The sequence below is a fragment of the Gambusia affinis genome, linkage group LG02, assembly GCF_019740435.1.
Source record: "Gambusia affinis linkage group LG02, SWU_Gaff_1.0, whole genome shotgun sequence".
NCBI classification, from domain to species: Eukaryota; Metazoa; Chordata; class Actinopteri; order Cyprinodontiformes; family Poeciliidae; genus Gambusia; species Gambusia affinis.
The window spans coordinates 8,259,820-8,403,998 of NC_057869.1; the positions used below are offsets into that span (position 1 = coordinate 8,259,820).

The window sequence follows — 144,179 nt, forward strand, 5'->3', positions numbered from 1 at the left end:
AAGTGCTTTTTTATACCAAGCCATAATACAGTACCTTGGAAAAGTATTCACACCTTGCCTCACATTTTGTGACATGACTTTCACAAACTTCAATTTAGTTTATTGGGATTTTCTTTGATAGATCATCAGAGAGCAGAGCAAATTTGTTGAATGTAAAGACAATTATACATGCTTTCAATATTCTTTACAAATAGAAATCTAAGAGCAACTTTAACTTCAATTTAGCCTCCTTTAGTTTGACATCCTTTATTAAACTCCAGTGAAACCAAGAATCTTCTACTCTTTGAAGGCCTCAGAGGTTTATTAGAGAACATCAGTGAACAAACAGTCAGAAAAGATCAAGGAACACAGCAGACAAGTCTAGGATAAAGTTGAGAGGAAGTTTAACGCAGGGTTACCTTATGAAACAATATCCCAGGCTTTGAGCATCTCTTACAGCACTGTTTAATCCATTATATATATGAAAGGACAGACTATGGCACAGCTGCAAACTTACAAAGACATGGCCAGACACTTAAACTGGCATGCTAAGCAAGGTGAGCATTAATCAGAAAAGCAGTCAAGAGGCCCTTCATAACTCTGAAGGAGCTCCAGACCTCAGGTGGCGAAAGTTTCCTCCTTTAGGGAGGAGTGGCAAGAAGAAAGGCTTTTGCTGAAAGCCAAGAAATTCCAATTGCAGTTAAACACAAGTCATATTGGGGTCACGGCAAAGCCTATTGGGAGAAGATAACATCTTTGGTTCTACATACAAAAAGAGATGTGAAAACTAATGCTGCACATCCTCGTGAAAGCAATATCCCCACAGTGAAGCATGGTGGTGGCAGTATCATACTGTGGGGGATTGTTTGGTTTTTTAGATTGAGAAGCTGGTCAGAGTTGATGGAAAGATGTGTGCAACTAAACAAAGGGCAATCCTGAAAAAAGGAAATATAAAGGAGACTTTAAGTTCACACCACACTTTTCAGAATTTGATCTGTAAGAATTTTTTTATTTCTCTTGGGCTTTTTTTGTTTTCCTGTTTTTACATTTCACTATACCTTGGATAACAATATGGTAATTTGTGTTTCACTATAACATTTAATAAAATTTATGGGTGTGAGTTGATAAAATCTTTGAGGGTTGTGAAAGAACTGGACTATTTGTATATAGTCCAGTTCTTTTTCTGAACTGGACTATTTACAAATCTGAACATAACTTTTCTTTTGGTCATGTTCTTAAATGATCTCTGTCAGCAACATGTAGAAGACAACACAAATGATGCCTCAACATTCATTAGTCCGCATGGTGGTCATTGAGTAGCTACTGATCACTTCTCTCCCTGATATCCGACCTCTGCCCTCGTTAGAAGAGACTCAAGCACACGCACACCCACGCACCCACGCCTACACACGCAGAGATAGTGGGAAGTTTGCGGTTGGCTGATAAGGTTGTGATTAATCACATTGTTGAAAAAGCGCATTGGGTGATGCTTAATGAACGTCATAATAACACAAGCGTCTCTGATTGCTCGGGTCATTGAGCGGCGTGGGGGTTTGTTTGTAGTGAGGGTGCTTTTGGGGGAATGGGGGCTGCGCCTTAGCAGAGAAACACACCACTGAGCCGTCAACTAATGAGTCCACAAGAGACCCGCCCAATACCTTTGATTGTGATGCCATGGAGGAGAGAGGAGCAGGGCAATCTTTAGCTGGATTAAGTATCTCTTAAGGAGATCCACTTTCAGCCACAATGTTATCAACCCTTGAGTGTGTATTAATTAGGCCTATTGTAGAGCTGTAGCCTGTGAATATCGGGTATTCCCTCTACTCTCCTGCAGACGCACATGAACACACATGCAAAGTGTAGGAAAATGTAAAAAATCTCTTGGATTAAGTTTCTGGCACACAAACACAAGGCTCCTGTGTGCTGTGCTGCTGTTTATTTTCAGACGGAAAAAACATACATGTTTAAAGGAAAGCATCGCCATGTGCATGTTCCGGCAGGCTGTTGCATGCTTTAATTTGACACCCCATTACATCCCCATCTACATGTTACATCTACACATCTGCATGCATGTTTAAGCGTTGTGTACATCATCCTGTTCTCATTAGCAGTGGCTTTTGATATGAAGTGATGCATTATCTACGCACAAGGCAATAGCTGATTGACTGCGGGCCAGTAATACTGTTTAGCCCCCACTTAAAGGAGGCTTACTTTGATGTACGCACATATTTCCTGGTGAAGGGGTTGTTATAATTTCAAACATTCATTGACTCATCATAGGAAATGCTGACACTGATTCGGTTCACTAGCTCTTTTTTTTATCTAATACACGTGTTTCCTGAACGTGAAATCCACAATTTGCCTTCCCCTGCAAGTCATCAAGAAAACCTCTGTGAAGTGGCATGCAGGTATATTGTTTACCTCTTTACACTGCATGGCTGAAACCCCTCTGCATATGCTAGCCGGAGGTACTGTGCAGAGCACTGATATATTATCCAGTTGCCACCTCCCAAGCCCTTCCGCCAGCCCCCCACTCCTGCTCCATCATAACCCGGATGTTTAAGAAGCATGTCCAACTGGTATGTTTTGACTCAGTTTAAGTGGTGTTTAATGACAATGGACTCGTTGTCCTGTTCCGGAGCTGTGCTAAGAGTTTCTAATCAAACGTTCTGCTCCATCAATAATGCAGCGCCCTGGATCCCATGGAGGACTTAATTGTGGGTGTAGGGCAGATAGGGAGAGCCTCGGCTAGGGGTGTCTCGTTGCACTCTTTAATTAGAGACCCCCGTCATGTCAAGAGCAGAAGCACTGGCTGTTTACTGTGTAGCCACTTGCCCAATGCATTTTGGCAAGAAGTCTACAGTAACACTGCCATCAGCTAGTGCTGTGGCTTCTCCTGTGGGAGACAACAGGGCAGGTAGGGGGAAGTTCAATGAGGAAACAAGTGAGAAAAGTGTTAGTTTTCGGTTTAACTTAATGCAAAAAACATAACTGCAAATAATAATAATAATATATTATATTATTACAATAATTTTACAATATTATTGTAATAATTATTATATTATAATTATTAATACAATATAATTTTTTATTATTATTATTATTATTATTATTATTATTATTATTATTATTATTATTATTATTATTATTATTATTATTATTATTATTATTATTATTATTATTATTATTATTATTATTATTATTTAAATGTTTTGTGGTATAATAGCATCCTTAAAAATTAATTGGAAATCCCAAATTAAAATTTTCAGAAACTTAATTTGCTCGTGTTTAACAGATTTGTTGAATCTAAACTAGATCTACTCTTTGAGAAAAAACACTACCAATCACCATGTCTGTTTACTACAGAAACTGTTTTGACATTAGAATACAAATGTGCAACACTCTTCTTGCTTTAAAACCTTCACTCACAGATTACTAAAATGAACTCAACTGAATGTTTTGCTTTTTCTTATAATTGGTCAGATTACAGCTTGAGTAAAGAGGGGATGAAGAATCCTACAGAATTATAGTGAATTTAGCAGGATAAATTAAGCTGAGACAACACAAAATGTAAAGCTTATGTGCAATTACTCAAATATATCAAGTTTGCATTTAAGAAAAAAAATATATATATATATATTCTCTGTCATGGTTATCAGAGCAATTACTGAAACCAGACATTTCACTCCTGGAGTCTTAGCTTCTTGTTTGTAAGAATCAATAAGGCCCCTCTGGCCCTGCTCTTCCATTCCAGCCAGAAAAAGAAAATGACAGAACAAATTTAGTCTATGATGAATGATGGCACTTATGCATAGCTTATGTAACACATGTACAGCTGATTGTAAGGCTTACTTTATAATGGAGGTGCATTTCACTAAATTAGAGTTTTATCACAAAGCTTTTTTTAAGTAATTCAGCTCAAAAAGTGAAAACCAGATACAAAGATTCATTTTCTCTTACAGATAACTAGATTACAACATCCTTCTCTGTCTTACTAATGTTGTAATACTTTTTTGAGTCTAAAAATAAAACTTTTTAACTCAGAAATACTCTGAGTTACACAGTTATGGAAAATGTGTCTGACCAGCAAACTCAGTTTTTTCTTCAAGCAAGTCAAAACACTTCTAATGTCTAAGGTTCAGGATTGACTTAACACTGGAAATCCATAGGTTTTAACCCATGTTGTGGATACTTAATTTCTTGAATCAGTCACTGCAGCTGCAGTTCATATCTTGGGAGCGAGCATTAAGAGATCTGCTTGTATGTGGTGGCTTAGCTCCATTAAACTAGAAGATCTTTTACTATATTCTTTGATGAACCTTGGTGGGATTTTATCTGACAATATTTGGAGGAAAAGAGTAAGAATGCATGGAAATGTATGTGAGAAAAGTGGTAAATTACATATGTTGTGAGGCAACAAAACGTCAGTCACATTAGACCCAGTGGCCATGATCCATCTTAATATTTCCCAGTAGCAGATTGGTAAAGATGGAAGGTTGCAGAAGAAGACATCATTCAGCTTGTAATCAGCCTATCATGCTGCTACAAGTGTAACTTGTATTTTAGGTTGTCAGAGATGGAAGAAGACCAGGACCAAACATCAGGTGTCACACACAACAGCACCAATGAATGGACAATGGTTATCCATCAATCTTCTATGTCAGCTTGTCTTAGAGCCTGAAACCAACTACAATGTCCATCTCAAAGCAATTTGATCCATTCAGCTGACTCATTCATCAGCCTGACCTCATTTGCAATCTAGACTGGCTTTCTGGAAAAAGGAGAGCTGGATACAAAGAAGAAGATGGGTGTGAAACATTGAATTTGCAGAAACCAATCAGAAGTGGTCCAAAATATTTCACAGTAGGTGAGGAGTGGTCTTTATCTCAGGAGCATGGTGGCTCATTTATTTTCTTGATAAATTGTTTATCAGTCAGGCACAGTTTCTGTGTATCTGAGTAGCTGTGGGGAAGTTTGGAGGGCTTTAACACAGCAGCTTTGCTGAGGTAGAACAGCGTTATACATCCCCTTCAGCCAGCTGACCTCGTCGGGTCATCAAGACTTAAGTAAGAGTGAAAGTCGCTTTAAATGGAGCGAAGCTCCCAGGGACTCAGCCTTGGCTGAGCAGCTGCTGCTGGCCGGCGACTATTACTTTTCCAGGGGCTGACTTTGATGTTTTAACAATCCATACATATTGATTCAGACTGATAATAAACAATTTGATTAGCCTCTTTCTATAGGCTGTCATTTCAATCACTTTCTGAGCTCCGATGGAGTGGAAGTGAGGGGCTAAGGAGGGAGGGAGAGATGAGGGTAGCGGGGGGGCAGGAGAAATGGATAGATGGCGCACATGGCCAACACTGAAACACAGGGTGAAAGGCTCGAGCCCCCTCCTCAGACAGAAAAAGGAATCCTGCCCTGATTAGGCCTCTGCCTTTGGTGAATTGGACAAGACAGCTGAGCTGCCAGGTTATTAACTCCCTCAGAAAATTCTCAGCCCTCTCTCAGGCCCGCCTGATACTGCGATCTGGATCGATAAGCAATCTCCGGTGTGTACCAAATGCCTGCTGGATTCATTTGTCTCCCAGCACCCTCTCCCTCCACTGGACAATACACCTGCACAACTGAGCCCACCCCACGTCCAGTCCCCCCCTCTTCCCTGGGTCCGTTCTTTCCTGAGTGATCTCCTCCCTCCCAACCTCCATCGCGTTCACTCACTGGACTCTCTGTCACTTTTTAAATAATGACCCTGGGGGTAAAGGAACATCTGCCTACCTCTATTTCATCACAGAGAGTCTCCCTCCTACAGGCCTAGGTGACCAAGTTAAAGAAAGGCTCATGGGCTGAAGGGGAGAGCGAGAAGGAGGCAGGGGAAGCACAGAGGAGGGTTTGCCCACGGCCATGGGGACGGTGGGGGTTGCTGCATCATCATGACTGACAGAAGCACAGATGTCACCATCAGAGCTTAATCTAGGCATATAAATGACCAGCCTATGGCAACTTTCCAGTTAACATTAAAACATACAAGGCTACTGCTGTTGTTTGCTCTGAAATCATGTATTATCTGACCATTAACCTTTATGCTTGTTTGTCAGTGAGGATAAAATAAAGAAAAGAAAACTCAAATATTTTCAATATATTTTTCTTGGCAGCACATAACAGCAGCAACAAAATTCCAATAGAGATAAAAACTTGGATGTCACTGATAAAGTAAGCAGCCCAGTTTTAGCAATAACACCAAAAAAATATTATAACAATCATGATAAGGCAAAACAATAAGAACAGGAAATATAAGAAGTGTCAATAATAAAATCAATAAGAAATGTGTAGATGTTTGTTGATGTCATAAACTAAGACACATAATATTTTAGTGTTTATGTTTTTGTTAAAATAATGTTATGAATTAAGACATAACAGGTGAAGGGCATCGTCTGACTGTTGTGGTCTTGATGTCAGAGCATGGATGCTTTTCTGGTGTAATGCATTAAAATAACCATAATGAGTAACAATACGAGCAAAATGTTTGGAAGGAAACTCAAGTTTCTGTTAACAATGCCTTTCATAAGAACCAGAGGGAGTTCTGTAGAGTTCTGGGAAGTATTTACTGCACAATCAGACTTTCTTTCATTAATATACCAGTTTCATCAATTTACGCTGATCTAACCAGACCTTTGCTGAACAGATGGCAACAAAAGACACAAAAGGCTAAGTTTGCACATTTCGAAGATATTAATTAGTCTACTAGTCAGCTAGTCCATATTGTATGTACAAAAGTACATATAGTATGCAAAGCACAGTTTTCATGTTCTATGTATGCTCATGCTGTGCATAAACCCGCAGAAAGATACTGTGAAAAGTGTCTAAATAAGAAATACCCTATAATTACAGTCAAATCAACAAGGAGTTATTTGTATTATAATCATGTTTATTTAGTTGCAAAATGTACCATTGAAACTATAACTTTTGTTTGTGCAAATTTGATCTTACTCCAATGTCCAAACCAAAAATTCTTTGTATGTTCTTGTTAGAAAAGTAATACATTAAAATGAGTAGTTTTTAATGATTGATCACCCTCTCTGATCTGATCATATCCTTTAATATGTTAAGATTTAGCCACCAGCCAAACAGTTTTATCATGGGCTCAACTCCTGAAGGCTTTGCTCACCCTCTACACTCTCTTACACTCTGAGAGAAAGAGTTTCTTTGAGGAGCAGAAGTGGAGATGGATTTACATAGTGATTGTGCTTGCTGATTTGGCAGCGCTTCAGCTGATAACTTTTAGTGATTCTCTGTGGCATTGATCCTCGGGATGGATTTATTGACAAGGATGGCTGACGGTAGGGGTTGAGCTGGTGGAGCCAGAGATGGGGTGGGGGAGTGTTGAGGGACTTGCTGGTGTGGGGGATATGAAAAGAAAACTGCAGATAGCAACTCAAGCAAGGTCAAAAGAGGATGAGTTTGATGTTACAGGCCTTTACTTGTTGATGGGTTTAAAGCTACTGCTCCTCATAGCTCATTTCTGTGGTATTTTCTATTGTTTAATCTATTGTCTCAGTTTGGTTGCAAAGCTGTAACCCCTGGGGGAATTGTCTGTCAGCATACAATAAAGGCAAAGCCTGCGACCGAGAACTCCATTTCTCAGGGCTAATTGTCAGAGACAATGGATTCAATGAAAAACACACTCTATAAAGGATAAATCTGGCGGATGTTTAGATTTTCTTATCACTTTGATCTCAAAATTCGGCCAAAGCCGCAGAGAAGGTTATGTGCTGAAATTCAGGAAAGCAAAAAGTAAGGGAAATGCAGTTATTAAAAGGCATCCGGTAAATATCTGAGAGCAAAGGAAAACGCAAAGGCAAAGTGCTATTTGTGGGCAGGGATGTGAGACAGACCAAACAGGAAGTGCCTAAAAAAATGTAAGTTAGAGTTTTTAATCAGTCAAAGATGGCTTTCTCATCAGGGGTTGATTGCAACGGAACAGTTTTGCTTCATAATGCTTTTTCCTCTTAAAGATCACAGGCTGAGATATCATCAAAGAACAAAAAATGTAATAATGCAATTGAGTTGGGAACATGATACAGAAAACTGACCTCCTGATTGTTGTAATTGCAGTCCTGCATAACCACAGCGTTATCACTGCCATGTGATGAGCCTGATTCCCAGGCAGGCACCTTTCATCTAATAATGATCCAGAATGCACACCACAGACCTTTAAAGACACTGGAGTCCTGTAGCGTTCGGTTCTCACGTTGAATCTTTATCAGCCTTTTTAAACCATCCCATTCTTACTCTGTAACTCCAACCCAGCCAGCACTTTTTCATTAGTATCTTTTTTCTCTATGTTCAAGGTCATTTGTAATGTGGAATCTATAAACTTCTCAATGAAGAAAGTTATTTGAATTCTTAGGTTTTAATGGCTGAGCCTAAAATTCCCATTTCAGACCTGCAGTTTTAAAATGGTCCTGCAATGTGTATGTCAGCAGATGAAGTTACTACGGGTAATTGCTCTCACGCCACAGTCCGTCTGTCTGTCCGTCTTTTTCCTTTCCTTCTTCACACACCCCCACACACACGCACGCACACACACCCTCTTCACACATGCAACACAACCTCTTTTGGTCTCCTCCATTTGGTGTGATTTTCTCAGACCTGCTTTAGCTCTCTTACGTGCTCACCATGTACGATGGTGTATTGAAAGATGTTGGTTTATGTTGGTTTGCACATGATGAAAGGAAGGAGACTTTGTGAAACATGAAATCCTGTCATGTCTTTGAAAGATGTGGGTCACATTTGAGTCACAAATATTGTATGTGTATTGGGATCAACGGCTTGGAGTTCATCAGATCCTGCTGAGTCTGCACAAGATATGTCACTTTTTGTTATGACACCATCTTAAGTTATTTATTTGTAGACAAGGAACAATTTAGTATCTGAGGATGAAATTTTAATGTGTGCTCCAAGAACTAAACTAACTATTAGATTATCAGACATGAAGTCATGTAATCGGTTTCAGTATCAAGCAGTCTGGCTTATTTAGTGGTCAGAGGTAAAAGATTCCTTCATATTCATCTAACCATTATTGGCATTGCTAATGTTAATACATTGTGTGTGCTATTTTGCAAAAAGGATATGACATAGACTTTTCCTGTAAGCTGTAAAAGTTTGTAGCATATTGAAAGGAAGATTGTTGCCTGTTCTCCAGTCCTGGGGTCCTTTATTGTTTTCTTTTTTTTCTTTTAAGCTCACCACACAGGCTTTCTATAGATTCAGTTCTGGGGACTGATTAATGTTGGAAGATGTTGTATGTAGTTAGCATGCTAGCATGACCTCTAATGAGGACCCCAGAGTCTTTGGATGAGAAACAGACCATCAGCATCACAGATCATCCGTCATATTTAACAGTGAGCTCTTGTTATGTTAAATATTTGTTTTAAATCAAACCCGCCTTTCAATTTCTGCAGCCAAAAAGCTCAACCTTAGTCTCATCTGAGATTTAGATTTCAGATTAGTGAAATTCTTGAATCCCAATGAACCATCCAGTTGGTATGAAAAAAAATTGTATTAATAATTTATAAATAATTTTCAGGAAAAGTTTCCACACTGCATATCTGTCTCTTTTTTCCTTTTCTAAGCTCCCCTATCAAGAGTGGAAGGAAGGAGTAGAAATTAGCAAAGTGCATTCCTGTAGATGTCAGTGTAAAACTTAATGTTTTTTGCTGTGAGTTCATCAGATGTACTCTGACTTCATGGATCTCACCAAATATATTTAGAGCATGAAGTAAACAGAAAGTAGAAATAATACAATCCGAAACAAATTATTTTGTAGGTCTTGAGTAATAGCCTGATTTCCTCCTAACTTGAAACTTCCTACTTATTGTCTCCATTTGGTTGTGATCAGTTAAGTTTAGCATTCAGCACCTTCTGTATTAAGGTATAAAGGTGTGTTGAAAATGCAAAAAGAATGTTTTCAACATAGAGTGTGGGTACCTTGGGTAAAAAAAAAAAACAACAAAAAAACACTTTTTCTCTCCCTCTCATTGTCCCTTTCTGACAGTGACGCTAATGCGAGAGTAGGTGAGTCTCCCTCAGGGCTCTGTACATCTACGTCTACCTCAATATAAATCAGCACTTGTCATCACAGACTCATATCACACACTCTGATCCCACGTCCCCCTCTACAGATTTGCCCTTGTGGTTCGATACCATCTGAGATGCCAGTGGCCAGAGCAATAAACCTGTCCAGTCTCACCGGCATTGTCTCCCTCTCCCCGTGTCTTTGTTTTCTCCCTTCTAGACCTGTAGGTGCTCCCGGATGGTGAAGTTAAACAGATGTGACGGCATTAGATTCAGCCCGGACAGCAGCACACCTCTGCTGCCCTGAATGCATTCTATAATTATCCGTCGCACCTTGTATCAGGAAGTCAACCCATGTCAAAAGTGCAAGTGAAAGCTGGGGTCACTGTCAGGAAAATGAGTCTCACAATGACGAAGGGCCAAAGCTACAACATAGAAGTAACTGCTTACTGGCTTCAGTTTCACTGTCTAGTGACATATTACTACGGGCAAGTATGTTCTGGTGCCATGTTTAGCTTAGGAAGCCATTTGGATACTAGAAGACTGTAAGAGGAACAATAGACCAACATAAGGTATAATTATAGGGAATGGGACACATGTTTTTTTGTGTTTGCTTTTTATTACAAAAAAGTTATGAAAGTGTGGCAGGGAAATGTATTCTGGCCAATTTGTTACCCTAAATAGTGCAGGCAGTTTTTGATTGCTTTAGAGCTTCGTTCAAGAACATAAGCCGGCCTTCACTCTTTCACATGTATCAATGTTGCTCGACCATGATCCTGGTTTATTACAGTTCTGTCTTTGGGCCAGATAGATATTAACCATTCCAGACAGGTATCACCCAACAAGACCTTCAGTTTTGGAGATGTTCTGACCATCACAGTTTGGCCCTGCTCAAACCCCCTTACATTTTTAGACATGTCTAGTTTTAGCTGTTTCTCACACTTAAACTTTGAGGGCAAAATGTTATAGAATAAAATAGAAATTACCTTTATTATCCTTCAGTGGGGATATTCAGGAGTGAAACAAGCTGCCTACTCAGTTGACGCAGAAAGTAAAACCCAATGATGTTCACTTGATGCCTAGTTTATCCCAAATACTGACAGGGGCTATGATGAAAAAATAATTGGTGTGATTCACTTACTTAGTTCACTTGATGCCTTATCAGTGTAAGGAAGCAGAGGCAGACATGAAACCAGTGATTTCGCAGAAGAGTAAGAAGTTTGTAACCAGACAAGACATGCATAGTTTTGTTGTTGCTAAAAGATGTTTAGGGTTTTTTTGGGGTTTTCACATGAGCTGAAAAGTTTTAGTCACCATCTCTTCACATGTATGACTCATAAAACTGTAATGATAAAAACTGGAACTTATGATTAAAGTCAGTCTTCTCTTGAGAAACATAGTTTTAGCAACTAAATATTTCAGACACCAGAGCTAAATGTTTTCTGAAGGATATGTGTCTTAATTATTGTGGTTACACATAAAATGGACACGAAGATAATTTTCTACATCTAAAGTTTTAATCCAAACTATAACAGTTCTCCTAACCTAAATGATTCACGACAAAAAATAATATAAAAACACAAAATAATGTTTCAGACAGAGGAAAGGAAATGTTCTTTCATGGTTTGTTTCTTGATTGAAATGGCTCTTTTATCACTTTCCCTTTATGTACACTGAGGGGATTTGAAGATGGTTGAATTTATAATAAATATATAATTTCTTCAATATAATTCTGGCTTTTTGCTAGAGAAATAAATGTTTTCAATATAAGCATCTCCAGAATTCAGTTGCTTGCTCATTATTTGACAGGCTTTATTGAGGAAGATCCGTTCCCTTGGCCTGGATTCATCCAACCACTCTGATTCTGGCTTCTTATTGATTTTTAATTTAGAAGGAGGCAGTCTGTAAACACTGCCCAATCAGGACCCAGGAACATAGCAAAGATTGGACAATTTGAAGTAATCAATGAAAATATTCTCTGATTTGTAGGCGCTCAATGGCTGCCATAAATCAGGCATCTTACCACACAACTTAGTTTGCAATAAATCAAAGGGCAGGCAGAGGCAAATTATAACAGATGAATTAAAGGTCTGAGGGAGGAAGTGCAGACCAGTGTGGTAATGAGACAGAAATACAGGCCACAGAGCATTCCTGGAGAAGCTGTCAACAATTAATGAGCTGCAGCTAGTGCTGTTATTTGTCATCATGCTTCCTGTCTACATATTTACTCACTTATTTATTGCCTAGGGGCTATATAATCATTTTTTATGTTTAAAAACAATCGACCAGCAACAAACGTTGGGCCTTTTAGAGAGAGAGGATATGAATGTGGACAGGAAAAGCCAGGGAAGAACTACAATGCTCCAACTTCATGGGTAAAGGTGGTAGTATATCAAACTGAAAAATATATATTGGATTATTTACATTAAGGATTGCATTACCAAGAAGTAAATAGTGATGTTACAGGTGCAGAATGCTGCTGCACCTTAGAACTAGAAATGTAAATGTAAAAGTTTAGCATTTTTAATGCACACTTATACTCTTGTTCTAAAAGGCTTGGTGGTATTTACACCAGTAGAACTTCATGTTCTGTCAGAAAGCTGAAGTTTCCATGCTTAACTTTAATGGACCGACTAGATAGATGATTGTGACATATCATCAACAATGTCAACAAAATGACATTCTTTGGGTTTATGCACACACAAAATAATCACCAGTATATCTCAAAATCTTACCCTAGCTACTTCTAATCTGACATTGTGTTGGTAAAAAGATAACTGCTTGTTTGTTTCTACACTCAAGAAGCTCCTGTGATAATTTGCAGAAAATCTGTGTACATTTGTTAAACTAAAAATAGTAGAATACAAATCTGAGCCAAATTCGAGGATTTTAACCTTGTCTATTTTGGTGAGCAAAGTGGTGACTAAGACGTGCATGATTTCTTTTTTTTTTTTTGCAGATTTGGTTATCTGAGTTAAGAATAAGTCATTACACTGTTTTACTGCGAGGTATGAAAAACTTATTAATACAAAAGTTTTGAATATTTTTTTTTAAAGAAAGCAATATTTATAATGAGACATTTTATGCAAATACAACATATTGTAGCATACATTAAAAATATTTCCTCACCAATAGCAAAGATAAAACCCAGTGACAAGTTTTAATGATGTGATGTGCCGGCATGTCTTGGTACAGTAGTGACTCCTCTGACTTTGCTTACCCTTGGAAAGCTTTCTGTGCCCTATGATCCAACATCTGAAGAGCTGATAAAAACCCTTCAGTTGCCTCAAAGCAGCTGTGAGGCTTAACATTGTCAAAAAGGGGTTTTTATTTCCCTACCGTTTCGACCTCCTGTGTATATTTTATTGAGCTGTTCTCATCCCACAGCGGTGCGCCGAAGCCATAAGCTGCCGAAAATGTATTTGGAAGCTCATTAACACAAGACGTGCATGCTTGGAGCATGTAGCATCTTCTTTTTGCAGAGACATTTGCGAAAGTGTAATAGGGCCATGGCGAGAAGCTCAGAAATCGTTGTTTTTGATATTCAGTGAGCTTTTTCATCTTTTTTTCTGCAGGAACACCACATGAGAGGATTAGGAAAGTTAATGAATTATCCTCACAGGGGCCGAGACAGTGTGTGTAAGCTGCATTATCCCACGTCTCATAATATGGAGCGGTTTGAATTTATTGAACTGAGGGCTGAATTTTCCCACACTGATCTGACCCAGTTCAGGATTATACCCAGTCCCTTTTCTTCATGTTCAAGATGACAGTCTTTGTATCAGAAATCCTGTTATGCTCAAACAGAGAAAAAAGTTACCCAAACAGTGTGATGCTCACAATAGCTTTTCCACCGCTCTGTAAATGGCTTTTTTCTGATCCAATCAACAGTGTGCTTGTGTTAGGACCTGGAGTTGGTTGATCCCCTGGGCAGCTAATATAGGATATTATATGTTTCTGAACTTTTGTTTAAGTGAAGACAGTCCGCAGAAGTGAAATATCACTTTAAAATGTCGCCTTTTGCCTTTGGCGTCTATTTGCTCACCTTCTAGCGGCAGCTCAGTATCAAATGCACCAGCACAAACGATAATAACACAGCAAGACCTTTCTATTTTTCCAAATTAGTTTGAGCCCCAGATCAGCGCCCTTGAGGCCAGCACTATGACTCTGATTCTTCCCTGAAGATTTTCTCTTCAGATTTCTATCATATAAGGTAAATATCAAAAATGTGATTTGAATCTTGGGAAAAATTAAAGCCGAAAGGCAACAGGAGGACAAGAGTGATGCGATGGGAGACAACATACGACCTCACGAAAAATTTCTTTTCTCTGCATCGATTGAGTCTGTTTAGCTGACTGTCAGTTGGCTGGGACCGCAAGAAACCAGGAGCTTCTGAAGCCACAGTCACTGAGCTGCAAACCAAACTGCCCCAGAGGTTAATTGAAGTCCCTGAAGGGACTCAAGTGCCCTCTTATTAACAGGGCAACTCATAAAATGTTGGATTTCTGATGAAACCACATACATCCTCCATTGGGCCTTTTTTCTTCTTCTTTCCTGGACTTTGTGGGTCAAGTCAGCTTTGGAGTACCTTGCAAAAGTATTCATCCCCACCTCATCCTACTTTGTAACATAACAACTTTGTGTTAGAGTCTAGAGATAAACACAAAGTTACACCTAATTCTGAAGTGTAGAGAAAACTCTTCAGGTTTTTACATCATGCATGTCACAAGTGTTTTCAAGATGGAGCGCTATGCTAATTTTCTGCCACACCTAGCTTTACCTGAGCAGAAAAGCTTCTCCAACAAGGTGCATCCAGTTCCCCCATGTCTTTGTTGGTTTGTAGTTGTGTCATTGAATTCCCATTAATTGATGCTGGATTGAGTCATGGATATGAATTTATAAACTCATCATGCTTTAGGATTCTTCACAACTTTCTCCCTAACTTGTCTGATGTGTTACTTGGTCATAGTGATGCTATTTATTTTTCTGATACTCACTACTAATATTTTCATGATTCTGTTTGTGAAAAATAAATTGTCAGATCATATATTTTTTCCCTTCTCTTCACTGGTATATACTATGCGTTGGCTTAGAGCATAAAAGCCGATGGTAAGACATTGAACATTTTCTGTGGATTTAACAGAACAAAATGTGAAAAAGGCTCAAGGGATATAAGAGTTTTAGTAAAACCACTTGATAATTTAGAATATTATTGACAAGCCTATTTCTTTCAGGAACTTTTTCACTAAGTGTAACACATCATGTAGATTAATTACACGCAGGTGGATATTTCTGTTAATTATGATGATTGTCCTCTTACAGGTAATGAAACAATGATTTTAAAATGATAATGCAACATTGTTGTTTAAAAACCACACATTTCATGCAGAAATGTTTGACTTACTGAAAAGTATGTTTAGTACATCCATAAAGGATGGTATTTTCGAAAGGTACTTCTAATCTGACAGCATAGTTTCATATTCTAATTTACTGAATATGACTGAACTCTTAAACAATCATCCTGACAGATTCGGCAAAGCTTGCTTAGGCGCAAACAAGTACATTGTGTGTGTACGCTGCTGCCATAAGATTCCTGGAATTCAACATCAGCAGACGCAGTGAGCTCCTGTGTGTTGACACATTTACAGCTGCTCAAGCATCAATCAGTTTCAATCAACAGTGATTACCTCTCCTACAATGAATCTGAGGTATCTGCAAATTAAATCTTTCAATATATTTAAAAACTCATTTGCTTAATGCTGATGCTCCAGTGCAATTAAGCAGCAGTCTCCTGCTGCAATTATATTAAGTCGCATAACTGAATGTAAAAGTGTGCAGTCAGAATGTGCATTTGTTTATGTGGAATAATCTTATGCTTGTGTAAGCTATAAAATAGAAGAGCATAGTTACTGTTTGATAAATATTTGTCGACGAGTGGCTGGGGGGTGTTTGAGTAAAACAAGATGCTAAGAGATGATGCTGTTGTGTTATTGGCCTGCCTTCAAAGTGCCTTCCTTGCATCTCTGTCATTGGTCTGGAGATAATCTTGCCATCGATTTGTAAAAATGCTCGAAAATGAAATGAGTGTCTCTCATCCCACTTAATCAAGAGAGCCTATTGATCAGGTTTCTAATGAAGGATCATTGAGATAGGGAGGAGAAGAACGGGCGGGTGTTTCATTTCATGTCAGGGAGTAATAGGACGGCTTTATCTGAAGATTCCCAGCCATCAGTAAAAGCTGGCCTCCCTTATGTTCACAGTGGAAATTAGCATTGTTGGTTTGCTATCTTCTGCTTACTGCTTAAATGACATTCTAAATATAAAACCCTGGTGAATTTCTTTCTATATAATGTCATTGATATTCTTCTTCTTTTCAATACATTTGCATTAAGGAATGTATTGCATTATGTCTATGATGAACATAAGATAATACTAGTGTTATAAGAGGCAATGACTCACAAATTATTTTTTGACAGTATCAACATCTTTGTTTAATTTTGTAAACAGTTCTTTTACTATTCTTCTTTTGTCAGATAACTGAAGGTGGAAGATGTGTTTTCACATGAGTGATCCTACACACACCATATCTTCAGAACGCTCTCAAATGCTTCATGTGAAGTTTTATAATCAGTTGTTGCAGTTTGTTAGAAGTCAGAGCTTAAAGAAACTGGTGTGTTTTCATATTTAAAGCTTGGCCGCTGACATCAACTTATTCATGAATTCATGAATGTCAGTGTTGTATGTTTTAAGAAATATTCCATACAGGACTGAGAACTCCACTGACTTCAACAAAATATGACCCCATTTTTTCTTGAAAGTATGTGGGAATACTGAATTGGTGAAAATCCACAAGGAATTTAAATTTATAGGAATGAATTTAAATATGTGGAAATTTTGAGTTTTCAGTTAGAATTGAAGATATGTTTTTAACTTACAGAAAGCCAGTTATATTTAACTTGTATTGACAAAGATTCAATAATCTAAATCTTTGCTTGCACCAAGTAGAGTTCTTGGCAGCAGAGTGACCCTAAAACAAATTAAACAGCAACATTCTTCTAACAAAAGAGTGTTATGGACTCCCGTACTTTTCAGTTTGTTTCCAGGGGCGTCTTACATGTCTTGTGTCCCGAGAGCCATTGCTGTTATGCAAAGTTTAAATTCCTAATGCATTTCCCATAAAGGCTGAAAGTGCCCAATCACACCTAATGGCACCATGTTAAAACACAGTGTGCGTAACCTCCAGGGGTCCATTTACTTCCCAGAGAGCATTGACCAGTGTGGCTCCACGCAGCAGAGCAGCGTTTTGTGATCAAAAGACAGCAGCGAGACAACAGGGACGGGGAGACCAGAGCCCGCTCTCATTATGGCTGTGAGACATCCATTTGAGAATTTTTAATATGTGTATCCTATTAGGCAGTTTAAGTGCTTTTTGATAATTGTGCTTTGTACTTTTACAGCACTTCAGTCTATTCCCAGTTCAATTTCCTCTTTTATCGGACGTTTGAAATATTGATCTCTGACAGATAAAAGCAAACACCATAATCTCACTCTTGTGAGCTGGAGAGTGAGTGAGCGCGCAGTGTGAAGGGAACCCACTGGGGACCGGTCGCCCAGCCAACATCTCTCTGTTTTTATTGCCTTTATTCGTCAACAGAATTTGCTTACAGCTTTGGGACGTTTATGTAAAGCCCCAACAGTGAGATAGGTTGTTCATATGACCATCTCTGCTGGCGACACCCCCCTCATCTTTACCCCTCTAGTCGCTCTGGTAGCCCACCCGTCTCCTCCCCTTCCATCAACCCCCCCGAATGACATTTTTGCAAAAGGCGGCACAGGGGCTCCCGAGGTGCTTCCGATGATTGCCGCTGCTTAAACTGCTGTCAGGGCTGTCAGGATAACAGTGATTTATCTCCATAGCACTTTATGGAAGTTAGTGTTTTCTGTTAACCTGAGCGCAGAGATGCTGCATGGTGCTGGCTTGCAGTCACATTAACCTGAATCAATCACGCCTTGATTTTTCCATAAAAGAAAACCCCTCTGTAAATAACACTCAAGCTATTGAATACACTAAGCTCAGTAACAGTCTTGCAGAGCTCGAGTTCATCTGCAGATATTGTTACCTGTTTCCACAATCCTCTTGCCAAAGCGGGGATTTGATGCTTTGACGTTTCTGCATAACTTCTTCAAATGAAGCAGCACCTAATACCAGCATTGCCAAGGGAAAAACAAAGGAAAAAAAGTTAAAAAAAAAAACAATTTTGCAGCAGTGAAACAATAATGCATATCGATTGTATGAAGCACTATGTTCTTTGGTCTAAGTTTAATCTGTTCAGTTTTGGATGGCAGGTCCCCCTTGAGATAATAGGAAGAGTTGTTTTGATGTATAAAGCATTGCTAATCTCCAAAAGCTTTAGGCTACTCATCCCACTGCATATTTGCAGGCCTGTCAGTTTGACTGGGGATGGTTCTCCGAGTAAATGAATTTTTTTTTTTTCCTTTTTTTGCCTGTTTTTCCATTTTAGCTTTGCAGACACTATTTGAGATTTACTGCAAACATTTGACCACCGGTCTGGTGTATTGACTACATTTGACAAGCGTAATCCTTTTCTTCTTTCCAGTCACTTCCATTCTGCGATCAATCAGAGCATCAATGCCCTGTAGACTGCTATGAAGTGCAGAGTGTTCGATCATGAGCCAGGCACCTCGTGAACCTCCACTATAATATAGTGATTGATTCATCTTCAAAGATATCTTAAGTGGTTGGCCCAGGCACGGTGCATAATGCATTTTGTTGACTGCAGCCCTTTCCTTTTTTACCCAGTTTGCAATCCTTTAAAACGGCAACACAAGCACACACATCAAAACTGAACCGAAGACAAATACGGCACATCACTTCTGATGTGATTCATTGCCACTCACTCCTCTAATATCTCCTGTGGCACAAACTTTGAATTGAAAAATGCTAAAATGTCAAACAGTCAAAACAGTCCTTTTGAAATTTTACTACAGGCTTTGAAAATTGGAAATTTGAACTTCAATCACAAATTGAAAGCTGTTAGGGATAATCTTGCAGTAACCCCATAGTTTAAAGAAAGTCTGCAGCAGACCTATATTTTGGCCAAACTGAATATGGCCAAATAACAGTATTTAAAGTTGCTGTGGGGGCCTTACCAGCCGTGTGGGTCTGCAATACCTTTCATGTCCACTTGAGTTGGTGTGTGTTCGGTTTTGTTCCACCAATTTCAGCTGGTGTGACCCTTAGCGCTGCAGTCTGAAGATAAGTGCCAAAGCCATGTTACCAGAAACCAAAGAGCTGCTATTGCTTTGTATCGCTCACACCTATTGATAGTCACCAGAGTGAGTCGAAAAGTTAAGAGAAGGGATATGTTTCCGGGCAGGGTCACCAACCCCTCTGTTATCTAATAAAAATCCAGAATAAATGAAGCCAGTGTTGAACTTAAGCTATACAGTGCACCCTTGTTCTGACTGATACGTTCATGTTTGTCTGGAAGAGAAGAGTGTGTGGAGGTGCTGTGGAGGGAGCCAGGGGTGGACGCGCTGCAGAAGTATTAAAGGAAGTGTAGTAATTACAGCAGAGGCAGTGTCAGTGACCTCTAGATTGCACTATCTTGTCTCCTTTGTGCCTGGCTTTGGAGCCCGCCTCATTGAGTGAAATTGTATCTTTTCACTTTGGCTCTCTTAAAAATGTGCATGGTATTGAGAGTCAGTGATGCATGATGTTTTTTTTTTTCTTTTTTCATGCCTTTCCTCCCTCATCTCCTCCCTCCTGCCTCCCCCAGCTGCCCATTTCCTCCATCCCCAACGCCTTACTGGGAGGTATTTCATGAACAGCTGGGTCCCAGGAGAGGAGAGGTTAGTGAAAGAGGCACACTGTGTATAATTCAATGATTATCAGGTGCGAGTATGCGTGTGTGTGCGTGCGTGTGTGCGTGTGGGTGCTGTAATATATGTGCTGTGTGTATGTGTGTGGGCCTCCCCCTTTCTATTGGCAGGTGTCAGGTGACAGGCAGGCCATGGTAGTGGCTGTCAGCTGGCTCTCTATTGGAGCAGTCACACTGTTCGTAACATTACCATAAGCTGATGAGGAAGGCTCGGGATGTCACACAAGAGACTCGCACTGTGTCTGCGCCACAGCTCCTGCATCTCAACAGACATCTTTTCTTTCAGTCAGCCATGTGTTCCCATTTGACTTAAAACCAGCATTGTGTGGGAACAGGGAAATTCAGAGATTGAAATAAATTTCAGCTCATAAACAATCTTTCCCTATAGAAATTAAACAATCATCAAAACCACAGTTAGTTTCTCTATTTGTTTTGGTATTTTATCTGCAAATTATTAAACTCAATTCATGTTTACAGCAAACCAACTGTTGCATCTGCATGTCATTCAGAGATGCCATAAGAACGCTTTAGCTTACACAGTGGAGTACTAATGGGCTCAAAGTAGAAAATGTTTGGTGTTGTGGTATATTTTTAATGTTTCTAGTTTTCTTTTTGGTGTGTATATTTTAGCATTTGTTCTTTACCTGTATTCTGTACAGCTACAGTAAACCTCCGGTCTGTATGTCAAGCATAGATTTAAGGTTACCGTAATTTAGCATCAAAATGTCACTGCGACTAAAGCAGTGCTAGGCTACTCCTCTCATTTTTTTATTGGCTCATTTTCCCTTTTCTGCTCACTAAGTAATTTATTTCTGATATTTAAAAGAAAGTGACCCAGGATAGAGCAAGACAGAAAACAAGAAATACAACTTGAGTTGGGGTTTTTAACACAGGAAGCAATAGTTTGGCATGTGCAAAGTAATCCCGTATTTTATCTAAAAAAATCTGTTTTTTGGTTTGTTTGTTTGTCAAAACCTGTGTGGTGAAATGTCTCCCAAAAAGAAGTGGTTCATAAACTGTATAACATTGTATTTGTATGTCAATTATTGCTGTGCTGCTCAGATATTATTCAGATTAAAACTTACATAACAAAATATGGAGGACACCAAACCCAATGTGATAAGAGCAGCCCTGCTACGATAGCTCAGTGACTGGTTAGCAGAATATTTGAATGCAAATAAATTTTAATTTCTCAACTATTTTGTTTTGATTTTTATCAGATTTATCTTAAAAACAATTAACAGTTTTATTTTTATAGTAAAAATCTTTGCTGTAGCTACATGTGATGTTCCATTTCTTGTCCTTTCTGACTCTCTGACCCAAAGCTTAACACACGTTAGCCTCCTGAATCTGCCCTCTAAGTCCCACATGCTTGATAATCTTGCATAAACACGGAGCTACTCTGCCTATTAGTGGCTCTCGTAATGGGAAAATTGGTTCAGGGCTGATTCAAAGATGGTCTTCCATTTGCTCTACCTTTAGCATGCTAATTACTATTCTCCTCCACAGTGGGGGTCCTGTTTGAGACGGAGGGGACAAGCCAACTCCGCTCGATCTCTATAGCTGCTTCCCTGGGCTGTATTGTCAGCATGCTGGGCCATGCAGGGGTGGAAGAAGGGGGAGGTGACATCCATACCAACCATGGTTCTTTAAAGCAAACTTCTTTTCTCTTATAATTTCTCCTAAAGGGTTAAATTAGCAGCCGTGTTTATCTAACAACTACATAAACTGATTTCTAAAAACAGTATTTTATTATTGAAATTCATCTATTCACATAATACAATTCTGTTAGTATGTCAGATTAATTTTAAAAGGTAAATGTTTCACACAAAAACAGTATTTGTTTAATTTTTAATGGGGCAATGACCAGCGGCAGTGCTGATCGATAGCATTAGCTGTGACAAAATACATAAAAAAGGGAATCAATGCTAATAAAGTGAGCTCAGCCTCACAAGAAAGCATCTGCCCCTTCCACTCACCTTCAGATCCCCTGCCCTGCTTGTCCAGCTCTTTGTGAAACATGAGTGACTATCTGTGACACAACCTTCAGGTTAGAGATCACATGCATTAACAATTATTAATCACCAGATTCCTGAGAGATATTAGCTGCTGAAAAAAAGGAGAAAGGTTCAGTTTGAAATTCAAGGCAAGTTTCAGATGTACAGTGCCTGTTAAATCCAAAGAACTATATTAACGTACGTTAAGGTTTTTCAAATTTTGTCAAATTACAACAAACTTCAAAGTATTTCTTTTACTGGGATTTTATGTGACCAGAAGGTAGTGTATAATAGTGAAAGAATTTAGCAGATTTACAAATAAAATCTAATATCCCTGACTATGATACCTAGCTTATCATTCACACGTTCATGTCTTTTGAGCTATCGCTCCATTTTGTTTTGCCAAATGAGTCTCTGAGATTCAAACAGAGAGACTGATGTCCTGGAAGAGGATGAAACTCCAACCTAATCTCTTATCTTTTGTAACTTTTATCACGTTTTCTACCCAGATTGTCTTATGTTATACTCCCTATCTTGACATTAACATTGTTCAGTATGTGTCACCTGAAAAAGGTGTGTTGGGACCCAGTGTTGGGTCTGTCTGCCACAGGGCAGCTGTGGCGACTGTGTTGTTTACCACCATCAGACTATGAATGGGGGAATGAGTGAATGTGGTGTAAAGTGCTTTGGAGTCATCTGGACTTGATAAACCATTATCAAAGTACAGGCCTTTTACAATGTCAATATATTGTCTCACTTGGGTTGTGAGTTTCCGTTGCTCCTTCACAGTGACCATTGCGGAGTCTGTGGTTAAGCTCTCTTATTTTTTTCTTTTCCTAGTTCTGATCAACTCAACTCCACTCTGCATAACTGGGACAACTTTCACAGCATAAGGACGTTTCCCCCTCTTAAGTCTCAAGAACCTGTTAAACTGTGAGAACACTTGACTCCTCGACTGTGCACTCAGACAAAGAAAAAACCCTGTAGGCATGCTTTACTTGATGCTTGTTTTTACTACAAGAGGGTTTTTTTTTTCAAAAACAAAATTGTTTTCTAAATTATATTAATGCAACAAAGTAAACTAAAAACACAGGTAAGCAGTACTGTAAGTTGTCATTCAAATATATTTACTATTTTTCCTTTTAGGAACTTATCTATTGAGCTGTGTGTAACCTTTAGAACTTTGTACAGGTTCAAACCATTTGTGATCTGCACATAGAGGTCAGGTTATGCAAGGTCTGTTTGATTTAATTGACTTTCATGGAAAGCATGTTTGTGGAAATTGAAGGAACCTGATCATTTTTTTTTTTTTTTTTTTTTGTCATACTGGAACTTGTGACTTTGTTTAACCTGTGATCACTTTCATGCTATAAGGCACAAACAGGCATTTGCATATCAGCTTTCTGCTGCCTTTATTTTCATTGCACAAGTAAAGAAAAACATTCTTTACTATCATCAATTGTTTATTAGAGATGTGAAGCAATTTATATTAGAAAACTTTTAAAATGTTGTATTTAAATAAATATTTTAATTATTTAAGATACTATCTGAATTGGATTTAGACGTTGGGACACACTAACATAGATATCTAGAACTGTATGAAAGAACAGAAACTTTTTTTGTGTGTGCTTCATTTAAGCACACAGTCATGTCCATTTTGAACATGTTTTGTTGTCCTGTGGACTCTGGTGTGGTGACATTCGCTGATCTGTAGCGCAGTGCCCCACAGTGGCCAGCCCTGGGACACATTTCCTCCCCTCTGATCTAAACTGCATCTGCTGCAAGGTGGACACTGCATTTACATAAAGGTGCAACCACTTAGCGCCTACCGTCATCAACGGTTTATCAGTTGATCAGCTATGATTGATGCTCTGTTAATACAGATCTAGCTTAGAATATTTTGCCTGCCAAGGGACCCATGAAGAGGTTCAATTACAGTGCAATCTAATTAATTTGAGAGCTTGTTAGAAAGAAAGAGGACAGCAGGCTTTTTCGAAAAACTCTGGAATGCAGATGCATAAGGGACATAATTACAAGATAAGAGACCTAATTGGATCCTGCTGTGTGGCTGCAAAGGGTGTAGCCTTTGCCATGTTTTACAAGTTGCACGGTGTGAAGGTACGCTTTTTTTATAACCTTTTCACACACAGAGACTTTCTGCTGTGCACAAAGTGGAAGGTAGCCCCTCTCTAGTTCCTTTGTCTTCTTGGCAAAAGGCTGTTACTGCAGAGGTATGATGCTTCTCACATCGGTTGGTTCTGTGATAGTTTTACAAAATATTGCACATTTTAAAAGTATTTATTATATAATTTTAAATTAGTTTAACATTTATATTTGTTCAAAGTTATTGCACCATGCATTGTGTTTACAATAATAACCTTAAAGTTTGATTGATCAGCGCTACTGTAAAAAGGATAAACAACAGAAAAGAGGGTCTTTTTTGTGTTGAACAAAACATTAAATAGTTCTTTGTGCCTGCTTCACAGTTCCTCTTGTAATGTTTTTATGACCTGAGTCCTTTTTTCCAGAACTCGTTTTGCAGGTCATGTAAAATGTTAGCAAGGTGGAGCCGACCACCCTCAGACCCTCAGCCTGCAGAGCTAATCTCATTGTCTTGCTGGATGGTCATATTATTCAAACCAGTCTGACGCCATGGCTTTTATGGGAGAACAATTTAAAAAAAGAGTGTGACATCGACATTTCTCTGAAGGTCCAACAGAGCTTTCTGTGGTGGTCCTCCAGTGCATGGAACTCCACTGCCCTGCTGTTGTTCTGCACACCTTCAGTCTGCGCAGCACAGCGAAGGTGCAAGTCAAGATGTGGCTGAAACTGTGCAGGTGGTGGGGAGGGTGAGGTTGACCCCACAGTAGGTGGCGGATCTCCCACCAGCTGTGCCCATCTGAGGGGAAAAGCAGCCCAGAGGAAGCTCCATTAGTTCCAGGACAGACCAAGGCTGATTGTAGCAGCACAGCAGCAGAACCTCCTCTCAATTACTTCTTAATGAAAGAGGTCAATGGAAAATAAATGTAGCTTCTGGAGCAAGGATTCAAACTTGATTTACACAGTTTTTTTACTCATTCACTGTAACCATTTCTAGACTGAATTTAGACCTGGATGTCTTATTTTAAAGGCGAACAAACCACACAGCATTCTATGTCAGGCTAGCATGGACTTCCAGGTACAATGTTTCTACTTTTATATCTTTCACAGCACTTGTTTATATCATAAAGCACAACCTGCCAGTACCAGGCCGATCACCCGAACCACCTCAATTTCTCATGTTAGAGATTTAACAAGGTATTAGCGTCCTGCAACCTGAGGCCTATTTACATGACAGCAGGCAGTTTCACATCCAGGATGTGATTTTCCCCTTCCATCACATCCTAAAGCTGATTTACTGGGTTGAAGTCTAGAGAAAAGCTTTGGAGCACAGTTAGCTCACTGTCATCTTCAAAATATTTGGTCCAACCCCTCTACACCATGGAAAGTCCCTGGAATCCACTTTTCACCATTCTGGTGCTTAGTTTGAACTGCAGACAGTTGTCTTCACCACACCTATAGCACTGAGATGGGCTATAGGAATGGCTAAGTTGATAGTTGTGGCAACAAGCAACTATACTGAGAAATTGGTAAAAATTGATGAGTACATTTTTTTTTCTTTTAATTTGTTATGATTGTCATTGTTTTCATGGTTCCCTGTTTCTTTTCTCTCTGTCCTCATCATCTTTGACTCTTTACATGTCTCAGGCCTTGTCCACTTTTACACCTGAAGCAGATATTTATCATTTATTTAATTGAATAAAGTTTAATATGCAACAATCAGAATGCTCTGCTCTGTCCCCCATTTTAGATTGTAGAGCAAATTTGTTTTGACGCCGCAAGGTTACCAGACCCACCATCCTCTTTGCCCAAACTGCCAGCAACACAATAGAGTGAGTCATCACTATGAACTGATTCACTCATATCAGAATGTTTGTCTAGCTAAAACACAGTAGAAAATCTTTCAAGACTCAATTAATTGTCATTCAGCCCCACCTGAAAGACACAATGCAGACTGACATTACACATAAAAGACGGCCCCTTTTATTTTTCTACGTTGTCTGGGTTTAGTCAGAAAGTTCATAGAACTGGGTTGACTCTCAGTTGCCTTCTGATCAATATCTCTCTTACTTCTCACACACCAGCTCATTCAGGCAGGCCAGGACCGCCAGGAAAGTGGACAGATTTGTGTCAGCTCTGTGGCCTCCCCATGACACCAACAACTCGTGTTTTGCTGCTATCAGTTCACCCATGAGAAACTGCTGCTATTTTCGCATGACATTTGAGAACCGGTTGTTGTAATGACAGTTTTTATTATTATTATTATTATTTTCAGCCCCCCTTTTGATCCTTCCCATTAATTATTTATTTCTGTTTGTTTTGATCAGCAGACCTAAGAGCTCTTAAAAGTTAACGAACTGTTATAGATATTTTCATGCAACCAGAACTGTGCTCTTATTGCAAACATCTTGATTTTCATGTGTCTGCTTTCATTTCTTTGTGGGCAGAGCATTTTTATCATGTACCTCTGTCATTTTTAGTTTTATGTGCTGCTGTTTTGTACACGATCCCACTTAGTTTTTGTTTGTGTCTCCGTGAGAACAAGGGTTGTGTGTGTGTTTGTTTATGTGTCTCGTGAGTTTTGGCCCAGCTACCCTGGCCTGGTTGTCTGCTGTGCTGCCTGTCATTCTTGCATCCATTGACATTCAAACTGAGCTGCTGTGGTTCTTCATGTTTTTCAATTAGACATCACTTCAAACCAGCCTGTTTAGAATTTAAACAGCCAGTCGTCCCTGTTTATATAACCCAGAACCAAAGGAAAAGCTAAAAACTAAAGAGTTGCATAAATCTTTATAATGACACACTCAAAAATAAAAGATGTTTACTATGAGGTGCAGCGGATCATAAGAGAAATGTTTGACTCATCCCAACAGGTGTCCCCCTTACAGGCTCTGCCAGAAAAAAAGACAACAAAAAAAACACCCAATGGTAGCACTAAATAACCCAAAAGGCTTGCATTTTTCCAATCACAACAGAGGTGTCATTTACGCCCCCATCACCAGGCGTGACCTGGACCCAGACTGAGCCCCGAGGAGACACGCTATTGATCCACGTAGCCAAGAAAGCCAGCTGCCATTAAAGCCATGACAGTGGAACTGTACGGCATCGATCGGCAGGGCCGGGGCCACACCATATTATTTATAGAGGAGAGCTCCATCCTCTTACTCTCTTATGTCTGATAATTGATGGCAAGTGGGGCCTTGCTTCCTACCCTGACCCTGACCAACTGAAAGTCTGATGGATTACATCTAACACAATTATGATTGATATTATCAGATTACGCCATGCACGACACGGCATGGCAGCTGAGTAGAGCTGAGGCATTCACTCCGTCAGGACGTCTGCCTCAACTCCTCCGCTGGGAAATGGAAACTCTGCGGTCAAGATGCATTTTATTGTAACATCAGAGTTTGTGCGTGAATGAGACAAAGCATAAATTCTGAAGTGCAAGAAGATTTATAGTCTAAGGATATTGTAGCAGTTAAGTTACATTGGTAATGTAATAATCAGGATCTTTATCACAATTTTACAGATACAGGAAGACTCCTATATCGCTTTGATTAAGATCTTTTCAACATCACTATGATGAATACGTTACAGTCAAGGAATATTTGGGGCAAACACTAATAATTAATGTAATCAATGACTTAATTTTATTATTGATTAACCCAAGGTCTACTTTCTGAAGATTTAATTTAGTGCTACAGCTAAGGGGGAACTTTATTTATAGGAAGCTTAAAATTCAGAGCATTCCTCAAACTGATTAAAGGTCTGACTTTTATCAAAAGTTACTAGTCTTTCTAGAGTTTAAAGATGGAAGCTTAATGGACTTGAATTTTTAGTTTTATTGTCTTCTGTAAATTTAAAATGCAGATGTTTGGGAAATGTAAAAATAGTGGAATTCAAGGTTGTGGAAACATAATTTCTCAGGACTAACCTGAGTTTTTTTCAGTTCTGGGACTCTGTCCTCTGGTGGGATTGTCAGCTTCCAAGAGTGGTTCCATCAGCACGGACTATTATTTCTGGCTTTGATTGTTGGATGTCCAGGCAGTGGTTCACTCTCAATTCAGAACTGGGTTAAACTGGAAAATACAAAAATAGAGCAGGAGTTTCACACTAACCTGGATTAAAACAGCAAAGTGCACACAACAAACAAAAACATTTGTTGCAAAACAGTCTGATAGATGAACCTGTAAGTCTTATAAATCAGCCGCTTCCCAGGGAAAGAGTAATCATCATGTTCAATCAACCAAAGGCAGACTTTCAGAAACTCGCATCAACGTCGCACTAGACATGCACATTACGATAAATAGATGCTACTGTTCGTTCAACATTTGTTAGATTTGTGTCCTATTAATTAAAAAGGGAAGCTTGCTTACTATTTTTTGAATTTTGAAAAAATTTGATATTCTCACTCAAACAGTCGATCAAATTTTAGCTGTACAGCATAGTGCAGTAATAAAAAATACAGGCTAGAATAAAAACCGAGCCCTACTATCTTCTACTATCTACTACTATCTGCTTAAAGCAGTTCTATATTTGTGTTTTTAAGCTTAGCTTTAAACAAATGTAGATTGATGGTTATGAATTCTATAGCTTTGGACCAGATGCAGCAAACGAATGGTAACCTCACTGCTTGGACTTTGACCTGGGGACTTCCAGAAGATGTTGATCAGCAGACCGAAGAGCTCTAGGTAATGTGCTTGTAAAAGATCACATAAAGAGGAAGGTTCAATGCCATTAACAACTTCAAAAACAAACATTAAAAGTTTAAAATCAACTCTAGGATGTACTGCGTCAGTGGAGGGAGAAAAGTACAGAAGTGATGTGGCTGTGTCTCCTGGTGTTAATCAACTTTTTCATGCAACACTTCTTTTCTAAGCTTCTCTTCAAGGTCATAAAAATATTCTTAATATTCAGGCTGCCATCTGCTGTTGTTGTGGCTAAATCTATAATGTCAGTCAATGTGATTTTAAAGGGTTTTGAAGAAAAGTAGTGTTTAGAAGGAGTGTGTGAGTGCTCACTACAGGATGTCTTGACTTGTTTTCACTTATGCATATTATAGTGGCTAGAAGGCAGGATGATTGCAAAACCACCTTTCTATCTGAAGGTGTGATAATATCCTCACAGCAGACTTTGTTTGACTTGAGTAAATTAGTAGGTTTGCTGAAATTAAAGTTGGTGCATTCCCTTCATTGATTTATTTCCACCACATTTATACGACTCCCCAAGCGTAATGATCGGATTGAGCACTTCACATTTTCTTCCACCTCAATAAGTTAACATTGTTTAATGGTTTTGTGATTTCCCTTTTTTCCTTAGGAAGAGAAAAAAATAAAAAACACAACCTCTGTCATGAGTGATGGATTTAAATAATTAGGCCAGAAACGCTTTCATCTTTAATATAATTTTCTGAACCTTGAAGGAATAAATATTTCAAAGATCATGTTGTAATAATGTTAGCAAAAACCAGAGCAGGAGCCTGAGAAAGCAGGGAGTTTTTCCACATAGAGTACGTGACACTTAATTTTGCATGTTTTGATTCACAGTTTGAGTGTTTGCACCCAAGTGTGGGTGAGCTTGTCTGTGCTCATTTGCAGAACTTTGAAAGCTCGACTCCAGACAAGGCATGGTGAAAGTGCCGCATTCACAAGGCCACAGCACAGCACAGACTCTTCCTGTCCCATCAATGACCAGCATACCGCTCCCAATCCATTTCTTTATATGCTATTATTATGAGGTTTGCTTGCAGTTTTCCCCTCCTCCTAATCCAATTACCCTGAAGGACTATAATGCAATTTAGGCATTGTTTATTATTCAATTAGAGGACATATCTTTCCTTCTCAAACATGCAACGCTTGCCCTTAAAGCCGTTTTATGGCTGAGAAGTTTCTGCATTCTGCCGAGATCATCGTGATGGGGAATTGAATTAACATGACAGAAGGAGAAGCTCCTTACGAGGCTTAAACTGTAACGACAAGCCCGTTAAAATTCATTTTCCACTCTGATTGGATTTAGCGCACTCATCACTGCCACACAGATATGTCTGTTCTTCATTCATATTTGAGAGAACAAGAGGAAAAAAAAGAAAAAAACATAAATCTCACAAATTGGTTCCTGTCTCTTCTTGTTAAAATGATGGAGATTTATGGCTCAACTGAAGCACAGGGCCTCAACCGCTCCCTTGTCTTCGCCGGGATCCGATCCCTAAGTACGCCAACAAAAACTGTTTGACTCTACAATTGTTACAGCACTTGTAGAAAATTAAATCAAATCTCCATTACTCTTCTGGGAGATTTTCTGCCACTTTAATTGGAAAAAATAACATTCCTATTAGATATGAATAGTAGATAACGTGAAGGATGTGTCCACTTTGTGGGGCTTTCTCTTGTGTGTCTAAATCACTTATTTACAGCATGGGATGATTTCTGCTTCATGTGTGAGAGTAACTGTTTACAGTTAGCATTTATAGAAAAGATGTGTTAAATGATGCCAAGTTGTATTGCAGAACATAAAATGCATACCCATTTGGAAGTAAGTGCGCAGCTCATATATCTGCAGTTTCCTGAAACAGTGGTGCAGCAGAGGAGGAGACCTACTCTCCTGCTGCTTCTGGGCTGTTTGCTAGAGCCAAAAGCATTTTAACACCTGCACTCCTGGCCAAGTCCTTTAGCATGGACCACACCATAATGAGCTGCTAAGGAGCTCAAGGGGGAAAAAGATGACTGAGGAAAACATAAAAATGTCCCTATTCAAACAAAAGGTGTGTGTTGCCACCCATCACACATTGCACCTGACCCCTTTGGCTCTTCTCATAGGTGGTGGGGCCATGGGAGGGGGGACCCGTGTTTCCTCTTCGGGCCGAGCCCGGCCGGGCTCCAGGGTACAAAGCCCGATCACCAGGCGCTCGCCATCATGCCCCCCCTTCAGGCCTGGCTGCAGAATGGGGCCCCGGCGACCTGCGTCCGGGCAAGGGAACACCAAGTCCAAAGTTGCCCTTCATCAACGGCGTCTTCGGGCTGCGCTTTGTCTGGTCCCTCTGGTCGTTTAATCTGTCCCTTCTGAAGCTGTGACCCGACCCCAGATAAAGCAAAAGAAAATGAATGGATGGATGGATGGTGTGTGTTGCACTCCTGTTAATCATTTTAATTTTATTAGCCCTCCTCATTGGTGATATTTGATTTCATTTTTCACTTTAGCAAAAAGATGGGAGGTCTCATATGTATGGTCAACATATGGCACATATTAGATTACACATATATTGTGTTTTGTTTGGACGGTATCATCTTTCTCACACAGAAGCTTCATGCAACATATGTCCTTCTTCATTACTCATATCGCACCAGCTATTGAGGAATATCTGGTTTCTGATACTTTCAGTGCTTCTTATCTTCAAAATGCAACACTTGATCTGGGAAGAAAGAAGAGTGACTCAAATATGCATCTATTTAGTAGTTAAATAAGTCAACAGTCAGAAACAACCAGTTGAGCCACCACTGTTTGCTTTTGTAAATTCACCTGAATTTTTTAAGCTTCTACCTGCCACTTCTTTTTTAAAGCAGTCACCTTCTATCCTTTTCAGGTAGGCAATAACAAAACTGTAAACTTATTATTTCAAAGCCATTTACTAGTTTATGAAAAGTTTAACTGAACCTAACTATGTGAAACACATTTTGTCAAATATGGAATAATAACTGCAAGGCAAGTAGATTAAAAGAATCAGAATTCTTGTGCATGATGGTTGTTTCAGAACCCCATCAGGGAGGTTATTATGAAAATTGGAAATGTTGCTGTTTAAAATGAACCGTCTTTAAAAGCTGCCATGCATTAAACCCTTTTTTTTAGCTGGGCCAAATATAAATCTTATGAATGCTTTGATTCAGTGACAAATCATCTCTGGTCCATCACCATGATTCCATATATAACACATTTACCGCTCGCTTTGAAAGTTGTAAATATTTTAGCACCATTTTAACTATATGGTCTACTAAAACCTCATCTCTTTTCCCTGGCTGTGACTGAAGCTAAATAGTTTTCAGCAATCTAAACTCAGTTTTATTTACTTTCATTATTATGTTTATATTATATATTTTGATTACTGGTGTGAATATGAAGTATTTGGATCATTTGCTGTTGGTTTTAAACGTGCCATATTAATAAACTTGTTATTGTCATTAGGAGTGTAATCTCAACTTTTATGAAGCTATCAAGTCTTGATTAGACAGTCTTTTTTTTTTTTGCTTAATATGTGACATCATCGTATAAATGTCTCAAACTAAAATATAACATTTCATGGCTTTTGTAGCATTGTTGTGGAGTTGATGCACACAACCTCCACTGCTGCTGTGGAGGGGGGAAATTACTGGACTTACTGGCATAACACTTAGATGAAAAGGGACAGCATACACCTCTGGTACTCTGGCAGTTACATAAACATATAATATGCTATTATATGACAACCATGATAATGTGGCTGATTTCCTTTAACCTTCCTACCTGAATCATCAATTGTCTTGTGCTCATCTTCATCTAAATTGCATTATGAAGGCAAAATGCAGTCCAATACATCATCAGTGTCGCAAGTAATTCAGCTTATCAGCACCCAGAGGCTAATAAGACCTATTTTTGTAATGTAAGAATTGTACATTGACAAACGGATTGCATTTACTTCCTTCTACCTTGCTTATTATCAGTAACCTGTAATATAAATATGCAAATCCACTGCTTGAACTTTACAATCCTCCATTGAGGCTATTCATCTCCTTTAAAGTGTTCATTTCCATGTGGAGAGCCCCCATGCATCAAGCTGTGTCATTTTGAAAGCAAATATTAATCAATTTTGCATTGTGCATTGGCCCTGTGCAGTGTGTAATATATGATGCGCCTGTGCTAGGACAGATGCATGCAAATGCTCCTCCAGTCAAACTTCTGATAACTGGGAACTGGCTGTACCATTATATGGTATCATTAAGCTTTATCTCCATAGTCACACGTGCGCTGTCCGGACTCACTCTGGAGCCTTTCTTTAAATTGCTTTGTTTTCCAGAGAACAAAAGTATACTCTAATGCTAACTTTATTCAGCATCTCTTGCTTAAAAATTAGATTAAAATACTGAAGCCAGATCAAATGCAACCAGATTTTAGTTATGTGGGGAGTAAGGATGACTTTGGAGAAAGCTAATCTTATCAAAGTACATGGTATTATTTTGATTGGAAAAGGAAGTCAAGGGCTTGTGTTAAACACTGTGGTAAAGTCAGACATTTTGGACCAATGCTAGAACAGTTAATAAAAGTTTATAAAGAGCATGCTAACATTTCACATTTAAAGATAAATTGTGCATGTTAATGTTGCTATAATAATCTTGCTACAAATAATGCATCTACATTTCTTCTCAAGCAGTAAATACAGTTTAGACTTTGAGTGAAATAAATAAAAACTCGCAATAAGAAGAAAATAAACATGACAAAGTGATGAAAATCATTTGGCTGTAAACACAGCAAGGTCTCACAAAGCAGCGTTGTCCCACTGTGGATTTGACAAGCTATCATATTGAGCAGTACCACATTAGGATAGTCTGGCTGGTCATTGCGAGTCACGCGACAAGCCTTTCCAAGCAGTTTGACAGAATGAAATAACAATCCTGATAAAGCCAGGCTAGCAACTAAGTTAAAAAAGAAGTAAGAGCATACAGCAAATACAGCAGCCTGGCCCATTTCCCTAAGGGCTCCCTCCTACTCAATAGTGTCAGACACGGCAGACAAACGATGATAAAGTGATCCTCTCATGACTTTGACAGGCAGGAAAAGACAGCAGCAAGGCCTGCCCATGCAATAACGCCAGTCAAGCAGGCTCAAAGAAGAGCAATGAGACACTTTTCATGTGTAAGAGGACAATCAAAGCGACCACCTACGCCTGAAATCATCTCCCTAATTATTGCCAGTGACCTGTTAATAAAGAAAAGCATATTGTTGCTGTCTGTTCAGAGAGGTGTTGCCTTTCAAAGAATCCCTTGAGGAGAAAACATGATTTAAGCAATGCTTTTCCCACCATGTCATAGTGTTTTACTGGCATCAATAGCAAAACTTTCACTTCACTTACAATTTAAAGTTTTCCCGCTCAGCTTTAGACCAGCTTGTGGGTTGAATTCCAACCAAAAATGCGTTAAAGTACAACTCTGGTGGGGAACCGTAGCCCAAATGTCGTAGAAGCCCAAGAGTTTACTTTTCCTACTTGACAGTCCAGAAGACTAGGTTTGAATGGGGACCAAAAAGGCAACATTTGTTAAATTTTCAGCTGCTGAAATTAACTTTCACACTGCAATGTGTCAAACAAACCAAACCCTTAGAGCTACCTCTTCCCCTTCTTGCCTGTGGTGACGCTGCACCAAAAACCACAGAAGGTTACGACACCAAAACCTTTGAAGAAGACAATGTGCACAACTTCCTTGTCACAAAATGTAAACAAAAATAGGGTAGCATCAGATTTTCATGGTTGCAGGATTTTTCTTTCGTCTTTGTTAAAAGACCCTGCACACTATGGTCCACTTGCATTCACATTCAAACCGCACCAGAGTTCATTTTAATGGAATCGAGACTTTCTAGACAAACAGACTAGAGTTTGATTAAAACAGACTGAACTGGGCTGGTGTGAATGCACCCTTACATAATGTCTGTCAACTTGAGCTCAAAAACAAAACATTTCTCATGTAATTGGAGATGAAACCCATTCATTACATTTGTCATAGAACACTGCTCTGACAGGTAATGTGTATATTCTGTGTTCTGAGATTTATTTATTAGCTTAAGAGATTTATGTTCTTTACTAGAGAACTTGTAGACTCTTTCAAGGAGCTAAAAGTGATAAAGCTTTTTTTAAAACTTGGGAGTCTCCAAGTTCTTCCAGTGTAACTCTGTGCTGTCAGTTGTCGTAACCCAGCATTGACGTGAATGCCTAACTATTTTTTTCTTTAACTAAAATAAAACATGTTAATATAGCAGTACACCATTAATTTAATGCTTTTAGTCATTGTCCCCTTTGATCTCCCAAGTGATCTTAAAGTGCATAAAAGAGGCTTATCTTATTTGACAAAGCAACAGGGCCAACAGAAGACTTGCTGAGCCAGAAAGTTGAGCGTGTAATATCAAAGGGACACCCCGATTGCGTCGAGGAGCAGACAGCACCAACACAAGCAGTCCATTTCTCTGTTAATTATAGTCATATTGCTGTATTGAAGTCCACTGTTCCTTAACATATTCTTTGCTCTGGATCCCTTTTGTCTCAGATAATGGAATGTCAGCTCTGTGTGATTCCTGTGTGTTGCAGAGTGTTGATCAAAGTGACCTCTGCACCCTTTTGCTCTTGCAAATCAATACACGCACTCAACGCGAGCTGACAGAGGCAGGCACAACATATAATAAATGACAATTCCCCGGCACCGTGGCAGGAGCATATCTGACAGCCACTGCTCATGGCAGTCATTTTCATGTGATGCCAAGCTGTTATGTTCAAAGTGGGATTCATTTGCCAACACTGCTTCACACAGATGCTGATATTACAAGGCTGACTTGTAAGCACCTCATCCCCCAGTCATACGTTCCCACTGAAGCTGTCCCAGACAAGTGCTGACAGAGACAGCGGTATTACAGTTGTATCTTCTTATTGTTGTTGTCTTTCAAAGGGAGCTTATATTGAAAGCAATTTTCCTCTTAAGGGAGCAAATTGTTCACAGAAAATTGTAACTGCCATCGCTTGGAGATGATTGGATGCATCTTTTGGGTGCTGGCAGCAAAGAATGGAATGATTTCATATGCAGGAGGAGAGAGGAAGTAGAAGGGGAAAAGAAGAACAGCACATATTAAAGAATGTGTTGAGAAAAATGAGCGTGAATTTTCACACACTCTGGATGATGGAAATGGCTGCTGTTTTGCCAGGTGGTGGTGGGGAAACAAATCTGATGTGGGGGGGGTTGTTTTGTTACAAAGAGGTAGTGGCAATGTGAAGAGGGCTCTGGAGTTGCACTTTTTATTTAATCTATATCTTGAGTAAGCCTGAAGAACTGAAAATATTAATTTAACTACGTCTTGTTTTTAAAAAAAAGTTAAAATAGGATTATTTTTGGCAGGCAAATCTAGAGCTTTTCACAAACCCTTCAAGTTATATATGAATATTTAAGAAAAATATTTTTCTTCACATAATTAAGGATCTTTTACAATGTCATAAGCCTATACAAAGTTTGTTTAACAGAGATAAATGTGATTTTAAATATACTTACTATCACATAACCTTCTTAGATTAAGTCATATATTTATGACTATTCATAGTATACATCTATGAATGTATACTATGTATTGTCATTGATGGTCTATTTGTTCTCTCAGCTTCACTTCCTGTTTTTCCTATTTCAATGGATTTAGTCCTACAACCAGTAGATTAGACTAGGCCACAATATCCTGCTCAGGGTTACTGATTTCAATGTTCAGTTTTAAGTTGAATATCTGATTTAAGCTCATGGCAACATAACGCTTGATGTTGCATAAGAATTTAAAGGTCTAATTAAATACTAATAATTTAATGAATGATGCCATTCATGATACAACTCTTAACATGACACAGAAGTATAATTAAGTAATCATTTAGAATGTATGCTGTTATTCTGCCCTCCTGGAATTTACTAAAACAGTTTTCTGATATATAAACATCATTCCAATGAAAAGAAAAAGCCTGCTTACTTCCTCCAACACAAGTTAAAGCAGGAGTAAAGAGGTCCTAGAAAATAAATTGTATGATCAATGAAATGACCTTTTTAGACCCATAAATGCACAGTATTATAAATCAACAAGTTCCATTAGAATTCAAAGACTGTTCCCCTTAAGATCACAAAAAGTGCTAGTAAAGTATATAGTAAGTTCAGGAAAAGTATCTGGAAAAGTGCATAGCATTTAGTGCAAAAGCACCTTGTGAGTTCTGGAAAGTGACTGGTAAGTTCCCTCTAGGTTCTCAGACAAATACATAATGAGTGCTGGTAAGTATGGTACCTATCTATTAAGTAACCATTAGGTTTGTACAAAGTCCCAACTGCATTTAGTGCTCCTAAAATATAGTATTTAGAAGAAAAATGGATGTCAAAAGTATGGTACCAGAAATAGATTTAAAAAATAACTATGGTATGCAAAAAAGTGTGAACGCAAAGTTTATCAGCTGGAGTCAGTACCATTATCTTTATTTGATCCCAGTCTGCTCCCCTTTCTGTATTGACACCTAGAGGCCCCTGCAGCTGCTGCTAATTGCCCACAATCCTGACAATTCTCTAGTAATGGACAGAATGAATTATGAAAGTGGCAGAACCGACCCAGACTCCCTATGCACACGTATCCACACCTCCAAGCAACTCTGTTTGTTTTGCGCAAGCCTGCCTCATCCATTAGGGGTTATTGTTTTCTCCAAACATGACATTGATTCAATTTAGCAGCAATCAATTTCAAATGGTTCTGACATTCAGATATGACCTTAAAGCCTGGCAGACCAAAGAACTATGATTAGGATTAAACTTTTGTTAATGAGGTGATTTCTCTTCGCATGGCTCTGTGTGACACCGTGGAGCAGGAGTGGTCAGTAAAAATTAGATCAATTATTGGGAATGAAACCGCTTTAACTTGATTACCCCTGCTCTTGCTAATTTGTGTAATTAATAACCTTCTCTGAGCTGCAGAGAGCAGTTTATTAATAACAATCTATATCTGTGCTCTGTAATGAAACGGCAGGGGCCGGGGCCATCCTTACTGCAGGTAATGTCACAATCAATGGTGTCCAACACACATGTTAATTACCACAGTTATTAATTGTTACAGTTGAATCTGAATGCTACATGCTGTCACCTCCTTTGTCCTATTATGTATAGCAATCAGTGGATTGAAAATGGCAAATCTAATTAGCCATTCAGCGAGCAGGCTGGGAATCCAAATGAGACGGTATCGCCCCTGACAGCTGGCAGCTGAGGCGCCGCTCACACTGGGCCGTGAACAAAACCAGCATTATCCACTGCCCCGGGAACAACAGGAAAAGGCATGTATCGCAAACTAATAAATACATTCACAGCAGCGGCCTGCCATATCACACAATGGTCTAATGAAATGCCTGCTTGATGCCTTTGTTTGGGTACAAGGAGTGTTTATGCATTTATCTGTACAGGGTGCACCTCATCCATCCAGTAAGCGGTCGTTTTCCTGGGCAAGACAGAGACTGTGCCAACTGGGACTCATGGTAAAAAAGAAATTAATTTATATAACATACAGTTGTATGGAAATAGGTAGCTTGTGTTCACTATTTTTATTTTTTGAAGAGTAATTTAACAGCCTGGAACTTAAGCTAAATTAATTTTAAAAATTGTAGTTCTTTTAATCATTGGCATTAACATTGGTCTTAAAGTGAGAAAACAGGAATCTTCCATTGCTGCAAGTACTGACACACCCTCAGTACAGTACAATAATTCAATTGTACTTTGATCCACATGTGACAGCATTTGATAATCAAAAGTGTCTTTGATTAAATTTGCCTGATCTGCCACTGTTACTTAATTTTCTAAGAGTAAAGAGAGAGATTAGAAAAGGTCATTGATAAGGAGAGCAGGACATAGTTCACTTCATTCAATTTAGCATGGATGGCCAAGTGGATAAGAGTATGTATAATTTCAAAAAAGAAAATAAAGAAAGAAAGAAAGAAGAAATTCACTGTTTAATTCACTGTTCTCTGGCCAAAAGATGTGGATTGTTTATTGTCTTCACATGAAATATACAGGGTGTGGATAACCATTTGAAAGGAATTATTCACCTCATTTCAGCTTTACTATCTTAAAATTAATATATTTAAACTGCATAGAAACATCAGCTGCATTCTATATATTACAGCTACTCTACTAATGGACATGAAGTCCTGCTCTACTCTTAAGAGTCTAACCAGGGTGGCATTCTGTTTTAATAACAAATATATGCAGACAATGAAAACACGACTGTGTAATGAGGGAACATACTGTCTCTTAGTTTAATTATGTGTTCTCTATATACTTAGTCAGATTATCCAAGTTCCAAGCTGGAAAATAAAACAAGAAGGTGAAATTCCGACAGTGAAAGTCGTAGATCGCCGAGGAACCCAGAGTATCCGGTATGACTGCCATGCGCTCAAAATGTGGTGAAAACTGCCACTATTAACTATTTATTGATGCTTCTCATGGTTTGTATCTCATTAAAATAGAGGAGTACTAAGTGTTATACAATATCTATTACTATATATATTATTTTGATGTCTGAACACATAAAATGAATGACTGGTATCAGCTTGTGCTACTAACACCACCTTAAACCAAAACAAATAGCAAATCCTACTGTTGTCCCTCTGGTAAGTAGGACGCTATGAAGTCCTTCCCAGCTCCAATCTCCAAGATAAAAATTGTTTAAAAATGTAAACAATACCCACGTAACAGAACAAGAAGCAATGTGGATACCAGGAGAACACAGTATGCATGTGGGAAAGGGTAATCTGGTTACACTGCATATCGTCTTAAACACACCATACTCACAGTGGAACATGGTGATGGCTGTATCATGATGTAGGGATGCTTTTCTTCACCAGCGAGGGGAAAGTTGGTCCAGATTTATGGGAAGACGAATGGTCCAGTCATATAAGAGAACCTGTAAGACACACCAGCCTGAGCATCAGGAGGTGGTTAACATTTTCACTGGATAACGACCCAAAACATTTACCCAGAATTACAATTGAATATTTTAGATCAAGTTACTTTAATTGCCCCAGTTAATGTCCACATTTATGTCCAATTGAAAATTTGTGGCTAAACGTGACAATTGATATCAAAAGATGTGTTTGCTCTAATGTGACAAAGCTTCAGCTACTTTCCTAAGAAGAATAGGCAAAACCTCCAGTTTCTAGAGACATTTCCAATAGACTCGCTGCAGAAAAATGTAAAATCATCTTTCTTGCACTTCATAATTATGATCAACTTTGTGTTGCTTTATCACATATAATCCAGATAAATCACTTATAAGTTCCTTTATATAAGTTGTAATATAAACTTTATAAATCATTTGTTTGAGACCTGCCGGTAAGACAGGAATATGTTCACTTTCTAATAGATCCTGTACACACACACATACACACACACGCCTACACGCACACACATGCATACGCACGGTGATTCATGTTTAAAGAAGACAGTGGCTTCTGTCCTCATCCAGAGGCACCTGTAAATAATGCAGTGTTAAAGGTGGCAGCCAGGCAGGAATTAGAAGGTGAGCAGGTGGAGGGACCCCCACCCCAACACCAACCCCACTGCAACACAGCTTCATGCCAAGTCTCACTTTCAACCTCACCATCCATTTTCTTAACACCACAGGTGCTGAGCACCACCGTTGTTGGCCCTACAGGGGGGGCCGCCGGCCTCTCCGCTCATCGTACTCAAAGCAGTGATGGGCAATAAAAACACTTCCCACCTTAAGTGAGAGATACGACTTTAAATATTTTACACACATACTGCATATGCAATTTATCCACACCTGGCTCTCAGGAGCAACAACATCTGGTAGCTGTTGCTTTAGGGGCTATTAATTCTTCATCCAAGAGTACAGGTCCTTTCTGAAAATGCAGAAGAATGACTTATTTTTCACTTAGATGAGTTCAGGTTTTGCAGAGTAGTCAGGTAAAAACCATAAAATACATTCAAAGGGTCAATTGTTTGGTGCAATAGTATCTATGTATTTGCAAAAACTTAAGGTTCAGTTATGCAGTGACCCTCCATAAAAAGTTAAAAATTTTTCTTAGTGTTTGGTAGTTGGACAAACACATGAACACAGATGAACTATCAAAGTAAATAAACAGAACAAAAACATCTTAAAATAAAACAAAAACCAAAATAATGATTTTTTTAGTTTCACTTTCTTCTATGCAACATGTATTTAGTTGTATATGTGACCTTCTTTTGCATTAATTACTACAAAACCTTTTTAGAACCTAGTTGCTGGGAAGACTGTTTACCTCATTTTCTGCACAGATTTGCTATCCAATGTATTTTACATGGACAAACACTAAACCTGAAAAGCTTTTCACCTTTTGTGTTTCTTTTTTCATTAAACATTATGATTTAGACTAGGGCTACAAGAGGGTTTAAAAAGTCAGGCTACAAATATCTATTTTCTTTATTAAGGAAATCCAGTTATCCAAATCAACCTGGCATAAAAAGTTTTCTCTTGTTAAGTCAGGCATTAAATGTGATTAACCACATTTTTGGAAGCTTGAAACTGACAAAATGCTAAAAATTTAAGATCAGTTAAATAGAACTGAAAACACTGACTTCCTTCAAATCTCAACTGAAAACCCACCTGTTAAGAGTTGTATTTGAAACGTAATCAATTCCGGATTTAATTAGCGCATTTGACTTAATGTATTGTTTTGATTGTTGATTCCATGTTGCATTACTTTGTCTTTTTGTGTTTGTTATGATGTAAAACACTTTGAAATGCCTTGCTGCTGAAATGTGCTATACAAATAACATTTTATTTATTGATTGATTGATTAAACCTGTATAATAATCTAAAGTAGGATAAAAGATCTTAGAAAGCAACAAATTATCATTCATTCTAAAGAAATTCAAGAACAGCTGAAAAACAAAGTCATTGACATGTATAAATCTAAAAAGGGTTAAAAAAAAATCGGTATTTAAAAACAGCTCTTGAATTCACTCTCTGTCTAATTAAAAAATTTGTTTGATGTTCTGAAACATTTGTTTTAACAAAAACAAAATCTGTAAGTCACCATCATCATGTTTCACAGACAAAGTTTTTCCCTGTAGTGATCTTGGGTGCTTCACACGGTGACTGGACCATGTGTCATTGTTGCCCGTTCACTTTTCCCATATTTTTAACAGAGCTCCCAAAAAATAATCAGACCAGTTTATTTTGAGGGTGTTTCTTATATAAAATAACCAGCAGATGCTTAAGTTGCATCTTATTGATTTGGATAACTTTAACTGCCAAACAAAGAAGTTTATTAAACTGAATAAACTTGAACTGAAAATAGCCACAACATCTGAATCATCATATTTTTACTACTTGCATAAAAACCTGGAAGATCCTATTTTTACTTTTCATAAATATGCCAGTTTTATTGTAACATTTCTCAAACCAAAACCAGAGAAAATGGGATTATTAGCACTTTTTCGTATGGAGAACCAATAGAACTAGAAGACAGGTGAGAAGGGGTGGTGACAAAAATGCTCATTTTGTGTCCTGACAACACAGAGGCCAGAGGCAGCGGTGTCCTTCTGCTGATGAATCAAATGGATAGATCTGCCTAATGCCTGGGCGTAATTTTGGAGGAGGGATGTGTCTGTGGAAAAGAAACCGATCAAGATAATGGTTAAAAATAACTGTCCTCTGAGGCCTGAAGGAAAAGAAAAAACATCTAAAGCTCAGATTTTTAGACAGCTTGAAGTGACAGAGTAAGTGCAGAGTTAATACTTTTGGCAATAAACATTTAGGTTGATTACACCACTTTGACTTCATCAGAAACTGACCTTTGAAGACCAGTTAATAAAACCAGTTATCGTGATGGAGTTGAAACAACATCGAAGTGGTATATTGGGTTAGGACTGATTTGCTTAAAAACATACATGCTGCACTCTTTTTCATCTTTAGTGCCGGAAATCACTGCTTTCCTGTTGTCTGAGTGGCCTTAAACATTTACCTTCCTCCTGTGCTGATAGGATTTCTTTGTTTATTGCTGTCTTTTCCCATGGGAATGAAAGCAGATGTAGAGTTCAATGCTAAGTGTGAAGTGCCCTGCATTCCCATGTACTGTATAACAACTTGGGACACCAAAGAGACTTAAGAAATGCTGTTTGCTTTGACCACACTGCCACCAAGGCCTGTGTCTGATGGTATGGAAGTGAGAGCTGCAGCAATGAAATTTTTAGATTAGGTTAAAAGAGAACAAAACAGTCCTCTGTCAGTGAGAAATAACAGGGAACATTTCTAAATCTGCACCAAAATAAGAGTTTCTGTTTTGAGAGAATTTTACAGTTTAAGGTCAAGAAAGATTTGTTGAAATTGAAATTACTGGAACTTTCCTCAGTTCATGGACAATCATAATGTATTTCCTCCCGTTTCAAATCTGCGTGTTTGGGTTTTGCTGTTGTTTGGGCGAAGCTCAGAGCAGGTGAGGTCAGACCGCAGTGCCGCCGTTCGTCGCTGGCTTGTGAGGAGGGCGGGGCTGAGGTGCTGGATGGACACCGGTTGTGGTGGCTGTTTATCATAAACACAGCCTAGCCCAGAGAGGTCCATCTGCTTTGATTTTATTTAGTGATTCCCCCCAGGGACCCTGAGCTGGAGTGAGAATAACAATACTCGAGCCCATCTGTTCCTGTAGAAACCAGCCCCGGCTAAATTACCGCACACTACGAGCGGCTGGCATATGCTGTGGCATAAAGCTACAAGAGGGCATTGTGCGCCAGCTGTTCTGTTGACAAATACTTATCTGGCACTTCTGAACTCAGCTTGCTGAGCTGGTTTCAAGTTTGACTCCAAACTAAACAGGGTAAGGTGTTAGAAAGGGTTCATGAAGGGAGGGGAAAGGAGGGGAGGTGAAGAGTGTGTGTAATACATGCTGATTTATCCCTGGGTATCATTTTGTCAGAGACCGTCTGGGGAATTGGGTCACTGGATGAAGATTTAATCTGAACATACAGGGCAGATAGTCGACTGAAGCCTGCCAAGTGGGCAAAACAGACAACATCTAATCTTTGTTATCCTCCAGTTAGAAAAACAGATTGTGATCATATTGTTATTGTGTTTACAGCTCAGTGGATGATCTTCATCCAAAGATCTCAAGCAGGCTCCATCATAGTAATCTGATCTCTATAGAGAGAAATAAAGATGTCCAAGAGGTTTAGAGGGAATCACACACACATTCTAAATAATGGCTAATATTACCCTGCAGAAGTATTAATTCTGAACTGCATTTGAAAGATTAAGACAAAACAATGGAAAAGAGGTAGTACAGTTAAAACAATAATTATTGACTGACACACTGTCAGTTTTTCTTTGAAAACAGCTGAGGCTGTATAGAGATTATTTGGGAATGGTACAGATTCTCAAATATATTTAGGTCTGGACTTCAACTGAAAATGCTTTTATCCAAATTATTACACTGTTGTCTTTGTAAGGTGAAGATGGACCACCTTTCAGTCTCAGCCTCAAATAGATATTTTATTTTTTCAAGATTGTTCATCAATGAATTTTTTTCTGACTTTCCATACCAGTCTTAAACTTTCCTGCCTCTGCTGAAAAATGTTGCTGCGACCATCTTGTTTCAAAGTGTGGATAATACGTTGTGAGGCGTTAGCATTCCACAACACATCCTGTTTTGCATGTAGGCCAAAAAGTTCAATTTTAAGTGCATTAAATTTGTTTTAAAACTTTCAGTAAATCTCCTGCTGAATTCATGACTGTTTGACCACAAATGTTCTCTGACAAACCTGAGGCCTTCACAGAGGAGCTGGATTTACACACATTTGCTCACAGAGGACTTTTTCATTGGATTTTAAGTAGTCATTAGAATAAAGGGGGGAGCGGTGGAGGGTTAAACACAAAATCTAAACTAACTTTTCATATTTTTATTTCTGGGTAATCCACTTCCATTTCCTTTGGGACTCTTTAGCAAATAAATAAATAAAAAAAAGGAGTTTTATCAGTTTTTCTGTTCAACACCAGTCTGCCTGCTACTATAAATATACATTTTAACATATGCAGCATTTAACTAATTTGCCAGATGAGTCATAATTTATCAATTAAATAAAGCTGACTGCAACAAAAGCCACAAGTAACTAAACTTGAAGGCAAAGGTTTCCTTTCTTCGAAGGTGAATTGCTGCCACACTTAAGAAGTCCTAAATGTATTTACAACATCCAGCATACCCGTCAAAATGGGCTTTATTTGGTTAACATTTACAGGAACATCACTGACATTAAGCTTCCACCCGTTACATATGTCACACTGTACAGATGTAACATAAAAAAACATTAAAAACCCCAACCTCTACTCAGAGTGTCCTGCCAGTGAATAATCAGCAACGAGCTCCAACAGTGCAGGAAGTTTGTTTTGTCAGGATCCCTGCGACAGCGGACAAGACCACAGATCCAAACAGATCGGCTATTTTTCAACCTCCTTTTGACTTTATACTTTTAAATCCATAATTAAGACATGATTAGGTTAAGAAAAATACCCAAACACATATAGCTGAAGCCAAATATTCACATACAGAATAAAAAGCATGACAGTAAAGTTTCCAAAATTTTTCCATTAGGTCAGCAAGGTTTACCTAAATTATTTCTATATGCTAAAGGCCAAAAATTATTTTTTATTACTTTCTTCAAACTCAGAAGATGACATGAACAAAAGTGTCTATGCCTTTAAGCTATATAGGGAAGCTCCTATGATGATGTCATGGCCTTGCAAGGCACACCTGTGGATGTATTTTAAGGCAACACACTCAAACACACATCTGCCAAAGACGTGTATGACATCAGCCAAGAGTTCTGGAAGATAATTGTAGACCTCCACATGTCTGGTGCTTCCTTGGGTACAATTTCCAGATGCCAGACGGTGTGACTTTTATGGGTTCAAATGATAATAAAATAATAAAAGAGACCATATTTTTCAGGGGAGAGACGAGTTCTGTGCCCAAGAGATGAAGGTGTTTTGGTGAAATATGTGCATCAGCCTAAAAGCAAAAGACTGAAATTAACTGGCTGAAGTTGGGCAGTGTTGTTATCCAAAGTGAAACAAGTCACTTTCCTTAAATAGGCTGAAATGCCATGCAGTCATGAAGAAGCCATCAGTCCAAAAGCAACATAAAAAGCCACATTTAAGCTTACAAAAACCGACTTATTATTTTTGCCGTTTAGCAAATAGAAATACTTATTGAAACCCAAACTGACCTATTTTATTGTCTTCACAGTGAAGAACAAAGGTTTTATTCAGTGTATGTAAAGTCTGATTTCAGCTGTTTTTATCCAATGCTGATATCTGTAGTTTGCTGATTTCTGTGTGTGGTACAAAACAGTTGACCACTTAGGATCTAAATTCAGTTTTCTGAAAGTGGAACATAATCAAAGCAATATTTGTCAGTTTTATTTCTTTAATAAAATGTCTTATTTAAATACACAGATATATGGTGTTCAAATGTTACACCCATTGTGCCTCTTCATTTCTCATCCTTAGTTAACTGATAACTGAGTCCCTGTTAACAATCAGTAGTTGCTATCAGACAACATAAAGTACAAACACTCACTTAAATATACAGTGAAAGAGGCCAAAGAGTACCCAACATCATCAACCCTGTTTAATTATTTCTGATTTCGTTAGGATTAGAGTTTAATAAATAATATTTGATCAGATCTGTTCTGTTATCTAGGGCCAGGCTGGAAATATCACACGTCACACTTTCATTAAAGGCAGCAAGAGTCAATACTTTGCTTCCGTTGGAAATCAGGCCTGCCAGGACAGGCAGGAGAGGGGAGAAAGGCTTTGTAAACATAAAACATAATTCAGACTTCCTCGTTAACACAAAGAGCGAGACACTGCATTTCTTCACACCACACACTCTCGACTTAGAGGAAAAACAGCCAGACTTCTCCAGTTTTTCACCTCATTGACCCTATGAATGCACAGAGTGGTCCACCAAGCAGCTTTACAATAGAAGCCATTGTACAAGTCTCCTTTCATGCATTTATCTACCACCTACTCTGCATTAGCAATGCAGGCCATTCTTTAGAGCAACAGCAGAGGAGCAAATTTGTATTCCGTAACAAAACGCTGATGTCTCCCTACCAACAAATTAGCACTCAGGTTTTCAAACGGGAGAGTGTACGGGAAAAAAAAGTAAACATTTCCTGATAGTTCCACTCGGAAATGGCGGAAAGGTGCTGAAGTTTGTGGCAAAGCGCGATACTTTTACAAAGGCTGTGTCTTATTCTGCAAATCATACATTGAAGGACATTTCTACAGATGAAATGGAGATATGTAAACCAGTTCACAAAGAGCATGGTCATAATGCAACTGTACACCGAGTTGACATTTATACTGTTACTACCCGGAGAAATCTATGCTACTAAGAGATTTTGCACAAGGTTTTTAGAACAGCACGTAGAGGCTGGGTGAGGTTTTCCACACTGTGTTGCTGCCTTAATGTGCGATATGGAAAGCTCCCATGTATTACAGTGATTAAGAATAGCAGGACTCCTCTTTTCTTAAGGTAAATGAGGTGAGCAAGGTCCTCCCACAAGCTCGATTTGTTTTTGTTGCACATGTTTAGTCAGCCACTGCGACGCAATGCGCCCCACAGCCCGTCGTCTCCATCCTCCCTCAACAGGGAGTGAATCCTCATAATGCCTACTTTCGCTTCATTAACCACTGCCGATGCTCAGCTGTGAGACACATGAAAGCTACATAGGACTACATAAGGAACACAATACTTTAAACTAACGCACAGTGCAAATAGGCTTCTCCCTTCTTTCGTCCATCTCCCTAACTTCCAGAAATGAGCCGCTTTGAGGGAGAGGATTACGCCAGATGGCGCCCCCTGCTGGCAAACAGCTTCTCTTCTATTAGTTCGGCCATAAAAGTTCTGGTCTTTCTCTGAACCGCCAGGCCTGAAGGAGTGGAGATGGAGCAGCAGAGGATGAAAGGCGGAGGCTTTAGGGAGAGGAATCTACTTGTAAAGGCTCATGGTTGGACTCTGATACATGCACATGTAGGCGTCGCAGAGCAGACGTCGCGCCTGACCCTGGATGCTCTTGGGGTCTAAGGTGTGCAGCTCCTCTGGGGTCATTTTCAGATAGGCTTCCACTTCAGGACAGGGAGACACCTGCGGTATGTTGAAACCATTCTGGCCTCCTGCAACACAAGTTTTAACAGTCACTGTTAAATTTAGACGCTTTGAGAACTGATCAGTAACGTGTATACAACTACTTATAAAGCTATGCATTTAAAAAGCAAGACTTGTTAAGATAATGAACCTTTTCTTAAATTGTTTACATTATAAACTTTCAGGATGTGGTAGATTTTAAAACATCAAAACTCTATTGGAGGTTTTAATGATGAGGACAATTAATGTTAAAAAAAAATCAGGCCGTATAAATGTGAAACAGCACTGTGTCTCTGTAAGTGTAGGATGGGCGATATGGAATTAAAACACAATATTTTGTACTGCTAAAGTGAGATTGATAAAAGTGGCAATCAGAAATATTTATTACTTTTTTAGGTAACCATATGACTGTGACTGCATGGCACAGCAATCATAGCCCCACAGGCACAAATATTGCTCTTTAGAAACCAATCCACTGGCATTGCACTTCTTTAGGACGCCAGTCACATAAAGAAAAGTGATTTGTATTGTTAAGATGCACACAGTAACAGAATTTAATCATATTTTTCAAATGTACTGATGCTCTAATTGAAAAAAATAAATAAATAAACAGCAGAGAAAACAATAAAAAAAGAAAAGAGAAATACTAAAACTTACAATCCCAAATGACATTCTTTTGGAGGGTGTAACAACATTAATTAGAATTTGTTGTGACAAACACAAATCAAAATCTTTTTTGCAAAAATAATTATCACCACAAATGATAAACAATATGATAATTACTTTTCCAAATTAGAGGATTCAATTTTGGGAATAGATTCAATGATATCCTAAAAACAAGCAAAACAATAGGAAAGTTGAAATATGTAAAAATACTAAGTATGAATCAGCATGAGCTTTGAGTTGTAAAGGCTTGCAAGGATAAAATAAAAAAAGCAATCTAAACTTCTGTGTGATATGCAACTATTTTCTTCTGATTATTGTGCAACTTTTTCCCCCAATATTACCATTATAGCTTATTAAAAAAAATTGATACATTTTTTTAGATGACGATATTACATGATGCCTCAGAAGATATCCAATATGTGAACACCGCTTAAATTGTTTAGACCTGAGTTTAGTTACTTTACTTCCGAACAAAGCGTTGTGTGGTGGTCACACCCACCATCACGGTCCGCCATGCTGTCAAAGAAGAGCCAGGCAGAGTCTGCGCTGCCGTACTTGACAAAGGCCACGTAGTGACTGGTTTCAATGCACAGCACAGCAAACAGCTCCATCCGCTGGCGGGGAAAGCCGCCCTGACGTCCCTGGCCTTCCTGGAGCTCCTTTGGGACGGACAGTTTGTTGTGTCGATGGGCTTTTCTTTTCGGGTGGAGATGAACCTAAATCAGTAACAGCAGAGGCACCGTCATCATTGTGGAGAAATAAAAGATGCCAAATTTGTTTTTTAAGAAAAGATTGAGAATAAAAGCATAAAAGAATATAGTACTTTAAGTAATATGTTCTACTAGAATATTATAATAAGTAAAAGCTATCGCAGTCTAGTGTGGAAACATATCCTCTGCGGATATAATCTGTTCAAGAGAACGTGGTTTCTTTGGATTTGGCGCCACCAACTGGACAAGGATGATTCCAACTGATGTCGCAGCACTATTCTCTGTTGCTTACCTGCGTATTGCACTTTTCACAGAACTGCTTAATCTTGCCAGCAGTGATATCCCCGTCCTCATAACAGTCTCTGCATTCGTAGAGAGCCAGGCCTGCACAGATGCGGCACTCCCTAGGAGCTGAATGAACGACAAAACACAAGCCTTCATCGTCAAACACCCTTTCTTAAGAAATAAAGAATGCTCCTTTAAATACTAAACGCCACAGAGTTGTGAGTCACCTCTACAGACTAGGAAATAAATACAACTCACTGTCTTCAAGAAGGTCTGTGATGTCTAACTCTAAGGAGGGAAAAATCTTGTTGAACATTTTGAAGTCCTTGCCAAAGCGTGGCATCTGGATGATAAGGCAAGAGGGAGCCTAGAGGAGGGGGAGAGAAAAAATGATGACGATTATAACCAATCAGAGTTGAAATTGATTTTACACAGTGCAGAAAATATAAACGTTCCTAAAAACAAAGTTCTACTTACCTCTGCAAATTTCAAGTCACTGGTTATGAAGGACCACTCCAGCAGCTGCTGGCTGGTTGGAACTCCAACCTTGTCCTTCTTTTCCATAAAGATTTGGTAAAAATAACAGTCTTGGACTTTCTGACCTGCAGACCTGGAAGATGAATCAAAATGCCATGAGAAGTTACAATATTTTTGCATACTTATCTCTAAGGTTACAGATATCAGCAATTGTTCACAAAGGTGCATTTACAGATGCATCGAAATTAACTACATATCAGTGAGAGGTTAATTTGTTGGTAGTAATTTAATTGAGATTCCCACGGTGTGGCCTGCAATTGGAGACAGTAGCTGCATTTCTGTTACAAATGTTTGGAAAATTCTGCCGATATTCTGCCAATGTCGAAAAAACATAACTTCAAAATGTTGGTGTTTCCATTAAGTATGAAATGTAATTAAAATCACACATAAATTTGCTAGTTTGTACAAGTCATTAAAAAAAACGCCACAGCAATCCTCCCACTTCCTGTCGTCTTCTTCGTCTTTTCTGCCAGTAATAACATCTGGTTGCTTCGTCTTTTCTGCCAGTAATAACATCTGGTTGCTGATCATGTGATGAGAACAAAAAGTGTTTCCATTGCAGTTTTGTGGGATACACAAGCTTCAATAAACCACCTCTTCCTAAAGCAAAAAGCTTTTATTGAAAGATGTGAGTTGTCTCAAAACTGGAGTGCTTTCATTGAGCAAATTTATTTTCCTAATTCCAGTTTGAACAATTATATGGTCAATGGAAATGCAGCTATTTCCAGGACATAACACATTCCATTTGTTAAAGCACTTCCAAGACAAACAAAAAAAAACAAAAAAAAAACATCATAAGCCTCTCATCTGGGCTACATTTTGTTTTCATATTACAGTGATGTTTATGTTTTATTTGGATATAAAGGTCCCTGGTTCTACAGGAAGAGCGGAGTGGCACAGATTCCAACATGCTTTCACAACCAGCAATAATTTGGGGAGCCAAGTCAGGTCATCTTTCCAAAGCCAGCATAGAAATAAACCAGGAAATTGTAGAGGACTTTATGTTTCCCTCTCCTGACAAGCTTTATGGAGAAGCTGATTTGATATTTTGGATCCTGCTCAGACTGCCATAAGTACCAATACTTGATCTAATGAAAATGGTAACACTGTACCTGATTGGCCTGAAAACTTGTCTCAACTAATTCTTAAAGAATTTATGGAAATTTAAAACCTCACCAGTGCCACAGGTTCATCACAGTAATTAATGTAAAAGGAGCCCCAACCACATACTGCATTACCTCAGCTTCAGCAGTGGATCCACCCTCAATATGTGATGGAAAAGGATATTAAGGAACTCCTCAGGATCTGCAGAGCAAAAAGTTCTTCACTGAGGTTTGGTATTATTATAGTTATGTACCAATGCTGCCATCTACTGTTGACACAGAAAATGTTTGCTTCAAGACAGTAATTTTTTTAATACATGTATTAAATTGGATAAATCCCAAAACTTTCAGCATAAAAAAATCTCAGTCTAAACCAAAAAACTATATATATATATATATAATTTATTTTTTCTTCTACATTTAGTGTATCTTAGGGGAAAACTCAACCTTTTTCTTCAGAAGTGAATCCCGAGGCAGCTTCTACTTTTTCGAGGATCCTTCTGAGCTTCATCACTTTTGTAGCACAAACGTACCCGTGTCTGGAGAACGACAGCGACAGTGCTAAGGTCAAAGTTCAGTCACAAGGGCATTTCAGAATTGATAACATAGTAAAAAGATAAATTACTCTGTTCTTTCAAATGGGTTGTGACAATGCCTAGCAAAAGTATTCATGCCCCTAGAAATCTAAAAATTGTTCACACCTGCTAAAACCTCAAACTTATCTGGTTGTGGAAGTGGACATAAGCTTATATACAGTCTATAACAGATTTTTAAAACTAAAATCTTAAAATTGTGAGAACATTTATATACTGTATCACTTATTCAAAACTTAATAGAACCATCATTAGCTGTATTCACATTTTCACATCTTTTGGGGAAAGATTTAACCACATTTTTACATGTAGAGAATGAACATTTTGCACCTCTTTTGCAAAATAGATCAAATTTAATCAGTCTGGATGGAGAGCATCTTGTGAACTTATTTACCCAGTCATGTAAAAACACATGTGAATATACAAAGCCATAAACCATGCTGTTGTAGCAGTGCCTGAATGTTTAGGCTCACCGGACTGCTAGAATGTAAACCTGCGTCCAACTCTAAAGTTTTATCAGCTTCTAAGAGTCTTTTTTTCCAACATAACCTGTATTTAGTTCCACGGTCATGTAATCAGTAATAAGTTGGGATGCTTTTCTACAGCAAGAATAGAGAGAAGAATCAGAATTGACTGAATGACGTATGGAGCAAAATACAGGGCAATGTGTTCAGGACAATGCACATTTAGTTATCTGACACATTTAGCATTTTAAACCTCTCAATAATTTTGTAGCAGTGTTCCTTGGTCTTTATGATGCTGTTTGTTTACCTAAAGTCTCTCAAACCTCTGAGGCTTTTGCAGAAAAGATTTATAATAAAATTAAATTCGACTCATATTGACCACCAATAAAGTAATTTTTTGAAGATAATTGTCAGTACAGGATTTTATTTAAGTGGATAAGTGAAAAGGGAACTGAACACATATGCACACTCCACTTTTCCAATTTCTATATGTTAAAAAAAGGCTAGAAAATAAAGATAATTGTCAGTACAGGATTTTATTTAAGTGGATAAGTGAAAAGGGAACTGAACACATATGCACACTCTACTTTTCCAATTTCTATATGTTAAAAAAAGGCTAGAAAATAAAGTAATTTTTTGAAGATAATTGTCAGTACAGGATTTTATTTAAGTGGATAAGTGAAAAGGGAACTGAACACATATGCACACTCCACTTTTCCAATTTCTATATGTTAAAAAAAGGCTAGAAAATAAAGTAATTTTTTTTTTTTTGAAAGTATTTAATCTTTCTTATGTAAATGCAATCTAAAAATAGAAAGTCTTCTAAAATTATGACAGGCAGCTACCGTTATACGCCTGGAGTACAAACACTTACATGCGCAGTGGATTGACTATCTCTGTGCGTAGCAGCTCCTGAGTCTCTCTGTAATACTCCACATCAGTCTTTGATCGTGGCCTCAGCAGAACCGTGTCCAGTACAGAGCTGAAGGAGAAGAGACTGCACAGCAAAGCGTAGAAATATTTACACCATAAATCAACATTCCTGGCTGATGGGCATCTGCATATTTAACAAATATGACCATTAAAAATAAAGTTTACTGTAACGGTGAAGGACCACTGACCAGAAGAGGGTTGAATCCAGGTAGCAGGAATTGTAGTGGCCTTGAATGCCTTTCTTTTTTCCCACCATGATATCCAGACCATCATTCTCAGTACGTGGGGGGGTGTTTTCGTGCACTACCTCACTCAAATAGCCACCAAATGCTGCAAAAGTCACAAGAAGTAGCCGTAAAGATTTTAAAAGACAAAAGTTACGACACATTTGATCATGTTGAGTCTATCCTCTGACTGGCTAACCGATAGAGTTGCACCGCTCTATGGGGTTGGAGGAATGGTGCAAGGATGGGAAGCGGGAGTCAGGCCGGCAACATTTCAGTTTCACAAACAAAGCTTTTTTGGGTGGGCAGGTGAAGTAGCGAGTCCCCTTGAAGGTGCCATCGGTGCAACCAGGACACTCTTCTTCCTGAGAGAGGAGATTCAAATCGATAAATGTCATCAGTGGAAAGGATTACTTTAAGCGTGGGCTGTAGAAAACCCAGGTTTTCTCTAAGAAATGTTAAGCAATTTCCACCTAATGTTAATGCTTTCTAAATGAAGTTCACATTTGCCCCAGAACAATTAGAGGAAAAATGTTGCTGAAGTACTACGATGAATTAAAAGGTGAAGCCTTTTGTGAAATTTACTTTTCACTTTTTTGTTGGGTGTTGTAACTTCCTCAAATCTGTCCATCATCATTAAGTTACCAAGCAACCACAAGAAAAACCGGGAAGTCAATGAGATCAGTTAGATGAAAACTACTGAGACAAAACCCCCTATGAAACCACAGATTGTCCTATTTTGTTTTTCCATTTTTACCTTTTACAGTAAGTCAGTTGTCATATCTTCCAGGGTTCACACAGTAAATATCTATGCATTTACAAGCATTTTTAGGTCAGTTTACAAGCTTTTCCAACACCACACTTGGGAGATGAAAACAATTCAATTCAATTCACATTTATATGACATAATTTATTACTGTTGTCACTGTTTTGTGATAGTATTCTACAGCCTTACACACACACGCACACCTTACGGACTTGACTGGTCCGAAAACAAAACACTAATTTAACAAAAGATTTTTTTAAATTTTTAATAAAGTTGTTTAACCTACAAGTCAACGTTTATGTCAGTTAACCAGACCAATAAGTTACTGAGAAATTAGCAATAATAAATATTCATTACACTGAAATAGCCAAAACAATTCATGTAAGGTTAAAGAGCTTTTTACGCAAACTAAATGCTTAAACACAACGTAAAGAACAAATTACAAAACTATATCTAAAAAATGTCCTCACTTAACTATAATTACTAATTGTCAAATTATAAACAAAAGGTTGCATCTCACCAGCTCCAGTCCAGCCAAAGGTTCCAGCAGACCAGGCGGCAGGCCCACCCAGCGTATTACGCCACACAGAGGGGGGTTCTCCTTCACCTCCACCAGAGACCCCACCTCCAGACCTGGTTGTCCTCGTGGGGGCGTCGGAGGCCGAGGAGATGGAGGCGCAGCGGGCGATGGGGGCTCGGGCTGCTCACCCATTACAGACCCGACAGAGAGAGAGATGGGCCCCTGGCTTATGTTCTCGGGGGTCTTGCGGTTCAGGCTGAAGGGCAGTGAGTGGAACTTGTTGTCACTTGACAGCGAAGAAGAGGGCGGGGCTCTGGTGGGGGGAGAGGACTGATTGAATTCTGGAGGGGTGTCGGTGAGCGACTTGGCAGGGTCCTCTCCAACTGCAGAAAAAAACCCAGAGAGCAAAATTTACCATTTGGTGGAGATGCGACGGCAATCTTTACCATCTTAGAGATGTTGTATGGAGGAAAGTGAAAGCCAATGCTTTGATGACAGGATGGTTTCAGAAACTCATTTACTAATACTCAATTGCAGCTATCTCAACAACAGCTATCTCAACACATGAGGAAAACAAGCCAGTATCGTTCACCAAGTTTGAAATTTTTTTAACATAGTATGGTGTGCCTGTGAAAGTTGCTACTTATTTCAACGTTTTGTATTTTATATTTTTTCAGTTTCACCTGCTTTTATCTGATCTTTTAGTCTCCCACTGGATTTTTTGTTTCCACTTTAGTGATGTTTTGTCCCTAATATTCAAATTTCTATAATCTACACAGTCTACTTTATTGACATGAATCCTGCTTCTAAATTGGTTTGTCCAATGGACATTTTGTTTACTTGATAGTAACAAATACAGAAAACGTATGGTCATAAATTTATACATAACCTCTTTTCAAATGTGGCTGCAGATTTGATTTGATACCCAGTATTGAGGCTAAAATTTCCCTGTATCACACTGGTCTTAAAGTAAAATAACAGACTTGAAATATATTTCTGTGATTTACCATAAGCTCTTGAAAACTTTTAAAGAGTTGGCTCATTGTGGAGTAATAACACACTTCATCCATCTTGTTTGGGTTAACTAAGAGGTGTAGACAGAGACAGCCAATGACTGAAGCCAAATCCCTCACTGAATTAAAGGGACAGACACATATAAAGTTGCTGCCGCAGCTTTAATAGAGGCAACACACTGCAGCCTCAGCAGTTTGGGTTTAAACTTTCTCCCCCAAAAAATATACAATTTTAACTCCAGCAAATTATGTACCGACTATTAATATTGATGTATACATTGCTGAAGACTGTGACAAATTGCAGTAGCCCGAATTTCATCATATATAAAAAATCTGTCAACTACAGCAGTACATGTGCATAAACTGCCTTGCAAAAGTATTTAAACCTTTTGCACCTTTTGATATTTTGTCACAATATAACCAAAAACTTTGGTATATTAACCAAAGTTGTAAGAGATCTATGGTGACTTTGGAGAAGCTGCAGAGATCCAGGGCTGGGTGGGAGGATCTGTCAACACAGGAATTATCAGCAATGCACTCCATAAATCTAACTTTCATAAAATGGAAGCAAAAAAAAAAAAAAACCCAAACAGAAATCAATGAGAAGCACCATTTGCAGTGGTCCAAGCAAAATTCTTTACCTAAATACAAAAAGCTACCGATTACAGAAAATGTACACTGCAAAGCAACCTAAACACACTTAACCACACCTCAAAACTATGCTGGTTGCATCATGCTGTGAGGTGATTCTTCTTCAGCAATGGCAGGGAAGCTGGTTAAAGTTGTTCAGAAGGAGAAACACGCAACAAATTTTACAAGAAAAGCTTTTAGAGAAAGTTGAAGCCTCAACATTGGGGTGAAGGTAGAATACTAGTAAACATGTAGAACTACAATTTAATCTATCAGATCAAACCATATCCACGTGTTAGATTAGTGCATTCAAAGTTAAGCTGAAATCTAGTAGATAATCTGTGGCAAGACTTGAAATTTATGCAAATATACTTCCCAAACTTGAGATAATGCATAAGGTAGAATGAGCAAAAGGGTTCATCCTTAGTTGTCCAAATTTGGTGCTGATATGCCTTGAAAAAAAGCTAATGTAATTTCCAGGGGGGAAAAAATAAGAGTCAGTGAGTCTTCACAATTTTGCATTAGGTTGAGATGAACTTTCACATAGAATCTCAATGAAATTAACTAAAGTTTGTGGTTGTAATGTGACAAAATCTGTTAAAAACACTAACTAAAGACCTATGAGTGAGTAACATTAGGCTGCTTTTTTATACACAGCAGAAATATTCCATCAGTAAGAAAGAATGCAAGTCAGTAGCTTCTTCCACTTAATTCATGATACAAACTACAAGCATCCAACCTATAAGACAATACTACCCCAAAAGTGATCCTTTGCAAGATGTAAATGAGCACATGAGCATTTTACAGGATGAGTAAGCAGTTGTAAAAATAGCATTTCAGCATTTATGAATGACCTTCTCATTTCCGCAAAGTATAGAGAAATATTACAACGTAGAGCTAAAACACTTTTACACTGCCTTGCATTTTTATTGCTGTCATGCCAAATGGAAAACACTACAGCCATTTATTTCTACTGTATCTGTTCACCCAGTCAGAGTTTTAGGGTTCATTTCACATTTTATAACACATGCATTTTTTTTCCTTTTCAGTATCAAGAAAAATAAATTGTCTCATGTAAAAAAGAACCATAAAATTTCAGTAGGTGTTGAAATGAAAAGCTTATTTACAACTGGAAGATATTGGCAACAACATGAACCGGCCAGTTCAAACGCAACAACAAAAGGGTCCAGATTGTGCACTGACACCACTGAAACAATAAAAAAATAAAATAAAACAGTGAGATGTGTTGTTGAAAAAAATTAATCAATTATGATCTCAGTGACAAAAGCTTTTATAAATATTCAGGCATGCAAACAGCTACACAAACACACTGAATCTCTTATCAGCAACTGTAGTCAAAATAAAAAAAGGCACATGAGAGTCTGTTGCAACACTTAGCATTATTAAAAGTTTTTAAAAACAACCATCAACCCAACATGAAACAAAATAACACTGAAATGATGATGAAGGACTAGACGAGTGGAAAAGTCTGCATAGCAAGCTCCTGCATCAACCTACTATCTAGTTTTCTTCACCGTCAACACAATTAGTTGGACACATTTACTTCAAGTCTGTTGAGTTTACATTAATACTGCTGCAATAAAACATCAGTCATTTTTGCGCAAAAATGAGGGCGTCATTTTATTCTATTAAATGCCAAATAAATATAAACGGATGCAGAAAAAAATCCAATCCTTCAATTACTTTTAAATGGTTAAAGAAAGAAAAATTATGAGCTAATATTTGTATTTTTTGCTTCATCAGAGAATTTCAGGACACATTCATTCTGTTTCTGTTGTCTGAAATTGCTTCATGTCATTGCTCTCCAATGTGCCACTTCACAATCAATTTAGACACTAACATGGAAGCAGTCATATCAAAAATATTGTACATATAGCATTTTACAAAAATTTTTTTTAAAAATCAACATTTTAGGAATATACATTTTTATGTTATATACAATAATGGTTGCTTATTTTGCACATGTACAGTATAATTAATCAATCTTTTATGTAACCTACTGAAAATACAATAAGTACCTGTGATAAAATGTGTAATTATGGTATTTTTGGCTTATTTTCCACAATACTGTCTTATGACAAATTTAAAAAAATTCAGGGGCTACAAAGATTTTTGCAAGGAACTGTCTATCTTATATTAATTACAGTAGTAAAGAGAGCAAACTTGAGTCTACTGCATGCTGGATGGGTTTGAATTAATGTTTAATTTTCTATCAAACGATGACAAAATTGTTAAGATGTGGCATCCTATACTAACAAGGTTAAGGTCATATTCAAGGAAACCTATATTAGAAAAGCCAACTGTACCAGACTGAATGTGTCATTATAGAGTAGAGGTAGCTCAGCAGTCGGGCAGAACCCATTTATTGGACCAATCAGTACACAGCTTGTGGTGAACAGGAGCTTGCCAATGAGACGACCAACATCTCACGAGTTTTACCTTCATCAATGTACCATGTGCTTTTGGATTTTGGCTGGGCTGGGGGATCAAGAGAGCTCCCATTTAAAGTATAGTAAAAGTCAGACTTGCTTCTACCGCCACACTGATGAGCTAATCCTGCAAGTAACGCAAATACATGAGGAGGGAAAAACAAGAGAAGGGTTTAATGTGCACGTGCACAGCTGATTAGTATGAATCTGAAGTTGTGTCAACAGCAATGAGAAATTAAGTCCAACAAAAAAGGATTTATTAAACAACTACAAACTAAAGGAAATCACAGCAAAGAAGAGCAGTATTCGCATCAACTCACACCTCATATCCTTATTTTATCAAGACTGCCCATCAGATGTTATCTAAAATGGTAAAAAGTTATTGTTAAGTGTGGTTTGTAATTACACAGAAGTCTGTGAAACCCTCTAAAACATGGGAAAAGCAGGCGGCTATTCACTTGTACAATAAAAAGCATAATATTCTGGCGTGAGAGGCCTTTGGAAGAATTAGAATCACTAGTTAAGCAATGTAAATGTTAGGTAGCTTAGCATCATAACATCAGTGCAGTACCTTTGCTCTTTGGTTTGCTTTGGCCAGAGGATGATTTGTCGTTGCCTCTGGGGGCAAAACTGTGCTTTGGCAGCCTTTGGTCCTGCATGGAATATTCTGCACAGAAAAAAATTCAAATTAGAGGCACAACACTACAAAGTAAGTGAAACTAGAAAATTTCATCTTTTTTCTATGTTAAAATCCAAAGAAAGCCAAAAAAATATATCTTTTTATTGGCTACGCAATCAAATATTTAAAATGTTTAACTCAAATTCAGTTCAGGGAAGCATTCTATATATTCTCAAGATTAAATGTGGACTAAATGTGGAGTTCCAGATTTTTAAAGAAAATGGAGAAATGTAATAAATTACAATGTCAGTAATTATAGATCTGTGTTTTTCTCAAGAGAGATGGCAGAAACATGCATAAGCAAATCAATATGCCACTGTGGAGAACAAAGAGCCAGAGTATCTCACTTGACTTTCAAAAGCAAGAGAGCCATCACTACAAAAGGCTCTCTGTTCCCGCTGCAAACCAAACACAAACTCAGACTGCTCAGAAAGAGCGCAGTGCTCGTCCGATGGAGGGACGTTTCCAGAAACTAAAAGTTCCAGCAACGCAGACGTGGAGTAAAAACGTCGACACAGATGTGGTGACTCACCTGGCATTACGTCACCAATGGGAACAAGTCGAGTGTGCTCCAAACTGGCAAAATCACACACCAGCTTCCCTTCAATCATGCCATCCCAGTCTCCGATAGGATTGTCCTAAAAGAGTTGGAGACATGAACACATTGCCAAGGTCTCAGGTGCTCCTTATCATTTGATGCCTTTGTGCTGGTGGCACAAATATTAAATTCCCTCGATTCTGATAATTAGTGAGGCCAGTTGTCTTGTTGCACAACCTAAAGGATGTGCTTTAGCTTGATCCTGCATCTACCACTCCAAACTATGCAACTCCTCTTGACTACCTAAATAGCAGATCTTCCAACTCAGTTCGTTTCTTTTGAAAGCTCCAAGCAGAAGCTTGCTATTCCTCCTCCTCAGGTTCAAATTTAGGCTTGTGCTCCAGAGGACTATGTGGAATAAGGTTGAGACCAGAGCGACTAGCAAGAGAAGGCAGGGCGAGGCTGGACAAATAGTGAGGCAGAGCAGTGGGCTCTCCTCAGCTCCCAGTTGGCCCTTTGCCACGCTGTTGGGTCATACAGCTCCAAGTCTTTACCTCACTCCCCGCGTGACTGCCTTGCCTTTGTGTGGGAGGCTCAGATGCACTGAGTGGGCTGCTGCCGCTGTGGCTGCTACTAGCAATCTGTAGTCAAATGCTTCAATCTCACTATGAGTACAACGCCACAGTAGCCATGGATACTAAATGAAAGGAATAGTCATTGAAAGACAAAAACTAAGACAAACGAGTCCATATATTACATTCATATTAGTGAACGTATTACCCAATACCACAATATGTAATCTTCTTTCATGGCATGGAATGACTAACCAAGTACAAAGACATCACAAAGTGAGGAAACTACAACAGCCTTAACTGGTCTGTCACTGACTAAGTGTAACTTTCTTTATCAGGCAGAGCAGAGACTGAGTACAGGTCAAGTGTGATAACAAAATATCCTAATTCTTGTATTAAAAAAAAATAAAAATGAAAACAAATCAAAAAGTGTCTGAAAGCAAAAACTAATCTTCTAAAACTAATATGCTCTAAAATATTACAGCAATAACACATTATTTTTATGCAATTCTTACAAAAACAAAGCATAAAGGCAGACAAAATTTAGATTTTTTTTTTTTAAAGTTAATAATGCACAGAATGTTACTCCTTTCTGGCATTTTGCACTGTATAGAGAAACACAAACATAACAAGCAGGGATGCATGATATATCAGCATCAACATCAGTATCTGTTTAAGAAGTAAAACTGGGCCAAAACTGGCCATGTGGTATTTCTTTGGTCCTGTGACTGTGATAGTGATGCAATACAGGATATACTGAAGCAAGGTAACAATGTCAGTGGTTTGAAATGGTGTTAAAAGTTTAGGGAAATGAATGTTATATATATTTTCCCTGTTAAAGTTCATTGTGGCATAATTTAAACTGTCATGATGAACCAACAGATAAACCCCAACATCTGATTGGTTAACCACTGCATCACCTCAACCGCACACCATTAATCTCATCAATAGAAGTGTTAGCATTCTCTAGCACTTCTCTAGTATCTCATTGAAGGTACTTTAAACTTTGAGAGCAGTATGAAAGAAACGTTTAACTTTTTAAAACTTTGATATATCTTTAAACCAGAACCCGACCTAAACTCTGTGCATGTCAATCTGTAATAACAGTAAAATGTCAGAAAACTGGACACAGAACTCTATGTACATCAAAATACAAATCATCAGATTTACAGCAATATACCACATATAACACCACGTCAACAAAAAACAAAGAAAGTCCATCTTTAATGCTTACCAACACTGCTGAGTAGCAGCCAAGTGCTAATAAGAAAATGTATTGACAAGCCTCATCAGTGGCAGGTGTGAGCATTTCTATATCTTCTTTGGAGCTTCCAAGTGTGTTTTAACATGAAGACCAATACGAAAACTTCACCTTAAGCTCAACAATTAGAATATTAAATGTTCAAGCAAAATAAGAAACTAAAGTATTAGTTATCTGGAAGGTATTTCAACTTCTCCTTCCTTGGGACAAAATTGACCAAAGTGGAAACATTTAGGCATAATGCACAGTTCCATGTTTGCTGATCTTATCTACCCCGGGAAAAGGTCTAAAAATCAGCCACTGGATTCTTTTCTTCTGTCGTGATAGTGGTTTGACTTATAGGCCAGCCCATCAGCATTTGTTCTGCTGACCATATACTTTGCTGTACAAACAGTTGACATTTAAAACAACTATTTTATCATCGGGGCAGCGGAGACACTTGCTGGAGACTCTGTGGAACAAATGGGGCCAATCATCATTACATCTTCTGGAGTTGTCCTGTGATTAAAGTTTTTTGAGAGCAAATGTGTTTCCACCTAAATAACATCTTTACTGAAGGAATGTAAATGTGAATCCCTATACTTAGGAAACATTTCATTTGATAACTGGACTCTGGATGATAAAAAATTGCTGTTAATGCTTCTGGCAGCGAGCAAAAAGACAATCACTAGAAAATGGTTAAAGCCTGAAGCACCTACAGTTGAGGATTGGGTCAATATTGTACAGGACATTTACATTCTGGAGAAGTTATCTTTTTCCGTTCAAGGCCGAAAGGAATCATTCTTCAGGATCTGGTCTAAATGGACAAACTATGTAAAGTCAGTCATTCCTATGGACTAAATATGTCTATCACATGCAAATACTAGTGTGCTGTGTACTGTGCCCTGGTTCAGGATTATGGCTAAATTATGCTCTTGATTGTGTTTTTCCCCTAACATAAGAAAAATCAGATCAGACCCTCCTCTACCCCCCACTCACTCTTCTGTTATGGATGTTTGGTTACTGTTAAAAAAAAAAAAGAAAAAAAAAGTCCTGGATTGGCTTATGTTACTCCTTCTTATAATTCCACTGTGTTGGAAGTTGAACTGTACAATGTAATTGTAACTTGCCTTTCCAAATAAAAGGTTAAATAAAAAAAACAAACACTATTTTAGCCATATGTATTTAAAAGTATCCCATTTTCATGTTCCATCCCACTTCTGTCTGGATTTAAAATAGCAGGTACAGCATCCTAATTAACTGGAGCCATACTTACCATGTCAACTCCCACATAGTAACCCAGGCTCTCGTTCCCTGGCAGCAGGTCACAAAAAATGACGGTTCCTCTCTCGGGTTCCTCTCTCAGCACCACCCTGGAGTTGATCTCCAGCGGAGCATAGTCTTGGTCGTCCTCCAGTCTAACCTGATTCTCCTCCAGTGGGCCCAAACCTTCGTCATCATCATCCTCCCAGAGTTCAAGCTTGTCCAATGCCACAAATACGCCACACTCCTCCTCGCAACGGAAGAGCTGTCGACCCTGGTAGGAGCCCTCCGTGAAGCCCTGACCCCGACCCTCCTCCTGGGACATGAAAGGAGAGAATATCAAACTTAATTCATAGACAGACAAGACAAAGCTGAAAGAGAGAGATCAATGCATTGTTCACCCTGCATGGTTTAACAATTCTTATCCAAAATGTCTTCTTACATGCACTCTTTTATGGCATTTTAGGGAAGTAGCGCTTGAATGCATTTTCTGTCTCAGCCCCCTCATAAACACTGAAGCAGGACTTAGAATAAAAACAACATTGTGCTACAATAGGCAACCCATTGTACCTTGCTGCTGTGCATATGGTCCAGAACAAATTGCATCATGTCAGGGATTTAGATTTACTACCAAGATTATACAAAAAACAATTGATGCAGTTGTTTGCTTTCGTCTATTTCAGTCAAAACACTAAATGAATGTAACACCAATAGGACAAAAAGGAAAAATTCTTTATATTTAAATAGTTAACTAATTTTAAAAAGAATCCAAATTTTAAAAAGCCAAAAAAGAACTGCTTTCTGATGTCGAAAACACAGATGTGATGTATGAAAATGAAAAGACATTTGACACTTTCACTAAAAATAGCTGCAAGTTTAATCTCTGTACCTCAGCACTCTGTATAAACAACTTGTAACATCCATCATGTTTTTAATGTTTTTTATTTGTTTGCTTTAAAGGCATAGTTCAGGTTTTTTTTCGAGTGAGGTTCTATAAAAATTTTAATCAGAATTGTTTTTTTCTTCTTTTATAGCGGACAGATGTCAAATCTGATTTTTGAAATAAAAAAAACAAAACACAAAAGAAAACACAATTTTACTGGAGATTAAATCTTGACTCTTTCAAGATTGTTGCTAAGTTTGTTGTTGTCTTAAGATGTTCAGCAGTCTGACTTAGGTTAGTAAAGTAAATGTTTAGGTTTTGTGACATGCTGACATTTGTACAATGGCATCAAAACGCATATGCTTGTATTTCTTTTTGTTGTTTTTTTTAGGCCTTGTAATGTTTGGGGATTACAGCAGCAGGTCAGAGTCACTGATATGACCAGTAGCCTCTGACGATGACAAACTTAACAGTATCTTGTCACAGTTAATATCCTCTAACACAGTGTTGATATAACATTTTGAGTTTTAAACAGCTAAAGTCTGAAATGGGGCCAACATATTGATTGATAGAGTTGGATCTATTAGATATGGAAGTTGGAGATCGGATCAATTTGGGAATAACATCTCACCCTAGTTGAGTAGAGTTTGGAAGGAAGAAGGGACGCTTTTATGATTTGTCAAAAGTTAATCGATAAAATTATTACGTCCATTTTATGCACTCAGCACTAAAGGAACATGCTCACAAATACGGCAGTATATGTATGTTTAGTTTAATGAGATACAAGCTGCCAGAAATAGCAATTCTTTATTCCTACAACTTTCAATACATTATATTAAGCATGGCAGCCATACTCAATACTGAAAGTGGGACTGCTCGGTTACCTCTGACATTCCTGGTCACAATTACTACTACTCAGGGGCATTCTTGGTGCATTTTTGAGTGGGAACTGGGAAAACCTGACTTCTGAGTACAAACAAAATACACCTTTAGCCACTTACCACTCCAAGAATGTCTTTGGTTTTTGGCCAACTCACTGTGACTTGTCAATTGTCTACTGCAAATGCAAACCTCACATAAACCTGATTTTCAAAATTTGAACTAGCCGCTTGCATGTGCAGCTCAAGATCACTGAAAAGTTCATTTAATTCAATAATTTAGCTTTAAAAATGGTACATTGTAGGTCACATATGGCTTGATACAGAGTTTGTTCTATGAATACTTAGTCTTTGTTGGGTTTTTTTATTAGTCTTGTATAATATTTTCTGACAATAATTTAGAGATTTATTACCTGCAATTAGTGATGAACAAAATTAACTAATAATTGCACAATTAAGAAATATGGTAGCCCATATTATTCATTCCTTTGTTGACAGGAACTTATAAGGTTAACTTACTGTATAATGTTTGGTTTTAAGAAAAAGAAAAAACAAAAAAAAAAAACAAAAAAAAGTAACATACTAGTGTGAGAAAATTTTAAATATAAGCTTATTTTCTCTATAAGTCAAGTTCCTACTTTCACAAATTCTAAAATAAAACACTAAGTTACAAAACCACAACCTCTTTCCTATTGATGAGGTGCAGTTCTCTTTTAACCTAATTCTGTTCAATCTGTGCAGTGCTTTGGTCTGTGGTTCAAGCAGACTTTTTAATATTTGTTTTGCATGTACCTTAAATTATCAGAATATTTTTGATTTTTATGTTATTTCCCCTTCTTTATAAATGTATTATTTAAACTGACTTGAATATTTTTTTTTCTTTATTAGCATTTAATCTATTATAAAAAAAGAAATAATCTAGTTCTTACCAGGAGCTCCACTCCAAACCAGATTCCAGACAGGGCTCTGTCAGGAAGCAGTGAGCCTTTGAAGCGGACCACTCCAGGCAGAGGTTCATCCCCTGAGCGCAGCTGCACGCGCACCTTTGAGCCGCAGTCGATGTCTCGGACCCGTTCGAGCCGCTCCTCGTCGCAGAGCAAGTTGCATCGCTCCTCACAGTTAGTGATAGGGAACAGCAGCTCAGCCAGTTTCTCATCCAGCTCCACCACGTCCCGCTCATCCAGGCTCAGCACCACATTGGTCTGGTCCAGGATCCGAAGGCTCTTCTTGCCCTTACATGGGGGCAGCGTGCGCCCCAGGCTGTTGCGCTCCTGGCAGGCTTGGCCGAGGCTTCCACGGGGAATCCTCAGGGTCTTTTGGGTGGGCTTCTCCACAGTGCATTCCTTCAAAACCATGTAGAAACGCCAGTCCTCCCTGAAGCCCCCACTAGGCTTCTCCCACAGGGCAGAGCTCATGGCTGCATGGCAGACTGGGGGCCCAGTGCCAAGACAAGCTTGACTGGCGGTCTGAAATTAATAGTAAAATAGCCTCCCCTTAATGTATACAGGAGCAGTCCATAAGAATAAAATTGAAAGGAATGGAAGAAACTAGAAATAAATCTAGAGAAAATCCAACACATCACACAAGAAAAGATGTTATCTTTAATATTTGCTATGACTAAAACCAGCAAGACTGGATGAGTGAATGCCCCATATGCATGGGTGCAGCATTTTGCCATTTGCTGTTTTGTTTTTAACCATCACACTGATATAACTGTACTCCAATGGCCTACAGAGTCACAAAAACTCAATACAGTAAAACCAAAATAGTTTTTGGATGATGGTAGAAGAATTTCACATCATACATGCAGAGCTGATGCAGCACCTTAGTAATATGTCAAATTGGACCAATATCTCTGAGAAATGTGCAATGCCTTGACCATCCTAGGCTATAAAGAATCAAAATGACTTTGAAGGCAAGAGGGGTTCCAACCCAGTGCTATATAGAGTGGTTGGTGAGTGTATATTAGATAATAATTCCTGATGTAGTCCATATATGCAGCCGATTCATCCCTGTATGACACTTCTGTTTTCAGAAGCACCTCTTATTACTCAAACATACACGTTTGAAAATACTAAAAATAGTCGGGAAGCAGACGGTGGATTTTTTTTTTTTTTTTTTGCTACGCATGGCAGGACAAACAACAGCATGGTGGATTTCCCCTGATCACGTCTCAGATATGACAGTGTTCAGCATATCTCCTGCACCGCATCCGTCATTTGTTAAAAGAATGACAACAAAAAAAAATATTTAAAACACTAGTTTACTTCACATATTTTTGGTTACAAGAACTGACAGCATCTGTAGAAATCGTTAACTCATTACTGTTACGGGTAGAGTTGCACAGCAATAAAAGACGTCGTTGTACCAACTTAACCTATTATCAACCTGAAACGGGAAAGCAGTTGTTCTATGACATGTATTTATGTTGTCTCTCAGAAGAGCTCCACATGACAAATTTTGTACAGGTTGTCATTTAACGTTTTCCTTGACAACTAATAAAGGATTGTATCACCAGGCAGAAACAGCTAGTCAATGCCCCCCCTTTTTGAAGGAAATGGCTAAAATGAACCAAACTGTCATTCCTAACCAATGCAAGCGAGGCAGACGGCTTACCTTCAAGACAAGACAGGTTACTCGGAGGCTGTGGGTGACTGACAGATCATTTCATACATCCATCAGTTAGAAAGTGGCTTCTAAAAGCATAATAAATTCCTTCTGCTATAACCTCTGCTAGCTCAACTGCTAGCCAGCTAACGCTAGCGTTCAAAACAGCTGAGTGTCAGGCTAAAGTTAGCCGTGAGAGCTGGTTAAGATGCGGGCAGAGGACTGCCACCAAGTAAAATGAACTAAAAGCATTTAGATATTGGTTCTATATTAAAAAAAACTTCAAACAATACGCTATAACGCAGCATACATAAACTACATTTATTATTTACAGGAGACGACCTCACCGTTGGTATAGCGTGACATCACTGCGCTCTCTAATAGACATTGGCCAGCTATCTTTTTACTTGACCTGTGATTGGTTAATTCTGTGTGCTTAAGGAAGTCCTAGTATGAGGGATTTTCCCACTATGTCAGGAAAACGTAGTTAGGTTGAAGTACATACACACACACTTGCACACTGAAGGCATTTTTCAATGATTTTTGAGTAATTTAAATCTTAATTAAATTGGCTACATTGTCATAAAGCAGGTCCTCGAACTTTGCAAACAATAATTTGGGTTTACTTAACATTTATTTTATTATTACTACATATCCAGTATTTTACCATAATTAATTATTTCCTCACCCCAACAGGAGCGCACAGTGAATTCAAGATGTTAAAGATTTTCTGAGTCACTCTATCAAAATCAAATTAGCCACATGCATAAAGCAATATCAAAATGGCTTGGATAACCACCTGGAACACACTATGCCCAGTGTGATATGGTGGCGGCAAACTTATTCTGAGGGGATGCATATTAAAGCTGGTTAGAGTTGATGAGAAGATGGATGGGGTCACATACAGGGTAATCAGGGCAATGTAACACCCTGTTAGAGACAACAAAATATTTAAGACAAGGGCAGAAGATTGCCTTCCACCACAATTATTATAAACATACAGCTGGAGCTTCAGTAGAGGATTAAAATCCAAGTATATTTTTTTGCTAAAATTACATAATAAAAGTTCAGACTTAAATCTAATTAAAAAATTCTTGAAAGACTTGGAAATTGCAGTGACCACCCTTAGCAGCAGATTTAGCATGGGACCCAGAGAACTGACGCACCCTGCAGCAGTGGCCCAACAAAGTCAGGGAGCCCAGGCCCACCAAGCAGCTACTAGGAGAGAACCAGCACACACCTGAACACCCTGCCCCAGATGCCAAGAGCCACCAGTGTCCCATATAAGTTGCCTGAATGGAACGTACCACTTTTTCCAGGAATAAGGTGAATACAGCATCCCACAGGGAGTGTTACAGGAGGAAATAGGCCCCACATTTGGTGAGGGCCTGAGATATTAAAGGGAAAGGGAAAGTCTAAGACCTGACTTGAAAGATAAACTATACTCCCAGGTCCGAGTACAGGGTAACCCACCCCAGACCCTGACAAAATGGCCAGCTCCTTCTCCTGGCCTCCATTAGAATCCAATCATATCTGAACCAAATAATAGTAGTGAAGGCATACATGTGATTTTATTTCGCTGCTTTTCATCCAGTGACAAGGATTAACAAAGATCAGCATGGCATAGTTTCCATGCCATGCTGGAAACTATGCCAATATAAAAGATTATATTTTACACCATGCTGTAGTTGAGAATTTGAATTTTGTTAAATCATTAGTAGTTGATAGGAAATATTAAATATCTCAAACTGACATATTAAAGGAAAAGGCATACATACAGTTGAAACACTGCTGGAATAGTTGGTTCTTTGTCTAACCAGGTTCCTCATTTTCTAAAAAAAAAAAAAAATAACAAACCAAAAAAAACCCTATTGATCTATCTTTAGTTCTGGGATTTTCAATGAGTGTTGTGACACAAAAAAGTTGAATATAAAAATCTTTATAGTTATTACACATTAGGCACAAAAGGACACTGACATCAAGTTGCAATAGTAAAAACAAATACATTAAAATAAGAATAAATTAGAATAAAAAGTCATTAAAAACATTTCACTTTGCATACTGTACAAATTATGATACACACTATATACATGGTCCCATCAACAAATGTATGAAATTAATGGGTATATTCCAAAACACAACCTCTGGATGACATCACACCAAATCAGAAAACAAGCCGTGAGTCAGTCTGCTGCATTTCTTCAATCTCTGCTGAAGTGAGGTCATTATTTTTCAACCTGAAAAGAAATGGAAGAAACTGAAAGTATTCACCATCCAAAAGCATGATCTTATGTAAGGTGATTGAAAGAAAAAAAGGCTGGTGTTTTTGACTTTTGCATCACAACCAACCTGTGGCCTCAATCTTATGCTCGTTCTCATTCCAAGACATTTGGGATAATTTTACTATCCTAATTTTTGGTTTGGTAATGTCCCCATTCTATTCCAGCATCACTATGCACTTATTGGTGCTGGATAAGATATGTCTCTGGGCTGTACAAAGCATATTGGTTATATATATTTTTTTTTTGCACACGAATACACTCGGATAATGAGATTTCATCTGGTCAGTTCAGAATGCAGATTATAAAGTCAAGCCTCACTTTTCCTAGTGCTAGACCTAGGAAAAGTGCTTTGTGCTTTGTGAAAAATGTCTAAAGTCTTTCACAAAGCACAAAGCTTTGTGAAAAAAGACTTGGTCATTAAAAATATTTCACTTTGCACACTGTAAAGCAAACTTCTACACAAGTTAAAACTGATGTGAAGGAAGACCAGCAAATATTCAGCAGAATTTAGTAGATTCACACCTGCAGTTGTAATGCAACAAAATGCTCCGCACAAACATCAGTTACCCTGTTATTGAAGAGGTAATGTAAGACTGTGTGTATGGGTATGGTTTTGCATCACCTACCATACGGACTTGACATGACGATTGTGTTTTAGGGCTTCAGTCAGAGACTCCACCCCTGTTCTGGTTATGCAGTTCTCAGTCAACCTTTTAAAGGAAGTAATGCACTGTCATATAAGCACTGCTGCACAATTTGCCAAAATGGCAAACCAGAGCGTTAGCTCATGCATATGACATCTGCACTTGTTAAATGTCTCAAAACTTTTTGCTAAGACTTACCAGAGTTCCTCCAGTGATGTGCTGTTCCTGATGATGTTAGACATGGCACATGCCCCTGCACTTCCAACATCATTGCCTACAAGACTGCCAGAGTATTTTTATACTGTTAGTTTTTGTATTCTTTTATTTTGGAAATACAATAACAAGCAAGTGGAAATGGTATGAACTGTCAAAGCTTACAAAGTGTTTATGAATGTTTAAAGCAAATATTACCTGAGCCACACAATGGACTCGCTATTCTGCAAAGCATTTGCAAGGGCCTCTGCTCCTTCATTGCCTATCTTATTGCCCCATAGCCTTTGAATACAAAGAAATACTCTAAGTACCTTATAATATCTGAAAAACAGAATACATGAAACTTTGCACAAGCATTTTTTTACCCTAAATACTGCAGTGAATGATTGAATTTCAGTCCCTCTGCCAGCTGCTTTGCTCCTTCTGCTGTAATGTTATTGTTACCTAGCCTGAAAGATAAAATATACTGTCATTATTCTAGAACATTACACAGGCATTGTGAATACTGTAAATTTAATCTTTGGTCTGGTTCCATTTTTGATGGTGGCATGAGCTGACCTTAATGACAGGAAATTTTGTCTGGTCTTTAGCAGGTAAGAAAAATGCTTTGTGCAAGCATCAGTCAGCCTGTTGTTGAAAAGGCTGGACAAAATAAAGTGATTATACAAACTGATAACATTTCACTTTTAGATTTATATTTAAGTTAGTAACTGTTCTTCATATACTTACGCAATTTTCTGGAAGTTTGGAAGGTGGATGACTTTGTCGATCAGTTTGCGGATGCCCTCATCTGTAATGTTATTATTTCTGAGGCTGTTAAGCAAACAAGATGCAACTTTGTTAACTATGAAAGCTTACATTAATATGTTACATTTGAAAAATAGTAACACATAATTTGCTTAAACTACAGTAAGAAAGTTTATGTTTGAGATATTTTAGATTCTTAATGTCTAATTTACTCTTTGGAATAGGGTCAATTCTACAAGCTGCTTGGCTTTGTCATCGATTTTTTTCACAGTAAACAGAAAACCACAAGTCTCCGTATGAAGGTATGTGTAAGTAATTTCACTGTTGGCTGAACTGTAAAAAAAAATATCTCTAATTTACTGTAAAGTACCGACAGCTGTGGTTCACAGAATTTTACAGTATAAAAACAGTAAATTTTGTAGTTGCCAGAATTTTCTAGTATTTACAGGGCAAAATTTTTGGCAACTACAGCTGCTGGTATTTTGCTGTAATTAGAGACTTTTTTTTACAGCTTGTATTTTTGCCATTTAATAAATCACATCATTGCATTGTCCTGTTTTGCTTATCCTTATACAACATTATACTCTTTATGAGTCTTGACTACCTCTCAAGGTGAATCAAAGGCTTAATATTGGTGGGTTGATGTCAATCACACCCTCTTTGCACCTCCATTAATTTCAAGTAATTAAATAATTATCTGAAAAAGCTTAAAATAAGCTGAGATTAACCCTGTTTGATTAAATAATCAAACCCTTTAAGTTAAGAAGAATTCAAACATTTTACTCACTATAGAGAGTTACAAATGTGCATGCAGGGTAGAAGCTGCTCCACTCCAACATCGCCAACTGAATTGTTGTCCAGCTGGATGCCAACAGGATTCTTTAGATGTTGGAGCACATAAGCAAGTGCAGTGCACTCCACAGGGCCGATGTTACAGTATGTCAATTTCAGGTGCTCAGCCTCTAGCTTACTCATGGCATCTTTAGCAAGTCTGATATTCTGCATTTCATAGATGCACTTGATGAGCCAAACAAATTCTGGCATTGCATGCATGCTCTTCTTCTCTTCCTGCATAGGTTGAGGAATTGACCTGAAATGTTGCTGCATGCCTTTTGAAAGACATTTTTCTGCTTGTTTAGTCTTCTTCTCTACCAAAACACTAGAGCTGCACTGGATCCAGAGCTTTTGATAGCGCTGGGACAGAAGTCCAGACACAAAGGTGGCTGTGATCTGCAGATTTGGTGTTTCTGCCATTATAGAATGTTCCTCAACAATGTTCGGTATATTAGTTGAATTCAGACAAGCTCCAAAACATGTACCTCTAAGCCTCTTCTTCTTCATTTCCTGCAGCTCAAAGAGTTTAGAGATAGCTGAGCAACCAGTGTTTCTTGACAATATGGCAAAGAGAGCAGCTAAGAAGCACTGCAATGTAATATGTAGGAACTCATAGCATTTACTGCTGGCCAGGGACATATCTTTGCTTTGAATGAGAAAGCCCATGCAGATATCTGATTCAGTAACACCGCATGTCTCCATGTCTGTGACTGAAAAGATATAACTGGAGTTTGATATTCCCTCAAAGGCAAGCTGTCCAAGATGCAAGACTGTCCCAAGGTTCTCCTGCAGCCAATTCACTCCTATGGCACTCTTAACGGTGCTGTGGTGCTGGAAAAAGTGTTGTAAGATCATCAGGTAAACATCAGTGATTGTTTGCAGGCTTCCCTCACCACATCCAAGCAGCTCCTTATGGCACTGTGAGACTATCCAACAGAGAACTGGACTGTGGCACAGTCCAAGTAAAGCTGTATTTGCCTGTAGTGATTCTAAGACTTTGGCAGCCTCATTTGGATCACTGTGATGTTTTCTCACAAAGCAGTCAATGCCAGATGGGGAAAAGCCTTTCAAATGGATCTCTTTGTGTAAGTGTTTCTTCAAAGCAGGACCCACTGCCTCTGGACGACTTGTGACAACCTTTCTCACTCCTTTCATAAGAGAACCCTGGATTAAGTTAAATAATAGTACATGAACAGGTGCACGCTGGCTGGGGCAGCAAATCCTATGTTCGTCCACAAAGCATTGTTTGAGCTCATCTAGACCATCAAAGGTGAAGAGGACAAGATGAGGGTGGTCCAGAATGAACTGGAAGATCTCCTCCTGCCCCCTGTCTGGCCAACAGCAGTGCTGAAACAGCAGCTCTTGTACTGACAGATCCCTTTGCTCTGAGTTCAACCTGCGACAGCTGAATGGAAACAGAAGGAGAAAGTCCTGGAGGACCTTCCCTTGAGCCCAAAGAAGGTGTAGCCTCTGGAGCCAGGTGCTCTTTCCACTTCCTGCTTCCCCGGATGCCAGCACTGTGTCTGCATCATCGTTTACCGACCCCACAGGTCCAATTATTTCCTCGAAGCCCATAAATTTGTAGTTATCAGCACTGTTGTTCGGCAGCTCCATCTGAACTTCAGTGTAGATGTCATCTAAGGGCATGTGGCTGGTCCCTCCATAAGTACTAAGGAAGCGGGACTGTGCCGACACAGAGCTTCTCAATTTCTTCTGGTATTTCACAAATTCTGAGGGAAAACAGGGAGATATACACAAAATGTGAAACATAGTAAACCCCAATGAGTTTGTATTGATGAGTGTCATTTTCTGCAGGGAATGTTCTGAACTGACATAAGCTGAAAGACCAATCAGCAAGAGGGAAGCAAAAACGCCAACTATTACACAAAAGGTCAGAATATAGTTTATAAATGCACTCAGGAACAGTGACCTTAATTTCTACTCACATGTTATGGGATTTGATGAAGTATTTTGTCCCAATATATTATTTCACAAATAGAAACAGATTGAAGCAATATGATTGGACCATTAGTTGCTTCACATTTCATCTGATTTCTTTACTTATTAAACTGTAAAGTCCATAATGTTATTCAAACTATCTCCACTACCATTTTATTGAATTTGTTTGTTTTTTTTTGTTTGTGTCTTTACGATATTTTATTGACACATTTTTAAAAAGGAACCACGCCTGAAAATTTAACCACTGTAGTCAACATACCTTTAGTTAGGCTTGGGTTTGTCTGCTCCAGGCTTGATTCAGATTCTAGGCTTTGCTGAACATACTTCAGGACTACCAAAGACGCCAACTCTCCTTTGGATCTGACATGATCAAGTAGACGTCTTGCCTGTAAAAACAACAGAAACATTCATATCACAAAAACAGACCTTGACTTAAATAGATAAAACCACAAAAGTTTCTCAGGTGTCATGTGAACATTTTAAAATAGAAAGATGGTCATATGGTGAAATGTACAAAAATATCATTTGACAGTGAGCCAAGGATCACTTTTAGTGTCATATCTCTAAAATTTTGAAGGAAACACCAGTTCCAGGTACCAGTTTGACATTTACTGCAAAGGGACAGGCATATATGTACATCATAACAGTAATAGGCATTTAATGAATGCATGTGGTGATCATGTGTTTTAGCTATAGATGGTTTTTATAAGCAGGAAAAAAAACTCTCCAAAACAACATGTCTCTGTGTGGATAAGAAGTCTATTAACTACTATGAAGCTGTGAGTCTTCCATATAGTTATTATCATTCTATCACACCATAGAATGAGCCACTCAGTCACCAGTTGTTGGACATTGTCCTATAAAATTTTGTGGTAAAGAGCAGAATTCATGCCATCATGAGTCATATTTCATAGGCATACATGTCCTGGTCCAGAAGCAGCACCTCAGCCCCACACCACCACCACTTTAGGCAGTTGATGATGTTCTCTTTCTGAAATACTGTCGTTGTTTTACACCTGATGTAGAAGGACCCATATTGTCCAAAAGCTTCACTTTTGTCTTGTCACTCAAAAGTTTATTTTACCAAAGTGTTGGGGATCATCATATCTTTTGTGACAAATCTGAAATTTAAGCCTTGGTTTTCATTTTGACAAGCGGTGACTTTTGCTTTGGAACTGTCCCCAGTCTTGTGCTCTTTTTTGACCTTAGTTGAGGTAAATGATACCTATAATGCTTTTAATGGTGTTCTTGGTTCTTTTGTGGTCCCCTCGACTCCCCAAATATATCCTCAATGTGCTTTGGCGTTGGGAGGGTCTGCCACTCTTAAGGTGCTTCATTACTTTTCATTTTTTCCTCTTTTGGCGATGCTAACTGGAGTCACTAAACATTTGAAATGGATTTGTAATCCTTTACCTTTAAATATCAATAGAAGCCAATCACACTGTTTTCATTTTAATTAATTCAAGAATAACGAGAGGGGTTGGTTACTTCATTTGTAGGTTGGTTTGGGCAGGCTTTTTTCCTTAATAAATAAAATCATAATATGATTTTTCGATGATATTTTTGTTTGATATTAAAATTTGTTTGATGATATGAAACATGTTAATTATCCAAAAAAAGCAAATAATACAAATGATTTTTCATAGCACATATTTTCAGACTTTTGTGTTTTCTCACTGTACCTGTTGAGAGGGAGTGTAAATAGGCAGCTGAATTCCATCACAATCTGTGGAGGAAAAGTGACCTGATTCAACAAGCACTCTCAGAGCACCATCAATACAGTCTTGTAGCTTGAGGACGAGTTCTGGCCTTTGAGTCAAGAGTTCATCAGTGGGCGTTCTCTGAGGCTTTTCTCTGAAATCTAAAGTGGAATGACATCTGGGCGAGAAGAAAGCGTCACCCAGAGCTTCTGGTAAGATCTGTTTAACCGCATTGAAGAAGAGCTCACAGCTGGCTGAACCTTTTGTATAAACCAAGTCAAGCAGTTGCCTTGCATTGCTGTATAGAGCTCTTCCTGGTACCAGAACATTCTGGCAGTCCTCCCATCCGAGCTCCCCTTGGGCAAGCAGCATGTCCATGACTCTTTCTAGATGTTCGACAGACCCACTGCTGCAGAGGGCATGGAGAATTTCAGCACGTCGTTTCAGTAAAAGCTCCTGGGGCAAGCATGCCTTCATAATGTCAGCTCCCATGCCTGTGGCAGTAAGCTTGATCCTCTGCTGCCTCTGGAGTCACATCCTGTCGCAGCAAGCATAATTGTGGTTATAATCTACACCGAGAACTTCTCCGTAAAGTTTAGCTTTCCCATCAGATGACTTTCACACACAAGCATGAACGATATTTTTTGTTGGGACACACACTTCATTCCATTCTATTTTGTTTTACAAATATACAAAACTCTTAACAAGAAATGAACAAAATTTGCCTTTCAAGACTTTCACAACACAACAAAGTTGGTAAAAAGGAATAGTAGGCTACTCACTGTAAGGTTTCAACCACTGACTTCTTTTCTCTCCATTTGTTATTTAGGCAGATATGTTTAAGAGCTTAAGACCTGCCCCTTCCTCATTCCACACGTGAAAGCGAAACTCCCTCTGATGCCGTGTATGTCAAGTGGAACGATGTTTAGGGGATGTTTTAGTTACTCATCTGAAACATCCCCTAAAACACAAGCCTTATTAACTGGAAAGGTAACACGATGATGTCATTTGCCTGATGATTTTTGAAGCAAGTACTATGTAATATTTAGAGGAAGTTTGCCACCTGGTAAAGCCTTTTGTTGTGATGTAGTGACATTTCAATATCTTCTTGTAGATGTTTGCAGCACAATTATAGTGAAGTAAATTAGGAGGAGCTAAAGGGAAAACACTAGATGTTTAGATTTGTTCAAAAAAGAAAATAAGCAAACTGAATGTCTGAGATACACACTACTTGTAGTTTTGGGTTGGAGCCACATGATGGAAGTGTTGCATAAAAGAACGTTCAGAATCTTGGGACCTTTTATTGTTAATTCCTCTTTTTACATTTCCTTGTTTCTATTTTCAATTATGTAATTTCCTTTCTGCGTGTTTGTGCTTAAACATTCAAACTGTGTTCACGTGATGTGGTAGATAAGGCAAATACTATAAAAAGAAACAGTTTAATTTCTGTTAAGATGACTAAATTAAGCATGTTTGAGTAAAACTTTCACAGGAAACCAACAGTGATGAAAGTGACGAGCAAACACAGACCTCAATTCATATTGCTCTGTTTACAGAGCATTGCAAGATAACTAGAACTTTCCACAATTTGTTACGCTGAAAACGCAAATCTTTGTTTCTCTTATTTTTTTTCCATTGATCAACACAATGTACACATTTGCAAAGTGGAAAGAGAAAAAGGGGTAATTGTCTCTGCTAAAAAAAAATCCACATAATGATGATGATTTATTGGTCTATTAATTTATCTCCTTCAACCTTCCCATCAACATCCTGTCCCTGCTGATGGAAGACAACATCACAATATTGTGCTTCCACCAACATGTTTCACCCTGAGGGTGGATTGTGTTGTGTTGATTTTCCACCACAAACAGTGTTTTGCCAAAACAATTTATTTTTGGTTTCATCTGACCAAAACACTTTATTGCACATTTTCCGAGTCCCCTACTTTAAATGAGACGAATCAAGGTTTATTTCAAACAAGGACCTTCATGGGGCGTGCTGTGGTGGCGTAGGGGATAGCGCAGCCCACATTTGGAGGCCTTGAGTCCTCGACGCGGCCGTCGTGGGTTCGATTCCTGGACCTGACTGACATTTGCTGCATGTCTTCCCCCCTTTCCTGTCAGCCTACTGTCACATAAGGGACACTAGAGTCCACAAAAAAAAACCTGGAGGGAAAAAAAAGAAAAAACAAGGACCTTTGTCTTGCCCCTATTCAATCAAGGCCAGACATTTGAAGTGCAAGACAGTCACCACATTCCTCCACCTGAGTTGTAGCTGTCTTTTATTTAGGGTTTTCAAAATAAGGCTGTTTGTATAAATTTGTTTCATATATTTAATTGTTAAAAAAGGTGTGAACACTTTACGTTGGCCTATCATGTAGAATCCAATTAAAACACAATGAACCTTTGGGTTGTAACATCAGGAAATGTTCCCTGTTTACTGTCAGGACAAAAAAAGGCTCAGGAACAACACTGATTTATTCTTTGTGGTCTTTGCAGCTCCCCGTAGAGTACCGAGATCAGTTTATTATTCGCCTCTGTTATGTTCTGTTAGGGGTTGGGGGAAATCCTCACACATACACCTGGACAGGAGTAATCAAACACAATCTTTCAAAGAGCAGCTTCTTTTCTTCTTTGTGTCTGAGAAACAGCCGACTCCACCTAAGGGAGTGTAATGCTGAGTGCTTTCTGTCAGGTTTACTACACAAACCTTTAACGTGGAATTCTGTCATTCGAATGACAGAAGGGGGTCCAGAGGCAATTTGAGGAATAAAAACTGACACTTGGTAAATAAATAAATAATCTTAAAAAGAATATCAGAATTTTCCTTGCCTGGATTCTGAAGAATTTGTGTAAAAGCTCAGAAAATGTAGGTTTCTCCATTTGAATTGCCCTCATCTATCATTAATGAACAGATTTAGAATCAGCTAAATTGTAATTATGATGTCTGATGATGTGTCTTCTTTAAGAGAATTCACAGAGGACTGTGAGATGTGATAATGTTCAGTGTTTCTGAACGAAACCAAAGATGAATATCTTTATCAGTTTCCAGCTCATGGAAAAGGCATGCAAGTCCTGGCTGCTTCAGATTCAGCTCACCTTTGCATCGTGCACTAAATGTCTGGCCAAATACTGAACATCTTAAACTTTTCAAGTAGGTTGTTAGGCATTTCTAAGCATATAATGTGAGTATAAGATTGGACAATTGTATACTGTAGTTTCCTAATAGTGTAATCAGAGCTACCTCTATATTCTTTGGCAGTATATCTTGGCAAATAAACCTGCAGGCTTACTTTTTGGCAATGCTGCCCACACAGTTATATAACAAAGTCTAAATTGTGCAAGTAGTTACCACAACTCAACAAGTCTTACTCAAATATACTGTGTATGGTGTCCAAATATTTTAGAGTAAATTGGTTTTAAAAAATCTTCTAGTTTTAATACAGCTGGATCAAGGACTCATTTGAAACCAGATTTTTTTGTGTGTGAATAATTAACATAATAATATATAATATATTTTCTATGTGGCAAATTGTCTTATTTTCATTCTAAATATTTAACTGGTTTATTTCTAGTTGGTGCTAAATAGTGTTAAACTGGATGTCGCGCTAATGACCAACTGATGGCCTACAACAAAATTTTGTTCAGTATGCAAAAATATGAATGGAGAAGACATTTGTAAAAATGAATACAGGATGGTTGAAAAAGACATTTTCCATAAAGTGAAACATTAACAGTTATTCCAGCAGATTAAATAATTATCTTGCAGCAGATGAAAGTCAAAGTTAAATATTTAAAAGCATTTTGAGAAGGAACCACTGACCTTATTGAATGTCTTATGTCTTTCATGTACTTTTTATAATATAGATTGCAACAGTGTCCTTACAGCCTGAATTACCATACTCCATCAATCACAGCGCCCCTGCTCTAATCCGTGTGCACATGTTAATACACAGATGCAGCCAAAAGTCATAGACAAAGTCAGACAAAGGTAAGATAGTGTTTATAAAATTACAGATATAATAATATTATAGTTAGTGTGTAAGATAAGTATTGAATGCATCAGTGCTTTTCTAAGTAAATATAATTCGAAAGGTTCAATTAACTTGAAACTATCACCAGATGTCAGTAACAATTCATAAAATCTCATCATAGATATTCATAAATTATGCATTATGAAATGGTATGACACAGGGAAAAACCATGAATCCTTTCATTTCGATGTTTGCCAGCCAATAAAAAAGTGTGGCATGTGAGAAGTGATGCTGGATTTACCCAATAAACATCTGGATCCCAAACATTATCTCAGGCAGTAACTTTGCAGATTTTTTTCTCCCTCTTTGAGAGAGCTGGAGTGTCTCCACATAGTTTACAGGAAATAAGGGAGATTAGATCAGTATTACTCCAGTTTTGGTAAAACTATGACATGTGGACATCTGTAAAAATGAGGCTAGTTTGTTTTGTATAACAAGATTTATAAAGTCAATGATTCCTTCTCTACACCTGAAGCATGATATTCTTGAATCAGTAAATGATACCCAGCCGTGCTTCTAATTATTGACTCTAATTAGGAAGAAAGATACATGTAGATTTATGAAAGTTATTGCAAACAGATGGGAAAGTATATTTTTCACTATATAGCCCTCCTACTGCTGACTGTTGAAGTTGGAATACAACCCCTTTTAATATATTTGGACCCACATTTTGTTTGAAAGACTTTGAGTTGCAATAAGACTGCCAAGATATACCTTCACTATAGCATTTTATTTTTCCAGTTATCCATTGAACATAAAAAATAAGTTCTAGTCTCTGTAAAATTATATGGATAAAATATGTTTGTCCTTATAAGCCATGTCTCATTTTATCAATGGTTTCAAGTAAAAAAGCTGCAGGATATACAGCGAAAGAGGGCAGTCATCCCAGATTCCCCAAAGCTAATGGGTTAACAAATAAAAGAGGATTAGCTCATTAGATTAATGAGGACATTAACTGTAAGAGGATCCAGGAGTACCGTAGAAAATGCACAGGATGACGCTACAAAGTGACTCAAACATGGAAAGGATTGTTGTATAATTAGAAAAAGCTTGTTGGAGCCAAATAGAGAGCGGTACTTAGCTGTTGAAATGAATGGCGTCTCTTTCAGAGCAGGCTGTTTAAGGTCAGCCCGTGTAACCGTGCGTGTGTGTAACTGTGCGTGTGTCAATCAGCATTTAATTGACAGGAAGATTAAAGCTCACATCTGAGGGCCTCTCTTTTTGCTGAAGCATGCCAAGTTGAAGGAGTCTGGTCTCCAGCGTCTGCCCAAGGTTTGGGGTGCTGCGCTCAAGGTTAGCTGGGGCGCCCTGCTGAGCGTGCACTGTCTGAGATGGGTCCTACTTGTTGGACATTCATTATCAAACTCTGTTTGCTCCTTTCATCTGCAGCTCTCTGCAGCACTCAGCATAAACTACAGAGGCACCTTGCAGCTTGACATCTCTCCATTCAGTCTGTACCTTAAACAGCATGCTGCCACATCAAAGAGCCGTGGCTGCCTTTGATGTTGCAAAAAAGAAAGAGCTCCAATGATCTGCTAAAAACCAATGCAACTTTTTGAAGCCTTGTTTTATTCATTTGCTATCTCTAAAGGTCTGGACTCAGTTTCTTGAAGTCCACACGACAGGCTCTGATTTTGAAGAAGTTGGACAGCAGCTTTTGCTTTATAATGTGAAATAAGAAAAGTTTAGTAGCACATTATATCCCTGGAGTATAGATTTCTTTTTCCATGAATATCCTATTAAATGCCACATTTGTTCAGCTAAAGGGGATTACCTCAGAGCTTGAGGAATGAAGTATGTGTGAAATAGCAAAGCAAAAGGAGATTTCTTTGAAATTACTGTACAGGAAATTTTATTCCATATTCAAATTCAAAGAGTTATTCATATAGTTTGAATTTCAATTTATATGAAGGTATGACACCTGATTAATTTTTACACAGGATGTTCAGTTAACATGGTAGAACATACCTCAAAACGCTTGCAGTTGTAAATGCCAAATTTTACAAATCTTAATGGATAAATAACTATTTTTTTTTCTGTTGAAAGCAATTCTGATAGGTATTAAAAATATAAATGCTAGGAAATCTTACATGAATGACTTTTTTCTGTACAAGAAGCCCTCATAAACACATCTTAACATTCACATAACATCCAGCAGTTTACACCATTTTAATGCTTATTTTAAAACAATATTAAAATGTTAGCCATTATTCACTTTATGTGCTAAGGAAAACAGCTGCCTACTAGCAAATTTGAAATTCAAACAGTGACTTTCAGTACCAGGATGAACAGAAAGTAAAGTCTACTATGATGTATCCATGGAGTAAACCTCATCTATGTGGAGTTTAAAATACAAAGCAACTTGCCTCAAGAATAACAAAAGAAAAAAGCAACAGCAAAAAGTACTGATGTATTTCCTCATTTGTCATTTTGGATTAGAAAGGGGATGTATTAAGCAAAATTCACATTTTGCACTTTTTTGTCCTGCCATTTGGATTTATACTGCTTCTAAAAACAGACCCAGCCGATTTTTGGCAATAGGTTCATGTTTTTTGGTGAACTTCTGGAATGTAATGTAACAAATTAGCAGGCTCTGCCCATCACCTAGCAAACCCAGCAAAGCCCAGCCCATTACCTGGCAACCCAAGCTGAGCTCCGTCCATCACTTAGCAACCCAAGTTGAGCCCCAACATGTTTGATCAGCTGGTTTTTCCACTGTATACACTGTGCAATGGCTACTGGAAAAGACAATAATTTTGTTGTTGACTCACTATTCAGAAAGCACTTGCTTCATTCTTGTTGGTTGTGCAGATAGCTCTCCTGCTTTTCAAAGATGTAAAGTTGTATAATTGCACATCTGTTTGCAGTCATATTCACATGCGAGAGTAAATTTTGAGTTGGGAGGGTGTGGCAAGAAGCAATTCTTTTGGATTTAAAGTGGCAAAAGGCCCAAACAGTTAATTCTGAAAAAAGCTCAAAATAGGCAGAACTGAGCAGGCTAAAATCTCATTCTATAAGAACAATTTTGTGCAAAAAATATTGTGAATATGTTTTGTATAGCCTATAGACCTATTCTAACTTGTTTAAGGAAGCATAGGTCACCTTTAAATACAAATTAGGTTCTCTTTGGAGCCATTTGATCGCTGAGCAAACAGGTTTTCAGTTACAAAGTAAAGAGTTTCAACAAATTCATCTAAACGGGATATGTTTGAATCAGAGAATACAAGCCATGGTCCAAAACAGATTTAGAAGTAGCCGGTCTCACCAGTATCAGCAAGAGGATTATAGGCTGAATTTAATCCTGTTAATTATAATTTCATCAGATATAAGCAAGAACCAAGTGGCTGCTCAAAGGAACATTTAATGTAAACGGCCACTGGGTCAGAAACACTGAAATTTAGCACTTTGTCAGCTTATTTCCTAATCGTATGAACTTGACAATAATTGAAGTATTTTATTTCTGCCCTTCTTTCCACACATAAAAGGCAGCCACAGCAATTAGTTTTAATTTTCTCTTTCCCACTCTTCCTTTTCATGTTCTTGAGTAGGCTGGAACCAGCGTATTCTGATCATTTGCATTATCCAAAGCAAATCTGCTTTGAAGTTCTAAGATTCTCAGCAGAAAGGGAGCCACTTATCCAGCATGGAGGGAAATAAGCGTTAAAGGCTCATAAATTCGCTGGAACAGATGTACCTTATCACTGGATTTGCTTCTTTTTTTTTTTCTTCAACCTTTTTCAGTCTATATTGGTAAGGGACTATCTCATGTCCCCCTGATCCCTTAACATTTAGCATCCTTCCTTTACACAAGCTAACACCCTGCTGTGCCAATCCACACTTCAAAGCTCTCTGTATATCAGCTGGAAAAAAACAAACAGGACACATTATGGCAGTCTCTCATTTCCCCACATTAAAGTCAATATCACAGTGTTCTTTGTTTATTTATCATTTTAGTTTTTAAGCTTTCATATTTGATAGTGAGGAAGTTTCAAAGTTAATCCATTATTTAACATAATGCATTGTGTTCCAGCACCACAAAAATAACAATTTACATGGGCACAGTAAAAATCTATCCTAATACGGCCCTCTTAATTTAACTGCTGAAGTATGCAAGCTTTTCATAACTTGACATTTGAAAAAGCAAGAGTTTCCTCAAAAATAAGTGCACTAAAAATAGATAAAAGTGACAAAAGACAACTATATACCAAATATAATTCACATTATGTTCTGGAATATCTTCTGGACTGGAAATTATTATGTTCTCATCTGACTTTGTTTGGACCAATATCAGTGAAACACATAGACGTATTTTGATGTTACTCACCTTAAAATATCTAAAAACCATAACTCTCCAAGTATGTAAATGCCTGAAAAGGTGAACTGAAAAAAACTTTGAGATGTTGATCTGACGTTTTACAGAACTAACAGGATCTCCACTTAAAATCTGCTCAAGATTGTAAGTGGACAACAACAGGTTACCTTCATGGGCCAGAAGTCCAGGAGAGCTTTCACCTCAAAAGAGGCAAGGTAACATTAATAGCCAGGTGGTTATATTTTATGTCATGTGTGAGCTTTTTACCATGAAAAATATGCAGCCATCATTGATTGATATTAAAGTTTCCTGACTGGTAAAGAAGCTGTATGAGATGCAGCTGTTTTAAAACTTAAATCTCAGTAGGATTTTTTTTTATTCTGGTAATATAAAGGTAATAAAAATGTGTAGGTTCTCCTGTGGTACTCTGGTGATTGCTTAGAAAAGTTGACTCAGTTTGTAAAGACTCCAACCCTTTCCCTCCACCTTCCAATAGCACGGTGTTGATTCATCACAGGACAACCTAAGTTTGTGTCTGCAGCATGACAAAATGTGAAAAAATAATTGTTTGATTTTATTTTTTTTTTGCTAATATGACACTCAGATGTGCCTAAAAGAGCAAAAATCAATGCACAAATAAGTTACAGCAACATATTCTTTGAAAGTGAGAGTACCCTCAACATCTATTTTCTAGGGCATCTGGGACGGGATGAATGTTCCTACTGCCAGCATGGCAGTAGTAGTGAGATATGAGTTATGGGCTCGGTGGAGTCTGCAAGCCGGGCTCCAGGGTTAATCGGCACCAGAGGAATGAGACAGCTGAGAGAGCCATCGCTCCGCCACATCACAAACAGAGCTCTGTCAGCTGAGCAGTGAGGACACATGGCGGTGCAGCGAAAGACCTGCTGACAGCCGTGGTACAGGCTGATGGGGTGGAAACAGAGGGAGCAGCTAGGAGATTACGGGACACGGCGTCAGGGGTGGATGCCAATATTGAGCATGCCAACATTCTGCATGCTGAATGAAAAAAATATGTGAAGAGAAAAGAGAATGACACATAAGTCAAACTTTATCTGGACTGATGGAAACTTCACCCTCTAACAGAATAAGTTTACAGTAAACGCAGACTGTGGAACCAGTCTGGAAGACTGGTTCCACAGACTGGTTCCACATCCCGGCTTTTGGATTACTGTAGAGTAATAGACATCACTCTGTTACAGTTAGGTGTAAAAGTTAGAACAGAGAGGAAATTAATGGAAATCTGAGACCGGGTTCAATTACATGTTTTACTGAAGTTCCTAGTGGTCATAATAAAAATGTAGTTTCCACAATGAATACATGAATAAAGCTTATAAAATCGATGACAGTATAAATACCTTATGTACAGCAAATGTTAGTTCATAAATCAGAGGAGGCTTTCTAGTTTTCAGAGCTGCAGTTTGTGACATGATTTATCTTCATTCAACAAAGTTTAAAAGTAATTTTGAATATGAATGCTTGTTTAACGTTTCCATCAGAACAACAATTCGGATAAAAAACAGAGGTAGAAGCGGATCTGGGATAAATTATACTGTTTCAAAGTTTTCCTTCCCCCTTATGCCTACAGTGTATTACGGGTTATTTTATTTTCTTCAAAACTCTGCTGGGGAGCTTGCTTTAAATTCTGAGGACACTTTCAGTGGTTTCCAACACACACCAGTGTCGTGACGCTCAGATGTATGCACACCGTCATTCTGTTTTAGACACAAATTTTTCACAAATTGCTCGTCGCCCATATTCCTTCATATATTTTTGAATTACAGTCACAGCTTCCTCGTCGTGTTCATCCTCTTCCTTTTGACTTAGTGGTCTGGGGAGTGTTGGGATGCTGATCTGATGGTTTACAGGTCAGCGGATCAGAACAGGGTTGCCTCCTGAGCCTTCGTGTGATTTTCAGTCCAGCTACTCAACATGGGCTTTTACTCACTCTCCTACTGCATACCAAATCTTCTGTATGTCAGACCAACATTTTTATAGCACTGGTTACTTAACATTCCAGTCCTGGCACACGCTGGCCGTCGCCCTCATGTCCTCCCCATGTCCTGTGCCTGTGCTGCCAGGTGCAGCACTGCAGTCAGAGTCTGCTGGCCTGGTTGTTTTCTGTGGCAATGTAGGGGCGCTGAGCCAGCCCAGGCAGGCCAGAGCTTCAGGACTGGTAAAAGTGGTGGTAGTGGTGATGGTGTTCATGGTGGTGGTGATGTTCATGCCGCTGCACCACTTGTGCCAGTCCACCCTCATACAGCAACACACTTGGGAGGTCCCTGACCTGTTCTTTCTCCACTATAGGTGCCGGAGAGCCAAGAGAGCCTAAGGCCTGGTAGCCTTGGCTCTCCTTGGATCGCTGTTTGTGTTTGCGGTAGGGGGCTGCCGACTGATGAGGGGGCGTCTGGGAGGGCAGAGCTGGGGGTGGCGGGGCTCCTCGACTCCTCATCACCCTTCCACTGTTATGTGCAGGAGGTGTGCGGCTGTGAGTCTTCGGAGAGCGAATGCCATGCCGCCCGGCGTCCTGGCCTCTGGGCCGGGCTGGGTGAAGGCTCTCTGCAGCAGGAGTATCCACAGCTGACTGCAGCCGGCGGTGGTGTGAGTGGGCGTGTCCGTTTTCTGGTTCATGTGAGCGAGAACGGCCCTGGTTGGTTGAGCGAGTCTGAGCCTCTACCTTTGCTGGTTCTGCAGCAGGACCTGTCCCAGAAAGAAAGACGATGTTTATTATTCTAAACAACTCTCAACAAAACATTTATTTCTTGACTGAACTGTTTGACGTTGCCAGTCAAAACCATGGGAAGTAAACTAACAATTATTTCAGTATTCAATGATTCTGATGATTAATTGGGTAACAAATTAGTACATTATGCAATTTTTTTGTTTAATCACTTCACTATTAACAAAACATTTAAAAATGCAAATAAACAAACACATTAATTTTTTAATGAGAAAATATTTTTGGCTATAATGCCATAACAAAGCATTCCTGTGGTTCGTTTAGATTTGTGATCATTTGTAACTAAAAAAAATACCTGTAGCATCAACATGTGAAAAGTTCACCCCTTTTTGTTTGACTTAACAACAATTTTGAATTAGCGAATACTGAAATAATTTGCTGTCTGAATTTCTACTTTTAATATAACTGCAAAGCTTTCAGTGACCTTAAAACCAAAATTTTTAATGCATCACAGTTCATGTTGTTGATTGGTGGGTTTATAGATCAAAACTAGTGAGAGTTCTTCACTTATCTCTTTACAGTAAACTGAGTTGGCTTTTAATAATAACATACTGTCAATAAAAACTTGCAGATACATTTCAGATTATTTTGAGACATTGACTTTGAGGCAATTCATTCTCCACGAGAATGTAGTGACACTGGACAGTTGATTGCATTTACCCCCAGACAAAATGACGACATTCTGATTTGGTTTGAGAGTTTTTGCAGATGGTTGTTCTAAGCAGAACTCTTTTTTGCCTGGTTTTCAAATATGAAGGTCTTTTGAGGCAGTGTAAGACATAAAAACACTTCCTGGTAGTTCTGCACTTTACCTTTTGTGTAGTATGAAATGTCCTTGGCAGCCATTAACAGTGGCTCCAAACCTTGGTGTAATTTTTTTCATCCCAGCTTCCTAGAATACTCACTAGAATAATAAAAGTAATAGAACTCTTTTTATTTTCCTAAAAGACCATAAAACTCTTGATAGATGTTAAATACTTCATCAGTTTAATAATTACTTGTTGGGTTTCCTAATCACAAGTCTTCCTTTTTCAGTAGTTAAAAGAAAAAAAAACCTCATAGATAATAGTTTGATTAATTCTAAATTAAGTAGTTTCTCAAATATTCTCCTTATGATCTTTGGTTTAAAAAAAGAGGTGTCTGAATTTCCAGATATCTATTCTTTATCTCCACAGTCTACCAAAGTCGCAGATGTTAGAAATTTAGCTGTTCTTAAGTTTAACCTGGACTTTTTGTGTAATTCTTATCACAGACAAACAAACAGGCATTGCCTCTGGAAACACACCTCATCTCGTTCTACATTTACACAAAATATATAGATACAAATGAGGTGTGTATAGCTCAATGCAAAAACTCTCCAATCTTATTTCAGTATAGTTTCCTTTTGGAGATTCCAGACACCGAGGATTTCTGTTAGCACTTTCCTACAGCAACACAATAATGGCATGTCATCACTGACTGGCAGATCAAGGCTGAAACTTTTTCAACTTTAAAAATTTCCCTTCACACCACCCTGTCCTGTTGATGGACATTCCCCTCAAACACTCGATGTATTGTGCTTGCCTGAGCCCAGATGTTTGTGCTGGCGAGGTGCGCAGAAGGCTGGTCGTCCCACCTAATGGCTCTAAGCAGGTGCGGCAGTAATGACGGGCTTCAAAGAGCCATGGTCTGCCTCCCGTCCTTCCCACCCGTCTTTAACCCGGTCCACTCACCAGCTCCAAAGCGGGATGTGTAGTTTTCAATGCCTGCCAGGTCCAAGTAGTGGTTCCTGCGTTCCAGGTTCTCGTCCACACAGTGCCGCTGACAGCCAGACTGGGTGTGGTGGTCGCTGTGGTGGCGCCTGTGGAAATGAGTGGCACCTCTCATTAGGAAGCAGTTTGGGGAAGATAAACAAGCGTTGCTTGTGATCAGGTAGAGGCAGGACAACTGTAACAGAGCTGGGATTGTTACATCTCAAGTTGCTGAATGTGGACAGAAGAAAAACAAAACAAATGATTTAGGTTAGGCTTTAAAAAAGGTTGGTTCTCGGTGCATCCCTAGTTTTGGGGGAACTTAACATATCAACATCAGCTACAGCTCTCACATCACTTCTTAAATCACTCATAAAACACATGCAACATCAGAAGAGTCTTTAGTTTGCTAAAAAGAAAATTGTGCAGTGTTTTAAGGACATATTTTCAATTTAAATTCATCATTTGATTTGGATACAAAGCTCCCAAACTCTGAAACAAAAGTGGAGAGCAACAGAATCCAAGGGACTTGAAGTCCAGGATAAAGTTTCCATAGATGGTGATAATTCCAGGAGCCATGTCATCTGCTGGTGTTGGTCCACTGTGTGTTATCAAGTTCAAAGTCAGAACAGCCAGGTTTTTTTTAGAGCACTTCATACTATGGCAACCTTTAATGTCTCATCTGAGATAGAGGTTTTATTGAATCTGTTTTAATGTTTTGTATCACTGCCCAGTGCGGTAAGTCAAACTGGACCCAGGTTAAAGTGGCTGGTAAAGTTTCAGGGAGAAGTCAGATTCAGCTTGTGGGGATTAATTACAAGCTGTTGCCGTGGAAGGCAACTTCCGTCACTGTCTCCTTAAAAACTTACAACGTCTTCCTCAGTTCAATGGCATAAATGATCTTCAGTAAAGACCAGGAGTAACAGACTTTCTTTTTGTATCTACTCCTTTTGTTATGCTTAGTAGGACTTGACAGAATTTACAGAATTTTATGGACTGCAGATTTATTTTCCATGAAGAATAAAGAAATTCAAACTGATGCCTTTGCTGACAAGTTTTAATAAAATGTTAACTTCATCTTCCAGGATGACTTGCCACTTCATCACACTGACAGAAGCGTATAAATATTTCAGTGGTGGTATTTTTATTATGAACCATTTTAATAGGACTTATGTAATTACTCAAATATTTTTTGACCTTATGTAATGTTTAAATTTCTGACAAACTAAATGTTGTGTTTCATTAGATGCAAGCCAAATAAATTTACTTTTTGATGAAATTTGGATTTACAAGGATGCAGATGTAAGGTTTCTATATTGTAAAGACACCAGAAGCACCAGAACATGAGTTTACAAGGAGCTGGGTTTACCTGAGGAGTGCTCGAGACTTCTTGTCTACAGTCTTGAGATCATCGATGCACTTGTCATTTTTCTCCCTGGAGTGGGACGTGTCTGAGAATGAACAAAGACACAGGGGGCTATTACCAAAGGGAGCAATGCAGAGAAGCCACACATACCCACACACACCAGGCACACAAAACTCAGAAGAAAGCAACCTTTGTTTTAGGGTTTCACTTTGAAGATCTATAGATAAGGAAAAACAACAGTGCTTCATTTATTCTATTTTCAACTCCCAGCCTCTTAAAAGGAGCACAATACCATAAAAACCAGGCTGGTTTCAGCAATAGTATTATTAGGATGTGGGATCTGATGCGATTTGAAATTAGCATGAAGGCAATCTTTTCAAAGCTTCCTCCATCTGAATCTCCTGACAGATATTTATAGACAAAACAATAAGACGCAAACACTGAGGAATATATACTTTTTGAGATGTTTTCCTCTGACTACTTGTTTGCCAAGTCGTCAGTGAGGAAAGTTACGTTGAACACTGCTATATTTTCCCCACAGCTCTGAGAAAGGAGGACAAAGAGAGGGGGAGAAAAGGGGAAAAGAGGGGAGTACTGGAAAAAAGAAAAATGGCTGTGGTTATCAAAAGGACTTGGCACATCTCTTAAGGTTTCTTTTAGGGTATTTGAAGGCGGCAAGGGAGAGGAGGGGGCGCTCTCTCTCTCTCTCTCTACGCAGTCACCCCCCATCATTAAAAATGAACCCCATTGAGTGGGAGGGATGGAGCGATGCAGAAACTGCAAGGAAACAAAGCTCTGACAGGCCTGAAGCGACCGCCTTTCTGCATGACAACAAACAAGTCTCTGAGTGAGCTGTCAGCACAGATCCACTGATGGAACTTCAGAGTCGCCTTCTTTCTCAGCAGCTGCCCCACACTGAGTTAACGTGACACTTACCTGTGGCACCCTGAGCACAGCTCCTCCACCGCTGGCTTGAGTCTGGAGCGACGGAGAGCTTGACCCGTAAAGTCTTGCTGTTGCCAGGAGAGTGGTTGACTGAGGTGTCCACCACCTCGTAGATGGTGTGGAGCAGGCTGGTGATGTCCTGTAGGGAAGAACAGGGGCTAAATCTGAGAGTGGCCTGGATTTCTTTTTTTTTACTTTTCACAAACCTTGATGGACAATATGGGAAATTTTTACAACAGACAACCACAAAGTACAGCATAATTGTAAAGTGGAAGAAAACAACACCTATATTGGCCTTATTTTGCAAATAAAAACCTGAAAAGCTTGGCCTACATTTTTATTCATATATATATGTATGCCCTCTATTGTTGTGAATTATGCAAGTGAAACTGAGCTTTGTATGCAAATCAAATGCTGAATGGGGTTAAACTAGAAACAGAAACTTTCTTTTTGACATTATCTATATAAACCAAATTTTTTTAGAGTGGAAATGTTAGTTTTCTGTTGACAGAGCTGTGGATTGCTGCAGTTTCAGTATTTGTCACTCGACTTCTTTTTCCTGGCCTACACATTGTTGTGGATGGTCATGTTTCAGTAGGCATGCAGTTGTAACATAAGCTTTCCATTTGCACATGATGCATTGGATAGCTCCCTAAAATGTTCAAACTGTACAAGATTGTTTCATTTAATCACCTTGCTTTCAACTTTCAATAATGTTTAAAAGCAATTGTTTGCACTGGATGTTTTTCATGGGCAGTGTACTTGCACACCGCACTATTCAGATGTTTGTTTAGGAAACTCAGGTATAATTTTCTTCCACCTCACACTTTTGCTGATCAGTGTTGGACTAACACATAATATGTAAATGAAATGTGTTAGAATTTGTCATTGCAACGTGACAAAAACTTTAAAAAAAAAAGAGGTCTCAATACTTTTGCATGGAAATGTATCTGTTTGTGTTAATTATTTTCAAGTATTGCTTTTTGTATCAAGTAATGCTCACATGCTGGAAATCATGATAGATAAGAAAAAGGTGAAAGGTGCAATATCTTTACATATTTTTTGCATCACAAAACCTTTGAAAAAGATTTTAAATAAAAAATACATCTTAAATTCAAGGATGAACTTTACAAATATTTTTAGTGTCCGATTACATTTTTAATTTTTTTTTACATATTTATTGGGCCTACCACCAATTTTGTGCTTCCTCTATGCAGTAGTTATGAAAGTTATGAACTGTTTACGATTGATAAATTAACTTATTTTCTCTGTGTTTTACTTTGGAAGAAACAACTTTAACACTTAAGTTACTTCCAGTAATCTCCTGAAAATTAAGCCTTTTCCCCACAAAGTCTCAAATTACTCAACTATATTCAGTGTACTACTCTGAAATTGTTCAGGGACTAGCTCCATTCTGGTTTCATACATAAATCAAGTAAACAAAACAAAAAAAAATGCTTCCTGTGTTTCTCATTTCACTTTTTTCTTCAGTGAAGTGACTAATAAAAGCATCATAGTCGAAGAGAAAGCTTTTTCTCCCCTACCAAGTCACTGTCTGCCGTCTCAGGAGCCACAGGCAGCGCCAAAAAACTGCACAACCAGCCACACAGAGGAGTGATGTAGTCTCTCTTCACCGTTTCAAGCTGTTCTTGAAAAAATGCTTTTCTGGATGTTTTCTCAGATCTCCATCCGGCAGACGCAGGCCACATTGAGCAGCACCTTCACTGAATTTGGCTATAAGCTAGAGTGAATGCTACTTTCTTCTGGCTTTGTTTTATTTAGGGGTGGTTAAGTGTTAATACGCAACATGGATTTTTTTATTCTCCAAGATGAGGTTGAATATTGATATTTTTTATTAAATAAAAGAAATGCTTCTGTAATGCAGAGGTTGAAACCTAAAACTGAATGCTGGTAAACATTGGGGTGGAATACCTGTCCTTTTAAAGAGCTACAACTAGCTGTTTTAAGTAAATATTACCTCTCGAGTAACTTTGCCATTGTTGTCAAAATCATAGAGGGTAAAAGTCCACTCCTGTCTGTTGTCCTCCTCCACAGACACAGCACACTCCAGTTCCTGAAACAGTTTCATAAAGTGCGCATGTGAGAGCAAGTCCTGCCACTGGCCCAGTTTTACCCACAGGGGGAAGAGATAAACCTCCCGCTCTGCGTTGACACTCACTTCAAACTGGAGCTGTTTCTGTGGCCCTGCAGGAGACCGGCTGTCCCTCTCCTGCATCTTCTCCTCCACGCAGCAGCTGTCTGTCTTCTCCGGGGGTAGAGCCACTGCGGCAACACACACAAATGCACACAGCAGTGAGTGCACGGGCACAAAGATAAAAGGGAGAGCCTGAGGACAAAAACGGTGGGTGCAGTCTTAACCTGAGGACATGTCGTCCCTTTCTAGTTTTACTTGTAAGCTCATGCTTCCACGTTTGGCAGCTGAAATTAAGATGTGGAACATCTTAAAGCCTGCCTTAGAGCAAAACTGTACAACACAAATCTGACTTTTTTCTACAACTTTTTTATTAAAAGAGTTTTTATTATCGCTGTTTGGGGACTTTTGCATTACTAAACAACTAAATCAGAGGTCATTACTTTGGCTTTTCTGGGATGCTCACATCCACAGAACTTGTAGTTATTTACAGTATTCATGACCCCGCTCAAAGGCTGGAGGAAATCAAAGCACAGTTTGGCTCTCACAGTTCAAAAGAGTTTTTATGTCAGCAGTCAGAGAAAAACAGATCTGAGACAGAGTGTGGTCAAGCTGAAACACTTTTAAAGATTCAAAAATGTGATGCCTGAAACTCCCTTCAGGTGCCTCTACCAGCACTGAACTCACACTTATGCTTAAATGAAATGAAATAACTTACAAATATAATAAATGAATCAATAAATATGACTCAATAATTTATATTAGTTATAACCTAAAAGAGACAAAGGTAAAATTGTGCAGTGATAACCAATTTTCCAGTTTCAGGCAGAATTTACAACATTGCTATTTAAAATGCCCTGGTAATTCAACGACCTTGTGATACTATAAACTAACAGGCTTAAAAAGCATAAGACACACAAGCCCTCAGCATCACCATCCTCCATCATACCTAACAATGAGCATTAATTTTTTTTTTCCCATGTATTCATTCCTTGTTTTATGACAGACCTAAATGTTTGTTGCCTTCAAGTGAAGTTAAGCAAACTGCATAAACAAAGAAACAAGGGCGACTGCAAATGACCTTGATTAACTCAGTCCAATGTATCATGGTGGGGGATCACTGGAAACCAGCATTGAAGGATGGCAGACCCAGAGTCATAAAACACTCATCAGATAGTCACATTATACACAGCAGGCACATTATTGAGTTAAATATTTGAACAGTATGTTAGGGAAAAACCAGAATCTTAACATATTTGTCTCTCTGATTGCTAATAGAACAATGAATCATTTTGAGACTCAGTAAAGGCACTGTCTGAAATAAAATCTAAACATTTTTTGCTCAATAACTAATGAATTATATGAATGGGGAGTTAATAATCCAATTTATGAATTTGTGCAACCCTTGTTTTTCTTCATTACAAGGGATTGATTTAAAATGTCCAAAGTGACACTGGCATGCTATTGGACAATTCAATGTCACATGGATGCCTATTTATCATGCTGGATCAAATTACAAGGATTCCTATATTTCAAGGGTGTTATCATAGCTTCCCCCCTTTGAAATTATGAAAGTATTTTTTTATACTTATGTGTTGGCTTCTTCACAAGTTCACATTACTTACAGTTAAGCAGGAACTTTCATGCTCGATCCTTGCAGATTTCTTTAGTTTTGTCTCAGTCATGGCTGCTTTATCAACTCCATTATAATGGATTAAAAACCTATGCAGTACGTTCACAGTAAACAGAGGCAGCACACACCCATAAAGTCACACAGACCACGCCCTTCTCCCCCATCCTCTCATCCTGCCGCACTTTGAAGTTCTATTCTCAAACCTTTTGGAAGAGGATCAGACCAGCTGTAAAACAGAATCATTAATTAATTAAGCCAAGTCAAATTTGAAACGCTGTTTGTTTGTTCGCCAATAGAGCAGACACAACAGACCAATTTCTTTCCTCCTGATCCAACGAAGATCAAAGCGGACCTGGGTGGGGGAGAATGCCAGAAATGAAAGGCTTCATCCCAGGGAGCTTTTACCAACTTCTTGGAGAGGAGCAACACTTGGGGTCCTGCTGTCTGATCGTTTGAGGTGCTCAAAGGGAACATTGTGTGCAAGGGTAAATCTGTTCAGTAGCAGGCTCAATATGGCGAGGAGATACTTATCTTGGAGCTAATGAAATTCCGGGAGGAGTAACAGTAATCTGCTATCACCCTCCTCCCTCGCTGACCCCTTCCCCGTCACAGACAGAAACCGGCTCCTTACAAGTGAAACTGCAGCCAAGGAATTGGCCGCACATCAGATCCGAGGAGCAAGACGAAAACAGCAGAGGCTGGCACCCACTGTACTTTCTACACACGTGCAGGACTATTTTTCACACGCATGCAAACCATGGCAGGTTGGGAGAGCTGCCACGTACCATGAGGAGTCGGCTGATCTGAAATGCCGTGTTAGACATAACTGGGTCTCATAAACACAGACAGCGGTAAATTACTACAAAAATGTCCAGCTTTTGAAGAACTTCTTTCAAAATATAACTTTTATTTCAATCACTGAGGTTCTTCAAAGGCTGTTTGTGCTTTTTCATATGAATCTGGGTTGTAATTTTGCAACATATCCTTTGGGTTCTTTCATCTCGGATTTCATCTCATTTCCTTCGCAATTTTAGCAGAAAAGTTATCTTTTAATCCCCATAAAAACTTTCTCCGGATGTACTTCTTTCTGCCTTAAAGAAAGAAGTCTTTCATCTCCCCTCAATGTTCCTTTGTGCTGGCTTTCTGTATTTCCTCCATAGTAGTTTTTTTTTTTTAATTTGCTCTACTTTTTAATATCACTGCGTTTCTGTAAATCATGCAGGAGTACTTCATAGTTTTCTGTATGTGTTAACTATTATTTGTTATGTAAGAAGTCAATGGAGGTCAAAGGCTGGTAACAGGCATCAAGGTGTAGTTGATTGATTGATTGATTGATTGATTGATTGATTGATTGATTGATTGATTGATTGATTGATTGATTGATTGATTGATTGACTGATTGACTGACTGACTGACTGATTGACTGACTGACTGACTGACTGACTGACTGACTGACTGACTGACTGACTGAATGACTGACTGACTGAGACTTTTAGAACGACAGGAAAGTTCCCAGATTTACACTTTGCCTGTTAATCTCATGGGATAAATAGAGCAGTGTAGTTTAATTAGCAACATCTGTCTTCAGGGGAGGACAGCTTTGACCAAGACACATTATCTCTCCTGTTTCTGGTACAACCCAGGGAAGCTGAACTAAAGCAAAGGCAACATTTATTTTGCTTTTCTTCCAAATTCTGGGCCGGCCTCGTTAAATGGCAGATATCAGCCTGCACCTCACGTCCAGGACTGTCTTGAAATGGGAGGGAGACTTTCTCCTCCCAGAGCACTTAATCCAAGATCACATCAGAGAAAAAGATGGAGGAACTGAATCACTCTGCCTACAGCAGCTGAAGAGTGGCAGATAAGAAGTGAAGGGGGCGTTTGAGAAGGCAACATGAGAGTTTAAAAGGAACATTACAGAATGAATGGGGAAAACGGATGACAGACTAATTCAACTTAATCAACAACAGAACTGAATAAAACCGAATTAAAGTGGAAACTGATACCACGTTACTTGCTCATTTGTTTATTAACTTGCTCTATTTTTAATTTGCTTTCAGGAGAGAAAAGGGGAGAAAACATTTGCTTTGATGAAATATTATACTGATGTTTGCTTTGCTGTTACTTGCTAACTGGAAACTAATGTACATATATAATTAAAAGTGCAAACTGAAGCAAAATTAACAAAATGGGTTGGTGTTTTACATGAGAATCAGGCTTACCTTCTAAACGATAGTGTTCATCAATGATCCCCTCACCACACGCATCAACCAATGAGTCCTACACAGACAGAATAAAAACGAGATATACAAAATCACCGTTTTGCACTCATGTAAAAGAAGTCCTTACATATGTCAAACAAAGAGCAAAGATCAGCCTTCTCAAAAAGTTGCCGTTACATCACCAACAAAATGCCAGCATTGAAATTATAGCTTTTGCATATCTATATATGAACAAAGTCTGACAGCTACAAGCTGAGCTTAAACAGCAGTGGAAAGTTTAAAGGCACAGTAATTGCAGGACTCCAGCAAAATGAACATGAGATTGGCAGTTAGATTTCAGATGACGAAACAAGCATCTAAATCACAGTCTCGGACTGTACTGGACTCTGAGTGAGAGGTCCGGTAGTAGAGCTATTTCTGTGGGTCACTATCATAATCAAGGGATACGTCCAGGCGGGTTGTTTTTAGCCTTACTTGGGACACCATGCCTGTTGGTGCATGCCGCAGAGACTGGAGGGACATGTGATCCACAGGCTTAGCTGTGGAAAATATCTGGCTCCAGTTTCCGTGTGGTGCTACAGTCATTTGGCTGGAAAACCATTACTCACATACCGACAACCACAAAACATTCACACGCAGGCAAAGATCTACCAGCAACATTTCTAATGTAAACAGTCTGCTAGTCCTAGATTCAGATCGCTGGTTAAACAACAATGCCTAAGCATGTATTTGCAATACTTTCATGCATTAAACACATTTTGCTGGAAATAAATACATTTTCCTGCAAATAAAATATTTTGTACACAAAACACTAAATTTCTGCCCATTCTTGCTCAGATTAGATTCCTTGTCAACAGTAATGCTAAACTTGTATCACAGATCAAGGATCTTAGCAGCATGATGCTGCCTCCATGGCTTGTTTAGGCTGATTTGAAGTATTATTTTTCCAGCACACGTTTGTTGAATGCAGGCCAAATACAAAGAAAACTGTTTATTTAACACATAAAATCCCCTAAAGATACTTTTAAAATTCTAGTTGTTACATAAGGCAACATGTAAAAGTTCAACATGTAAAAGTTTTTACTTTTTACCTAGTAAAAAGGTACTTTTTACTAGATCATGTAAATATGTTTTTAAGGAAAATGCTGCATCTGAATATAAACAAATAAAACATTTATTCCCTAATCAACAAACACTGTATCTATTTGCATACAAGTTTTTAAAAGAGTGATGTAAATAAAAATGACTTCAAGTTCTAACGTGGTACCACAATAACTACAATAAAAAAAAGAGATTCCTTGCAGGTTTATCTGCACTTTCTATGTTTATCAAAATATAAATACTAAATATTTGATAACAATCAAAATGAAATACTCATTCATTGTGATATTTTGAAAAATCATAATTATTAACACAGTTAATACTAAAAACAGGTTTCTATCACTAGCTTTGTAAAGTGATCTCTAACTATGTTAACGGTGTCCTTGAATGGGCTTGTAAGTTCAAAGTCGATGTTGTCATCATATAAATTATGGTTTACGTATCAGAGTATGAGATCCAGGAAGGAAGGAGGTCAGATATTATTATTATAACCTTATGGGTTTGATGGCGGCCACAGTGTAGCGCTGTGGGTGGCCCCAGTTGGAGAATAACTAGTGCTGAATGAAGACTGATTCACAAAAACAAGCAGCTGGGATGTATTTCCTGTTTGTGATGTCAAGTCAAGATTTTTATGGGTCTCTCAGGATTTTAACACAGAACTGACCTAAACACAAGTAGTAAATAGTGTGTTAAAATACTATTGCTATTTCTTTATAAATACTGTTTATCATTATAATTTCAGCAATAGTAAATGTTTATCTGCTTCAGTTTGAAAGGCAAATACAGATGTAGAATAGATTGCCTTGCTTTGCATCTGGTTTACCTTACAGAAGTTTAATTCAAAATTATTTTTAATTCACTCCCATATTTGCACAAAATCATATTTTGTAAAGCAAATCTCCAGCATCACAAAACCCCTCAGTCTCTGATGGAAACTGTGAACCACGCCGAGCCTTCTAACTACATAAACATTTTCAATTAGCTTTCTGAACTTTGGCATACTAGATAACCTGTGTTTACTTTCACTATCACCCAATTCAACAGAAATAATCACATCAGGTTGCCTGGCAAAAGTATATATTAGCAATCAACTAATAAAGTGGAAGCTCGGATTGAAGATTCACAGAGAAAAAAAAAATCTAAGAAATTCTCATCTTCAATTAGATTTTTGTGTTTCTAAGAGTTTTAAAGTTTTTGAGAGGTCATGAGAAAAAGGAATAAGATGAATGTACTAACTGGTTGCTGCAAGTGTTGATGGATGAGTTTTATTGTTAGTAAACTGGGGCTACATCAGGATTCACATTGGTCATTATTAACAAAAAAACATTTTTTTTACACTTTCCATGCACACATGCTATAATGCACTCATACAAACATGTTCTTCTAGAATAAATAATTTTTAACCACCAAATACAAATATTCTTAATAAAAAATAGGTCAGGATATGACTTGACAGGCATAGCTCAAGTGTTTCAAGCTTTTGCAGAGGCTTCCCAGAAGAGCAAAAAATGCCAGACCTCACAAAAATAAGCCTTGATTATTTTTTATATTCCTGCTTTTACTGTAAAACAACAAAAAATATGACCTGTAACAAATTAACTAAATTTTTTTGAAGCTAGGTTTGTCTTCCAAAGATCTGACCTTTATTGAAAACTTTACAGAAAAAAGGTACGAAAAGTCCAGTTTAAAAATGAATAAGAGCACTAAACAGATTTTATATAGTGAAGCACTGTGGGAATGGTTTGGACCAAATAATAATTGCATGTTATAGTAGCCTAAAGAAACATCCAAACTAAATCTGGTTGAGAATCTAAGGCAAGACTTGAAATATAGCTACCAATTCACAATTCTTGCACACAGTAGATATTAATCTACTTTGGAAAGAGTAAAGAGTTAGTGGCAGACTCCTGTAGGACCCTTAAAAAGTCAAGGGTCACAGAAATTTCAGTGCCCTGAAAACCCAAACCTCAAAAGGTAGTAGTACAACAGCAGAGGCATATGCATGACATAGACTAACGCTGGTAAGAAAAACGGAATTTGGTGAAGACTTGGTGTCTTTTTCTTTTTGCTTTTTGTTTCAACTTAATAAATCTGTCCATGAGACCTCCAGCAATGAGTCAGAGGTGCAGGGTTGGTTCAGGACACAAACTAACAAATTTCACTACCCATGAGACCAGCTAAAACAATTTTCCAGACATGGGTTTTAATGGCCTGTGGAAAGCAGAGCGTGAAGCTTTTTGCTTTCAATGGCAGCCAGATTCTTCAGAGCTTCTTTTGGGACTCATAAGAAGGAAATGCCCCTGTGTGTTTTAAAGTAGCTAAATTCCTTTCAAAGGAAGTGATTTAATGCTGGACCTCTTCACTGAATATAGTGCATCAGTGCCATTCACAGGCCATGATCCACTATTGTCGTTAGGGCTGAAAACATGTTTGCTTCGCCGTCTACAGCTGTAATTTATCAATAACCTACTTCATGGATATGGTTAAGCTAGATGAGTAGATTTTGCAGTAATAACACTGACTGAATTAAAGTCATTGGTGAGGTCATTCCTTTCTCCAACAGTAATATTAGTCACAACAAAGTCAAATCATGAATCATTTTTATCAATGAGAAACTGGTAATCCAGAAGAAGTTTCCATCAAAATATTTCTGATAGTAACTACATGACATAACTCAGAGTTTGATAGTTTAACAGATTTACCGAAACAAACCTCCGTGTGAAAATAACTAAGCAATGGCATAATATTAAAACACAAATCTCTAACCATAGTGAGCAATCAAACACTGCCTTTTTTAATCAAAACAAATTAGTTGAGTGCAACAGTTAACACTGGTTTTCTCCAAGTCAGACTTTGACTCCTCATCAAATTATAAGAATGACTAACAGCCACACACTGGAATGCAATAATATTTGAACTTAGGTTCAAAGTTTTCAGTCTTCTTTGAAAATAATTTCAAGGCATTTTCATGTTATACTGCAGTCCCCACTTTATATAAAGACACCTACAACATAATTCAGAGAAATCATTACTAATGAATATGTAAAAAAAAAATCTTCCCATATTTCACAAGGGATTCTATTTTTAAGGAGACCTATGACAACATATGATAGCACTACTTTTTTCACAAAATCTGAACTCTTTTTTGCATCAAAAGCATTTAACATGGAGGGATCCAAATATTTTAAAAATATGCACTTTAAGCTTATGGTAAAAAAAAACAAAAAAAACAAAAAAAAAAAAAAACAGCGTAGTCTTGAGTTTGCCAATAATAACTACTATAAAGATAAATCAGAAAAACATTATGCTCAGTTCATCCAGAACAAAAACAGTGAACAGGACTGCTCTGTGTAAAAGAGAAGCTGCACTTAGTATGGACCAGGAGTAAAACCGAATGTGAGCCAGACAGCAAGCACATGCTGGGAGGAAACAGACTTGGTGAGTTTGGACATAAAGTTGCTTCTAGCGTCTTTCTTGCTCTGCCTTACTTGTGTCGGCAGACACAGTTCCAATGGGCCAAGTTTTTTCTCTGAGGCTGTCACTGAAGCAAAAGGGTACATTAAAGTGCAAGTAATAAGTACTTGTGTGTGATTGTGGGAAAGTCCCACAAGGCCTCTCAGTCTCTATGCCGTCTGCCTCCATGACCCACCACACAGTCTGACAATTTATGCGGCCGACGACAGCTCCCCCTGATCGCTCGCCAGGGCTCAGTGGAGGCAGGCCTCCGGAGCAATGGAAGCAGCACTACTGGCACTCCATCAAAAACCCAGGAAAAATCTCATTAAGGCTGCAGCATGGTGCCTCCTGCCCTCTTCTCCACCCGGTGGAGGAATACACCTTTGGGATTCCAACAGTCAGTGCAATGGTTTAAGATGAACAGAAATTACGTCAAACAGGCCAGATATTAAACAGGGAAAATTGGGGAATTGCTGCGAAAATACATGTAGTTTCTAGGGTTGCTGACATTCGCAAAAACGAAAGAAAAAAAAACAGTGTTAAAGAGGTTGAAACTAAAAATAAAATAATTTTCAAGCTGGTTCTACATCCCATCCAGAAACATAGCATTTGAAAAATTACTTGATAAACATAAAATTCAAATACATGCATTTGTGCAGCATGATACACCAGAATCATATGTCTGTGTAAGTAGACAAATATTCTGTGGTTCTATCATTATAGAACCACAGAAGAAGAACAGGATTTAAGAGGAACCTAAATTGAGGAAAGAAGACGCAACACAGTTTATGCTACACCTCAGATTTTTAGCATCACCAAAGCATCTGACATCTGAGCATCTGTTCAATTGTTTATGAGCATAAAGTTTCACTTGTTAAAAAAACTTTTTTTTCAGCACTTTTTATTCCCTTTCTTGTCTTCTGTCAGTACAAAACACCTGCTGATGTCCAAAGATTGTGTAATCTCCAGATTACTTCTCTCTCCAAACAATAAATTTATTAATGTAATCTGTAATCTGGAGATTATTTATAGCATTAGTTGTCAGTATATATTAAAATGTTTCTTTTTCAGTGTTTGAGCCAAAGAACCTGTGAACTTGAACTTAAAAATGTTTTGGTGATGTGACACTGTGCTTAGAATAACATAATGACATATACATCATCGCTAAATGAAACCCTCACGAGTAAAACCAAACCAATCATGTGTGAAAAGGTGAAGTTAAAACCACCACTGCTTTGCTTGCTAACATAAAATAAATTTTTATGAGGGGTTATTATGAGCAACATGCTGGCATATGACTATGCACATCAGAGGAAAAACGCTGGACAGAACTGTAGAATAGCTTCTGTGCCATAAATTACATAGAAATTACAGGTTTTGCCAAATGGAGGGAATTTCTGACAGGCTGATAACAGAACGCTTTTAAATCCATCCATAGGGTGTTTGTTTGCTACGTCTCCAAGTTACTGCTATTTAACATTTTGATAACTTTATTTTCCTCACTATCTAAATGACCATAAAGTTGTTCCTTTTATAAACACAAATTGAAGTTGGAGACTTTGAGCACTTTTTCTTGGGTGGCCAATGTGTAATGAATTGATGCCCAAGTCTGGTATGCCAAAAATAACGTTATAACTTTTCATTAATTTGCTGGTGCTTTTTTATGACCACTGGACGGTACAAGTCTGAACAAAGTGAAAAGAAATTTTGAAAAAGGATGATATATGGTCTTCCATGTAGACTGAATCTGTCATTGTCTTTGTTCTGAGCTTAATAATCTTCTGCACCTAGCAAATATAATGACTGACTGATTCTGTTAGATTAATAGAACAAACAGCTGTATTGCATGTGGACTTTTGTATGGTTGAAGTGCACACAAATCTATAAAGCAAAACTAGATTTGTTGCTTTATAGCAACAAATTTACATGCTTACATGTAAACTAAATTTACATGTAAGCATGTAAATTAGATTATAGGTTTGCTATACCTCACAAAACTCCTCAAGAGAGGAAGTGAGTAAACTTATTCACCAGTGGTAATTTCAAAGGAACACGACCCTTGGAATCTGGAGTGGTGCCCCACCTGCAAAGTGTGGTAAGAGTACTGATGTAGCTCAAGGAAAGAGGGGAAAAAAGCACCAAGAGTTATCATCAAGCAGCAGTTTAGACCTGGCTCCAGGCTGCTTTCCCACTTCTTTAAGCTGGAGCACTCCTCACCTTCCAGCAACATTAAACAGCCTCACTCAAAGTGCCACGTAACAGTAAAACATGACGCCCAGAGATGGAGCCAAGATAGAAGGTGTTGACGCGAGGTGGTGAAGCAACACACTGCCTCTGAGTGAAGCTTCAAAGGGGATCGTTTTCACACATGAAATAAAGATCTCAGATAATCATATAGCGTAGTAAAGCTGACGTGAGACACAGTGGAACAGGAGATTGGGATGATTTTCAGACAACACCTTCACAGTGGCAGCCATGACAAGTTGATCTTTATGCATTTCTCTTCAGCAACATAATATAAATCAGGATTTTTTTTTTAGACTTATTATCAGGTGATCCAGTGAGGCAAGGTATTACATTACATCTGCTCAAAATTGTACAACAAACTGGTCAAATGCACAAAAGTCATATCATGTGCAGTGTGCAGGGTAAAGGTTTATTTTATCTTTTCTGTTTCAAAGTTTAATTTTATGCCTTTGATAAGAAATTCAAAGCCTTTCCAGAGGTCACATATTGTAAATCTTTTGATGTTGAGTCTTTAACACCTTTCAGTTGATCAAAACAAAAGATAGATCATTTTATTGTGAAGCAACTCGCAGTCCTGTGCCAAAATTAGGTGATTAAATTCCCACTCAAATATCTTGTTGTTTGCTGTTCCGTAGTAAAGTACTATAATTACACTAAATAGAAAAACAAACACGTTATTAATAGACCTATCCAATTTCCTTCCAATAATAAGATCCAGCATTATGATTTGATGTTGCAACTTCAAAGAGAGACATTTTCCTTCCAGACTTGGTGGCTCCAGGCCTGACACCCTTCAGTCACGTCACACTCGCCTCTCTTCCTGCACCCCAGGAAGGAAATTATAGCCATGGAGTTAGGATCCATCACCAGGCAAGCTGGAGTAAGCAGCTCCATGATTAAAGCATACATGGTCAGGAACACACAAAGCTAAAAGGGTCTGAGGAGTCCACACATGCCTGAGGCCTTATCCTGTTAAGGTCATACTGTGATGCTCCTCACATACACACACACACCCGCACACGCCCACACAAATACAGATAATAATATAATACATGATAATAATATCATATTATGTTATAGAATTTATAAAGGTAAAAAAAAAGCATTTGCTCCCTCAGATTCCTTCTGTTTTAGCCTTTTTGTCACATTTACATATTTCAGATCATTAAACAAATTTTAATGCCGCTCTAAAATAGCTTGAGTAAACACCAGAGGAGGTTTACATGAATGATTAAAAGCTATTCAAACCAATGCTGCCATATGTGAAAACTAATTATCCCTTAAACCAAAGTATCACTCTCAGTGGCAGAGATTCTTTTAAATTGGTGAGGAAGAATTTGACTCGCTCTAATTTGAGGATTTTGATGATGAACAGCCCATTTAGGGTCATGACACAGCTTCTCAATCAAACCTCTCCAAAACCTTTTTCCCTTTCTGGAGCCATTCAGTGGTAGACATGCAGGTGTTGCATAACATCACATTCCTATCCTTTTGTTTGACTGCAAGCACAATGTTTCTTTCTGTGAAATGCAAGATGCCAGATGTAATGGTGCCCACAACTTCCAAAGCCATCCGGTTTTGTCTCATCAGTCCGCTGAATATTTTCAAAAAAGTCTAGGGAATCATCAAGATATTTTTTGTTAAAAGTGAGAAAGGCTGTTGAGTTCATCTTAGTCAGCAGCAGCTTTTACTTTCAAACTCTCTATGTGTGACATTTTCACCTCGTGTATTTCTTATAGCTAAATCATGAACACCATGAACACATTAGTTTGACTCATGAGAGTCAAATTTTGATTTTTGAAGCTACTTTGTATATATACATGTGGACATACTTTTATTTAATGTATAATCTGCTATAAATGGTTTGGAATGATTTTAAAATTAGTACACCGTGATATGTCTAGATGTTGATTTATTTTTAAAGAAAAAGTTAGAAACAGGTTAAACAGCTGTTGGTGTCAAATAAAAAAATCTAATTAATTGTCTATGTAAAAACATCATTAGCAGATGTAAAACTGTCCAATCCTTTAACATATAGAGTTTATACACTTTCCTTCTTGTACTAGTTGGGGTATTATTAGCAAAAATCGTTTTTGTTATTGTGTTGTTCTTGTTGAAGTAATCTCTGCAATGCATCCAGTCATATTGCAGCAAGAATTAAATTAAGCTTGGGATATTGCCATAAGAGAGACTTAGAAGGCATGAGCTGTTTTTCTCCTAATTGATTGTTTTTGTTTTGTTTTGTCAAAATGAACATGAGCTGATACTGGATGCCTTCCTTTAGCAGAATGATTGTGCACAGCCCCTAATCATTTCTCCACGTTGAATTTACATTGCAAACACACCTGGTCACATTACCTCACCCACATCAAAGGCTGCCTCCTGAAAAGCTCCGTGGAATATTAGCAGAGATTTAAAGCACTCATCTCTCTGTTTCAGAAACATGTTGATTTGAAGTAATCTCCCTCCCTTTTTGCTTTTTTGTGTTCTATGTGTGAAGTTGGCCAACACTTTAATGACCCATTTACAAAACTTTTACACCTGAAACAAAAACGCTTTTATAGCTCTGGAAACCCCTGAGGCGCTAAGCCCTACCTGTCGGTTAATGTAATAGCCTTTATTAGCCTTTGAAAAATATGTAACCACAGCAGTTAAGATTTATTACGCATTTTATCAAAGCTCTATATCAGCAGAAAGGTGAAAAGAGATCAAAAGTCTAAAGGCCTCTTGCCGGTGTGTGCCAACTCAACTCTTTGTTTTCCACTGTAGGTTTCTGATACATTATTGACTGACTTTGAATAAGTCTTAATAAAACATGCACTTACTTTATTTCAAATGTCCAATTTCTCCTGCAAGCAGGTGATTAGCAGTGCAACCGTTACTCAGAAAAACACCCTCTGTTGAATGGTCCTTTAATATTATTGACAAAAATATTGCATAACATGTTTCTAGATCTACAACGAACAAAATTGGATAGTTGCACAAGTCTTACTGTCTGTACAATCGTATTAATCAGGATACATCTAGTAGCTGACTAGAAATGCATTCATGCTTTGTATGCCAATTAGATATTAGCATACAAAGGATATTGTGATGACAACTATGAAAGAGAGGAGAGAGCAAATGCATTTAAACTAAAATATGGGTTACCGTAATAGCCTCCAATATAGTAATCTCATTACTTAACAACAATGAAACATACCAATACAGAGCATAAAACTTCATCATATCCGCCTAAAAAAGTGCCGCTAGTATGGCAATTACAAAAGAATCATGACTCGCTGATGGACGTAAGATGGCTATACAAACCATAAATTTGCAGTCCAGGTGTGTGTCACAAATCCAACAAAAACAGAACATATTTGAAGTCCAAAAGTTTAGTGTTGACGTCATGGAGTATGATTCTAAAAAACATCTGGTTGTTGTGGATGATCAGTCAAAGCTCTCCATGTTCTGTCTCAGTTTTTCTTGGTGGGGTCAGGCAATTGATTCAAATGGTGTAAAAGGTCAGAGGAACATAAGCAAGAAAAAGTATCTCAAGGGCATCAAGAAAGTGACTGACACCTTCAACCAAAACCAAATTAGATGAACGACTTCTTTGATTTGTCAGGCCACGCATCATACGTCTTCCTAAAAAAGCTTCTGTGCATATTGTTACAATTATTGGTTAACTAAGATTTTCCTACAATGACTTTCCATTTTAAAGGAAGACGCCTGATTACAAAGTTACAGGCATCTCTTTTCCACTTTTTGTCTAATGATACATTAGGCATATAACTAAAATTGTCAAAATAGAAGTTTTTAAGTCTTAGTTTATACTAATTACTACCAAGACTATAAGATCTTCAAAAAGAGAAGCAATAAAGGATCAAAAAGTCTGACTGATATAATCAGATGTTTTACAAATGCTCCAGATGACAGTTCACAATAAAATTTACACAAAGGCTGCAGCTAGACCCTATCGCTTGAATTAAGATTGGAGAGCTCAATGTGGTAGGTAGCAGTTATGAAATCTCTGAAGTGTTCATGCTAGCCAGATGGGACTAACCTACACACCAAGGTGGCCACATTCTTCCTTATTGCCTGTGCACACACACAGACACATGCGGTCATGCACCCACACACACCATGTTTGGAGCAGACGTCCTGCCAGCCACAAGCCACCACCTCAAAACATCCCTCACATCTGACCTTTAAACTGCAGATTTAAAATCTATGTAATTACAGAGAGTGTTTTAACTTAGCAAGTAAACACAGCAACAGAAATAGACACATCAACTTCTATATACAAGTGTGTGGGTCCCAGATATGCGTTTCTATTCATAGCTGACTGGAATTAGTGGCTTGAATCAATGTTCACCATAACGAACATGGAGCATCCACAGTTGCAGATGGCATTTTAACAATATGAAAGCTAAAACAGGTGCATCTCAATAAATTACAAGATCACTGGAAAATAGTTTAAAGCTAAGTTCATATATTTTACTTACACACAGTGAAATAATTAAAACATTTATTACTGTTAATTCTGATAAATATGGCTTACACAAAATCCAATTTCACTAAAAGATTTTATATTACATCTAAAGACATAAAAAATGACTTTTAATACAGATGTGGTCATTTTATCCCTCCTAATTAGCAATTTGCAAGCTGTTTACATGTGACGCCAACTATGTTGTTTCCAAGCTTATCACTGGAAAGTTGAATGGAAGGAAAACTGCTACAGAAAAAAAGCAATAAGGATAAACAAAACCTTGAGTAGGTTATGAAGCAATGGCCATTGAAAGATTTGTACAGACTCTAGAGAAGTGACCAGAAGCTGGAGTCAGTGCTTTAAAAGCCACCACACACAGATGTATCCAGGACATGGGCCACATGTCAAATTCCTTGTGTGAAGCAGAGAGGGAAGAAAGTTTCTGTTTTTAATTTTAGATATTTAAGAAAAGTTCCAGAAGCAAACCTACACTCAAAATCTTCAAAAATGGCTGTGAACATTTTTAGGGTTTCAACCATTTTTAAAAGTCTGTTAGTAAAAATGAAAATCTGTCTTAAGACTGTGACTAGATGAGAAGACTGAAAAACCTATAATGATACAAGCGTTTCACTGCAGTCAGTATTGATAATTACTGACAGGTTTTTTGCTTTAAATATCTACAATACTACCAAAGTGGCGGCAAGACCTTTCCTTTTTTACCTACCGTTTTCATTCCACACTATTGTTTTTGTTATTTTTAAGCAGTTATGAGGCAGGTAAAATAACACGTTGTTCCTAGGTAACCAAAGAGTGAGTGAGATAGTTGATGCCACCAACCTTCCCTTACAAAAAAATCCCATGAAAATCACATGTGGTTCACACAAATTTTACATGTGAATGATGTGAATCACATGTGAAAGCACATGAATACGTGTGATTTTGGAACGTTTCATGGTAAAATCACATGTGATGAATCACATGTGATTCACATGTAAATCACACATTTCCACATGTGATTCACACATTTCCACATGTGATCACATGTGATCACATGAAAATCACATGTGAAAACATAAGATTTTTTGGTGTGATTTTCACATGTGAAAATGTATTCATGTGCTTTCACATGTGATTTACATCATTCACATGTAAAATTTATGTGAACCACATGTGATCACATGTGAAAGTCACAAGTGATCACATGTGATTTTCATGGGATTTTTTTGTAAGGGTTGCTTACCTGGCAGTGAGAGGTTGAGTGGGTAAAGCCTTTCCTCTGTCTGTATCTCCCATAATACTGTGCAGATCTGGATCTGGCTTAAGTAAACTTATTGAATATTCTTTCAGATATTTTATCTATTGATATTGATCAGATTTCTGTCACAATGTGCATTATTATAGATTTATTGTGCAGCCTCAGTTAAGACCTGAATTTGTAGTTAAGTTTTAATTTTTTGGTGAGTTTGATAGTATGATGCAGAACCCTTTCAGGAGCAGTGGACTGATTTGCTCTACCTCATCTAGAGAGTGAGGTCCTCTGGAGTGTAAACCCACCAAGGACAGACAGCTTTCCTTTCAGAAGGGCCAATCTTCTGTTTAATTTTCCTTCAACTAAAAACATCCCGTATAAGACAATCCAGACCTCCTCCAAGCTTGGCGCCACAGGAAGAGCCAAAACGGACTGGAACTTCTGTCAGGGAGGCACAATGCTCTCCAACATCTGTTTACCTAAATTTACTTCCTCCATTCCCTCCGCCTCAGGTGGCCTCAAAGCCCCGGTCACTAAAGCATGCAAACACAAGGAGGATGAATACACCAGGGCTCATGGAAACTGTGGAGCGCACATCACTGGCATTTCCCTAGATCCTGTTAGTAAAACAAACAAAAGGAGAGGATCCATGCTGGGACTCTGTTAGCAGTGATAAATGGATTCACATATTAGGCTAACCACATGGGTAATGTGCAGATTCAGATTTAGGACTGCCTCCAGATTTCATTGTGCATGCATGCTCCTCTGCATGTGCTCAGTCTCATGAGAGTTTGATAGTAGTTTTATGCAGATGCCCATCTCATCACATCTGAGAGACACTTTTGAGTTCTCGGTCCAATTATTCAGCACTTACCGCATGGGCCTGAGCGCGGTCCACAGGGGAGCCAGATAAACAAACAGCAGAGAATTATTCAGGATTTAAACACTTAAAAATCCACTTCAACAGAGCCATTTATGTGGTTAATTAAAATGAGCACTGCACTCCCAAAGAAAGCCCAGAACTACCATAAGGGCCCCGCTAACCTAGAGCGACTCCCAGACCCACACAAACAAAACCCTCTCCCTCCTTGTAATACGACCTCCTAAGCTCACACTGATGCATCTGTGTGCTATTATTTGAGGAAATCTTATACATATCTGAAGGTCTGAGTACAAAGAATAGAAGACATACCTATACAGAGCATTTAATGCATCTGCTAAAAGAAAACATATTAAAGACTGACTCTTTTCCTCCTTACACTATTTTAACAGTGTTCAAACAAAAACCTTTTCAGAGTGCTAAACACATTTCTCAATGGTGAGCAAAAATTGCTTGAAAGCTGGAAACGGATGATGGATTTTATAGATGAAATAACAAAGAGACTATGATGTTACCAACACACTGCAAGCAGTCATTGTCCTTATTATGAAGCCTATAATATCATATCAAAAGGGAGCAAAAATGAGCATTTTTTTATGTCATCATCACAATCAATGAGATCTGGAGCCAATAAATATCTCTGGCAGCTAAAAAAGCTTTTGAAACTGAAATGAAGGTTTAGGCTCCCTCCCACTGAGGAAAAGAGCCAGATGGAAATGGATGGGTTGCCTTTTTGTTCTGTGTCAAAGGCACGCTAGGTCCAAAAAGTCTTTCTACTCTGCATTGCCTTGCCTAACTGGAAAGATCCCTTGCTGCACCTTTTTGACATTTTGTCACATTACAACCACAAACTGCCATATATTTTTACACAATGTAGTGCATAGCTCTGAATAGGAAGAAAAATCTGTAAAGTTTGGTGTGCATTTGCATTCAGTCTCTCTGAGTAATACATTCTGGAATACCTTTTTGCTGCATTTACAGTTGAAAGTCGTTTGATTCTACAAGTTTTGAACGTCAAGAAAAAAAGTAATTGCCCATTCGTCATTGCTACATAGCTAAAGCTTTGTTAGTCTGGATAGAAAGAGTTTGTGATTAGCCATTTTTAAGACCTGCTCTGGATTCTCAATTGAACATAAGTCTGGTCTTTGACTGGGCCTTTCTAACACATCAGTATGCTTTGATCTAAGCTGTTACCTTATAGCTCTGGCTGTATGCTTTTGTTTGACTGTTCTACTGTAAAGTGAGTACTAAGAAAATTATTCACACACCATGATGCTGCTACTACCGCATAAAGGCCAGATTTTTTTAAATCCATATCTTTTAGCTCTTAGCACATTTGTTTGTTGATACTATTTATCTCTGCAGCTCTACAAGTAATTGGTCCAGCTCAAATTAAAAGCCGACTTTTCAAACTTTTCAAATCTTTCTATGAAAAACAGATATTATGGAAGAGCTAACAGCAATCTTGAGGTTGCGGAAAGACACTTATAATAAAAGATGGTCTTCTGTAAAGCTATACCTGGAGCAACAGACCTGATTTTCTGCTATAACATAAGGAGGGAGGGGGAAAGAGGAGTTCTGGACTATGTATGTTTGAAAGTTGTATTTGTAATTATGTTGCAATGTTAAAACACATAAGTGTAGACTATGTCAAGGAATTGTTTGAATAAAGGTTAGAAAAAAAAGAAAAACAGATATTATTTTCCTTCCAGTTCACAATTTTGCACTACTTTTTGTTGGTCAATCAAATAAAACACCTTGGACTATGTGGTTATAATGTGGCAGAAAATAGAGGAGTATGAATTCCCTTTGGTATACTGACTGAAATAACAATAGAAAATCTATTGGATTAAACATTTGACACTTTCCTTTCCTTTCTCTTCCTTTAACCCATTGTCTCCACTCAACAAAGGAATATATTATATAAAATAAAAATCCAGTACAGCCAAATAAATGAAAACGTCTTCAGAATGAAGAATATCTGTTCTTTAGGGGGTTTGAAATAAACATCGCCCTCAAGTGTGCAACAAAATCCTCTAGCTAGGGAGACACTTTGATCAACAGCTATCCGTTGCTCCAAACTGAGCATATATTTGGGGAAACAAAGCACAATCTCAGCTGCTAATCCCCTGAGATTCAGAGCGCATTCCCAAAGAAGCCTTTGATCTCTGGAGTGCATCCGGACAGCTGACTTCAGACACACTTGCATGCACACGCGGGGAACAGATATACACAAACACAAGCATTCGTCTCATACTGATAATGTGCCAAATTGCACTTTTATTTGTGGTTGCCACATTTGGTGACAGCTGAAGATTTTTTTTTTTTTCCACAAATACATTAAGTGACTTCTACAGCTAAGCTCAACAGATTCAGGTCTCATTTCTGTACAAGCTGGTATTTGAAATACCTTACCTCACAAATGTCTATGACTGTAGCCTATTGTTAATGCTTTAAATGTATAATTGAAAGATGGCACTTTCTATCAACATCAAAAATAATGACATATTTAATTTTTTATTTATACTGCTTGAGGTTTTTCATACTTTGAAACCACAAACTTCAACGTATTTTATTAGAAATTTCTGTGGTGAACCAACACAAACCATTGCATATTTGTGAAGCAGCTGGAAAATGATTTTAACATTGTTTACTTTTCCAAACCTTAAAACTTTGGTGTATTTGTTTTCAGCCCCCCGAGACAGCACTTTGTAGAGGCACCTTTCACTGCAAACACAACTGGCACTCTTTTGGGACTATGTCTCTACCAGCTTTGCACATTTATAAACTGCTATTTTTTTCCAGTCCTCTTTGCAAAATTGCTCAACCCCGGTCACCTGGGATAGACAGCATTTATGAAGAACAATTTTTAAGCTTTACCACAAATTCCTGTCTGTGTCTGTGTGAATCAGTTTTCTATCCAAGATAGTATTTAATTTTGGTTTCATTTGACAAGAGCACTCACGTGGACTCTATTTACTAACTAGGTGTCTTCTTAAGGCTAATGGTACAGAGTTTTATTTTGGGGTATCAAACTAAAAGGGGATAAAATAAATCTACAGCACACTTTTCAGATTCCAATTTAAAAAAAGATTTGAAAAGTACTTCCACTTATGCAGTACTTCGTGCTGGTCTTTCATGTAAAATTTCATTCCAATGCATTAAAGTACTAACTTGAAGGCAGAAAGACTCTAAATACATCAGTGAAACATTTAATGCAGCTCAGACAGTTTTATTTTACACAAAACATATGTCATTGTTTCATAAGATTTTTTTCCAACTGACAGTAATCCTCTCTGCTTTGTCATGAAAGAGAAACTCCTTCAGCTTTCAGTAAACCATGTGACATACAATGCCTGATGTGACATTAAAGCCACCTCCACATCTTGGACCCTCCCAGTCCTCCAGCTAATTTGATGTCAACCCAAGACCTCAGATACATCTTCTCACGATGGGAAAAGAAAAAATCACATAGCCCCTATGGCCAGGTGTTACCCCTCCTCCCAAAGGCTGGGCTTTTCTTCTCTGCAGAGAGTGGCTCCAAACTTTTCTCCCAGCCTCTTCAAAGAGCAACAACAGGTCCTTGGCCCCTTGGGACCACAGAGGGGGTAGAGCATGGTGGGAGAGGGGTATACGTCACACAGCATGCACGGGAGGCCAGTCGGTGGGAAAAGAAATTGCAATGTACTGGGAGAGGAGAGAAAAAGAAGAGAGGGAGAAGAGGAGTCTGAAACTGAAAGGTGCTTTCAGCTTCTAGACAAGAGCCCCAGCTTTGTGAAAACGACCTGGAAAGAAAAAGCACAACACAAACCTGCCATGTGCTTAAAATCTTTAGGAGCATTTCCAAAAGGTCTTTCTACTTTACAAAAATTGCTTCTAAAAAAAAAACAAAGACAATGCAACCAACTGTGAATCAGGGAAGGCGGGAGAAAGAGCGCCGATGTTATCCGCTTTTGAATTGCATTCTGTTGTCAAATGCACCTTTTGCTCTTTGTCTCACAAACTTCTGTTGGAGAGGAAAATCTAAGCTTTTGGAACTGCGAGAGCAGCAGGCTGGGAAGCCTCAGTGTGGAGGATTCTTTTATACTACACACAGATTGGAGCTTCACAGAGAGGAGGAGCCATCAGTGTCACTACAAACACCTCCCTGCACGGCCCACTTCAAATGCAGCCGCATGTCATCAACTGCAACCAACACAGGGCACATGAGAAACGCAACAAACAGATGGAGGATAGGAAGACAGAGAGGGGAAGAAGGCAGAACCAGGGGGAGATAGCAGAACAATAGAGGGTGGCTTATTAAAACAGAGTCTCTCATGTCAACATCTGACAATTACTCCCAAAAGAAGCAACAAACCGAACCAGCTGAAAAGTTTTCTGAAGTGAAAATACTCAGCTATTTATCCAACTCTAACGATACATTTCTGCATGCTTCAAATATCTGATTTAAATCTGGGTATGGATGTGGACACCGTGCTGCACGTCACTGAGGCTCACATGACTCTGATCTTATTGAAGTTCACTATCCACCTGCTTACACTACTCACTGCCCAACAAGTGTCTATGTGGACTTTATGAATCGGAAAGTACTCACACCTCTATAAGCTTTTGATATTTTGACTGATTGCATCTACAAAACTTCCAAACTTACTGGGGTTTTATTGGCATCCCAGCTGGAGGATAATTGCAAAGTGGTTGAAATGTAATAAAAGGTTTTGAACATTTTGAGTTAAAAATGTGAAAAGTGTGGCTTACAATCTCTTACAGTAAACACTTTTTGTTGATTCTCTCTGCCAACTCCCAATTTTCCAAACCCTGTGAGAGAAAAGCATTTCCCCAGCATGATGAAGCCACTACCGTGTCCCACCATTGAGGGGGTGTAAATACTTTTGCAACAATGCCAAACTGCTAAAGTGTGCCACATCTTTCAGCCTCGGCATTCTTTTAAAGTCGGCATTGTTCCTTTTGGGATTATAGTGTGGCAAAGATCGGCTCAAAAGAATTTCAAGCATGGACACCCCACTGGTGACACCCGACCCACATTCTCCTGAACCCTGGTCCAACTGGGAGGGGAGCTTAAAGAACAGTGGCTATAAATAACTATCCCACCAGGTATTCCATGCAACACCAACAACTTTTAAAGCCAAGAGAGGACTTGCGTTCAATTAGAGAGAGATTTCAACTGCTGTTTCTAACAGCGCTTTTAGATCTGACTTTTACACATAAGAAGAAAAAAAATCCTTCACATATTACAAAATGAAAATAAATAATAGTTTTGCTAAATGTTTTGTTGATAACTATCTTTATATATTTTCACTAATGAATAGATAATTAAATTAAAGCCACTTTATTTACAGGTGAACTGATTAAACTTTCCTGGTTGACAGTTTTTCAGAGATTTTATCTGCCAATTTTAATTTGACTGATTCAGATTTTTTCTTTAAGGACTTTTACACATAAAAGTACTGCACCTTCAAACTGTTTTCAATCTAAAAGAAACTAAAAATAATTTTTTTTAAATTACGTTTTTAGGTATTTAATGATAAGGAATACATTGGTAGATAAAGGCTGATGGATTATTACATCTAATTTTAATTCAGTAATCAATAAAAAATAAGGCTGACCCTGCAAATTATATATTACATAGTAGTGTAATGCAGGAATCAATAACCTTTTAAGACATCTGACAAGGAGAAACACAAACCATTACCTGATGTATTATAGATTTAATAACTTTTAAAAAGTATCCTAAATCTACATATTTAGTTTACATCATCTTGTGAATCGGGGGGATCCAGCAGAAAGTTAGATTGACACAAGAATCTCAGTCTGTAACAATGGAAATTAATAAGAGGAAACTTCTATAAAAAGAGATTCCATGCCAACAAGTTTACAGTCGACGCCCCCTCCACTATTGGCCAAAAGCTTTTACACTGCGGTGCTGCTGGAAATAGAAAGCGGCTGAATATGCTGAGGAACAAAGGAATGGATGTTTGTTTTTGTGCTCATTATTTATTGTATGTGCTTGGTAATACTGTGGTTTAAAATGGTTAAATTGCCTTAAGTCAATTAAATAAAGTGGAATAGTTGTACTCCTGCCAACAAGCTTTTAGGAAAAAAAAAGTTTCTTCAAAATAAATCAAAAACTAAGACATAAAACTGAGGTTTGAGATTGATCTTGCTTCAATAACTAATCCCGATTAGTAATGTCAACACCACCAGCAAAAAACTTCTGAAACTATCTACAATTTTACCTCATGATTAAGAACACATGTAATGCTAAAGCAGCTTCCGGCACAAAACAAATGAATGATTTTATACCAGAGATTTTTATTGGTGTAGTGCCCAACAGAAAAATGAATAATTGTCCCAATTTATTCAAGCTGTGCTTAACTGATTCATGCATTTCTACTTTAGAACTGACTGTTGTTTATGGTTACAAATTATATTTGTTGTCTAGCACATTCTCAATTTTTATGCAAACAATTGCTCACCAAAATGCCTTGCACAAGTAGCTGTTTTCACTGTCTTTGTTACTCAGGTGCATTTTATTGCATTAAATTACCTTAAGTTAAGAAGAGCTGCAAGCATCAGAAGGTGGGTTCAGACATAAGTGATGCAAGAGTAAAATAAGGTAAAACAAGGTGGTTTACTACATCAAGCAGTAGGTGCTGACATGTTCATGATTACAGAATGACCCAAAAATTTAAATGATGCAATACAGCATCAAACAATAGTGTGTCATCTATTTAGAATGCCACAGATCCAGGATTTGGCTCTACGTTTAATAAACTAACAGATTTATGATGAAAATGTCTGGATCCTGGGTGGGAGAATTCATTTCCCATTTTTCTATTTAACAGGTCTCAATTCCTGAAACATGCATCCCTTTGAGGAAGGCTTCTCTAACCAAAGAGGCTTAAAAGCTCCTCTGAAGCAATTCCAAAGGATCTCCCTACTTGACAACAGCAGCACAGTGTTTACCACACTGCCAAAATACAAAACAAGCATGACCTCCAACATTTCTCACCAGCCTTTACAATCCACACTTGTCACTGGACTGTCACACAGCAATGCTTTCAACTCAGCCTGGGTCTATTGTTAACTAAATTACAAGAGAGAGACTGAGAGAGAGAGACTCAGATCAGTTAAAGAGGCTGACATCATGAATGTTCCATGTACGAGTAAATGCGAGTTCAAGCAAGCAGTGTAAGCATTCACTGTTGCAGTACAAAACAACTACAGTGCCAAGCAAAAGTATTCACAGCCCCTTGAAGTTTTTCACATTTTGTCACATTACAGACACAACCATAAAATGCATTTTGCGAGGATTTTATGTGACGGGCTAACATTAAGTTGCACGTAACTTTGAAGAGAAAACAAACTCTTTATAATTTAAAGAGTTTCTTTATACTTTTGAATACAAATGTTTAAATACAAATGTTCAGTTAAAAACATCAAACAGGTCAAGCTTGGAAAAGCTTAAACATCTCACAGGAAGTGGTCAGAAAAATACAAACCAATCCTCCTAAGCTGACAGTTGGAGCAAGAAAAGTAGTCAAGAAGCCCACGGTAACTTTGGAGGAGCTGCAGAATTGATATGAGAATCTAAAGACAGGGTAACTATTAGTTCCTAGAGGAAGACCTGTTAGAGGCTGCAAAATACCTGAGAGTGCAGTCACAGTCTATCTTTCCAGCAGATCAGAAACACTAATTATAACACTAAAATTATTTGAGTTAAATAAATTCAGAATGTGTGGCAGGACTTTAAAATTGATGTTAACAGATCTGACTGAGATTGAGGTATTTTCGAAGCAGAATGGGCAGAAATGTCAGTCTGCAGATGTGCCCAGTGCACATAGGTGTTTCTACAAAATACTACCTCTTAGGTGGGCGTTTTTTATTTTACTTTAATTGTATTTGTCTAAAGAAAATGCAAACCATCCCTAGCAATTATTCGCTTCTTTGTGTTGACCAAAGACACACATTTTACAAAATTCCGATAGAAACAATAAAGTAAAGTAAATTTTACGTGCAAAAATGTGGAAAACGTAGGGTGTGAATGCTGTTCCAAGCGGGTGTATGAGCGTAAAACCAGCCTCGTGCTGAAACGGTAATAAACTCGATCGCAGTTTCAGAAACCGACATAAAACATTGTTTCTAAAATTTTTACTCAGACATGTTCAAGCGGGAAAAGGGAGATTCAACGTATAACAAATTTTCCGAGTAAGTTGGCAGTAAATAAGTGAACGTAGGTGGCCAGGGGAACTCACCCGTGCAGTCAGCCCGCAGTTACTCTTATGATGACAGTCCTGTTGCTCGAGACGAGAGCTCGTGCAGTAGTATTTCTGCTTCACGAGCCAGTCGTCGACTCCCTTTTTCGCCAAACAGGCATTCACAACAAAGCTGTCGCCTGAAACACAAGAAACACATGATAGATGCTTAAAAACAATAATTTATTAAGCAGAACTCATTCTTCCGAAAAACGGGACTCTATTCTCTAAGAGACGAACTCTACGTGTAATGTTTCCATTTACAAACTGACTGAAAATATTAAAAGTACACTATGAAAGGGAACAGAAATAAAGTCTGCTTACCTTCTGGACTCTCCCTCGGTTTACAAATAGTGGCTTGAGAGACAGAAAAATGGAAAACAATGAATGTGTTACTAGAAAGTATCAAAGCGCAGTTGGAACAACTACTGCTGTGTTTTTTCCTATCGGGAATAAGAAATCGTACCATGCTTCGAGTGCAGTTTACCCATTTCTATACATCGAGTTGAAGTTGAAAACCATCAGAAGAATATAATCCAACGAAATAACAGGCAGCGGAGCGTCCGTGGAGACCGAGCGCGCACTACATGGAGTGAAGACCGTGTGACCGAGGAGCAAAGTGAGTCTTTGATCCAAAGCGTTGCCGCCAATAGACACAAGCAAGACTATAGGCTGAACAACTTCCTGTCAGCGCGTTCAAAATAAACCCAGTCAAATAACCGAGCGGAAAGTTAAGATTAACCAGAATTGAATAACATAACAGCATTTCAAATTTTTATTTTTATTTTTGAAGGCATAAATATTAATCATAATCCCTGCAACTTTAAAATTTATTTTAAGCTAACCTACTTGACCTTAAAAGTGGGACTCGCGCTCAAAATCTCAAAATTGACGGTAACAAAGCCAACGCGTCCAGATTCCGGAAGCAGTTGCGTCTCTCATTGTAACTTGATACCCCTTGTACAGCTTCAGCCCGCTTCAGTCTCGTTAAAGCGCTGATGAAGTGACATCAAAACGATGACATTTTTAACTGTAAGAATGTAATATCAGCCCCGAGTATGAGCGAATGAGTGTAAACCCATTGACTTAGTTTTCTCTAAAGGAGAGTCACGTTCCAGGCAAGGGTCACAGGCCTTGGCCTCAATCGGACGTGCAGCCTGTCACGTTTTTTTGTTGTCAGAGTTAATTGTATTCTAGAAACATGAACTAAAAAGGAGGAGAAAAAATTCTAAAAAACAAAATAAAAAAAAAGCATTACGAATTCCCAACAGCTATTTTTGCTGTGTTATCTTGTACCTTGATCAATGGATGTATTCAAAAGTACAAGCAGGGCAAGCCCGAGTTATAAACAAACTTATAATAGAATGATAGGACAAAAGTAATGAGTTTTGCCATAAATTATTACAGAAAACAAGTAGCTAATGACTGAGAGATCATGTGAATAAATAAGATTTCAAAAAGAAAAGCAAGAGCTTGATTAAAAAGTATATTTTTCAGAAATAAAGTTATAAGTGCACCAGAATTTACTTCTTATCCATTGACATACTATTATAAAGAGCTCCACTCAGCTTAAAAGGGATATAGAAATAGAACATTATATAGTTAGGCAATTGCATGAAAGTGAACATTTTATGAATGCTTGAAATGTTTAATTATATCTTACAGATTAAACATAGATCCATTGTGTTCACCATTTGAAAAAAGCAGTTTAGGATGAGTCCAGCAAAGAATGACAAGTGACAAAGATATCATTGATTGTATGGCTGCAAAATGCTGTTTGTAAACATGGGGTCAATCATAGCTCCACCTTCCAAACTTTTATGAATCCATTTAATGTGTGATGCAATAACATTTGAAAAAGGAAAGAAAAAAATGTCCCTGCACAAAAATATAAAATAGGTCAGTGGCTCTTTGCAGTTTCTGGTGGGTTTAACAAAGACTCACCTTCAGCGTTGGGCCTCATACAAACCTTTAGCTGGCTCTGAGAACAAAGGAGGATAAAGTTGCACGACGATTGAATTGCATTTGAATTTATAGCCCTTTTAGAATTAGATAAATCAAGTCAACAATTATGCACCCATTTGGGCCTCTTGAGGTCAGAATCAAATCAGGATTAGTGCTCAGCGCTCATCTCTCTGTTTGAGGTCTCTGACATGAGAATAAGAGTCTTATTGGACTGAGGCAGCAGATGAAAGCAAGCTAAGATGCTTTTGATGTCTTCAGATATACAGCATAAAGACAGCAGCTACTGGGCCATTTCATGCCAGGCTGCCAGTCTCTCAGTGTGACAGTAATATTACACACAGTGGGCTTCACCCTGCCAACCAAAAACATTAAGGTTCCAGATGTTCTCCCAAGAAGTTTTCTGTAATTTGTATCCGTGGAAGATCAAAAGTTATGTTAATCATGCTCAAAAGATCCACATTCAAGGATTGGTTCCTTTCACCCTTTTCCTCTAAAACACTTTGAATCATAACTCTAAATACAACACATTTTCTAATAAAGAAGACAAAACAGATTACATTAATCTTTCATAGATTAGATTTAATTATATTAAATCAAAGGGACAATTTACAAAAGAAAAAATAAATTTAAAAGTAAAAACAACACATTTTTTATCTGATCAATTAGATAATAAGAATATATTACTTTTAATTATTTATTTAGCTTTGCATGAATTACTTTACTTTTTCCAAGACTGATGCCAAAAGGTATACATTAATAGAAATACAATAATTTATTTAACTTATTTAAGAATCCTTTACAAAGACATATTCAACAAACAGAAAACACCTTGGAGAAATTTATCTTAAGCCTGCTGGATTTGTTTAATTCTTAATTTTACATCTTCAAAAAAAAAGCAAACTTAGGCAGATCTAAATGAGCCAGTGTTTTATTTGCTCATTTACAAAAAATAACTATTCTCCATTCATGATTACACTGCACTCCTAAGAGTTTTTATTAAGGCACTGAAATACTTGAAATGATCTGCTATCACATCTTAGCAAGTTTTATGTTATAAAGCAGTGGTTCCCAATTCCAGTCCTCAGGGCCCCCCTGCCTGCATGTTTTAGATGTGCCTCTATACCAGAACAGCTGATTCAAATGATTGCATGACATCTTCTGCAGCCACCAACTACTTCAGGAGCCTGTTAATCACCCAAAGATTCAATCCAGGTGTGTGGCAGAAGGGGGGGCCCCGAGGACTGGAATTGAGAACCACTGTTATAAAGCATAGCTTGTCAGGCAAGATGAGTGAATTGAGCTGTCAGAATAAGTCATTAGATGGAGTTGGATATGTGTTCAGCATTAGTTATGAGTTTGAAAGAACCAAATAATTTAGTTTCACACAAATCAGTTTCAGACCTCTCTGTTCATGCTTAAACTTGAACAGTACCTTGAGACAGTTGTTCATGTTGTTGAGAATAAATAAATTCTGTGTTTTACTTCTATCTCTTATAGCTAGTTGGTAAGCTAAATCTACAGAAAATGGCATGCAAAGGAGAGCTCTGCTTAGAAGAAATGACACATTGGGAAAATAAAGGCTAACAAAAGAAGTTAGCTCTTAAAGTTAGCATGTCAGAATGGACCAGCTGTATTTTGGTATAATAAATGGAATTCATGAATTCAGCTCACTGACTTTTTTTCAACCTCATACATCACAAACTTGGAGAACATGGAGAACAGATGATTCTCTTCAATGTCTCAAGAAGGATTGATGAAGCAGAGGCCCATTCAGTTAGGTCAACACTGCACATTTCTTTTGTCCAATTTATCCCCAATTTGTAATCAGCCAGTCTACTCTAAATGTGGTCAGTCAGCAAATCTAATCAGAACAAAAAACATTTTTTTCAAACTGGTGACTGCAAGTGTGTGAGGAAAACTGAACTGACCCAACTTCAGTCACAAACATTTGAATGTTTTATGTGGACCTGGATTCAGTCACTTAGTGTGAACAGATCACTGACAATGTTCAAGAGAGGTTGGGATAAGACATCAGCTTTGATGTAAATTCTGGAAATATATTCTAGTAACGCCACCTATTGGTATGGTTGTTCCAACTTCAAACTGTTGCCCAAACAAGAGTTCAGAAGGCTTCAGTTGGTCGGAAAACCATCTCGGCGTGATCCAGCAGCAAATACAGTTGTTAAGTATGTGATCCACAGTTGTAGAACAGAAACCAGTCTCTTAAAGTGAATACCTACTCTTTTCTAAATCTGTCAAGACTGGGAATGTTGCATGGTATGTCCAGAGCTTTGAGAGGTTGCTAAGAGCAACAGAGAGTCTGGCAGAACAGACATCTTTGGGATCTTCAGGAGGAGATCAAGCCAAGACAAACTGTAACTGTGGAGGGTTAGCCAAAGGGGAAGGTGAGTCTAGGCGACTGGAGGCTCTGTGAGGGCTCATCTAAAGTGCAAATGGATCTAGAAATACAGTTGCCTCAGGGATGGGTCCAATGGTAACAGTGGTCTGACTGAGCAAAGATTCGCCAGGAGGTTATGCAGGGAGATGACATATTAAGAGAGTCATTACCAAGGTTTACACCAAGAGGAAGGTGAGTCTGGCTAAATAGAGACACAGAAAGTTGGGTCAAACTACTGAGGTGTCACACTTCTCAGTCTCTTGTGAAAAGTTCACTCTAGGGCCAGTGCCCTGCAATTTTTAGAAGTGATCATCCAACACCCCTGAATCAAATGGCTGAATTATCTCCTCAGTATGCAGTCAAGGTCTCTACAGACCTCTATTTGACTCAGGTGTGTTGAAGTAGAAAGACATCTAAAACTTGCAAGACACTGGTCCTCAGTGTCTGGATTTGAGGACTACTGCTCTAAAATTAGCTTGTAAAAGTTTCTTTTTGGAGTCAGAATTTCAACGCATCAGATAATTATTTACTACAGTAAATGAAAGCTGGATGGATTTTTAGTAAAGTTACATTGAAAACTTTATCATGCTTAAACTTGAACAGTACCTTACACCAAGAGGAAGAATGTTCACCACAACATTCTTTGTAAAAGTTAGTAAAACTTTAGGAAAGTTGAAAGGTACAATATAAATACAGAAGCTTAATATCTAAGTCTATTCACTGGAAGCATGTTCATAAATCATCCTTCTATGCTTACGACTCAGTAGTAGTCCTAACTTCACCATCACATGTTGTACCAAGAGGAATCTAGCCCTCCTTTGAACTGGACTGCCATAGACACATAGATGAGCTTGTTATTATAGCAACTTGCCCAAATTTGCTGGGAAAGAAGGCCTGTCCCTCTGACACACTTCCTGTCCTTTGAAGAGGCCAACGGAGAGATGGCTTTGCGAGCCCTATTTCCAAGCTCTTGCCTTTGATGCTTGTGAAAGCGGAGGTGGCAAGGGTTTAAAGCCATCCCAAGGACATGAAGATACCCCACCCCCAGCCTACAATCAATCCCCGTTATCATGGGATGGGATTATTTTATACTGGCCCTTTATCAAATTGGAGAACAAATATCTGAGGTTTATTGAGTCATTTATCAAACCCAGTGAAGAGACAAGTTTTTAATTCCTTTGTGTTCTCTTGTCTCCACAGAATAAATCTAAACACTGGGGGCAGCTGCTCATTGATGTAGGTGGCCTTGATTGATTAACGTAGATCGCCCTTAGGGAAAATCCTCAGTGGCCAATACTGACTCATTCCATCATATAATTTGTCATACTCTTTTGAAAAAATAAATGGTGGCACTCAGGCACGAGTCAGGGGGGAATCTAATGATTTTTGGTTCTTCCTTCTAACAATTTTAGGGACCTGATGCCTGCCGAGGTCACTGGGGAGAGTGTTTCCTGAAGGTGAAGAAGAGGGTGTGAAGCAGAGAGAGAGAAGAACAGCTGCAGGTCGCAAAAAACTCAGACATGTGACTGTTGCCTTTATGTGGGGGAACAAAAGGGCATGAGCCTTGCAAAGGGCAGAAGACAATAGTGACTGAAGTAAAGTGATGATTCCTGCCATGGTAGTGACTCGGTCTATTATGGTAGCCCAGTGTGTGATGTGTCAGGCCTTTAAGAGGAGGAAAAACAGCCTGCTTGTTGGTGATTGCTTTTCTGCATGTTGTGTTTTTCCCAATATCTAGCATTAGTATTTCTCAAATCTTTAAAAAAAATTTTTTTAGATTTTTGGAAAAGGTCATATAGACTCATAAAATTGGTGAAGCAACACATACACACAAGCAATTTTTTTTTTAGCATATCTTGATGAAAGATATCTCAACCAGATTGCTGATTCGTTATTTTGCATTATTTGTTTGTAGTGTAAAGTAGGGGAATCCATTCCGTCCCGCTTATAAATTCCTTTTTATCTTTACAGCAGCATATAAAACACCTCTAACAGAGCCTGAAGCCCACTGACACGTCCTATTTTAATTCTATGCCCACAATAAAAGTAAGCTCTCCGGTGGTGTGCAGATAAATGTTCACGTTCCGACTTTTAGGCCTTCTGCTAAATGTCTGGTAATTTTTACAACAGAAGGTTCCTCCAAAATTAGGCCTGTATAATCAATGATTTCTGCTTCTGTACTCCTCTTTACTATCTCCCGTCAGCACTGGCTGCTTTTTTGAAGCAGTGGGGGTGTGGCCCCATCCAGAACGAGGACACAATTAGTGTATTGAGCCGAAAACAGTGGGGTTCTCCTTTGATGTGGGGATCAAATGAAAGAGCTGTGTGTTTTTGTCCAAAATGACAGGCTTGCCAGGTTTACTAATGGGTAGCTAATAGAAAGAGAGGTTTATGATGCTCATTAATTACACAGTCTGTCATGTGTTGGAAGGGTAGAATGCAGGAGATATAGGGGGGAAAGAAAGATAATGTGTGGTGCAACTGAGAAAGCAATAGAAGGCTGGGGGTGGCGGTGGCTAGACGGTAAAGGAGAAATTAGAAAAGAGTGGAAAGAAATGGGAAGGGCAATGAGATGATCTCCACAGAGGTCTTTGGACCAGATCTGAGTTTTTGGAGAACAAGAAAGGGAAGAGGAACAAAAAGAAAGAAACAGGAGGAGATAAAATAATCCCTTCCCAAAGATAAGAGCAGCCACCAAGACAGGAGCTTCAAAGAGCAGGAGACACTCTCATGGGAGCGTGCCATAAACCGTTTCCTCATCTTCAGAGGAAAATTCAGTCCCTGATCCAAAGAAGCCCCTGCTCTCAGCACCCACCACCCTGCAGGCGTCCAACACCCGGCGACTCCCAGTGTGCTGTGAACGCTTCCAAGCAACTCTCCTTTTGAACTGGTTGGATTCACGTTGAGTGGCGATGGTGATCTCCACATTAGGTGCTAATGTAAATAGCTAATGAAGAGAGGAGAAAAAATTGCAGCCTGTCACTCCCACTGCAGGGAAGGGCAGTGATCTCTGCTATCAGCTTGGGCCAGCACAACTCCTATGGACCTTCTGTCATTTCAAGCTGAGCCACTGACAATATAGTCTTACCGTAGTCTGTTCTTTGTGAATCAGCCAAGGTGTGACTTAAGAGATGCTGCTAGTGGATATTTGGGCATGTTTATGTTAAATGAGACTAATTAACACTGGATGGAACTTGTGACCTCTGAGACATGCATGCTACTAAAATTGAAGAATTGGGACTTCTCAGTTGGACAAGCTTTAGTTGCCAACCCCACATGCATCTTTCTCAAAACTATTTTTTGATAGTATTTTAAAGCCAAGTATATTTAAGCTAGGATGAGCTTTTAGTGTCTGATTGGCCTATGTTGTAGTGGTATTCAAGATCTATCTCTATAACTAGAGTTACATGCTTCCTAACAATGTACCTCATGTTTCCCTGTGTTTTCAGAGATTCTCCATTAGCTTTGCCACAAGTCTTTAAGCTGCTGTCATACCCACTGGAAGGTATTCTGATGTTTCTGAAAAACTACTCATCTTCTACTACTGTCCAAGGAAGACCCTCTATTCTGGTCATAACAACAGACAGTTGTTAATGCTTACAAATCCCAAAGCCAACTGGTTGGAAAAACAGATGCCATCAGTACATCTAACAATCAGTCTGTGAAGCAACTCTGCTCTTTTATATGTTGAACATAACAGCATGGCTCCTACCTTGCTTAGGAGCGCAGAGTAAAAATACAATGTCTTGAATTCATTCATAAGATCACTTCCAAACAAATCAAACAGACATCTCAGCCTTTTGTGAAATGAGATTGTATTACATGAAACCTTTCAGACAGTCTTATTTTTGGCCAGTACTAGCAAAATAGCATTATCTATTTTGATCTGCAGGCTGCAGATTTCATCACACAGATAAAACACAGTGGCAGCTGTTTTGGGACTAACATAAAATATTACTTCAACACAGTTTTGTAAAAATCACTCATGAGAAATTCCAATCTATTTAAGTTGCTTTCTTAGAAGAGTTACATTTTATGTATTTTATCTCATTTTATGCCAATGTCAACATGATTGCAGAACAAATTGATCTACAGGAAAAAATAAACTTCTGTCAGTATGGCACACGCTCAAAGGAACTATTCAAAGGTCTTTTTTAGTTTGCAGTGTTTTTTTTCTGTATTCTTTTTATGTTTATTCTAAAAGCATGTTATGTTAAAACAAGTCTAAAATTGCAGCCCGCTGTCAGTGAAAACAGGCATGCCAGAAGCACTGTTGTAAAGCAACTGCTTTTAATATTTTTTTCTTCCACTACAACAAAACAATTTTGAGCTGGCTCACAACCAGAGCCACAGAACAATGTCTGTATCTGCTTAACTGCAGAACAGCAATGGCATTTCCAAAATAAAGCAACAAATTTAATTTTAATTCTTTACAGGGTGGATTCTACCACACAATCCACAAATAATACTGGCTGATATCTCTAATGCAACATTCTAGTCAAACCGCAATGTTCAAATAAGACAAATCAAACTTTTCAGTCTGAGTAGACCTCTCTCTCTTTCAAGATATTTTGTATGATATTGATATTGTAAATCATAGGGCAGGGTTGGGGTTATGAGAAAAGTAATTTAGAACTGCATCTCAGTATTTAATATCTGAGATTCAGATATCTCAGATATCTGAAGTGGATTGTGCAATACAAATTATCATAGTCTTGCCAACTTCTGTCCATTATTCAAAAGTTGTTCATGCAGGCTGTGAGTCCATCACAAAGACAAACGCCAATTTTCATCCATCTCTCAAAACAAAAAAATGACTTGCATATTTGTGAAGTACCTAAAGATAAACTATATATGCATGGGAAGATACAACAATACAAAAGATTGAACATTTTGTGTACATCTAATAGTACAACACCGGATTAAAGGGAGCTACTGATATCATGCTCTGGTATGCACTGAACTTTAGAAAATCAATCCACCTGAATCTATGTGCTTCTAATAAGCTGATGATTGCACTTTTACAGCAAGGCTGAAACTGGTGGTGGACATTTACAAGAATATTCTTGCAAATGTTAGAAAATTGTTCAGAGTGTGTGAATTGCCTATGTGTTATGGGGATAACATCATGGTAGTATAGCAAGGAAAGCAGCAAGTGAAAAATTAAATTATAGAACTAAGAACATATTATGGCCACTATTGCTACACTGGAGTTGGGCTGCAATATAATCACATTTGATTAGTCATGGAGTTCCAAGAGATTTTGTGGTGGTCCTAATCTGATGAGAAGGGGGCCTCAGCAATGTCACTCTCAGCAGTTGAATGCAACCATCATATTGCATTCAACTCTCTCATCATAGCTTCTGAGATATCCAGGGTTATGACCTAGCAAGTAAATCTTGTAATAAAACCATTTCTATTTAGAAAGAGAAGGAAACACCTGCTTCCTATTTGAACATGAGAAAATGCTCTCTGAACCCATCCAAAACATGTCTACCTACTCAGTATTTCTGTATGACTGCTGACTTTTTTTCAAAGCTTTGATTTTTACAAACAGTGGGTGGATACAACAGGACAAAAATAGATAATTTCCAAACACATCACTCCAAAACTTTAAAAATGTGTCAATTCAACCAGTTAAAGACAAAGAACATAAAAGACACTTTTTGACTTAATTTGTGTTCGTCTGTTGAATAAAACCCTCAATACAATTCTTTGATCTTTGTTGTTGTGAAAAGGAAATAAGGTTGAGATGTATAAACACTGCCCCAGGGAAGTGTAGTGACATTCCTACAGGTTGATATCGCCATCAAATAAACCTGAAGAACACAATTTTGTTTCAACTGAAGAAAACAGAAAATGTCCTAATTTCTTTATTACAGGGATTGTAAAACTTTAGGTTTCAGATTCTAAGCAAGAAAATCCACCTGCATGGCCACAGGTAAGTTGTGTAGTCACTGTAGTTCATATAAATGTCAACTTACATCAATTTAATGTAAAAAAAAAAAAAAAAAAAAAAAAAAAAAAAAAAAAAACCTCTACATCATAACAATACCAGGAGGTTGGCACTTAATGTGGTTGTGAGACGGTCCTGTACATGCAATGCTTTTCCAAACAGTGAGTGTGGGATGAGTGCGTGATGTGAACCCTGAAGCCGGGTCATTGCATGATGGCCCAGTGTCCATGTTGCAAGGCACCACCCTCTCCTGCACGAGGGGGCAACAGGGTCTTCACAATAAGGCAATTCTTCTCTGTAATGAATTCTTGTTCCCAGGCAGAGAAAGGCTGGCCAGTTGGAGGCCTGGTGGCTCAACACTGACTCTAAAGTTGGGGGTTGGGGTGAAAGGACAGAAGGGTGAGGGTACATGGTGGTCAGTCACATCATTCTGCTGAAGGTTTTGCTTTTTGTTCTCTGATGAACAAGAAATAAGACAAAGTAGAGCAAGTGACTGTCACATTGAGGTTATGGACTAAAAATAAATTTTTAATGATGAGTTTCATTTGGCACTTACTTTGTTATCCCCATATAAACAGCAGAACTAGTTTATATTGTTTATCATTCAGTTGTTGAGAGGAAAAACTAGCAGTTGGAGAGAAGAGGAACCATCCCCCATTCCTGAGGCTCAGCTGTCTTTCCAGCTCCTCATGATTTCAGCAATCTCGTGTGCTGTATATATTTAATGCATCTGACTTCATAAAGTGGTTTTTGCTTCACTTCGTTTTGTTTTGTCATCGTAGCTCTGAAATACAGGTAAAATTTTTATACTTGCAAAGATTTATTAATCATAGCCTTTTTGCAGAGATACTCATCCCCTTTTACTCACCTCATGTCTATGTCTGACTTTCATTGTGTGTTGGGTAACATCTGGAGAGCATCTGGGTCACAACAACCTCTGATACTCTGTGAGCGTCACCATCATCTTTTAAAACTTGAGTCCCAGCTCGGAGTTACATGCTCATTGCCACAGTGAACTTGTGAATGAAGCGGACCTGAGTAAGAGACTAAAAACTTAAATAAGAATGTAAAAGAAAATGACAAAAACACATAAAGAGCTAAGGATACCAAAATAAAAATTAAATGTGGAGGCCAGTGGATGGCAAAAACTAAGAAACAAAATTTATCCAAAGACAAAAACCAAAGAGATAACCAAAACTCAAAGACCCACAGTTGATAAAATTATTTGATTCTATAATTTAAAGACTGAAATTGGCAGTACATTCAAGCACATAATGTACACTTTAACTTGAATATGTATAATTTTATATTTGATCATTTCAAACAGACTTTTGAAGTTAAGATAATAGCACACTGTGTCTATACATGAAGTATAGACACGGCTTTGTATTAAGTACAAATCAGCTTCCAAGGCTGGAAGGCTTTTGAAAAACACACATCCATGTTAAACCCAAAATAGTAAGTTTTAATGACACTTTTAATTCATTTTTGGGTTCCTTCCAAAATTAGTGAAACAGGTTTGAAACATTTTTATGATTTTATGACATCTTTGCTTGGTCATCAGACGATCTTACATTTCCATCAACGCTGCCTCACACGAAGGACTTCTGTTCATGCTCTAACTTGATTATTATACACAAATCTTCACCTTGCCACACACACTGGTGGCATGCTTTGTCAACAGCTTGTTTTGTCAAGGTCTCAGGTTGCTTCTCTTCGCATCATAGCAGTTTAAGGTTGTTTCCGCTGAGGAGTTTGCAAGGCTTTAATTGAGAGCAGATGAGGAGGCCCCTGCGTGCCTCCATAGTGATGTCAGCGCAGGCTGAGGGAAAAGGGATCATGGGATAGGGGGCGGGGTGGGTTTTGGAGTGGGGAGGGGAATTGGATTCTGATAAATGTCCGAAGCTTAGTGGGCATTCAGGTGGACAACAAATTTGGAAATATTTTGTTGAGAAAAAGTGGTGGACCTCAGTGAAAGCTGCAGAAAATGGCCGATATCTTTCAGAGTGAACCCACCAGCAATGATTTAATCAGGAAGATGCTAAAGAAGCCTGTATTTCTAACTTAAACATCAGTATTGCTTCTTTTTGTCGGTCTGTGCTTGTTGACATTCACTGATCTGAAATGTAAATCCGTTAACCGCTTTGCTCTTATCCCAGCACACACAAGCCTTGCCCACCTAGTGCTGCCCTGACCCACTTCCCCGCATGCTGGACATTTGCATGAAAGGAACGAAACTCGATGCCAAAACAAACATCAATTAAAGCTGTCAAACACCACCAAAAACAGCTGCAGCTTTGAACAGCTCGACCAGCAGGCTTCAAAAGAGAGCCGTCTTTAAAGGGCTGCCTCGAGTGTACCAAAGGCCAGGCTGGAATTAGCACAGCCCTGGTAAAAGCAGAAATTGCCTCCATTTATGAGCTGAGACAAAACACTATTGAGGTAAATGCTCTTTGGAAACAAATGTTTTTATCTCATTTAAAGCTATTTAAATAGGTAAAGTGGTAAATGAAACAATACCTTTGCTTTCATCTGACTCTTTCTCATGGAATAAAGCAACAAATGGGCCTTGTTAAGGAGAGTAACACCAAAAGCACCATCAAAAAAGCTTTATTTCTTAAGTATCATTGTGGAGACTTGATCATAAAGGATTTCATCTGAGTTTAATCCATTATGGCTCCTCTTCTCTTGTCCATTTGCTCATACATGGCTCCCACTGAGCAGCTGCCATGGCTCATTACAGCCATAAGACCAACCATTTTGTGCCCGTACAGACTGGCTGACATTGTAGTCAAAATCTCACTCCTGTTCCTCCGAGCCCAGTAACAGGTGATGACTGCTTTTAGACTTTGGAAAAAGAAGTGAAAAGCTGAGAGCGATAAACATTTAAATCTGACTTTAAGCTTAATATGGAAGAGATCAAACCGATTTCCCTCTTAACCCATGGGTAACACTTAAAGCTGTTTATCATTTCCATGTCATTCCTAGTAAATCCTTCTAAAGTGATTACGTTTTCAAAAAGGGATGATGACGGTCATGAAAATAAGACCTTTTGACATGTCTTTACCATGTTCTATAATGCAGCTGCAGATGAGGTCACTGCTGCAACTGCCTTCCTGTTTTAGCCTCGAATCAATCCCATGAGATTGCATGTCCCTTTGTTTTTAGAACTGTGCCAATAGCACACTTTGTGTTTGTATTCTTAAAATATATTCCTATTTCTCCATATTAGAGTTGCAACACCACATGTATTGTTACTGAACCACCACAGTTTTTTCACCACTCTCATCTAAAAAATGATGCTCTCTTGTCTTTTCAATCAATTTTGGGATAATCTGATCCAATTTAAGGTATTGGAATACAGTCTCGACCACTGTATTTTTAAATGATCAGTACTAAACCCACCTCCTGGTAACTGGTTGTTAGAGTACTCCCTGTCATTTTATGCCAGCTGCTCTCCCAGCTGCTTTCTTTTATATGGCATGCAAAACTGATTTACAGGTTTCATTGATCAAATCTGGGGTTTCTAATAATAACTCCAAGCGACACAGAGAGCCTGAAGTGGCTCCCTGTCTGTCTTTCTGTATCATGTAACCTACTATGCTTACCGCGCTCACAAATAGCTCTTGGTGCATCTGACAGGTAAGAGAGTTTCTGAAGTAGGAGAACAGCATTTAGGCCTTGCGCAAATGATTAATGAACAGATAGGAAACAATGTAAGCACTAAAGAACACAAGTGATAATAAAAACAGCACATCAGCAAACATGTGACTTGGTATTGACCGTTGCCTATTCTTAAATATTGACCAGGACTTACCTCAATATTGTTGATAAAAATCCTAGTTGAGACATTCCTCGTTTTCTCTCTTTTGTTGTGTGCCACAAAAGAAAATGTGCAGATAAAGACAATACCAAAGCACTCCACACCAAAGCAATGCAAGAATGACTGAAGATGTTACAACTCAGAAGATTAAAGACTCCATGCTTGTTTTTACCCAGAAGAGGAAAACAAAGCTTTTGGTTTCCAGTGATCTATGACAGTAGTGGAGACTAAAGGGTTTCTGTGTGGGTATGCAGATTGATTAATTGTTTTAAATATTCCAGAGGGGATAAATAAGAAAAAAGAAGAAAAAAAGAAAGAAAATATCGCAGTGATGGATGTTGCTTAATGTCATAGTTTAATTTTACGTAAAAGCAATGATTGAAACATTTTTATAACAAGACAGAAATATTTCCATTTCTTTATTTATTCACACATGGGAATTAAGTAGTTTTGATTTTAATTATCTAAAATCCTTTTTTTTAATCCAAATCTTTCTCAAACCACTAATCTTCATAGCCATTAAACAGGATTTATGTGGACCACAAACATATTCATTTTTATCATAAAGATAACAGATTGGTTTAAATGTGAATTTGTAGATGTGTTCACATTAAATAGATATTTACTGATTGCTGTTGTCAGTCCTCACCCAATGACTGCTGGAGATTGTAAAGACATTGCCAACAGAAACCAGATTGTGTTGCAGCTATTGCTACTTTCTGCTTGAAGCTAAGTGGGGCATTTCACATTGTAGGCTATTTAACAAAATATTCAACCTAAAAACCAAAGTAGAAATTATTTATTTCAACAATTTGCACAAAAAAAGCACCTTAGGAACCTAAAATTCAAAACACTTAAAACAGGTTAAAACATTTTGCTCCGCTATGTGCAATTTACTAAATGAACAAAGTCGACATAACTTTGGAAGAGGATAAATAAAAGCTGTGCTCTGCTTTGATCTCAGGTCTTTGAGAAGAATCTTCTTTGCAAAATGCTAATCTACTTCTACATTGCAGATTACCCCCACCCCTCTTCAAAATGTGACTGTTCTCTGATGGTCAAGGTAGTATTGACCCACTTAGGCATCTTTGATCCACAGCCTCTTCTAACAGATCCTCCACACATGAGTTCAAACTGATTTTGTCACTGCCGACCACTTCTACTTTGCTGAGATTCCCAGGCAAAGCCAAAAGCTCAGAGAAGCTGCCAGAGTTGCTGACAGCAAGCAGACTTGAAAGCACTTTCTTATGCTGATGTTCACTGCAAGTGACTTGCTGCTAATGGGTTGCAATCTCATTTTACTCCTTTCTTCTTCTTTTTTGGGGTGTTTATGTGTTGAGGGTTTGGAGGAAACAGACTGATGGAGACACAAATAGTTCTTTTTTTTTTTTTTCCCCTAAGCAAATAATGAAAATTAACACATTTTCAAGAATTCCACTTTTTATTTTGCTGAGAAACAATGACAGCTTTATTTTTATTTATTTTTTTTTGTTGTTTTTCTCACTAAGAGTCAAACCATTCTGATCTGTTGGCTGAATTACATCTGTACTCTGCCATAGCTGTGAGGTAAAAGCAGCAAATCACTGCCATGGCAGCATCAACAAAGAAACACAAAAGTGATTAAAGAATCAGATAATGGGAGAGAAACATAAGAGAGTGCTGAAAGACATGTTGATGGGCTCCTCTGAAGTAATCTGACAACCTCTTTACTTGGAGACCTGTTCCCTGTCAGCACTACTCTCCTGTTTTCAGGAATGTGTGAGCAGCACTCCAAGTTTACTTAACTCAGACACTAGAAAAGCCAAAAGCTTTACGCTTAAACTTCGCACTGTGGTTGATTTAAATTCTCATTCCTCGTTGATGATGGTTTGGTCACTTTTTCCTGCTTTGCTGATAACACTGTGGTACATGTTGCAGTTTGTAGACCAATTTTTTTTTTTTTTTATGTGGTAACATGTTTGACGATGAACTATCACTTTGGTATTAGGATAGAAACTTTGACACATACGGAGAGCAGGATGATTCAGAAACACTGCTTAAATCAGTAGGGTTCAAACTTTTGCACCATGAGCCAAAAAGATTGTCAAATCAAAATTATGCTTTACCAATAAAAAGCAATAAAAGACACAATGCATATCACAAAAAACTGTTCTGATTATTCTTGTCTGCTTACAATACTACAAAACACGTCACAGTACAGGTCTAAAACCTGAGACGTTTTTTCATGTTTCCATATGAGAAGAAAGCATCCAGGGTGCAAATTTAATTGGGCTCAAACTTTTAAAAGGGATTGAGATCAAAGATCTACAGAAGCTCAGTGTTAGATTCCTTCATCCAGTCAACAAATTGTTTTAATGTGTGTTTGTGACTATTTTTCTCAACTGTGTTAGTCTCATCTGTGTCCAAACTTTAACTTTTTACTTGTTGATTTATGGTTCAGTTTAACAATTTGGAGATAGTTTTCCTGTTTCAGTATTCTTCCTACATTGTGCAATGCATCAGTACCGCTGATGGAGAAACAGCCCCACAGCATGATGCTCCCACCACCATGGATGACATTTGGTGCAGTGTGGTGTTTGAACCTCTCATCTTGACTTCCTCCCAACATTGTTCCTGCTATTGTGTCCAAATAGCTCAACTGGACACAGTAGAATTTTCAAATAGAACAATTAGTGCAGTTTTATGGAAAATAAACATTCAACTTTCTCAACTCTTAAAGCCCCAACATCAGTTCTATTTAAGATGTGTGTACTTTCCTTAAAAGCAGAATATATAGCAGCAAGCCAACCAGTCTGAATGTGTTTCATCATCACAAAACTGAAAATAGACAGACATTCATAACTTTGCCACAAATTTGTTGAAGGCTACAGAAAGTGTGTGGTGTGGCTACAACTTATTTGTCAAATATTAGTTGAGATTTTTCTGTATATATTTGAGCCTAGATGTAATATTTACAACTCACTGGATTAGAGAAAATTAAAATATAATTTAATCCTGTGCACCTATTTTTTAAAATAAAAATCACAGGAATTTAATTTATGTTTACCTACATGGTGTGCATGTAGGTCAGAAAGCCTCCAGGAAGCCTTTCTCCAGTTGGTGGTATTAAATATGGCTGGCAACCTATTGTTTAAGAAAATTAAACATATATTATGCTATACATAGACAAACTATGTACCTGCTCTGCAGCAATGAATGGCATGTGATACTGATATTCAGTTCCAATTGAAAAATAAGATTCAGTAAAGATAACAGCCTGGTTTCTCTGACATCAACGCCCCAGAGTGAATACTGTCCCATCTCTAAATTTGGTGAAAGAATGAGCCTTTTAACATGCACTCACAAGAAATCTGCAAAGAATGCATTTCCCTCCTCTGGGTAAGATCTTCATATTTATGGCTAATAAAAAGCCATTTGCTCTCTGTTTCACTGCGCTCTGTTTTTTGAGCCCTAAATGGTAATTATTTCCTATAGCTCTCATCTAAGTGGCAATTATCCAGTTCTTGGAAGAAATGAAAAAGACTGCCAACATATTTTGCATTAAAAGCATAACCTTCATTTGGACTGTATTATCAGGCCACTTTGACTGCTAATCAGCAAAATGAAAAAATAGAAAAATAAAAGCACTGCTCCCTACCCCACTAGAGACAAGGGTGTACAGAAAATGGATGGATGGGTAAAAGCACTGAGTTTGCTATGAGGAGAGTTTCTTCCCATCGTGTTTTCACATGTTCAGTCAACAAAGTGGACACAAAAACTTAGTTTACTGACCTTGCACAATATTGAGACTCAAAAGCAGGCTATTCTGGTGTAAATAGGTGTCCATTTAAAAAATGTCTTTCATTCTAAAAGAAAAAAAACTTTTAAAGCTGGTTTATGCTAATGTCAAGCTTAATTGGCATTAGAAAAATTGCTCTGGCAGACAGAGGGGCTCCAAGATTAGCCAGAAGAGAAAGAACAAGATAAAGCCTTCAAAAGGCCTATTTCAGAGGAATTATAGCATCCTTTGAACGTCATCCAAGTTTTAAATACATTAAAAGCCTGTTGGCACACATGTAAATTGAGCAGTACCAAAGAATTCATGGTGAATCAAACCGAGGGGTGCAAGGATAAAATGCCGGGGAAATGTGTTCCAGAGAGAGACCAGAAGGAACCCTGCCATGTCCCACAAGCCTCTCTGTTTGTCCTTTCTTCTCCATGTCCATTCTGCTGCAGGCCAAGTGGCTTAACTTGGATGAAAAGAACAACAGCCTGAAGCTCCCTTGGCAGCAAAGCTCTCACGCTGTCCAACGTGCCAGTGGTGAAGTATTGTGCACAGCACATACAAAAGCCCGTTTCGTGGCACTGTGCACAGAGGACCCCAGAGATCTTTCATTCCATGAACTTCCTGGCATCGCTTGCTCACGATATGTGTAGGTGCAGGAATGTTTGGTCCTCACTGTCCGGTTCATCAGTCTTAGATAATTATTGGTCACACTGTCATGCAAAAGTATTACGATTCCATATTCATAATTTGACAACCAGAAAATTCAATACATTATACTGGGACCAGAATTGGGTAATAACTAGACTGGCTATTGCCTTTCTGTTCAATTACGCTTGGAAAAAAGGCTCACTTCCATGTCTGGGCTTTCTCCTTTTGACTAGTCTCCAGTTGATTTTTGACTGGGCCAATCAGCGAACAGAGGAGACGTTGTGAACGATGACCTCAATTTTCTGCGTTCGAAAGCAAATAGTCTAAAATAAGGGGCTGGTTTTTAAAAAGCTACATAAAAGATATATATATTTACTTGAGAAACTTCTTGGGAAAAAATACTTTAGACTAATTTTACCACACTGTACTTTTTACTTGTACTTCTGTAATTTCATTTTGAAGAATTGTTATTCTTATGTCATCAAAATTTACGAATGCTTTGCTCACTGAGTGACTTCACTGAACGAAAAGCAAGAACAAGCTTGTTTTAACCAAATATTCACCATTCACAGACACACATCTGCAGTTTCTGATCAGTTTCTTTCTTATATTGAAAGAAACTGATTTGGATATATTTTTTACTTTTGCCTAATTTTATGTTGTAATTATGTTATTTATATTGCATATTTTCACATAATTTTGTATTTTAGTTCATCTGGTGATGTCATTTTTAAATATTAAATGATTAATGTTTGGATCAGTTACTCTGTATTTTACTAGCATAAATACTAAATACTTTTTTGTGCTCTTACTTGAGTAATTTTTTTGACTACATTTTGCCAAGAAAGTAGCCAAAATATGTTAAAATAGTGCTACTCTTACTTGAGTAAAGTTTTTGGCATACTCTACTCACATTTGATTGAGAGTATATGTGATAGACCAATAACGTATAACTGTGAAGTCTACATTTTTAACAGTGTTCCTTTTTTTCCAAATAAAGAATCAGCCTCTCCTTATTGTTCAAACAAGGTGGTGGCAACATCATGATGTGGGTTTGACTTTCCTCAGCAGATAAGTATATTGAAGACAACTGGGCTGATGCTACCAAGAACTTGACACTTGAATATTTGTCAGCAATCATATGTAATGGTTAAATTAAAATGGAATCTCAAAATCTACCAAAGAAATGAAAAAATTAGCTCATCAAAAATGTATCACTTTTTTATTCAAACTGTACTTCCACTTGTTGGAATCAAAATAAATTTTCTTTAATCTTTTTAATCGGAAAAAGCCTGGATGTCCACACTTAAGCTCTGACCGCAACTGAACAACATGGTCAAGTCGTCACATCTCCAACAGGATTTACATCTTAAGACGAGCAGTGACATAAAAACTCTGAATCACCAAGAGGGCGAAGCACTTCATTTAAAGTTAAGAAGATTTAGATCAAAAGGTTGGAGACGGAAAAAAATAGACTCAAAGGACAGCCCACTGAGGAAAAACGGGAAAAAAAAGAACATGGCCTCATCGTGCTAAGCTGTACAAGTTCACAGAAATGGCAGGACACAGTCCTTTCGTGCACAGCCTCGAAAAGATGAAAGAGAAGATTGTCCGCTCGCTTTGACACAGACTTGGCCTGATAAAGTTTAAGAATGCTTGGAAAAGTTTGTCTTCTGACAGACAAAATTTTTCAGCACTTCCTACCTTTTTTCTCCTGTGCACAACCACCATTCTTGTTTAGGTTACTGTAGTTTGTATTGAACTTAATACAAGCTTTTTAAGACCTAGGAGATTGTTTCAATTGAACAAATTGCTGGTGAATTTTCTGAAAACAAAATGATGATGGACAAGTTGGTAACACAAAGAAATCTGGTTGTATCTAAAATTTGAAACACATGTGTAAATGGATCCAAGATGTGCTCTCCAGTTAAATATCCAATAAATTCCAAATCAAAGGTGAATTGTGATGTTACATAAAAACGTATGCCTAATGTCTAAAAGACCAACATGTGTTTGACCGAAAGTTTGTGGAAAGTTTGAGCTCAGTCTGGTTTGATGACGGCTCTGGAGAGAATTGTGCATTTCTAAAATTCCAAGGCTTTAGATCAGACTGACAAGAGAATCTGTTTGAAATAAATCTCTCAAATAACTTTCCACGAGAAAGCCTAAAAAACCAAAAGCATTTGATTTCAAGCTTTCCCTCTGATGTGAGCCTCAAAGTGATTTAGTGTGGAGGACTCTCTGAATTAACTTCAGAGAAATTCTCAAGTAAACAATAATAGGAAACAATATTTAATCACATGCATTTGCTTGTATTCATGCCTGCACATCAGAGGAACTGCTCTCTCTATAGTGGTGGGTGATGCGAGCTTCAAATGTGGATTACTTTAATTGACACAGCTCTTCATCTTCAAACTGTCATTGACAATCCACAATTCATGAGGATAATAATTACACAAATAACACATATGAAAGCTCATGCAAGCCTGCAGAGGGCCTGAAACAGCATTATCAGAGAGTACACAACTCGCTGTGATCAGAGTCCCTCTCGGCTTGGATTGTTTCATGGAGATATAAAGGAAAGATTGCAGCACAATGGTTTTAGGCAGCCGGCAGCTCTCAGCTGCACATTTCTCCATACATATTTCAGTGCTGTAATTAAGCAGAAAATCAGTCGTATGACTGCAGCTGTGGAAAAAGGTGATATTTCAATCTTGCTGCCACTCTCAAGATACTTCAGTACCACCATCAAACCACTGAGAGAGCGCCAATTGTCACTTCACTGCACACATCCCACCTGTGTTTTTGTCTTTGCAGCAAAATAGAAACAGAACATTCAAAAACTGAGAGAAGAGAGCTGAGATGAGATGAAAATTATGATTTATATGCAAGTGTGTGTGTGGGCATGGGTGGGCGTGCGTGTGCATGTGTGCGTGGGTGTGGATGCGTGTGTGCGTGTGCGTGTGTGAGCGAGAGAGAAAGTGAGAAAGAGAGAAGTAACACTCTTCACCCCACTGCCAAAAAAGGATGTGCTGAAAATGTGGGAGTATTTTACAGATGCACGTAAGGATTGGGTGTGTCCTGTGGAATTTAATAGCAGAAAACATCCCTCAACTCTTTGGATCAAAATCTAATAAATTATTGCTTCACTTATAGCACCATAAGCAGACAGAAAGCAACCAAAAAAGGCAAAAAAATTGCCTTTTTTGGTTGAGGATTGAAAACTAACTAAATACACTTTACTCTGAAAAGAGGGTTTAACACAGAAAAGCTCCATCTTTCTGACATGTTTGTGTTTTTAGAGCTAAAGCTCAGAGGAATAAGCAGCACTCTGGCCTAAAGGTTCAAAGTGACATGGGAAAGAAATGAGGGAATGCGGCATCACAAATCTGCTGGAAACAACAATGTAAAAAAATTATAGTTAATAACAGCTGTTATTAATTTAACTAGTGATAGCTATTAGCTATCGCACAAACAATAAGCAGTGATTAAGCCTAAACTTGAAAAGGTCACCACAAACATGCATGCAGCTATTGAGAATTTAAAATTGGATTTCCAAGAAAATTAAATGTAAATGTGACACAAAATATTCACCTCTGCTGAAACATAATTTGAAAATAGAGTTTTAAAGATAGTTGAAACAAAAGTTAACAATTTGTAGTTGGAAAAAACTCACTGAGTTGAAAAATAAATTCATCTCACCTGCAACAATCAGTACCATTAATGGTAAATAAGGTTTTCCTGCTGGTACGCATTCACTTACCACAGTGGCTCCCACTCTGTATGCATCTGTGCAGGACCGCCAAGGCCACATAAAGAGAACAGTAACTTGTTTTGCATTTTCTATATTCTTGTTTGAAATCCACAAAAACAGCCATACAAAACAGGATAAAAGCACATTTAAGCCCTTTTGAAATATGCTAATTACTGACTGTTGTGTGTTAATACTTTTGTCCTGATGCAAACTGTCCCCCTTTCAATAGTTTCTGGCATACTGCCCTCTCTGGGTAAAAAGCCGAGATTTTGACTGTTTTTGCTGTGGCAGTGCAGGTTGCTGACCGATTTGCAAATGGATTTCCTCTGCACAGCCATGTTGGTATTCCACGGCGGAGTTGTGCTGAAGCCTGAGGCTATAAACAACACTGCACTAAATGATCTACAACAAATAATGTTCACTGGAGGTCACTATTGACGGGCTTTCCTCCTTTGCATGAGTAACATGATTTAAGCCTTAGCAGGTGCCTGAGAGTGTAAAGAGCCGCTGCGCAAAAGCGTCGCTGCGCAAAAGTGTTGCTGCACAAAGAGCGCTGCTGTCCAGCCTTTGTAGACAGGATATCCACAGATGTGGAGCCAGACCAGATGGCGTGTATATCTCAGACAGAGGGAGAAGCTGGAGACAGAGGGATAAAGACAAATGGGGTCTGAGGGGTACAAGGACAACAGCCAGACACAGGCCTGCATTAAGACATGTGAACGTGGTCACATGCGTCTGACATTTTGCTGGCCCCTGACTCGCCATTGGCTCAGTCTGTGTAGCTACAAACATGCCTGCAGGCCACAGAAGACAATGCCTGCCTTTTCCTGCAGCCATCATCAAACGCAGAGTTGGGAACCAGCCACACGATGGAACACCCATCCCTGGTGGCAAAACAGAAATACTGTGTATGGATACAGCTCCGTGGCACGCCTTCTCCTGAACTCCAGCCTTTAAACAAATTGGCCTTGTTCCGTGTTATCAACACAGCATCTTCTGTAGCCACTGTCACTTCTCAAGAGCAGCAGAGATTAGTTTCTCTGGAGGAAAAAAGGAAAGTTGAGTGAGAAGAAATAAATGTGTTTTATCATAAAACTCTTCCCTTTCTGCTCTTTGTGTCTTTTCCATCTGAGTGCACAACAATGAGACAAAGAGAATATAAGATGAAAGAATTAGAAAGATTTAAATGACTTTGTCAGCTTGTGAAATAGAGAGGGGAAGTTACAGGGAGAGACAGAGCAACCGGGAATTAATGTTACCCATTAAAGGTTCAGCACAGCCTCTGGGAGAGGCGCACAGAAACTATTACTCAGCTGTAGTTTCAAAGCCAGCACAGAGGGCTTTAATCTGTAAAAATGATTAGATGACCTGCTTTGCCCTTGCAAGTGTTTATAGGTCAACAATTATTTATGAATCTTTGGAAATAAATGGTTGAAAATCATCTCACTAGATGAGATTTAAGTTTATGTAACAAAAAGCCTTTTAGGATTGTGATTCGTGAGCTCTCACCAGGCGAGATGTTTTGGCTTTATTTGGCTTAGTTTTTATTACTGAGCTGCATAGTTTACTGGTGTCAGTGTGTACTTTAAGCTTTAGGGAATTAGAATTCATACATATAATATAAAGGTATTAAACGGCAATGGGACAGGGAGCATAGTGATTAATATGGGAATCTTTTAGGACAGTTGATTTCAAACAATTACCATTACCATACCGTTGAATATCAACATCTAGGGGAAAAAACAACTAAATCGTGTGATTAACCACCAAACAATTTACACTGCACTAAAGAAAAAAGTGTTATAAATTGTTGTAATCTAGTCAACAGCTGTCAGACGAAAATTTTGTTGACATTATCCATCCTACAATGAAATAAATACTATTTTAGGTGTGAAACTCTCATAACAAAACATTAAAAATGTAAAGGGGTTGAGTATTGATCAACCTTTAGTTTGGACTTTTTTTGCAACTCGCCGCAGATCACATGCACAGAATTTCACTCAAACTGCATGATTTGGAAGCTGTTCTTGCAGAGTAGGTCCACCTGCACTGGCATTTAAATGAACCCTCTATGTGGGCTCATTCCTATTACACCAAGGTAAACATCTGCTGGTAACGCCACCCCGCTTGCATGGCTCGTTCAAAAGCATGATTCTTAAGACATCAATCAAAATGTATTGACTTTATTCTGCAAAAAGCAATGAGATCTCTTAGCTAGTCCTCACTTCTATGCTTTTTATGACAGAAAGTCTAATCTTGATATCCTATAAACACTATTTTTTATACTCAAAGAGTTCTCAGATTAGTAAACTAAGACTGTTACATTTCTGGTAATAGGGGTGGGCCAAAAATAGAATACCTACATGGATATCAAATGTGCAGCTTATGTTACTGTGTTGAAGTTATGAATCAAATATCTGCAATGAACAACAACTATTCCTTACCTTTGTGCTTTGGAGACATATGTATGTTGTTATTTACATTTAAAATTTTATTCTTAAAAGGAAGTACTGATTTTATGTTGCCTGTTACTGCTTATTGCTAATGAACAGTTTGCAGGCCCACAAGCACTCAGCTACAAAAGCATTACAGAAGCCACTGCAAAACCTGGTTTATTGAACCAGATATTTGATCATGTCTGATTTAATAAATACAATATGGAGAGTGATCAGAATTGAACAGGATGATTTTACATGCGACTGAGATTCTTTAAAACAACGTTTGAGATTTATTTTCCAACTTCTCTTTAGTTTTTATTTTGGAATTGAAACCACCCTGGAATTAGACAAGCATAAAAGGTACAACGCCTCTTATTTATTCAAAAGTAATATGTTCCTAATATTATGGAATGAATCGTTGATTTAATGCACTGTTCATAAGAAGACTACTTTTGTTCAGTCTAGTTAAAGGATTTGGTGATGTAGAACGAGGACAAACAGACGCTCAGAACCGTGGGTGAAAGACTGACAAGACTCAATTCTGGTTTTGCATTTACGTAAATCATGCAATTCAGCATTAGTGACAGTGTTGGCTAAATAAAGAAATAAGCAGATGAGAGCTCAAGGACAGCAGCAGACAGCTTAGAGAGATTTTCTGTAGAATGGGAGAAAAACAAGGCCACGCT

General features: G+C 38.2%; 3 protein-coding genes across 4 annotated transcripts; all 3 read right to left on the bottom strand.

Annotated features, from left to right (window-relative positions):
- Window positions 1-45,024: 45,024 nt before the first annotated feature.
- cylda (cylindromatosis (turban tumor syndrome), a) lies at window positions 45,025-67,903 on the bottom strand. Of its 2 annotated transcripts, XM_044142856.1 has the most exons (17): window positions 67,542-67,903; window positions 65,855-66,391; window positions 63,178-63,480; window positions 60,084-60,189; window positions 59,444-59,539; window positions 58,883-58,999; window positions 54,780-55,162; window positions 53,693-53,858; window positions 53,458-53,599; window positions 53,211-53,333; window positions 51,727-51,818; window positions 51,415-51,481; window positions 50,117-50,249; window positions 49,898-50,006; window positions 49,647-49,765; window positions 49,144-49,360; window positions 45,025-48,007 (listed from the first exon to the last, which is right to left on the bottom strand). In XM_044142856.1, exons 2-17 carry the CDS (start codon window positions 66,338-66,340, stop codon window positions 47,823-47,825), a joined length of 2,844 nt encoding a protein of 947 aa, XP_043998791.1. In that variant the 5' UTR covers window positions 66,341-66,391; window positions 67,542-67,903; the 3' UTR covers window positions 45,025-47,822. The 2 variants fall into 2 exon arrangements, with proteins under 2 accessions (XP_043998791.1, XP_043998800.1); XM_044142865.1 differs by lacking the exon at window positions 58,883-58,999.
- Window positions 67,904-69,457: 1,554 nt separating this feature from the next.
- Window positions 69,458-76,772, bottom strand: nod2 (nucleotide-binding oligomerization domain containing 2). Its single transcript, XM_044098467.1, has 11 exons — window positions 76,694-76,772; window positions 75,894-76,449; window positions 74,471-74,597; window positions 72,206-73,982; window positions 71,401-71,484; window positions 71,230-71,313; window positions 71,037-71,120; window positions 70,870-70,953; window positions 70,657-70,740; window positions 70,441-70,524; window positions 69,458-69,769 (listed from the first exon to the last, which is right to left on the bottom strand). Exons 2-11 carry the CDS (start codon window positions 76,401-76,403, stop codon window positions 69,697-69,699), a joined length of 2,991 nt encoding a protein of 996 aa, XP_043954402.1. The 5' UTR covers window positions 76,404-76,449; window positions 76,694-76,772; the 3' UTR covers window positions 69,458-69,696.
- An 8,176-nt stretch (window positions 76,773-84,948) lies between these two features.
- On the bottom strand, window positions 84,949-119,359 carry nkd1 (NKD inhibitor of WNT signaling pathway 1). The gene is made up of 10 exons (XM_044098410.1): window positions 119,212-119,359; window positions 119,070-119,102; window positions 118,746-118,885; window positions 97,063-97,120; window positions 93,235-93,338; window positions 93,034-93,129; window positions 91,047-91,194; window positions 90,114-90,195; window positions 88,727-88,854; window positions 84,949-86,974 (listed from the first exon to the last, which is right to left on the bottom strand). The coding sequence occupies exons 1-10, from the start codon at window positions 119,234-119,236 to the stop codon at window positions 86,442-86,444; spliced, it is 1,347 nt and encodes a 448-aa protein (XP_043954345.1). The 5' UTR covers window positions 119,237-119,359; the 3' UTR covers window positions 84,949-86,441.
- Window positions 119,360-144,179: the final 24,820 nt, after the last annotated feature.

Coding starts and splice junctions, on each gene's coding strand:
- cylda (XM_044142856.1), bottom strand. CDS start 66,340: ATGAGCTCTGCCCTGTGGGAGAAGCCTAGTGGGGGCTTCAGGGAGGAC. Junction 55,163..58,882: donor CACATGGTACATTGATGAAG/GTAAAACTCGTG, acceptor TTTTTTCTGCAG/TTGGAGAGGACCCTGCCAAG. Junction 53,859..54,779: donor CTTTGGCTGGACTGGAGCTG/GTGAGATGCAAC, acceptor CTCCTCTCTCAG/GAAGAAGAGTGTCCTGGTTG.
- nod2 (XM_044098467.1), bottom strand. CDS start 76,403: ATGGGAGCTGACATTATGAAGGCATGCTTGCCCCAGGAGCTTTTACTG. Junction 71,121..71,229: donor CAAAATTTCCTGTCATTAAG/GTCAGCTCATGC, acceptor TTTATCTTTCAG/GCTAGGTAACAATAACATTA. Junction 70,741..70,869: donor GAGTCCATTGTGTGGCTCAG/GTAATATTTGCT, acceptor ATACTCTGGCAG/TCTTGTAGGCAATGATGTTG.
- nkd1 (XM_044098410.1), bottom strand. CDS start 119,236: ATGGGTAAACTGCACTCGAAGCATG. Junction 97,121..118,745: donor ACTGCGGGCTGACTGCACGG/GTGAGTTCCCCT, acceptor CTGTCTGTGTAG/GACTCATTGGTTGATGCGTG. Junction 91,195..93,033: donor ATGGCAAAGTTACTCGAGAG/GTAATATTTACT, acceptor TCTTCCCTACAG/GACATCACCAGCCTGCTCCA.